We start from the raw sequence: 121,896 nt of genomic DNA on the forward strand, positions 1-121,896 counted from the left end.
ATTTATCTATTCATTCGTGCAATAATACACGATTGCCATGGTGGTTGTGACAAAAGGTGATGTTCAAACACCCGTCACCTGACTAGGCCTCTAGCACCCTTCATTCATTCAACGCACAAAACCTCGCATGCTTGTGGTAAATACTATACAAAAGTACTAGCACTCATAAATAAACAATAGGGACGACATGCAGGTAGTAGTAGAATTCCAGAACACAAAAATGCGACTACAAATGAGAACAAGATACCTCATGGCCTGAAAACAGAGTTCCCGAGTGTCACGATGCGTGTATTTTGCCCGACGTGGTTTGTTTGAGCAAGCGGGATTGACAAATGAAGGTTACAAGGCGTAATACATAACATGCTTCAATCATTGATTGATGGATATGTGGGGTTTAACGTCCCAAAACCATTGTATATTAATTAGAGACGCCCTAGTGAAGGGCTCCGAAAATTTCGACCACCTTAGGTTCTTTTACGTGCGCCCAAATCTGAGCACATGGGCCTACAGCATTTTCGCCTCCATCTAAAATCAAACTGCCGCAGCCGGGATTCAATCCCGTGACCTGCGGGTCAGCAGCCGAGTACCTTAGCCACTGGACCGCTACGCGGTGGGGCCACTTCAATCCACTTAACGGTACAAATACCAGAACCACAGGTAAAAATATGTACACTTATCGAAATAGAACTAACGATAGGCCAAGAGGAACTCAGAAAATAATAGTAAACACCTCGTATAGCACGGCCAAGTCCCACGTGCATTTGTAGTCACTCCCTGCGTCCATCGGTCCTGGCGGTATAAAAGGACGCTCGCAAACGAGGTGAGGCACATGGATGTCGTTCCCATTCGGTGGTGAGACTAGTGCCAACAGGAACTTCGGGCACCTCCCAGGCCTCTCTAGTCGGTGGGACGATGGCGTGCAGACGGATGGCCGCCGCGATCCCTGGCTCGTTCAAGGTTGGTGGCATGACGCTGACCTGCCCCACCCGCCAGCTGGACGACCGGAGCACGATGATGGCAGCTCGCCGAGGTAGAATCTTGGGCGACTCTCGAAGCGTTGCAGCCCTGGGGCGAGACCCGGGCTGCCTCGACCATCCGTCGTCTTCTCTGCCGTCCTGGCCAACAGTCTTCTTCGCCGCGCCCACCTTCCAATCTCGCGTGCCCGCGCGCGCTTCTTTTTCTTGGTCTTCTCTTTTTTTTTTCGCTATTGTTGATTGATTGATTGATTGATTGATATGTTGGGTTTAATGTCTTAAAACCACCATATGAATATGAGAGACGCCGTAGAGGAGGGCTCCGGAAATTTCGACCACCTGGGGTTCTTCAACCTGCACCCAAATCTGAGCACACGGGCCTACAACATTTCCGCCTCCATTGGAAATGCAGCCGCCGCAGTCGGGATTCGAACCCGCGACCTGGGGGTCAGCAACTGAGTACCTTAGCCACTAGACCACCGCGGCGGGGCTGTGGTGACAAAAGTAGTGAAAGAATATGCATCTGGCTACAAATTTATTTTTGGCGCCCAATAGTGATCAATTCTTTTATCGAATCGTTGAGCCACTAAATTTCTTAGTTCAGTTAACGAGATGGCCACGTGCGTTTCTTGTTTTCACTTTTGTTTGATTCGGTTTTCGCCCACAAATCCTGTTGTTACACGCATTTTTTTTTCCTCGTGCTTTGTCATTTTCTTTGTCTCTCCTGACGCTGGCCCTTTAAAAGTAGTGGCATTACGTTATACAAGCTACAACTAATAAATAAATAAATAAATAACCATAGATAGCTGAACGAAGTTCTAAATGGATAAACATTCATAATAGTAGTTATAAATATTCACGCCCATCGCAATCAAGGAAAAATTTTTGGACTGCTTGCTGATTGTCACCAGCGTGTGATATACAGTGAGACAATATGAAATTTCTGTCCGTATATAAAACGTTTAAAAAGTGTGGTATGGCACCGTGGCTGCCACTCGCAACTACCCTTCTCATACGAGAGACAACACAACAGTTTCACAGTTAGCACCCGTCGTCGCTAACAGGGTGGCAACGTAAGTTGGCGCCACTCTTTCAAAGGCAATCGCAGCGCCAGTCCTGGATTCCAACTCGTCCCTCCTTGTCCGTTTCTTTGCAGCGCCCTGCGGAACCCGATTGGGAAAGGAAAGTGGGAAAGGCTGACTGAGTGACGCGACACATCCGGGCACTTTTCAGTAGCGTGTGCCGCCTAAGCTTTCTTTTTCATATTGTGTGGTTGATATGAGACAGCGTTCGAAGTTACGGCGCATCTTTTCCGGCTCTGTGATAAGTTGGCGAATTGGACGCTTCCCATAACGCCGTCGAAGATTATCAATTTGTGTGAATTTCAGCAAGCTCTTCGATATTCTGCTTGCGGTGTCTTGTTTTTGTTTGTTTTTCTGTATGTGCTCTTATACGTTTCGTCCGTGCTGAATCGACTGATGAGTACTATAGTGATGGTCAATTTCACGTGCTGCATGCCCTTCCTCGCTGGTGGATCTTAGCGACTCGTCTGTCCAGATGCAACGTTTTCGATAAAGTCAAGGTAAGTATAAGCCATTGGATCAGCATGCCGTTCAACTCTTGTGCTGTAGCTACGCGGGTAAACGCAATGAACATTCCAAAGGCCAGGTTACTTCATGAGTAAAAGAGCTTCGTCTAACATGAGAAGTTTAGAACTGAACAGTGCAGGCATATTGTCCCTCTTTAAGTGGCATTGATTTGTGGGGTTTAACGTCCCAAAACCACTCTTTAGGTGGCATCTTCCGTATATATCGGAACCAAGAGGGGGCGTGGCCCAGTCTACTCATCATGCACGCCCTCGTAAAAGTTGTTAGACATGTGTCCGGGTAGTTGGGTATAATTCTGGAGTACATGATAGCGCTAATAGTTTACGCCACCAAAAGCGATGCCATGAGCCGACATACACACCGTGTCCGCCTCGGTGGAGCAGTGGCTAGAGTGTTCGGTTGCTCATCCAAAGGTCACGAGTTCAATCCTGTCCGTGGTGGTCCCATTTTGACGGAAGCAATATAGTAGAAGACCTTGTCCTCTGCGATGTCAGTGCACGTCAAAAAGAACCAGATGGTCAACATTTCCGGAGCCCTCCAATACGCCGTCTTTCGTAATCAAACGCTGTTTCTTTTGGACGCGAAACCACAGATAATAGTTACGTACACACAGTGTCACTGATGCATTCACAGTGCGCCATGTACTTTCTCAACGCGGGTACCTTGTTAGTTTTGTTCGCTCTGCAAAACTGCGCACTCGCTATCGACGCCTCACTACGAAAGATTTAGCCCCAAGTCGATGGAGCCGTCCTCTGTAGCGCCAGCTGTCAGCGAAGCGTTGGAACGAATTCTGTGGACGTATGACGAACACGCGGTGCCTGTTAACTCCCGTGAAATGGAGCATAACTGGAGCGCTTGGAAGAGAAGCTCACAAAGGAAAAAAATTTCCAGGCGTTGTTTGGAAGATCACCTCTGCTGACTGTTTATATCGCCGAGGCCGGAAATTTTTTTTGAGGGCTCCTAAAGATCACATGAATGACGTCACAAAGACCGCTGTCTTCAATACACTTGCGGAACACATCTTCACTCCTAAACAGAAGCTTTAGAGAGTCAACACAAGCACAATAGCTAAAAATGGTTAATTGTGGGGTATTACGTTCAATATGTGGGGTATTACGCCCCAAAACCACCATATGATTATGAGAGACGCCGTGGTAGAGGCCTTAGAAAATTTCAACCACTTGGTGCTCTTTAATTTGCCCCCAAGTTTGAGCACACGAGCCTAATGCATTCTCGCCTTCATCGAAAATGCAGCCGATATTTGATCCCGTGACCTGCGGTTAAACGGCTACGTGCCTTAGCCACTAGACCACCATGGCGGGACCACTAAAGAAGTAGCTGCTTCCGTCAGTTCTGGAGTCATTTCTTATATAGACATTTAGAATAAAAAACTAAATAGGAATGATGACATGCTCCCACGAGCATACGCTGTGTGCATTGGTCTCGTACTAAAAACGGACAAGTTCGCCACGTCGAGCCACCGTGAAAAAGGCTTGTTGCGTGGAAGCCGAAACGTCTTCGACATTTTTAAAACTTCTTAGGTTTTGCTAGGCCATGCTTTCATATTCCATTACACGTATACACTCAGAAAAATCACGTACGTGACCAGCAGTATTTCGCTAAGGGCTCCGTTCAGGATGCCCCGCGCGGTGGTCTAGTGGGTATGGCACCCGACTGCTGAACCGAAGGTCGCGGGATCAAATCCCGGCTGCGGTGGCTGCATTTCCGATGGAGGCGAGAATGCTTGGAGCCCGTGTACTTCTATTTAGGTGCACGTTAAAGAACCCCAGATTGAAGAAATCTCCGGAGTCAACCGCTATGGAGCCTGTCCCAATCGCATCCTGGTTTCGGGACGTTCCACCTCAGATATTACGTTTATACTCTCAGGATAGCGGCGTGGATCACACTACTTTAAATCCCACCCTAGTTGACTAAAACTGCAGCAGAGATGACCCACGCACGCCGGTGTGGCACATACACAGGATAATTTTCGGAATCGAATGATTGTTCATTCAGCTAGAGAAGCGTAGTCGTTTATTCGAGCACAAAAATGGAAACTCCAAGATTACTATGATAAAAAAAAAACAAGGAATGAAGTTCCACAAACGAAACTCCTCCTACGCATTGGTAGCCACGATTCAGCCCACGCTGGCATACGTGTCGTTGAGTGCGCGCGCCAGACTCTCCTTCGTGCGGCTTCGATCAACGCGTGCGCCAGTAATGACGGCGTACGCGAACGCAATCACGATGGCGACAACCAGCACGATCGTGGCGAGTAACAGAAGGCGGGCCGCCATTTTCACGATGGAGCGCCACCTGTCGGTGTCCATCGACACATCGAACTTGCTCTGCGTGGCCGCGCCGTCACCTGCGAAAGTGAAGTCACGAGATTCCTTAAGAGTTTGCCGAAGACCATAGCGTTTTTCACAAACACACCATAGGAAACTGTGGAGCTAGTGTCTACGCGAGCTGCAACGCACGGCGCATCAGCCAGCAGTAATCTTAGGTAGATCAAAACTTTCTCTAATATTCGTAGTTTCTGGTGTGTTTGGCTCAGCGTGGCTTGAAGCTGCTTTGTCACGAGACGACTATCGCCAAATCTACCGCAGTGACCTTTCACCGTCTCAATGTTTTAGGCTGACGAATTCAAATCGGGGCATGAAGTTCACAACAGTCTCTTTTGTTATTTGAAACAAAACCAAAACACAGAAATCAACGTAACCACAAGTATGTTATAGGCCCGCAAGAATGATGACTAGGCAAATTTGTGTACTACTCATCATTCCCAAGGTGGCTGAACAATCGCTGTGTTAAAGTCCCCTCTAGTTCATTTTAGGTAACTATATGCCGAAGACTACTCTCAGGAAAAAGCTATCATAATCTCTTTTTTTTCCTTCTTAGTCGAATTTATTTATTCCTACCACCTTCAAGGCTTTCTGCACCAAATGCGATTTCACATAGCCTCCGGTATCGGAGGCTATGTGAAATCGCATTTGCGTTTCTCGTGTTGATGAATACAACGACGGTCACATCGTGTTCGGCGAGGCATTTAGGGCGTTCGCATTCAGAAAAAGAGACCCTATATTCCGTGCGCTGATGGTGATGAGACCCACGATTGCATGCTCGTCTCCACAAACGCGCAGCAGTATAACAGTATGTCTAACGTTAATTTCGAGAAACTAGCAACAGTGCAGGATAATTCGGTTGAGAAGATTGAAAGTACGTTTATTTGGCTGACTGGGACATCATCTCATATGATATGACCTAACGTGAGCTATGTCAACATACAAAAAACCGCAGGAGAGTGGTAAATCGTGTTTTTATCATTTGTTCACAGCATGGTAAATGCCTTGTGCCTAATGAGGGTATTTAGGTACACAGTACTTTAATAAGAAAGTGGCTTGTATTAGTCTGCGTACGTGAGAGGCACAAGTCATGCTGACAGTGATTTCTCCAATAGAAAATGGCGAATATCTTTTTCTAAAAAAATGCATTTGTATTTGTACACTGTTGTCTCTGAGAGGTACTTGTCTCTATGTCACACACAGGTAGGCGGAGATGAAGTTTGAGCAGAACTGGTGCGACGAAGTGGAGGCGCACTTGTGCAATGTATCGGAGGGCACATCACTTTGCTAATGTCATCCATCCGGTACTATACGTGACGTTTTTGCCATATGATTCCTCAATTGCAGCGTCACACACATGTTTTCTACCATTCTTTGGAGGTAAAGAACTCCCAGAAAATGTCAGTCATCGTCAGAAAATGTTCCTGTAAATACCTTCTTTAACTGCACCCTCTAGCAGTCGTAACATGCTTTGAACACTTCGCTCTTATTGTCACGATTGTTAGCCGTAAGCACAACAGAGGGGGAAGAAGCAGTGTAACTTTCCGGTGTTTTTCGAAGACGACGACGTCGCTCGTCTGCTCTTGCGTTTTCGTGCTGGTGTACGAATAGTGCCTTGCTGTTCTCGTCGAAACAAAGCTTTGCGTCCTGTTCTTTGCACGTTGCAACACTGGTGGAGATGCTGGACTTCTATGACTGATGCTCGGGACTCCTCCGTGGCCCAGCACTTCAAGTCCGACACCACAACGTCATCGCCTTCGAAAAACGCCAGACACTACCACTACTTCTTCCTCCTCTGTTATGCTTACGGCAAATAATCGTGACAATATATATGTCTAAATGCTGAAAACATTCCTTGGCCAGGAATAGATGGCGCTCACCTTGTTTCTGGGCCAGTCGCAGCAGGTCATTGGCGGTGGTATTGCCGTAGAGGATTTGCCCCAGACTTACGCTGCCCTCGGACGGCGCCGGCACTAGCGTGGTGTCCGGCGACCACTCGGCACCACTGCTTGCGGTGGCCTGCCGCAGTTCCCCTCCGAGAGCCGACTGGCCCACCAGGTCCCGGTGGCAAACGTTCATCATATCGAGGATGTGGTCTCGCAATACAGCGCCGCTTTCTAGCTCAGACAGTTCTTCATCCATGACCGCGGGCTTCGTTTGAGGGTGGGTTGGTTGGTCCTCTCTTGATGTCCTGGCGCAACCCACCGTAGCGTATACCGAGCTAGCTGTCTTCCTCTTCTTCTTTGTCCTAACCTTTTGCGGCACGGCTTTCTGGTGATGGTGACGATGAAGATCACATTATCTGCCTGATGGCACTTGCTCACAAAGAGAAATGGGCCAGAAACCGGGTAGCAGGACGTTCAAAGTAAATGTGAAATCAAATAAGAAACTCCGGGAGTAATTTAGACTAAACATAAGACATCGAATAAATGAAAATACTCCACGAGAATGGGGTCAGACTATCACATGAAAATTATGGTAAAGGATTAACGGAATCGAAACCCAAAATAGAAATAGGTAAAATTAGACCTCAGTATTGTTGTTTCTTCTGCCTAGTTGAACATGGTAGAGCAGACATTCCTGTGAGGACAACTATTGGCGTAAACCGTTGGCCGGAGGGATCAGGGGAGTCCGTGCCCTCCTATGTTCAGACTGCGGTGGACATTCCTTGCAATGGTGCCCCCTTGAGACTTGAGACATTCATGTCTTCTAATTACTTTACAGTTAAGTCTAGCGCGTTCAGCTTTTTTTAAACGCTAAATAATATGGCCGTGTACCTATGTTCAATGCCAGTCACCTGTGTGAAAATGAAAATCACAAAAGCCGCTCGACAGGTTTAAAGAAGACGACATAGAACAATGTATTTACTCCAGCTCAGACCGTGCTCCTTATTTTTATTTTCTTTCAAAGCATTATTTAATTCTGATGTCAATTGAAATACAACCTATAATAAAAAAGAAAATTCTGAGTTGTGATTTTTCTAGTTTTACTCCACTAGCAATACCTAATGTAGTGAGGCGGAATGACAAAACTACTTCGACATTTATTGCTAATTTAGTTTTTTGAAGTGGACTCACAAGGTCTCTGGAGATGTTAGTTACTTTTCGCTATTTTTACGTACTATTGGAGTGGTAGAAAGAACGAACACTGGGTGTTGAATTGAGAATTGTTTCCATTATATTGTACAAGGACGACAGCTGGGTTAGTTGGTATGGTTCCATAATTCTTGAAGCAGCGGAAATAGGGAAAGCAGGGACACTCTAAAAAGTGTTCGCAGTATTCACTTTTTGTGCTGTCATTCGTGCTGCTTTGTATGAAATGTTTCAACTATATCACTTCCAGTTGTTATGTTTTGCTACACGCGATCGTTTTAGTGAAGGCAGGGACATGTTTCCCGACACCTTGGACGTGTGGTGTGTCGGCAAGTATTTCAAAATGCCTGTTTTAACGATTTTTAGAAGCTCCTCCTCCAACACATTACTATAACGTGTATAATCGGCGGCTTGATTAATTTGGTCAGTGAAGAAGTATTTAGTGATGCACGGGAGAAGGATTAGACATTCAACTTCTCACTACAAAGAATTGCTGCCAAAAAGCGTAAAAAAAATGTAACATTTCCACTTGCTTTTAATTTGGTTTCCGAAACTTCGGCTTTGGCATCAAAATTAGGTAAAGTTTACGCATTTTTGTAGACAGTCGACCGTAACGCGTGTTGCAAGTATTGTTTGGCTGTTGAATAGATTTTGCCTGATGATAATTAGAAGTGGTTTTGTTATATTTTTAGCTTTTTTTAAGCCAACAGAGGCTTGCTAGCACATCATCGCCTGATACCGCAGCATTTAGCCTGTTTCCAAACTTGTCACTAAGTATAGCGAATGAACGCTGTCGTATGAAGGATGCTCACGTAAGATGTGGTTGGCGACAAGACGACGTTCTTGAAAGTGATATATCAAACACTGTTTCAGAGGATAAATCACGAAGGCATTTTTATTAGTGACGAACCAAACTTAGAGGCTTCTGAACGTATCATTCATTATCACACATAATCGTAAGTATTGCATGTCACACTTTATTAAACAATGTTCTGCCAGGCTACAAATGAAATGACTGCAATGGGGCCTATTTCTTGTAACTCATATATTTAAAAATAAACTAAGAAATAAAATAAATACAAGACGTCTATATTGCGTTATAATAGCTTGACCTCTACCACTTCACTCGGTATGCTTATGAAACGCTGATAGTTCTGGGCACAGCAGAAACAGGGAGCATCAAATTCTGGCAATGCATAGATAAGGGCAACAGTGCCACTTCAATCACAGGTACACAGACTTTGTCTTTCGGCGGTACAGCTCGCACGGTTCTTTGGCCATAGCCGAGCCGTACGGGCAGAAGAAGCTGACGGCAAATGGTGCGTACTGAGAAAGCGCCCCGTTGACCCTGGGAACGAGAAACAATCAGGTATAAATGGTCAGTCACTGGTCCATAAGCACGACTGAGCACACATATAGTCTCTGTTATTACCCATATCGGGACACATTTCACTTGGGCACGCGAAATCGGACTGCTGATAATATGCTCATACTGACAATTGCCTAATGGCCATCATTTACTTTATAGCAGTATTCAAAATTTATTTCTAGCCAGGGTTCTCCATAGTAGCTTTATGAAGGCGTATTTTGACAACGTATTCGATTTCAATTTTATACTATGAATCTCCTAGTGGTCGACTAACATCCACATTTTACATGCCACGCCATTGACAGAAACAAGCATTTGGCCGCATAGCAATGGAGTGAACCAAGAGGCCCACACATATCGACAGGCCACACGTTGCTAACCAACCGCATATATTACAAAGGAAACGCGAGGCATGGCTTGCGGACAAGGCCAAGCAGAGCCAAGTAGCTTTGCTTGGCCATGTCCAGCAAACCACTCGCGTCAGGAGAGCCCTGAACTTAGGGCTCTGCCATAACTACCTGAATTTATTTTTTTGAATAGTTTATTCCTCCTCATTTATCTTCACACGTTTTTAGAACTCAGGGATGCAAATAAAATATCGTAGACAGGGCGTCTATGTTCTAGGGTTGCCACTAGAATGGTCATTCTTTCAAACCACAAGTTCAGACTGCCTTTCGCATGACCAGAAGGCCGAAGTTCCGGTTTTCTGGCGTTAAGCACGCGCAGATGCTATTTAGTGCTTTCTCAGGTACATATTTTATTGGAGTCAATCGAAGTTTGAACGATATGTTGAAAGGAATGAATTATGATCCAGCGCGGTGAGCGGTTAAGTGGAGGGGGGAAGTGGAGTGGACAAGCGGAGCGGTGAAGCGCAGCGGCGAAGAGCATTTCCTCCGGCGCGCACAGCAGCGACAAACCTGATCGTAACTTGTCTGCTCCCGTCTCAACAGCGGAGGTGGCTTATACTTTGAGACATCACCCTAATTAGAAAATGAACAGCTGAAAGCAGCATAATTGCAATTACCTAGATGGTACTTCCCTACAGGGCCTTTATAAGCTGCCCAGACGCGTTCCCTTAGTACACCTACTGCAGTCAACTGTTATTCAGCAATAGCTATCTAGCAAGTCTGTAGTCCGGTGACAGCCTAAGAATAAATATGGGCTGCACCCACGAGGCCCCAATGTCATATTTGTGATGTTTTCACCGTGTTGATTATTAACACTTCGCAAACGAGGAACACCTTACAGCGTTGCAAAACACTCCCATGCTGCTGCCACTTTTGTGTACCTCAAACGCTGTCCAGTCATAAACCTACTGCATAGCTGCATAGAATGTCTAACGACGAGGGTGATGCTGTCACCGTGAGGATAAGAGTTGCATTTTTTTATTAGTTGGTCGTAACAATTATGTTATACCAACGGGCAGCTCTTATTAGACGGGCATGGATAGTTGTACGCCTTATTTTTTATTCTTAGCTTGTCACTGACTATAGTTAGTAGTTTTACATGATCATAAAATGCATTAAAATAAAAGAGATAACTACAATGGAAAGCATGTGCCTAGACATGCTACAATTGTTCGCCAGTTAAATGCGTTCGCATAGTTGGGGGAGAACAATGCGGTTTGTTCCTCTTTAAAAAGGCACACATACAAACTAAACGGAGAAATGGCTGACCTTGTTTGCGAAGGAAGGGTGCCGCTCCTTGGCTTTCCGGCATGGTTCGTGTACGGTTCGCAGGATGACTGCACGATAAAAGTCGCAGTTGCAAATAACCAATGCTTGCGTCCGAACCCCCACATGCATATGCAGGAAGCAAAAATGTTTTCACTGTAATTGAATGCTTTCATAATACCACTGCAATGGTAATGCAAATGGTATGCACAGATTTGCGATGGTGTTTGGGCGTAAAAAGTATGACTGGAATAAAATGTTGAGCATTTGAGTGACACAAATATGTCGCACCACCATGAATATACATTTACATGAACATTTTCTCAGTGTCGTTTTAACGGGAATGGTTGATCACGATCTTTGCAAGAATTTTGGCAGTTACACGTTTGGTCATTTAGGCTTTCTATGAAAGCTGCCTGTCAAGCAGTGCGGGCACAAACTGCAGCAACTTTGCGGAAGGGCCTTTGTGACTTGATCGCACTGCGAAGCACACCACAGACTTTGACTCGCCGAAGACTACAAACTTACCTCGCCTATCGCTGTTTTTTTTATGTTCCTTCTGTTCTACGGTCCCGCTGCAGTGATTTAGTGACTAAGGTACTCGGCTACAGACCCGCAGGTTGTGGGATTGCATTCCGGCTGCGACAGCTGCAATGTCGATGGAGGCTAAAATGCTGTAGGCCCATGTGCTCAGATTTGGCTGCACCTTGAAGAGCCACAGATTGTCGAAATGTCCGGAGCCCTTCACTACGGGGTATCTCATATTTATAATATGGTTCTGGCCCGTCCAACCTCACATATCAATCAATCAATCAATCCTTCTGTTCTACTGTTGTGTGTCACGCGATGTGTTGTACAAAAACGCATTGAAATATCAAAGGAGCAATCACCTCTACGTAAAAGAAGAAGGCCACGTGCTCCGAATTGTAGGGAGAAAAACCACGTGCAAGGAGATTCGGGTCAGTGGAAGCCGTCTGGCTCAGATTAAGAAAAAGCTGTCGAGGAAAGAAATAAGGAAGAGAGAAGGTCATACTTCTCTGCTATCGACTTCTGGTTGCGGTCACTGTCATGCCACAGATTTTAAAAAATTGCTAGTCGTTATTCTGCATTACATTGAATAATAGTCAAACTATCATTAACTCAAAGAATACACTCAATATATTTGTCGCAGATGCCTGCATATTTGTTCATCACTAAATAAAGAAACCAACCATTTTATTTCGCATACTCTTTCAAATGGTACTTCACTCACTCTCACAGGAGGCCTCGACAAGTGATGTCACGAATATGATTTTTTTCTTCGCCTATTCTTATTCAACAAATTTGCTTATTATGTCCTACCAGATAGATTCAGTCATTCTGAAGTTTAACTGCATTATTCTGCAATAAGCGTAAGCAAGCGATAAATAAATAATGACAACCTTTCATATGTTCTCGCAATGCTACAGATAAGGTAATCCTTGCCCCATCAGCGCCCTCAATATTCACACAAAGATCGTGACGTTGAATCCCGGCAGTGACAGCCGCATTTCAATAAAGGCGAAAAGCTAACGGCCTGTGTAGTCTGATGTAGGTGCTTGTTAAAGAACCCAAATATTCGAAATTGTGGTTGTTCTCCACCACGGCGTTTTTCATAATGGGATTGTAGTTTTGGGTACATGAAATCTAAATAATTAGAATAGTACATTCGGTTTCACGTCTTATACTCAAATACCAGTCAGCTGCAGAGTTTCAAGTTGAACTTCATGACGAGGAAATTCAAGTAGACAAACGCCTACCTCCATATAAGGAGCAAGGGCCAGATGGTCAGCCATGATGTCTTCGTACATCCAGTGCTTGATTCCTTCTATTTTCTGCAAGACCAATGACGTTATTCTTATTTCTCGCCACAATTAAATTCAGAGTCCTGGCTGCAGTGCTAATCTCGTGGACGTAAAACTAATAATATGAACTAAATGCAATTTTTATATCAACACAAACGAAGGGCACGGATTTACAGCAACTTCGACGCTTTCGGTACAGGACTTCAATTGGAATTTTCTGCCGTGACGGCAAAGCTGGATTAGGCAGCTTAGCACGGGACTGGGAAAAAAAATCACGCACCTCCCCGAAGTGAACGATGACGAGTGGGCGAAACAAGATACTATGTCCATAATGTTTACGTTGAAGTCAATGGCTGTATAAAGCACGCACAGACAACGAACGAATACACGGACGCATGCAGAGACAGATGTATTGGCGGGAGAACGCACGGGCGCACAGATGGACAGATGAACGGCGCAGGTGGTTTTTTTTCACAGCTGTGTAGCAGGTATCGTGATACAAGTGTGGACGCCGATACATAGATGGATTCCGGACAACCCTAGGCCCTAAAGAATTTCGCCCCTCCAAACAAGTGAAATTCGACTTGATGCACGCATTTCATGCGACATCCTCGCTCTCTTAGTCCTCAGGTTCGTTTTCTCAAACAATCCTTCGTCCTCGCCGTCGCTTCCCTGAAGCCGAGCAGAGAGGCTGCTTTCTACGCCGAAGACTTGTATTTGAGCATGTGCATGCTTACACCTTGTTGAGCATGCAATGGGCCACTTTTTTAAACCACAAGTGTGCTGCTCTGCGATGCCTACCCGCCCTACTAAAGGCAGCACCGGAGGTGCTTCAAGTGGAAAAGAGGTCCTAGCTGCACGTGCTCGGGCTTGTCCATCAGCCGTGTCTATATCGAGACAGCCGAGTCTACATTTTCCACGTCATAGCGCAAGCATACTATGCTCGATAACGTTGTTTTCAGTAAGTGGGTGGCAGCCATTAGTAGGACATATTGCATAGCAGGAAAGTTAACTTTATGATTAAAGCAAAAATAAACGTCTGCGCTCTGCAAAAAAGTGCAGTAGTGCATAGACTCGCCATTTGGTCCAAATCTTTATTGTCAAGGTCTGTAATTTCGTTACACAGCTGTATGGCCCCGAGCGTCAGTCAGTCAATCAGCTCGCTCGTTCAACCGTAGCAAATTCGAGTTCTGGTAGGGTGGCGCTACAGTTGTTCGTTTGGTATATATTTCGTGGCCATTGCTGTTTGTGATGACGAAAAGATGAGGATGATAATTTGGTACACTCTCTGTTTTAAACGAGATATCAGTGAGAACTAACACACACTGATGCCAAGGAGAGCATAGGGGATGTTATCAGAAGTAATTGTTGTGTAAATGTGAATAGACAAAAGTGCATGAAAAGACAACTTGTCACAGAGAGGCAAAAAACCTGTGACCTTCGAATAATGCATCCGACGCTATTCGATAGTCACAGGTTCGGTTCCCGCCGGTGGCAAGTCACCTCTTGGTCCACTTTTGTTTCTTTAAATTTATAATGCTATTGTTTCTAATAACGTTCACGATATTACTCCTGGCATGATTATGTGTTAGTTCTCATTATTATTGTTTGTAACAAACAAAACCGAGCCCTTAATTTTACACTTATTTAGAAGTGGGGCTGCTTCTTTCAAAAACACGCTTGCGAGTGACACTTTTCCGAAGCTTCTCAACGAAACACGCCATAGTAATTTCTTGTTTACAATTTTTATACTAGGAGCATGCGTACGCTAGCGGCAAAATTGTGTAACAATACTTCATTGTAGGTTTTATTGTTCCTTGCTGCTTTACTTTCTAAAATATTCAGAACGTCTCTCCCACACACACACTCGTGTCAGAAGTGCGCTTATACCATCCAAACCTCTGACACCTAAGTCTGAATATCGACTGCAATTTTCTTTAATTATTTGAGCTAGCACCCACTCAACATATTTTTTAAATAAATTATAGCATCCTCGTATGACTGATGCAAACAGCAGCATAGAGACCAATACGTGAATATTATACTTCAGTACAATGAAAACGTCACGTTATACGAACAATGCCACAGCCAATCCATCCGACAGTTACTTTGAGCCAAACGCTAATTATTGTTTTCTTTATTTAGACAAACATTATTAATTTTTCTAGTAATAACGATGTCTAACAAGCCACTAGAGTAAATGTAAATAGGACGACACTTCAGCAGGACTCATAAATGACGTGCTTCTGAGGTAAACAAGCAATCAACTCGACAAGAAAATCCTTTTTAGTTGCACATGATGCTTGCAAAAAATGAAAAAAAAAATAAGTGAGCAGTAATAGAGTTGAAATGTTACCTCGAGCATAATAGGAATAGGGTGGGCTATGTATGCACCCAAGGCACAGTGCCGTCTCGCACTGAACAGTTGCATTCTGTTTGGATCTGGAAAAATAATGAAAGCATCGAGAAACGAGCAATGCAAACCATCATCGAAATGGGTTAAAAAAAAAACTGGTGAAGGATTTACAGTACTTGGTATTCTACTATGGGAGAGCACTAGGCCGTACCGTGGGCCTCTGATTCAAAAAAATGCTTTAAAAGAAATGTGTGTTCGAAGGAGAAGTGCGGCGTAAATACTGGAGATGCACTTTGATAAAGTCTAAAAAGGATGAAGGTTTTGTGGTAACAACGTAGTAAAAAACAATGCATCTCACTGCAAACCTATTTTTGGCACCCAGTAGCTATTTATTCTTTTATCGATTCATTAAGCCACCAAACTTTTTGGTTCAGTTAACCATATTGCCACGCGCGTTTCTAATTTTCACTTTTGTTTGATCTGGTTTTCACCCACAAATCCTGAGACAGAAATTCTGAGCTCGAACTGCGCCTCATTGTTCGAGAAGGTTCGCAATCATTGTCAATCACTCTGTTACGATTCAGCCCCGCCACGGTGGTCTAGTGGCTAAGGTACTCGGCTACTGACCCGCAGGTCGCGGGCTCGAATCCCGGCTGCAGCGGCTGCATTTCCAATGGAGGCGGAAATGTTGTAGGCCCGTGTGCTCAGATTTGGGTGCGCGTTAAAAAACCCCAGGTGGTCAAAATTTCCGGAGCCCTCCACTACGGCGTCTCTCATAATAAAATGGTGCTTTTGAGACGTTAAACCCCACATTTCAATAAATCAAATCTGTTACGATTGCGCGCAAAACGCGAACATTCGAGCTTATTCCAGTGTTTGCACGACGACCAGTGATAAAGCTAAAATAGTCAACACCGCATGTATGAACACCGACGCGGTTCGCCACTTGTCTGCTGATCGACGGCCGACGCTCTGTTCGCCGCTATCATTGCCAGCGTCTTCTCTAATCTGACTTTCCCTTTACGTGGCCACCAGTTCGGCTCAATAAACAGTTTAACCTGAACATCCACTCTGCTCCCTTTGTCCGCGTCACGACACTGTGACAATATTATGGTTCAGCCATTAGTAGCATCGCATACCACGTGACTGTAATGCTTCCGACTATTACAAACAGTAATGACAGGACAACATCCAGCAATGCAACGTTCAGGTGGTTTCAATATTGACATCTTGAATGCTTACTTACAAAAGGTAGTTTAAATTAAAGCAATTATTTTTTTCTACCGGATGTGTGTAAAAAATTACAGCGTATCCACGGAGTGAATGATGATGAGAGGGATGAAGCGTGCATCCGTCCTTCCGTCGACCGACCGACCGACCGCCATCTTATCAAACTCATCGCCCCACTCATCATTCACTGCGTCGACATGCTGTGTAGCTGGCTACGACAACCTAGGACGAAGGATGGATTGAGCCATAGCGTAAGGAAGTTCGCCCCTGAAAATCGCAATACGGAAGCGACGAACAAATCTCCAACCTTGCTCGTGCCTGAAAAAGGGGGCTCGTGACAGAACTTCGGACAAGAAAGTCCTGAGATTTGAAGTAGGTAAAAAATACACGCAGCACTAGTGCCAAGGTAATTAACAAGCTAAGTCAAGATTGTCAATATGAGATGTGATAAAGGAATCACTCACCCTGCGCATTGGCTAGAATTCTCGCTGCAGTCCTAACAAGGTCAGGTAACATCTTCACCACGTAAAACTTTCTGAAAACAAATAACAACGACACTTGATTTCATGTGACGTCTTCGAGCAATCATCAATGTTAAATAGCTGTTGACCAATTTTATCAATTCTCATAATTAGGTAACACGGTAGAATTTTCGCACTCCCTCATTTGCGCACATATCCCCACACACGTATACTTAAGACTATCGTTCATTGTACGCGTATTATGTGAGTCACATTACGCACAATAAAAAGTTGGTAGTGAGTGCTCTTTGCGGGGTGTAGTATAAGGCTTGCGGCTGTATGCGTGAATGAGGCTTCTAACTGGGGCTCAGGCAATTTGTTAAGTTGTTAAGAAAGGTAATCAGCTTGGTACGTCCTAATCGTATCTCGTTTTACTTAAATGAAGTGTCCATGTTTCTTGGGTTTGAGAAAAAAGTCGTATCTTCATCACAAGAGAAAAGCGAAGAATGCCATTTCTAAAATTGTTAATCAAATTGGCAACAATTTAGCTTCAGTAAGTTTGCATGTTATGCTTTTCAGCATATATAGTATGAAGCTCACTCCGTTAGCTTGTGGCCCGGCATAGTTAAAAAATTTTCTGTGTAAACAAAAACGCAGCCACAGCATCAAAAGAACCAACCTTCATGCTGTTTATGGATTTAACGGAACATTTAGCAATCAGAGCATGTCACGTGTGGCGGTATAAGCAGCCTTCCAATCCACTCCAAAGATACAGCGCGCCCAATCACGTGCAACCATACCCGACCTGTAAAAATTGTATTTCTTGCCGAAGCCAGGCACCACCCTCGGGCAACCCTCCATGCGCATTTTGCATGGAGGGTTCAGAACCACCAGTGCCTTTCATCTTTGCGCCAGCCGCGACCGTGAGCAGCGCTCACAGGCTTTTCCATGCGCATAGAACACACGATGCGCCGGGCATGGTCGCCATTGGTGGGTACATTGCCAGAAATTGGCTTATTTCCTACCCGTTTGGCGAGAAACATTTCCAGTGGACACCATGGCTATTGACTGACTGCTTTAAAATTTCCGGTGTTATGTATTAAGGAAGATGGTTTTATTTTCATCAACAGTAAAAAGTCTCTTCGTAACACGACTACTGTTCTATTTGGCTGCCAATTTTGGGATAATATTTTATGGGACGGCTACTTTGGCTACATTTCGCTTAAGTTTTTGCGACGCCCCGCCACGGTGGTCTAGTGGCTAAGGTACTCGGCTGCTGACCCGCAGGTCGCGGGATCAAATCCCAGCTGTGGTGGCTGCATTTCCGATGGAGGCGGAAATGTTGTAGGCCCATGTACTCAGATTTGGGTGAACGCTAAAGAACCCCATGTGGTCGAAGTTTCCAGAGCCCTCCACTACGGCTTCTCTCATAATCAAATGGTGGTTTCGGGACGTTAAACCCGACAAATCAATCAAGTTTTTGCACCTTTTCAATTCCACCCGGCAACGGGGACTGGAAATAGCTGGCTAGAGAGTCAATGTCAGCACTATCACAGTAAAAGGAACTCCAACAACTGACTGTTTCTATTGAGTTATGTATGTCATAAAAGGTTCCTTAATACGTAGATGTCATATTTAACAGCTCTAGTATGATAACCAGAATGAACAGAGGAAGTGCCTCAGACAGGCTTGCTGACGTTTGAATAAAAGGACCGATTTTTATCAAAGGCAGCTTGTTGGAAAGATAGGTCGTCCTATCGAAACGTCTACCAGCCTGTCAGAGGCACTTCCTCGATTCATTCTGCTTATCTCAGAATAAGTTACCATATGTAGGCTCCCAACTTGGTTTTTGAGTTAAAGGCTATATGAAAAATATAAGTATTAAAGTCATACATGTAATCCCCAACAATGATTAAAAGAGCCACTATGTAGCGCAGGACTGTGGAATAACTTCCAAAACCTTGGGCTCTATGCTTAACGCGTACATTTATCAAATCGGTTATCCAGATTAAAACTTCACCGCCTATGAAAGCGTGACCCTGAACTTAGAATTGAACTGTTATAGTCTATAGGTACTACCGTAAATGGCTATAAATATGGCGTGCTTGAAATGTGTTAGACTGTATGAGCAGGCAAGTTTCGCCTGCTTAAATCATGAAGTCATGATTACCTCAATAGCGGAGGTGCTTGAAAGGCGAGTCCAAAGTAACTCAGTGGTACAACTGAAAAAAAAGATACCATAGGCTGTAAGTTAGTGCTTCTATTTGAAATTTAACGGCGCTACATACAAAATGTGATTGACAAATAACAGTTGCCCTCGTGTTAAACGACTACAATCAAGCTTTCTAGCTACACAACTTATACCTGGTATTTGTGAAGTTGATGTCACAGAACCGTTAAGCTTTTCATGCATGCCGCCACACCGCGGTGGTCTAGTGGCTAAGGTACTCGGCTGCTGACCCGCAGGTCGCGGGATCAAATCCCGGCTGTGGTGGCTGCATTTCAGATGGAGGCGGAAATGTTGTGGGCCCGTGTGCCCAGATTTGGGTGCACGTTAAAGAACACCAAGTGGTCGAAATTTCCGGAACCCTCCTCTACGGCGTCTCTCATAATAATATGGTGGTTTTGCGACGTTAAATCCCACATATCAATCAAACTTTTTATGCAGTTTACGTGCGGATATACCAAACTTAAGAGTGCTCTGGAATAACTGTTTTTTGAAACTGTAGAGAACGCAGAAGAGAGACAAGTTATAACTATGAAACAAGTGTGTTTTCACGCTCAAGTTTAAAAAGCATGGAAAAGCGCAGTGATAAAAAACAGATACGCGCAGGTTAAGCGTCTGTTCTTCGACTGTCTTTTCCTGATCCCTCTATTTTATCGCGCTTATTAAACACAAACGCTATCCCACTCGGTAAAATAGCCGTCTAGGCCCAAGAATACAAGCTATAAGTGATGCAAACACTTACATATAACATTGGAGTATTCGTCGTAGACTACGCTGTACTCAAAGCTGCTTGCTGGCGGATATCTGATAGGTACAAACGGGCAGGTCAGTTTTCATTTCAGCTAATAACACAACACAACTAATTGTTGTAGAATTACGACATCAAATTATGAAAATCTAAGCCAAAAACTTCGCAAAAGATACGATTGAATAGTGAAAATAAACGCAGTAGTAAGCGCTTATGCTCAAGTGGTTATGTTGAAGGATCACTTTCGGTAAGATCATAGTCAAGAAGGGGCGGATTGTTTTCAACTTCAAAATTTGAACTTGCATCAAGAGCTCACTCTATTTCCCTACCCGTATTCTCAGCTGCACAGAGGTTACTATTTTACCATCAAACTAGGCAATTTTTACGGGTCACTAACTTTCGGAATAACGGAGTCGAATTGCCGCTGAGGTAGTACTTATCCAGTCGCAGCTTGTAGGCCTCAGAGTACTGGCGCATGGGATGGTGCTTGTAAAGAGCTGTGTCATACTGGAACGCAAAATAACAAGTCGATACAGTACAAGGTTGAATGCATGCGCACTCGCCATCTCAATTCAATACGTTAAAGCTTACTATATATAGAGGAGGGAATAATGAGGTTGCTGTTGTACTTACGCCGCAGTCTACTTCACTCAGGTCAACGTTGATTCCAAGAAGTGCGTCAGAGAACATTATCTCAACCTTCAGGCCGTTAATCTGCAATACATGAGGCGCAGTTTTTAAGACAACCAGCACGCATAAGATTGTTTTTTTCGTATACTACCCTGCACTGATTATATGCTAGCAAAAGTGCTGTGTGATATGCTCCCACGCCTTGGGAAGTTCCCGACATACTGTCGTTGGAAAAAACAAACTTTTTTGTATTATACGCGCTAACGACTCTACTGAAACTGAATTGTTTTTGACTGGTTAGAAGCTCTGATTTTTCGCGCTTACGTCCATCATTCAAACGACGTCGCGAAGGTGTTGCGCTTGTTTTCTGAGACGCCGACACGAGGTACATGCTTGAGGTTCTCCAAACTTTCTGCTCTTATAGCCTGCATTAACAACGCAGCTTCGCCACACAAATTTATTTACGGGTCGAATTACCCCATGAAGCTCCGCATGCCCCGTGAGGGTAGTTTTTAGCCAACATCTAAGCAAAGACCATGTCATCCTGTGTCACCCAAATGCGACATTTACGGCCAGAAGATGAACCCGTCAAGGGACCGGTAAGTGGGCCTAACGTGAGATTAGACCCCGGTTGACAGTTGTGACACGCTGAATGGCACACTGAAAAAAGACACAAGTAAGCACAGGTATAACACATACGATCGTGACATATTTGTCATGTGTCCATGTCACAGGTCCCGTTAATTCGGGAGGCGATCGCTGGGCTGAATCCAAGGGCCGAAGTGTCGGCCCCCCGAACCGCACCACGAAAGCGTGGACAATTTAGAAGTGGTCCTATTTGGCGCGCCAGCGGACGCCGGCTGTGGCCCAAAGAACAAGTAAGAGCTGAGAGTTGATAAACAAAACAAAATTATATTCGCAGTTATGGCAGATCAAAACGATACACAAGTATGCACCCTCGACAATAGTTGAATACAATATCACCAATCAAACAATGTACTACACAGTACAATCAGCCACACTCGAAACAACGGGCACAGACAACAATACGCACTACAATGCAGTCACATGCATTGAACAACCAAGACACTTAAAGACTAAAAAGTTAGAAAACTTATTCAGTCCTAAGTTCTTGGAACAAAAGTCTGGATGATACTCTTCCGAGAATCACTCACTCAAAGTCCGGCGTTGTTGCCGTTCCACTGCCCCCGAAGTTTCTCTTCCAGGAAACCTCGCGTCTTCAATTGGCCGCTCTCCAGGCTCCAAACTTCTTCGCCGGAAACACGTCGGCTTCACACACGCATCTGTTGCCACGCGTCTTCGCTCGATAGCGGTAGACACACACTCTTGCCTGTAGCTCGAGTCTTCACCCCTCAGGTGGAAATCCTCCTCTTCTCCTCCTTTGTCACAGAAGACAAAAGGCTTCGCCCACAAGGCGGAACACCCTACGCACTCTGGCGCATACTTTCTTCTTCTCCTGCTTTGTCACTAAGGACAAAACCTTCACCGACAGACGCGGCGGAATATCCCACGCACATTGGCACTAACTTCCTTCTTCTCCTCCTTTGTCACTAAGGACAAAACCTTCGCCGACAAACACGGCGGAATACCCTACGCACTCTGGCGTTAACTTCCTTCTGCTGCTGATCTCCCATCTCTGCTGCTCGGTTACTTCCTTCTGCTGCTGATCTCCCATCTCTGCTGCTCGGTTAAATACCTTCCGCGCGAGGTTCCAGAAAATTCTCATCATTTCGTCGGCGCGACGCGCAGCGAAAGCTGGGGGAAAGGGCGAGACGGTACGAGGGCCGTCCGCGACGGATGACGCAACCCTGCATCACCACGCCCCTTTCCATCGAGAACGTTCTAGGGCTTGCTCGGCCGCCGATGCGAGGAGGTTTCGTCGGCGAACCTACGCTTCCGAGGGGAAAGGGACGCGCGCCCGGGGAGTCTTTGAATGCTTGTTTTCTTTTTTTTTATCATTGACCTCTTGGTGATTCGTCACGAGAATTTGGCGGCACGCCCTTTTTTGAGCGCTCGTTTTGTGACAGTCTGTCGAATAAACAGTTGGTTGTACATGGGCACAGGTAAGACACACAGGAGCGTGAACTAACGACTAGCCCCTGCGCCGGGCCTTTTAACTCATTAGATCCAAGTGAAAATAAAAGGACTTAGTTACAGTAACATATCCAAGCATGCTGTGCAGAATCCAGCATGCAAGGCTAATTTTTGACGATGCATTTAGAATTTCAAAGACGTTTAAAGCGCCGACTGACGGGAAAAGGGGAGTTGTGAAAATCCCGCAGTGAGTTTTCAAACAGCGCTTAGTGGGTTGGTGTGGGAGGGGGGGGGCTTCACTGGCAGAAGCACGACGATCGGGAAAGGAGGAAGGGTTCTGTAATGAGACACCAAACTTATGCACCGTATTTCCGCAACTTGCTGAAAGGCTTTGATGCGGTCATGGCAGCACACTGTCCGATATTCTTGTGTATAAGCTGTGGCGCCGTAGCCCGTAGATCTAAGACAACTGCAATTTTCGTGCCGGTAAGCAGAGGGTAATGACAATTAGCGTACGAGACTCTCCAACTTCGAGGCCTTTTTAGTCCCCAGCCAGGACAGCCGCCTTGCGGTAGACGCCAGGGTGTCAATGAATTGCGGTATCCACCAGGAAAACTGCGTAAGGCAAATACAACGAATCATCAGCGTGAACCGCGAAGGAAGTGCCTGGACATAAAGGACTTTCAGGAACTTTCTCGTGAAAGCAGCATCCAATTCTAAAAACACTGCTCTGTGCGACAGCTTAGCCGATAGCACGACGATTTTTCGCGTACTTCACAAACGCATAGGACAGAGCCATTACTACTACCACACACTCTTAAGATAATAGGTAGAAGTATACATGCTAACTTTGTGGTAGTAATGGTTTATCGAATATTGTTGCAACCCTGGTAATAGGCGCAGTTAGTTATGGCAAGAGTGGTAACAGTTGCTACTTTTGCTGTTACTACCACCATTTAGTAACTTTTGCTAGCCGAGCCGTTATCAACCATGGGTAGTAGCTTTTAAGGGTTTCAAGAAAAGAAGAAGTAAGCAATACTACCCTGTTCATTTTGCCATTTTATTTCTCCATTGCTAACTTTGGTCCGTTAATGTCTCATTACTACGCAACTTCGGATAATCTTCTGCGGACAAGCCTAACGAAAAGCGAAAAGAAAGTGTATAGATCTTGAAAGTTTACCACGCAGCTCAAGTCGAAATAAGCGTGGAGCCCCTACTTTGAAGATGCTTGTCTGGCACAGGTGAATGAACACTTGTGTTTCAGGATAAATTATAACAAATGTGAGTCCAGAAAATTATATCGTACTACTTGGTTACGTGTGTTTGTAGACGTAGCAAAAGACTTTCAATTAGCCTTATTTACACCAAATTGTATGTCATATCTGTTTATTTGAGAATGGCCTCAAAAAGGCATAACGTACAGTAGTGAAAACATGGTACCGGAATCGTTAACATATAGTCTCAGTGCATTTGAAAGTTTCAAACTGGTAATTTATTGGCGGGTAAAAGGTAATAATCGTTTTTGGAGTTTTACTAGTTAAAACATTGATATTATATGGAAACACAATTGAGTGAGGTACTCCGGAATTATTGTGCTCATCTGGTTAACTCTCATCTACTAGTCTTGTTAATTGCCTGGAACTTACTGACTTTAAAGTAATTGTCTATTACAACGCTTGTAGAACTTGCCCATGGTTCGTTGACTTGTACTTCTCCGTTTCGACAATATTAGAATGACGCTTACATGTCTGAGTTGCGTCATTTAAAACAATGTCTTTTGCTTGATCCATGGATATGTTCTCCGTCATTTCTCCAATTAAACATAATATGTCCAGACAACTCCTCTCATAAATCATCGCAATGGGTATCACCTACTATTTTGGATTACACAGTCAAGAGCCGGGTAACAAAAAGATGGTAACGGGGCAGAAAAGTTACTAACGGCTGCAGTTACAATGTCTTTTATACCAGTTACTAACTGTTTACTAATGTAGGCAGTAAAAAGGTAGCGAAAAGTTAGTAACGGTGGCAGCTAGTAACTGTTTACTAACGTAGGTAGTAAACAGGTATCAATGGGTTAGTAACCGTCCCAAAAAAGTAGTAGGCGTCGCACTTACAACATATCTGCTTGCAGCTGCTACCTTTTTACTAACTTTTTCAAGAATGAGGCGTGAGCAGGGTTCCATTTCGAAGTGGGGGGAAAGCTAGGGCAAGTCACAGCGCCTCCTTCCTTATTATGTCAGGGAGCGGGGCTGACATCGCACCCCCATTTGAGTTATTAGGTAGAGTCCCTGCGCCCCACCCCCTTTTTGCGCCCACCTACGACTGTTACTTTAGTGTAACAGATGCACCAAAAATGTTTTCCTTATCATTGTTCAGGAACTTTCAATATATTGTACATTTGTTATACGTGAGGATAGTGGTTCTAATAACAAACACTATTCTCACGCGAGAAAAAAACCAGTGTGAAGTATACTGCTCACTAGTTTTCGCTGATCAGTCCTTGTATTTTTTTTTTCATTCATTACGAGGCACAACGGGAGGTACATTAGGTACAACGGCCCTGTGGTAGCATATAGAATACTCTAGCAGGAAATTCACAACTATCATCCCACGTATATGAACCACTTGATAGCTTATTTTGTCATTATGCTACACAAATAAATTGATGGCGTCAGGAATTGTGACGATAAGGAGGAACCGGGATGGGGAAAATTACCCGCTAGCTCTCTTATTTTTTTTCGGGAGCTCTGTATGGTGGACCTTCAAAGTATGTAACCCCACCGAGGTTCTACCAGAAGAGCTGTCTCAAGACTGTCCCTGACCTCCCTGACGAGGTCCTCGCGAACGTTGGTTCCGGCGACGGCCTGCAGCAGCAGCGCCTCCACGCCCACCGGACAGGTCCGCTCGGCTAAACGCAGGCACAGCTGGGGCCTGGTCGGTAAGCTTCGATCGCGGTACGGCAACCGTACAGCCTGGCTCGACTGTGTGTGACGTTCGGGAAAGAACGCGCTCAGTTCGTCGGCCACGCACAGCGCCATGAAGTTGAGCAGGTGCTGCCTGTGGCACCGTTCGATGAGTGATGCGGCAAAAGAAAAACGCTGTCATTGATAGCAGCAGAGAAGGTACAGGGGTTCAAGAAAATCACAGGCTACAGTGCCATAGCAATACACGGAATAGTAGCCTGGGAACTTTTGACCTGCCCTTATTTACAGAACTCACGGACCGAAAAGCGACGCTGATTAATTTTAGTATCACAACTTCTGTAAGCAATGGTTCGCAATATTCGTGTCATGCCGCTACAGATCTGGCCGCTAAACGCAATGTTGCCATTTTGGCCCTACTGTATTCACCGATATGACATCGACTGTAGACGCTGTAAACCAAAGCACGACTGTAACTTAGCGCTATGTGTTCGAGTTTCAGTCCGTGAGCACTTCACCTATAGATTGAACATGCGTAATTGCTTTCTCAGGCTCAAGCTAATATCATCACGTGTAAACAGCGTCGTAATCAGTGTCGCGCGTAAAAAAGTGCGCAAACAGTGCATCCTTGCTATAGGGACAATACTGCGGCTTTCCCATTCGGCTTTATCACTAAGTGTCAGTGGCGTAATCAATAGATTATTACTATTATAACTCCCCTTTACACTCACGAAACGCAGAACAAGAAACGGACAAGCGAACGCTAACTCTGATCTAATTCATTTTGGAAAGGAACAAAACATATAAGTAACCGGGTACCAGAATTGTGCATGCGCATGTCATGTGACACCCGGACATAAAACGATAGGGCTAAACAGAATTTAAAACAAAAAACTGTGCTACCTACCTGTTACAGCCACTGAAGGTTGACTTGTGCATTCATTTGTTTTACTGCAATAGATCATTGGGTTCGCGTACTGACGGTATGAGTGCAGCCTTAGGAACTATTTACTTAGACTGGTACAGAGTGACACTCTTGTTTTTTGTTCTTCTAATGCGTATACGGTCATGCATTTGCGTTATTATTTTTGAATATTTATTGTAGTCTTCTGGACCATACAATTCGACGGTTCTTTCTATATTCAAGGCTTATATTTGTTACATATAGTATGAGAGCATAACTTTACTCAATGACGGGCCGAACTGTCAGGATTGTTGATGAACATTTATGTATCCATCTCATTGAGATAATTTAAGCAGCTGACATATTTGCGGCACCTGGCTGCACTCATCTCCACAGCGCGCGTCTTTCGACGCCACCTCTGAGATGTGCTTCGGTGAACTGGTACGAAACTGATGCTTCTGGTTCAAGTTCACTTACTTGCTTTATTTTTGCACTTAGTTTCAGCTAGTGTACAGTCAAAAGCAACTATACTCGACGGCACACTGGCTCCGTGCTTAGAATGTGCTCACGAAACAGTAACAAGCAGCTCATTACCAATACAGAAGGGTTACTTACAGTTCGTACTGACCCATGATGACTGCTATTTTTCGCACGTAGCGCATATTTTCCACCATCACCAGTGAGTTCTGCTCGAAGCTGCGGGCACCTTTGAGGGCGGTGTTCAGGAAACTCTCCCACTGCCACTGCAATGAAACAGTTCTGAATTTGGGCTTTTGTGAGTTCTTGATTTACGATTCTTTTCTCGCGTTCTAGTCTCTACCATGCTGCTATGAGGTGTTAAATGTTCTAGAATTGACTCGTGCGTGAGTGGTATACATATATAAAAGTTTCCTGTGGTTCAGTACGCAAAGCCCTCCGTACAGGTGCTTAAGCATTGAAGTCAGTTCTTGATCTATGATATAGTTCTCGCGTTCCACTCTTTACCATGCAACTATGAGGTGTTAAATGCTCTAGGGTGGGACCACGTGTTAGTAATTGAACTTTCCTGTGGTGCAACAAGCCAAATACTTCATGTAGGGACTCAACCGGTGAAGTGAGTTCTTAATTTATCGTTCAGTTTTTGTGTATCAGTCTCCACCATGCAGCTATCAGAATGTTCTAGGATTGACTCGTGTGTTATTTGTGCAAATCTCCTGTTGTGCAGTACGCAAAACACTCCGTGCAGACGCTTAGCAATGAAGCTGAAATTGCTCATCACGGACTCTGCTCTGTGGAAGTGTCCTCCGCTGTGGCTTTTTATTTCTCGATTACCATGTTTGAGATGTGCATGCTTCTAAGTATACGTTTTGTAAAGTATTCTAAAAGGTTTTAAGGATACTAGAAGAATTTGAAGGGTAACGATTTATGTTGTGGCTGCTATCATCCCTGTAGTGATACATGGTCACAAAAACAGTAGAGAAACTATGTCACATAAGGAGGCCCTACGAGGTAGTGGGTCCCGGCATTGCTTTCCTTTTAAGGTTTGGGCGCACCAATGGGCTGATTCATAATAGATGGGGACGGCTATAAGCTCTCCCATGGTAGAGTACCTAGTACTCTAAATCGTTAACCACTTTCTGCGTATGTATAATTTTGTCAGAAATAAAATTCTTTTAAACATAGTACTCTGAATTGCTTTAACACTTCCTCTAATCACGCTCACTGGGACGGCTTTATGCTCTCCCATAGTAGAGTATTAAGTACTCTAAATCGTTCACTACATTTTTTCTAAACACGGCTTTTCCGTAAAGCCCTTCAAGTGAACAGCTAAACAGTTATTGCAGCTTGAAATTACTTCGTTTTCAGATGTGTCCTTCATAAAATATATGCTTTTCACAAGCCCGCTTATCTTTCATCTCTGTTACCCTGATCTATATTTAAAAGACAAATTCAAGGGCAACACTGGCCCACATACTGCGGGAATTCTCGACTGTAAACTACATATATATAACCAACAGAAACCATGAGGAGGTAGCCTCGAACCGCAAGGTGCGCAGCGAGGAGGCTTTGCTCAGCTCCGTAGCAGAACAACAACCGTTGGCCATCCAGCGAGCCCAGCAAGCCGCCCACGTCCTAACGCTCGCGGCCTATGCCTAGGCCGGGGCTGCCACCCCGATTCAACTTTGAGGGATATTATTATTAGCGTTCTTCTTTTTAAAAGTGTCCTTTCACCACACCAGAATGAGGTTACAAAGATCGGATAAGTTTTTTTGTGAGGCCATTGTGACTGCTGTTCATAATTAAGCAATAACGTCTACGCAACGCAACCACCACTTTGTTTTCTGAGCATGGCCTTGTGGTGTTCAATGAGTACTGCAAAGCATTTTCGGACACCGTTAGGAAAGATTTCAATGCCCTAACACGTGCTTGGAGTTCACCTGCTAATGTGCTATTGTTTTCAGCGTCGCTGCGTACTATCCTACTCACATAATGAATGGGCAGTAGATCTTTCACAGCGGTGCGCACCGTATGTCCAGCGACGACTTCAGTGTCAGCAGACGCCTGGGCAAGAAAGGAAAGAGGCACCAATGCTGAACCCAATACAAACGAGTACAACGATCAAAATGGCTGCATCGAGAATCATCAGCTTTCATCGTGCACAAGATAGCACGCACCGATAACCATAAGTGGACGCATAATAGAGGGGGTGAGGGGGAGGTATCTGCTTCCTTTAGTCACCTAAAGGAGGTACAGTCATCCCTACAAATTATTATAATGGAGATAGAGGGGCTATGCGATTCTTGAGGAAGGGGAGGCCGACATTTAGCACCATGCATTGATATCATAGGGTGGCGATGCTTCGACCAACGTTCGCCGACACTGAAGGGGAACCTCTCACGCGTCTATGCCCATAATTACATATTGCCGCCGCCAGGGCTCCTCATTCTTGCGCGTTTTGACATAATGAAGAGACTATTCCTGTCCCATGTCTACTGAGACACTCTGCATGGAAGCTTTAAGATGTAATACCGGCGTCACATAAGCGGTAATAATAATGTTGATAATATACAGGGCATTTCATCCGAAAACCATGATGTGATTATGGGGAACGCTAGTTGTGGAGGGTTCCGGAAATTTGGGTCGCCTGGTGTTTCAATATGTGCACTGACATCGCACAGCACATGGGCCCCTAGCCTTTCGCCTCTATCGAAATGCAGCCGCCACGGCCGGAATCGAACCCACGACGCTCGCGTCTGCAGTCGAGCACCGCGACTGCTGCGCAGCAGAGGCGGGCAGACTCTTGAGTGCTCTCCAATGGCAACAGGCCGCTACCGTTGGTAAATATCACTTTGTTCAGCTCGAGCATTGGTCACCCGTGGGTTTCAGTGCAAACCAAGTGCTTTTAGATGCGAAGCAACTCTTTCACTAGCCTGTGTGACGCTGTCCCTCCGTACGCACTGCTCCCCTCACCGCAGAATTTGGAGCGGTGCCAAGTAGCTCACGTCCTCCTAGCAGCGCCCGTTGACGTCTCTCCTCCTTGTCTGCCGTGCGCTTGCTTCACCATCTGCCCCACTCGCAGCACTCTAGCCTATATACTCTTACCGTGGTCATCATCTCATCCACGCCACCTCTCTTCATCTGTCAGCGAGAAGCCGCGAGCCAGTGGGTGGGCGCGGCGCTGACAATGTGGACAGTGCACCGATGCTTCCTGCGCCATCACGCCGACGGGTGGGACACCATCACGGCATGCTTCCCGCTAGTGGGCGCGTACCTTTCGCGGCTGTCACCGGCGTTGCGAGGGCTAGTGAAGCCGATCGCGTTCGCGAATGGCGACGTCAACACAGATGAGGCACGAGCCAGGGAAGCCGAACGCAAGCGTCCGTAGTGGAAGACCAGCGACGCCGATGAGGTGCGAGTCAACAACACCGATCGCGTTCGATAATACAGACGACGTACGGGTAACACCGACGAGACGCGAGCCAAGGAAGCTGAGCGCAAGCGTATTCAACGCGCCCCACTTGCCGTGTCTTTGCAATTCAAATAACTGCTTACTCGAGTAAATGCCACACCAAGTTTCGCTTCAAAATGTTCTTCCAGCGCCCGCGTCGACACCTGTTTCAACCGGGTAAACGCCGTGCGCACCGATGCTGCTTCACATACCATCAGAGTTCCCTTCGGGGGGATAGTCGATAGTTTTTCGTGGCGCTTCCTATACATAAGTGAGCGGCTTTTCTCGTAGAATTTCAGCATTCCAGATAATTTTATTAGAATAAGGTCTTGTTTCAGTGCGGTTGTTCGAGAGAAAAAATTAGAGCGCCTGGCTTTCTTCCACTAACATCCACCTGTGGGTTTGTGATGCCAATAGGTATACTTGCAAGGGCTGTTATACGTGCTCGTCTATTATATGTACTGTGAGAGTATTCCAGGAGTGGGACGTTGTTGCAGCAGAGCAATTCGTCTAGCAGTTTCCCAAACCATCTGACCCCTACAAGGAAGCGCCTTTGCTATAGAAATAATGGGTTCTCAGTAAAAAGGAAGTTAAAGATGGATTAGTATTGCAGTATTGTAGTTCAATGCCTTAAGCTTGGTGAAGTGGCTTTGCTGCCTTCTGACAAGGAGGGTTGAGTTTTCACACCACATGCTGTGTATACAGACTACAGTACAGAACTATAATATTTACTGCTACTATATTAGTAATATTATTAGTAGTAGTAATAACACAGATTGGTAGTATCTTACGCGTCAAAACCATGATATCATTACGAAGCATAACATGGCGGTAGGCTCAAGAAATTTCAACCACCTGGGGCTTTTTAAGCGCCAATCATCTAGGTGTATGGGCCTCTAGCATGGCAATTCCACCTGTATGCAGCCGCCGTGGCTGAGAACGATCCCACGACCTTTGGGTTCAACCTAACTGTTGCAATAGAATTCTTCTTTATTTACCTGCGTAATTCAGCCGGAAAATTTAGAGGACATGGTGTTTCCTGCGCACTGCGTTGTTCACGCCCATAGAAGAACGTACTCATTGCCCCAGCGTAAAACTTTTACTTAAGTGACCTGCGTGGCTGACTAGCGGTTATGGTACTCGGCTGCTGACCATAAAGAGGTGGGAAGAAATCCCGGCTTTGGAGATCATTTTTTCCGATAGAGCCAAAAATGCTTAAGGTGCCAAAAATGCTTAGGTTGCTTGGAAATTGGTGCTCGTTAAAGCACACCAGATGGTCAAAATTTCTGGAGCCCTCCACTACGGCGTTTCTCATGATCTTAGTGTCAGGACAGGAAACCCAAGATAAACATATATTCGCAAACTTTTTCAGTTCACGTCTCATTGCAGAACCTGTAGTCGTATTGTTTTTCACAGCCAGCCGTACTTGCCTTGGCAATGTCCTTAAATATGCTGAGGGTGGCCTCTATGTCGGTCATTGTCTGCCGTCTCAGCGAGGGCATCAGAGTTCTCAGCGCCCACCAGGTGCTGATGAGGCGGTCCAGGTGCTTGCTCGCATCGTGCACTTCTAGGCGGGGCACGATCGGGCTTCGCCTCGTCAGCTGCATCGGCAAATAAAATTCGGTCTACATTGTAGTGCCGGCATTCGCACCATCAAGAACTCAAGCATCCAGCCTCTAAGCCGGTCAAAACGACCGCTGAGGAACTGACTAAGTAGCGCAAAGGCAAGATTGTCATTGATCTCTAACACACCAATCCAAGAGAAGTCAAGCGCCCGGAGTTGAGGCAGCTTGTTAAATAAGCAGATGGGATTACAGAGCAAGACAAGATTGATTGGCGAAATCAACCTTGTCAAGACACCTTTGTCGTGCTATGTACGGAATCAGGCTGATGATGATGATCATGACAATGTCACCCGTTTACACGCAGGCTCCACCCTATGCAAACAGAGTTGTTTCTCTTATTCTCTAAAATATATATCTTCCAGGAATCATGATGAAATGTGCGTAAAACCTGGCTGTTCCAAGGCTTTTTTACTTTCTCTGCACTGCGCACTCAGCTGCCATTCTTAATTATTGATTCTATTACTCGTGACATGTACTTCATTCACATAATTGATCGTAATGCACCATGCACAGTATAATCTACAGTCGTGGCATTCAACGTCAAAGAAAAAATTATGTGATAAAACTTGCAATTTGTCTTAAATCACACGCGAAGCGCAGCCATTTTACTGGGCTATAAAGTTGCGAAATTTTAACACATGAAGAAGATACTGAAAGAAGATTTCCGTTGCTAAGCAGAACTGACGTTATACGTAGAAAAGCAGCTTCAAACATTTCAAGTGTGAGCAATAAGCGAGAGAACTCGTCGAGTCTATTTCTGTTGTTGATTCAATTCTGCAACAAATGTGTACGCCCAAGTGCACGCACCAAATATTCATATCTCTATCCGTTTCTTACACTGCTGCAGGTTAGACTACAAACAGCTCAGTAATGAAGTTTTAATATAACTAAAATATTCTTTTTGATTTTTTCTATGGTGTCGAGAAATAAAACACTACAAAATCAACATAACGTATGTAAATCGAAATGAGTCAGCCGGAACATTCTGAACGTCAGTTCGCTAACCAGAATATCTTGGTACTCAGCGTGCACGTCGGGAAGCTTGAGATGGAAGAAGGGAGCGACGTCCAGCAACCTCAGTGACAGTGCGATTGGCTCGTCCAGCCTCCAGGTGTGTTTTCTACGCTCCTGGAGGAAAGGAAAACCTCCAAGTCCGATGGACTCCAGCACGGACAGAAACGTCTCACGGGTGCGAGCAGTCGTCTCTATGAAACGGAAAGCAACCACCATGGAACGCGGAAGTCAACTGGGCATATTATCATTTTTCAAACTCTGTTAAACAGCTTAGAATGTAGGCTCGAGTTTGTTTCATGTGCTGCTTGCTATCGCTGACCATAGAAATTTATCACAATACAATTCACACCACAACATTAGCCTATGTTGATGGTGAATTTATTCGAGTGAGTCGCAAAACAATCAGCTGTGTCGAAAAACCATCTTTAAGAATAAAAATTATAGCGATAATAAAACAACAGGAAGTAACCGGAAACATTTTTAACGTGATGTGAAGAGGTTTGTAACATAACAGCATTAAAGCAGCAGAAAGAAAAGTGACCTGTTGCTGGTGGGGTACAAAGGCGTCCACTGGGTTCCCATTTAAGGGAGGGGGTTGAATATTCGACGCAGTGACACTCCCTCTTGGTGAAGACAACTTAATAGGCAGATTTTGAACTTCTCTGCTCATGAGTGACTAGAATGGGCGGCAGCTCACCCCTATGTTCCCCCATACGCACGCATATGTGATAGGCATCCGCAAGTATCTCTCTCAGGTGAATAGAAGGTTCGTTCCGAAATTCCATTAGGTCAATGTATGGAGCACATTTTGCACCCACCCCCTCTTAGGTGACTATGGTTGCGGCAGCCTCCCCCCCCCCTGCCTTGCTCGCGTGCACACCTATGGAGACAAACCTGCATACTACATATTTCTTGCACGTGCCTTCACAATAGCGCTAGAGCAGCAGCTATTGCCACCTGCCTATCTCTTGAATATTGTATAAACACAAATGTGTGATTTGATGTATTGGGATGACTGAGAAAAACGCCAGCCAGCCCAGAAACGGGTGCTGTCTATGTGTTTTGCGTCATTACAGTAATAATGTGTGCAAGAACTCACCTGAACAATTAATAGTGAGTGCCAGTCATAGTCAAGGCAGCGCATGTGGACGCGGAAATGAAGGATTCATCTGGTTATCACATACGAAAGTCTGCCTATATGCGAATAATTACTTACGTGGGGACGTGCAGTTGTGCACAAAGGTAGTCACTTCGGTCAATGCGGTATCCATTGTGCCGATCCTCTTGACATTTTCTGTCGTGCCGAAACAAGAGACTCTTGTGACGCCTTGCACGCAGTTCGTGGTTGCAAACAAGCTTATTGATTTCCCTTTCGCTTAGTACCAATGAACATTCATTCGGGAAGCTTTTTAGGAGGTTGCCTGCGCGTTTGGCCTCCTTCTCTGTATTTCTGTCACCTACTGTTCTACAAGTTTAGTTGACGCTTAGGTGACTTGACTTTACTGTTAAGCGAAAACGAAAGTCTTCACTCAAACCTAAATCCTCCCCTGTACCGAATGTTGTGGGAGCATGTCACTTCATCACACCTTTTATACGATACATTTTCAATTATGTACTTATGTGTTTACTGGCCCATCTTTCCACGCGAAAGCGAAACACTGGGGAAACTGTTGACACCTGTTTATCGCACCTGCAAAAGGCGTACCGTACTACCAAAAATTATGATACATTACGCAATTTCTTTACTTCCAGAGCGCTTATCGTGTTTTTTTAGAGGGACACCGAAACAATTTTCACAATATTGTGCAAACACAGAAAACCGGTAGATCAAGTCCCAAGGATTGTTTACAAACTGATTTGAGCTTTCTGCGTAAACTGCGCAATTTATTACAACACTTTAAAGCTGCGAATTGTGGCAGATCACTGCTACTCGACGAAACCCATTTTAGACCCATTCACAAAGCGACATGCTCTGCCCATTCGACGTCCCAGTGTCTGATGATCTTATTGGATGTGGAATGCGCTGCACAGACTCCATGAAGGTGGAGCTTAGCCCCGAACGTTGGAAGGAAGAGTTGAGGTAGTTGAGAGTGAATCACGGAGTAGAGGAGTAGGATTCCTATTTATTACTCGTGTATCGGTTACTAAGAAGTGTTTCGGTGGAATCACTCCAGTAAGGATATAATCAAGAACGTTATGTGAAAAAAACCATTCCAGTGACCCTTTGAGTTGTAATCCCTGAGCTCTGACTCGGCAAACCTCTTCCATGAAACCAGCGGGAAGTCCGATAAAAACGCGAATTACTTCCCTACTTCGCTACTGCAAGAGCAGCATGCTGACTGCACTGTCGCCCATGGAATCATCCCACAAAGCTCGCTTTCCACAAACGCATACATCCAACAGTAAACGCTTACAAGGCTATGAAGCGTGGAAACTTGGGCAAGTTTGTAGGACATAACTGAATGCAGGAAACAGCGCAACCTAGAAGTAGTTACTTCGTAACTACGGAAGCGAAAAAAAAACAGGGACAGAAAAGAGACCGATAAAAAAGCGAATTACTTCCCTACTTCGCTACTGCAAGAGCAGAATGCTCACTGCAATATCGCCCATGGAATCATCTCACAAGGCTCACTTTGCACAAACGTATACGTCCAACAGTAAACGCTTGAAAGGCGTTTGCTTCATAAAAATACGAATATCTTCTCTATCATGAGTGGTGGTTTTGTTTTAGGTTGTGACTCTACCGGCTTTTATGCGAACATTTATGCGAAGTTATGCTCGCATTTATGCTCCCAAACAAAGTCTGCACGAGCTTTCTCGAACATTGCAAGTCCCGCAAATCCCGCAAACTTTCGCAGTGTGGTGTGCCTTTCACGTCTGCTTGACTTGCTGCGAGATTAGCTCATCTCTTCCTGTCATTTTTAGAGTCATTTCAATCAAATATCCGCGCATCTGTTAGTCTCGCAACGGCAGATTCTAGGTCACGATTCGCCGTTTACAAATCGTGGTGCCACTCGCAAAGCTTCTCTCGCGTGAAGTACCTCGGACGTAGCGCAGTGCAGAACGGTACAGGTACCCGACGCTCGCGTGCTTGTAAGGCAGCCACTGCGGGTGAGTCCGGTTCAGCAGGTCTTCGGTGCACACGAAGCTGTAAAAATCGCTGCACGGTGGCACCTGCCAGCTGAACAGGCCCTGGGGCTGGGCCTTGAAATAGAAGGCTGAAATTGACGTCGCGTTAAAAGTTTACAAAAGATGTCTTTACATACTTGGGTGGAATCAACAGTGCCCACCAAAGATAAAACCGAAATAAATAAAGCGAGACAGTCAAAAGCCTGCCGGGTACGGCTTTCAAGTAATCTTGAATAAAAGTAACAATTCATTTATTTGTACGTATTTATAATATCTATTTTGTTTATTTTCTGAGACAAATCTATTTGCTTTAGACATGTCCTATGAACACAAAAGAAAAAGTCACCGCTCTTCTCTGTCCTTCTTTCTTTACCCTGTGTCACGCTGTCACCATTTTGCACAGTACAGAGCAATTATCCCCACAACGCGTTTTATGGCTGACTGTACCGAAATTCTTGGGGCCCAAGACTCGCCCACAAGTTGAGCTGCCACTCCGCCTACCGACATAGTCCCTGAACAAATTTTCCGTTACGATACAATGTTTGCGACTTTCAGAGTTACACAACGTACTACAAATGTCACCCATTAACGTAAACGCACTCACATTTCCTGTGAAGCCAATTTCCCGCAAACTTTTTTCGCCAGTGCGCTGTTTAGTGGAATAACTACACAGTATAAAATAAATTAGGTATTAAAGTATTTATTCGAACAAATGTATCACATTTAATTATACTTAGTGTAGTGAAATATGAAAATTATGTAATTTGACCATGTGTCTTAAATATTCCAAGGTAGCATGGTTTCACTGACCATGACCATGGAGGCATAGCGAGTGAATTTCATTGACCTTGACTACCACACCTAAATATTGCGAAGTTTATAAGCCCTATTTTCAGTAACTCTTAGGAACCTGCCATCTAACATAAGCCATTTGCGCATACTCATGATCTCCTTCTTTTTAGGGGCTTTAGCGCTAAGTAAATTTTGTTCAAAGCACTTTTAATAGAGCAGTTACTTCCAGCTGTTTTTGACATTCAGGCAAGTTCTCTACATAACAGAAGTCATGGGTTCCGGTTCAAGTAAAGAGTTATATAGATAGTTATGTTATCGAAACTTAACATCACAAACTAAAGGCCAATTAGTTGTCAGTATAAGCATGGTCCCTCAATATTTGGTCCCTCAATAAAGTATTGAGGGACCATGGTATAAGTAATGAAACTTAATTGATTTCACTTAAAGGGACGAAAGAATCTTTGTTGGTGCGAAATGGAAGTAGGAATGGGGCGGACAGGATGAACCTGGCGGTATACGGAGACCCAAGGGCCACAACTCTAGAAGACAGGAACTATGTCTTGAAGGGCCACTTGGTGCAGGTTACCGCGTTGAAATTGCGTAGAAAGCGGGCAAAGGCTAAAAGTGCCGTCAGCACTATTGTTGTTTGTTCCTTTATCTTCCTTCCTCTTTACGCACTGCAGTCAACTAGCTCTGGCAGACCTGTCTGCCGCCCGGAACTGTACGTGGCAATTTTGACTTTTTTACGACTGGGAGCAGCTGGAATACTTGGCCACTTGGGAGATCAGATCTCAGTCAGATGTTACGTGGCGGCCGATGAGGTGGATTCTCGGCAGCGCGCGAAACACCAAGTTAATCCAAAAAATACACCGACGCTTAGAAGCGCCGACAAGCTAAGGCCACTACCAGTAAAAACGAGGATTAGGGTAACCTGCAACTGTTTTATGCTTACATTCAGGCAAGCAGGGCTTGCCCACGCATTCAGGTGGAACACTGATGCTGCTGTTGCTGCTGGCGGTGGTCGTGGCGATGACGTGCGTTGCGTTCAGGAACTCGTTTTCATGGCCTCCACGTGCTGTGGGAAATACGCTTAGTTCAACCACAATTCACCGAGTGATCGTAACGAACCTCACACATGCTATAACGCGCAAACATGGCAAAGCGTGTGACCGGCTGCCCGAGTGTTCAACAACTGACACTCTTGTTACGGTGAAAAGTGCATCGGATGTCAATCACACAGTCGTTCACAAATTAACTGATCTTCCCTAAGCAATCATTCATTCAAATCATCTGCGATCGATATCGTATAAGTTTCTTGCACTGAACATTTCACATTGACGATTATTTCTCAGAATTGCCAACTATTGAAGTAAACTTCGACTAACCAGAAACATGGCTGGGTTAGTCACTGGTTTTGTTTTGTGTTTTAGGGGCAAACCTCCTAAGGGTGTGTGTCGTTCGCTCGTAGTAGTCATAGAGTTAATATACAGACGCTAGAGGAAAAGGTCCTCATATAGTCCATGAATTAAAACATATACCCGCTCGGGTGGCGCCGTAATGGAATGATACTAAGCTTTCGGATGTCATTCACTCACGCTCGCCACTTTATGCTGCGATAAAACCTGGCATTTTTTTCTGTTTCGTGGATTTATATTACATTGCAGTAAGAGACTGTCACATGAAGTCTAGTTTTTGGTTCACGGCAACAAAAAAATCCGGTAGACAAGGCACTGTATACGACTCAACCGGCACGCAAACAAGTCGGTGCAATCGGCCGCACGCCACACCGCCCCACTCTCAACGTTACAAGGATGATGGCGACGTGTACCGAACAAACCTGCAAACGCTCTTTTCCGCGCTCAGTCAAGTGCATAAATGGCCATTGCATATTTTCTAAAAGTATTCGATAAACGTTATACAATTTTGTTTATTTTTATTACGTGAACACACTTGTTTACGATTTGTACTGCAAACAATTGAATGTTTTAAACGTTTAAATTTAGCGCTTTTCTGAAGTATTGTGATGACAACATTGACAACGTTCAAAAATGGCAGCGCTCTGGTGGTTATACCTTTTCCGGTCTAGTTTTTTCTATAGATTCAGTATATTAACTCTAAGGTAGTATTGGTATGTTGTACTAGTAGCCACTTCTAGTAAATTTTAAGAATTATTCACTTGACGACGTCGTGTGTGTATGTCCTTGGAAATAATATCACAAGATGGCACTAGGGGTTTTCGTATACAAATTCACAGCATATACACAGAGTGAATGATGAGTGGGGTGATGCATCTGTCCGTCCATCCACCCGTCACAGACAGGCAGACGGACGGGCGGACGCTTCGTCCCCTTCATCCTCATTAACTCAGTGGATATGCTCTGAATTTTTTTCTTGTTTGTTGTTTTTACAGGCGCCACTTGCAAAAAATATGCACAACTGACAGAAGACTTGTGCAATCACGTGGAGTCACATAATGGTGTCCAGCAAAAATATGTCTCTTTTGAGCTGCTAATTAAAACATATTGTAGCCGCCTTTTAATTATCTCACATTGCATTCTAGCCCCCGTATTTAAAACGCTACTTGACTTGAACTTGACTTGAACTTTACGCGAACTTGACTTGAACTTGACTTGAAACCGCCTTCAATGCAACGCGTTCCTAACGCGTCTGTGTGTTTGTGCTCCCTTGGCTCCGCCTAAAGATAGAGCGTTCGAAGCGCGTTTGTGCTGCATTTAAGTCGATGGCAAGTCAAGATCAAGTCAAGCAGCGTTTCTGAACACGGGCGTAAATGTCGTGGCTGAAAAAGCTGTCCCGTTTCAATTTTAGCTTGTACATATTTACAGGCATGACCTTTTATTGCATATTTGTTGGCGATACCTTCATATAAGAGAAACCCGCGTCGTCATTGTGTCACAGAACGAGCGCTAAAAATGGGCGCGCCGCCAAATTCTTGCGATAACGCGCGGGAGAGACGCCGGGAGGTCAAAAGAAAAGGAAAAGAAAACAAACGTCCAAGGCTCCCCGGGCGCGCGCTCTCCCTTCGGAAGCGTGGCTTCGCCGACGAACCTCCTCACCCCACATCGGTGGCCCAGCAAGCCCGCGAAATTTCTAGAACGAAAGAGGCGTGGTCACGCCGGGTTGACTCATCCATCGCGGAGGGCATTCCAACCATCTCGCCCTCTCCCCAGCCTTCGCTGCGTATCGCGCCGACGAAATGACGAGAACCTTCTGGAATCTCGCGCGGAAGGTATATAATCGAGCAGCCGAGACGAGAGAGCAGGAGAAGACGGAAGTTAGCGCCAGAGCGCGTAGGGATTCCGCCGTGTAGTCGGCGAAGGTTTTGTCCGAAGCGACAAAGCAGGAGAAGAAGAGGATTTCCACCTGAGGGGTGAAGGCTCGAGCTACAGGCAAGAGCGTGAGTTTACCGCTATCGAACGAAGACGCGTGGCAACAGCTGCGTGTGTGAAGCCGACGTGTTTCCGGCGAAGAAGTTTGAAGCTTGGAGAGTGGCCAATTGAAGACGCGAGGTTTCCTGGAAGAGAAACTTCGGGGCAACGGAACGGCAACAACGCTGGACTTTGAGTGAGTGATTCTCGGAAGAGTATCATTCAGACTTTTGTTCCAAGGACTTTGGACTGAATAGGTTTTCTATCTCTTTAGTCTTTAAGTGTCTTGGATGTTCAATGCATGCGACTGCATTGTAGTGTGTATTGTTGTCTGTGTCCGTTGTTTAGTGTGTGGCTGATTGTACTGTGTAGTACGTTGCTTGATTGGTGACATATTGTACTCAACTATTGTGGAGTGTGCATACTTGTATATTGTTTTCGATCCGCCATTTTTGAGAATATAATTTTGTTTGTTATCAACTCTCGGCTCCGACTTGTTCTTTGGGCCACAGCCAGCGTCCGCTGGCGCGCCAAAAAGGACCACTTCTAAATTGTCCATGCTTTCGTGGTGCGGTTTGGGGGGCCGATACTTCGGCCCTTGGAATTAGCCCAGCGATCGCCTCCCTAATTAACGGGACCTGTGTGACAATTAATCTGGCGTCCGCGACAGGACCTTTTGGCGCACAGTGTGTCCAAAGTAGTGAGGAAGAGCCTCGAGTTGTTGATAGTGCTATCGGAACGATTTGGTGTGTTGTTCAGTGTTCTCGTTAACGAGTGCAGGGGAGTGTTCCGATAGACTGATTTAGGCAGATACTTTTTGCACGCGGCAAGGTTTTATTTGCGAGACACCTTGGATCTCGAAAAGTTAGTAGCTCTTGGTGAGAAGATGGGTCTTTCTGGCGCCGAACTACGAAAGTGGGTCACCCAGAAGGAAAAAGAAGAAAAAGAGAGGACCAAAGAAGAAAAGGCAGCTGAGCTGGAAAAAGAAAGGTTGGCGGTCGAAAGAGCCAAAGCGGAAAAAGAAGCTGAGTTGGAGAGAGAGAGGTTGGCAGCTGCGAGAGAGAAGGAAGAAAGAGAGCAACAATTGAAGTTGGAATTGGAGAGAGAAAAGTTGGCAGCTGAAAGGGCGAGAGAAGAAAGAGAGGCAAAGGAGCGACAGCTGAAAGAAGAAAGAGAGCTGCAATTGAAGTTGGAGCTGGAGAAAGAAAGACTGGCAGCTGAGAGGGCGAAAGAAGAAAGAGAGGAAAGGGAACGGCAGCGACAGCACGAGATGGAACTCGAGCGGCTCCGTTTGCAACAGCGAAGTGAAACTTCCGTCCAAGCTAGAGTTGAAAGCAGCGAACAGGAGGACCACGGCTTCCGCTTGAACCAAAGCAAGCTGCTCGTAGCGTTTGATGAAAGGAAGGACGACCTTGACGCGTACCTTCACCGATTTGAGACGATTGCGAGGAGCCAGAATTGGCCGGAACACCAATGGGCAACTGCTTTGAGTACTTGCTTGAGTGGTGAAGCGCTCAGTGTGTACGGTAAGCTGACGCCGACCGATGCAGCCAACTATGCAAAGGTGAAAGCTGCTTTGCTGAAGCGATTTAGATTTACTGTAGAAGGATTCCGGGACAGATTTCGGACAGGAAAACCAGCTGATGGGAGACGGCTACGCAGTATGCCGCCCGACTTTGCCATTATTTCGACAGATGGATTGAATTTTCGGGGACAGCGCAGGAGTATGATGAGCTTAGAGAGCTCCTAATTAGAGAACAATTTCTTGCTAGTTGCCACCCAAGCCTGTCGCTGTACTTGAAAGAGAGGAAGGCTGAGTCACTTGAAGGAATGCTTGAATTGGCTGATCAATTCTTGGAAGCGCAAGGTGGAACTAATTTGGCCAGGGTCAAGAAGGAGTGTGCTGAAGATTCGAAGAAATCGGCTCCCGAAGAAAAGAAGCGTGCACCGGAGAACATTCCACGATGTTTTCTGTGTAACCGAGTGGGTCATCGCGCGAAAAACTGTCGAAAGATCTTTACGAGCCCTACGGTTGTAAAATGTTTCAAGTGTGGACAGACTGGGCACAAGGCAGACGCATGTCGTAACGGAGTGAGTCAAACTCACCAGGTATCCTGTGCGCAAGCGGCACCGAAATCCGGTGATAATGCCGTCACCGATGGATTCGTAGAGTTGAAAAATGGGGAGAAAATTCCTATTGTGGGTGCCATAATGACAAAACAGCCAACCGGTGTTTCCAAGGGCATGCCAACGCTGCCTGGAAAAGTTGCGGACAAAAGGATTACGGTGTTAAGAGATACCGGCAGCTCCACTGTTATCGTGCGGAGAGATTTGGTACGGGAAAGTGAGTTAACAGGCAAAACGAAACCGGTTTGCTTAATTGACCGTACAGTTCGGATGCTTCCCGAAGCAGAAATTGAAGTTGAAACCCCGTACTTCAGCGGGAAGGTTACTGCTTTATGCATGACGACCCCCCTGTACGACCTTGTCATCGGAAACATCGACGGGGCGCGAGGACTGAATGATCCGGAATGTTTGGGAGAAGACACTAAGATAGAGCCCTCGCCAACCCAGCGACCGCGAGATACAGTGGAGGAGCATCCCGTGACGGATCTCACTAGAGCCCAAGGTGAAGCCGCTTCACAAGAGACAGCGAATGAGAAGATGATCGTGCTGAATGAGTTCACGTGCTGGGCAGCTGGACGTACGTCGGCACGACCTCAACCGACCGACAGTGTAAAAATGACGGAGTCGGCCAGCCAGGCCCAATGCCGTGACATGAACAAGCTGGTAAATAAACCGACAGGACCCGTTGAACGTTATGACCCGTTAACGGTGCCGGAAGTGACAACGATGGCTGAGACGCCGCCTCAGATATCGTCGTTGGAAAGGGCTCGCCGAAAGAGAACGAGGAAAAACAAGAAGAGATCGAGCGAGCACCGCAAGAAAGGACGCAAGCGCTGCTCAAAGTACACCGGATAAGTGCTGAGGTCAAAGCAGAATGTGTTTGGCAGTGCTGAGTGTCATATGTTGTGTTAATGTTGTGTTATCCTGTGTCACAAGGGTCGAAGTGTCTGTGCTGTGATGTGATGTATAGTGTTATATAATTGTTGTAAAGACAGGACTTAGTACATTTGTATTGTTTGGAATGTGTGATGAAGTGTTGTAGTCATGTACCTGTGGCTATATCTCATGTGTGGTGGAATTGAATTACAATGTACAGTTGTATTGAGGATCTATTCCGAATGTGAAGTGTCATGAGCGACGGTTTGTGTTACAGTCTTTCAGAGTGTGTGGTGACTGTTCGCGCTCGTTTGTGTGGGTTTGAATATTATGAGATAATATTCTGAAAGTGGGGGGCAGTGTCACAGAACGAGCGCTAAAAATGGGCGCGCCGTCAAATTCTTGCGATAACGCGCGGGAGAGACGCTGGGAGGTCAAAAGAAAAGGAAAAGAAAACAAATGTCCAAGGCTCCCCGGGCGCGCGCTCTCCCCTCGGAAGCGTGGCTTCGCCGACGAACCTCCTCACCCCACATCGGCGGCCCAGCAAGCCCGCGAAATTTCTAGAACGAAAGAGGCGTGGTCACGCCTGGTTGACTCATTCATCGCGGAGGGCATTCCAACCGTCTCGCCCACTCCCCAGCCTTCGTTGCGTATCGCGCCGACGAAATGACGAGAACCTTCTGGAATCTCGCGCGGAAGGTATTTAATCGAGCAGCCGAGACGAGAGAGCAGGAGAAGACGGAAGTTAGCGCCAGAGCGCGTAGGGATTCCGCCGTGTAGTCGGCGAAGGTTTTGTCTGTAGCGACAAAGCAGGAGAAGAAGAGGATTTCCACCTGAGGGGTGAAGGCTCGAGCTACAGGCAAGAGCGTGAGTTTACCGCTATCGAGCGAAGACGCGTGGCAACAGCTGCGTGTGTGAAGCCGACGTGTTTCCGGCGAAGAAGTTTGAAGCTTGGAGAGTGGCCACTTGAAGACGCGAGGTTTCCTGGAAGAGAAACTTCGGGGCAGCGGAACGGCAACAACGCTGGACTTTGAGTGAGTGATTCTCGGAAGAGTATCATTCAGACTTTTGTTCCAAGGACTTTGCACTGAATAGGTTTTCTATCTCTTTAGTCTTTAAGTGTCTTGGTTGTTCAATGCATGCGACTGCATTGTAGTGTGTATTGTTGTCTGTGTCCGTTGTTTAGAGTGGCTGATTGTACTGTGTAGTACGTTGCTTGATTGGTGACATATTGTACTCAACTATTGTGGAGTGTGCATACTTGTATATTGTTTTCGATCTGCCATTATTGAGAATATAATTTTGTTTGTTATCAACTCTCGGCTCTGACTTGTTCTTTGGGCCACAGCCGGCGTCCGCTGGCGCGCCAAAAAGGACCACTTCTAAATTGTCCACGCTTTCGTGGTGCGGTTCGGGGGGCCGATACTTCGGTCCTTGGAATTAGCCCGGTGATCGCCTCCCTAATTAACGGGACCTGTGTGACACATTGCCAAGGCGTGTAAATATAAGCAAAATCCAAGGAAAGAAAATTTATCACGTACCGGTGTATCTTCTTCCTTGAATGCGTACCTGGGCATCTGAAATTGAAAAATGAATCGAGAACACGACAAAATACAGACAACACTGAGGAACAGTTATAGGTAAACTATAATTGGTCTAGTAAGACAGATGCCTGACAAACCGATACTGCCTATCGATGCAAAAACATTTCATTAGTTTTTCACCCCTTAGTTTTTTTGGCAGTGTTTTCGGACTGCTTGACATTGCAGTGTAGCTTAGAAAGATATGAAATAATTTTGGGACGTTACAGCAGAGTAGAAAGCAGCAAACTTTCGTTCCATCTGAGCTAATAGAGTCAATGTGAGCTGTATTCAATGCGAGTATGTGCCAATAGAGCCTTATGTGAGCTAGTTGCGGTTTTGGATTTGCCCCATTAAAAAAATGAGCCCATCATCAGTACCTTTCACTTTCGCACACTATAAAGTTGCGACCACGTCATGCATCTGTTTTACCATAATGCTTTCCTGTCCTCATGCGGGTTGTATATACAAGACAGTGTGGATGCATTTGGATATTCCTGGCAATCACTGTGGTTTGGGTGGTCAAGTGCAAGTCTCGAAGGGCAATTAGTGAAGAATCTAACGTATATAACAAACAGCGCGTCTCCGTGAGTAAGCCGTCGGTTGCCTTATTTATAAAAACAGTAGGTTGGAGCAGTAGGCAACTGCAATATGCTAAACTGCAGTACCATTGCTGTTCTTGATTCCTTGCTTCTTTTATAGCTGCAGAGCTCGTTCTGCTAGAGGTCTTTCGAGTGTCGTACGTACAGGAATCTTCACGAACTGACAGCTGTTCTTTCATCCTCTATTTTCTTCGTCCTAATCATGTCTTGTTTTTCGCACATTAAGCCTTGGATATTATCAATACTTCTCTGAAATATTTATTATGACTATATGATATTATTATGTTCTTGATCTCTTACTTCACTCCCCAAATACTTGCGCATTAGTTGAGCGTGGAATGAGTGGAATGAATTTTAATGGGTGAGAAAATCAGCATGGACAAAGAAAAACAAACAAACAAACTAGCCAAGAAAGAAGCAGGTAGAAAGAAAATAAGATAAAGAGAAATTCTCGGCAAGCAAGTCTTCATGGCGTTCATCCCCTATCCAAAGGCGGGTGTCTTAATCGCTCAAATATACAGGCACTCTAGCAGAACACTGCGTATATTTGTTAGTATAGTATAGAACGGGGATGGGAAAGGATGTAGAGGTTGAGTAAATGGAGAGGAGAGGATTAAGGAGGACGGAAAGCAGGAGTGTAGAAAAAAAGAGATACAGAGAGAAAGCAAGTAGAAAATACAGAAAAAAGAAACTGAGAAAGAAAATTGAAGAAAGAAATAAAGTGAGAGGGTGATAGGAAGAATGTGAAAGCAAGAAAAATAAAGAAAGAAGTGAGAGGGTAAGAAAGAGAAAGAAATGAAGAAAGAAAGAAATAGAAAAAAACAGATACAGAAAAAAAGCGAGCACGTCAATGTACAGTTTAGTATAGCATGAGGGGGGAAAGAAAGTGTTAAAAAGGCAATAGCCTAGCCAAGCCAGGACCAGAAATGCCCACCAGTTCAGCTGTGACCATGCCTTGAACGACTTGGTGCTATCTGCACCATTTATTTGATTTGGAAGAGATGCAAATATACTCTTTTTTGCGTGCACATATACATTTCTGTCCTGTCGAAAAAAAGATAAACTCGAAGGCGGCGCCGCTCCTGCCTGCTTGTGTGGCGTCCTTGCATTATGTCGCGAAGTTTACCGATAGTATGAGTCAGCAAGTAGATCAGACAGCATTCTTGAATTCATGAGCTTGAATAATTTTAGTATTTGAGGTTTTGCGTCCCAAAACCACGATATGATTACGATGAACGCCGTAGCGGAGGGCTCCGGAAGTTCCCGCGATGTGCAATTCTTCAATTGTGCACTGACATCGTACACTACACGGGTCTCTATTATTTCGCTTCCAGCGAAAGCCAACCACCGACGCCTGGACTGAATTCTCTCTTTGAACGTGAACTTGGAGAGTCGTGAACGTTGAAAGAGCCTTGAATTCGGGCTTACCAGCTGATCGCGTTATATCCAGCGGCACGATATTGTTTGAAATGCACGTCTACATGACCTGGACGGGGGTCGGCTTGCTTACGTGGCGAGGTGACGAGCACCGGAAACAAGATGGCGGACACGAGCAAGAGGGCGAATGTGGCGAGCAGGATGAGCGCAGCGCAGACGCCGACGTGGGAAAGACGGAACCTGCAAGCGATATGAAACGTCTCGATGAAAACATGGCGAGATTTGACGTGAAGCATCTCGCCGCAAACACGCATGCCGGCATGGAATGCGATGAGAATCTCACAACTTGAAAGACGATAGTCTTTCTTCGGATACTTGGACGCAAAATTTTCGTCTGTCTGTCTGTCCATCTGTCTGTCTGTCACACGATTCATCCACCCAGCCAAAGTTTAAGCACTCGCTCAACGCCCAGTCATATTCAACTGGTGACTGCGTTCATACTTGAAAATATTGTCGATCAAAAAACGATTATAACGCATATCTGAGGCGCAACATCAATGCATATGTATTAGGTGGCATGTTTCATTACTAAAATATACGCAGATACGTAATTGTAGAGACCACACTGTTCTTGTTTGTTTTGTTTTTTTTTTGTGCTGCGCTAAAAACGCAACGCTATGCAAGGAAAAGACTGCCGACAGAAGACTATCGTCTTTTGACGCAGGGAGCCTTCATGTTCCCTATTTTGACAACAAGCTCCCTATTTGGCAACATTAGCAGCACCAAAGACAATTACTTCATTCGTAAACTTTGCATGGGGGTCAACGTGCACTCGTATCGTTACACCACTGTCACGGTCTGCACAGAACAAGAAAACACCGGAGGAGAAGACTTACATGTAGAAGTTCGGAACTCCATCCTCCAAACTCGGTGCTCATGCGATATCCAACAGACAAAAAAAACGACTTGTAGTTTCCTTTTTGGCTAGGCACTACATCTATTTTCTCATTTGATGGTTATAGTTTCACCGCAGCGCTTATGTTCAACGCAACGATCGCAACTGGCATGAACCACACACCACAGCGCACGTTTATGGTTCCAGCCACTTCGACCACTAAGAACTAATACAGCCATGTAGCCACAATTAGTGATGGTGTTAGTGGGTGAAGTGGGGGCATTTAACTTTGTTTTATACATTTTCATAAGTACGTTCGTATTACGCATGTTATTGTACTCGTGAAAATATTGAAAATTTTCGGATGTGGTGGTGGTGAACTCCCTCGACATCTCACCTTGGCTACGCCCTTCGGCTATTGCTTCATCCAGAAATGCGCGTGGCATATTATAGACTACCGATGCCTACTGTTAAATCAAGTGTTCAAGAAAAACTGTGAATGCTATAACGCATTATACGCACTTTAATATAAGAGAGCCGTGAGCTATGCTGGGGCTAAGAAACTCAAGCAGTTCACATATCGTCCTGCGCTCCGAAATCTAAGCGAACTGTTCATTGTATTACATTGAACTACATAGTGATATGTAGGACTGTATATTGGGAGACATTGGTATATTGGTAGGACTGTATATAGGGAGACATTGATATATTGGCAGGACTGTATATTGGCAGGACTGTATATTAGACATTGGGAGAGCGTAATGCAGCTGTCCAAAATTTTGCGTATGACTGTTTGCGGAATTCTGTGTCCTGAAGCCTGCTTGTTCAGAATGCACAACTCCTTGAGGCCGTGTGGCCGTAACAGTGACTGATGTTTTTTTGCTCTTAGTTGCAAGTTAGATCAGCAAGTGGGCTCCCAGTAAGCGAGCCCGCTTGCTAAGGTCACGACAATTTCAGAAAATCACCTAGTTTCTTTATTTCCGGCAAAATGCTCCGTTCATTCGAATTTTGAGGGGGTGGAAGGGACCGCTAAACCGAAAGTAGTGGGATCGCATTCTTGTCTCGGTGGTCATCTTTCGGTGGTCATCTTTCGGTGGTCATCGGTGGTCATCTTGTCTCGGTGGTCAGATAAAATGCTAGAGAGCTCTGTTTTTTTAACAAAATACTACAGGCTAAAAGGCACACATTAAAGAACACGGGATGTTCAAGATTTTGAAGCTCTTTACTGCGCTGTCCCCATATTATTCTCGCCATGGTATGGGCGGTCACAAAGTTTTGCCCCTATTTATATGGCCACCCCTTCAAAGTAATTAGCGACCACCACTCACTGTGTTGGTTACCAAGTCTTAAAGACCCTACAGGGCAATTAGTGCGTTGGAGTCTCAGGCTGCAAAAGTTAGATATGGTAGTCATACATAAGTCAGGCAAGCGACATATGGACGCTGCCTGTCTGTCCCGTTCACCCATTGAGTCGGCAACCCTACACGAGGAGGAGGAAACAGCATTTCTCGGTGTCCTCGACGCGACCACCATTGCGCAGAAACAACGGGACGACGCTGAATTGCTTTGCATAATTAACTACTTGGATGGCAGAGCTCAGAAAGCGCCAACAGTTTTCGCAAGAGCGCTGTCATCGTTTTGTTAACGGGGCGAATTACCCTACAAAAGAAACTTTTCGTCGACGGGATCCGCATATCTGCTCGTCATCCAAGCAGCCCTTTGCACCGAAGTACTCAAAGCATGCCACAATGAGGTCACCTCTGGCCATTTGGGTTACACGAGGACGTTGGCCAGAGTACAGCAAAGGTATTACTGGCCGAGACTAACCACAGCCGCGAAGCACCACGTTAGTACCTGTCTCGTCTGCCAGCGCCGCAAGTCACCACCAACTAAACCAGCTGGCCCCCTGCAACCCGCGCAGGTCCCAACAGCTCCACTCTATCAGATCGGCATGGACATTTTGGGCCTACTACCTACTTCTACTGTAGGGAACCGCTGGATTATCGTCGCGACGTATTATCTGACCCGTTATGCCGAGACAAAGGCTATCCAAAGAGGTACCGCAGCGGAGGTGGCAAGATATTTCATCAAGAATATTGTACTGAGGCATGGTGCACCAACCATCGTGATCACAGACAGAGGAACCGCATTTCCGGCAGCTCTTTTGGATCACGTCCTGATGCTGAGAGGAACAACGCATCGTAGGACCACCGCCTACCACCCACAAACGAACGGGCCGACAGAGCGTCTGAACAAAACCATTGAAGACATGCTTTCGATGTACGAAGACGTTGAGCACAAAAATTGGGATGAAATCTTGCCATACATAACGTTTGCGTACAACACGGCCAAGCAAGAAACGACCCGCATGACCCCATTCAGCCTCGTTCATGGGCGAGAAGTACGAACTATGTTAGATGCGATGCTACCGCACGAAGGTGACGACATCGACCGAGATGCCGACACGTTTAGGGAACGCGCGGAAGAAGCTAGGCAACTTGCACGTTTACGGATCCGCCAGCAGCAAGAGTACACTGCAGGACGCTACAATGCTCACCGCAGAGCATTTGTCTATCAAACTGGCGACAAAGTATGGATTTGGAGAAGGGCTATCAGAAAAGCTCTTAAGAAGATACTTTGGGCCATACCGATTGCTGCGACAACTGAGTGACGTCACTTACGAAGTTGTTCTAGACAGTTCGTGTAGTACGAAGTGTCGCCAGCACCATCCTGAACTCGTTCACGTAGTGTGCATGAAGCCTTACGTCAGTGAGTGATTGCGCGAGACTTTCCTTTAAAAAAAACTGCATTATTGACTTCGCATCCGGTCGATGCTCTTTGACAGAGATGCAAATGACCCGTGTCTACATGTAAACGAAAACGATGATGGGGGGATTCAGCGGACACTAGGTAGGGGGCCTCTGGCTTGACTCAAAAACGAAGAGGACAATCTTGCGGCTCAGCTGTTGAGAACGCTGTTTTCACTGTCTCAAGGCGTACCTGTGATTTGTTCGCGTTGTACTGCGACATTATGCAGTGGTATTGGAAAGTAAAAGCCCAAAAATTAAAAAGAAACACAATCACTAATTATACGAAACAGCAACATGCTCACCGACAGGTGGTCGTCCGTGCCGGAAGTAAATGGGGTGTGGTTCCGAAACATGGAAACATGGAATGCCTTTTTGAGCATGAGAAGTTCGGTGTCTTGAGCTCGATCTCATTTTGGCACTGTCCGTCAAAGCAGCGTGTGCCGCTTTCCACTTCCAGAATACGAAAATACTGCAGGAACTGCCAACGAAGTTCCAGTACTGTGATGGAAAACATTCATATTGAGTATAACGGTGGGCCCTAGGGACAATCAGGGGGCATATTGATACACGCAAAACATGTCATACCTACTTAGTGATGGGAAAGGAGATCGCATCACTGCCAGTCACCTCCATTCAGTTAAGTTAAGTTGTTTGGGAACGTATCAGTGTTTCACTTTGCAGGAAATAAGTTCAACAGTTAACTCGGACAGTGTCATTACTATAGACGGTCTTTGAAGACGCTGATAAGCACAGATGACATCGAATACACAGTGATGCATTAACAATGAAGTAAAATCGCTGACGGCTATGACAAAGGCATTACCTTGAGTCACTTTGAGAGGCGATAACTGTACCTGTGGAAAACTGGGTGTCTGAAAGCGGCTTGCATACTATAGGAAATCAAGGGTGTACGATTACGTTTTCGGAGCAGGTCACACAAGGTTTCAAAATACTCACTTGGTCTTCACGGTGACTGGAACACTAGAATCGAGGTGGTTCTCAGTCCTTCTTTTCACCTTCTTCCATGACTCACACCCACTGTGGGGGATTGGCCAAGAATAGGGGAAGCAACACCCGGCAGCGATGATGTTGATGATGAGGCCTGGCTTGTACTCGCTGAAGAGAATTCGCTGAGTATTCATTACATGAATTTTTAGACACATTTTGAGGTATAAATATTCAAAACAAGAAGGCAGAAAAAAAACGCACCTAGAAGTTAAGGAGTGCAAAAATTTTTTACCACTCAGATCAGACAGTAAAGTTGTTATCTTCAATATTATTATAGCAATAACAAAAAATAATAAACTTTTTTGTTTAAAATTAGCTCATTACTGCTGTAATAACACTCCCACCAAGCCTATTTTTTCGTTTCTTCAAATGCACGTAATCGAAGAAGGTGTGTGTGAGAAGAGGCTGGCGCACTTAGAAAAGTGGTGAACGATTTAGAGCACTCGGGAAAGCTCAGCCCGCCAGCCTCAAGTGTGGCCATAGTTACCGATTCGTTATCTTTGTGTTCGGCGCTCGCCCCCAATAGCGACTCGTATTTATCACGCTCGTTTCTTTTTCTGGTCCCAACTCATATAACTTTACTTCGATTGATCTGGGTTCTGGGACACAAGGATTTGAAAATGAATAAAATTGAGGATGCTCTAGTGAAAGCCACACTCAGTGGTCTGGTACTTACAATTATTCCCACATCAGTACTCATATAACGTGACATATTTCAAAGGCGTGCCATAGTTGAAGACTCTGGTAAGACAATAATCACTCACCTAAACAAACATAGACACCTTTTTGTTTTTTTGGCGTAGGAAGTTCTGGTCAACACGCAATGAAGAAGTTGTTTTTAACAAAATTACGCTGTAGAGTTCCAAAACTAAATTACTACATGCATTGAGCTGGTCCGGCTGCTTCCCCTATTTGCTCATTCTGTAACAAGGATGAAGCAATCGAGCATTATTTTTGATCGTGTACTCGCTTCAAGCCACTGAGAAAAACAGTCTTAAAGCGTCTTTTATACGAATTAGACTGAATTATATTATATTTTTATATTCTTTCCTTGGGAGCACCTTCATTAAGTTATTGTCACCGGGATATCTGTTTTGCTGTACAAAGATTTTTAATTGAATTATGGCGGTTTTGATTGAAAATCTCCCAGTTAGTACAGTTCAATATCTTCCAATCATTTTAAAATTTAATAAACTTAAAAGTAATATTTAACCCACTATATAAATGATCGTTTCTTGACCAATCCCTCAGAATGGTCTTGAGCCAATTGCTTAAGCCATCATCATCATCATCATCTTACTCTGCTATGTGATAGCACTAGGCCATCCTGTAGGCCTCACACTTGTTGAGGAACAAAAGTGGAAAAGTGAGGATGCTCACAAGCATCTTGACTCAAATCACCGCCAAAGCTGCTTTTGGCGATAGCCAAACCACTGAAGCCGAAACGTTCCGGCCAAGAGTTCATCAGTAGGTTAATGCCAACATTTTGTTAATGCCTTTCTCCACTACAGGTTACGTCTTTTCAGAAACGTCACTCGGTGTTTGCTACCTGTGTGTTTGCCTTCACTTTTAGCTAATCGCTGATTAGTAGCAGGAGTCATCCAATTTCTGTGGGATGTACGCGCTAGATATTCTTACGCACAGAGGACGGACGAACCATAGTTTAGACTATAGGCATATACAATATCGCTGTGAAAGAAAAAATCGATATGAATGGTAATAACTCCACGAGTTTATTTATTTATTTATTTATTTATTTATTTATTTTCAAATACTGCAGCCCAATGCAAGGCTATTGCAGGAGTGGGGTACATACAGTAGGAAAGAATATGAGAAACATCAAAACAAGTTCTTCATCAGAACAAATCACAACAATGATCGCCACACTCTAAGCACAACTGGGTACATAAATGAAAAAAAAAGAGGACAACAATGTCATCCCAGTGCCTCCAAAAAATCTGACATATCCATTTCACGGACCGAACCTGGTAGTTCGTTCTAGTAGACAATAATTTTCGGAAAGAAACTGTATTTGAACATATTAGTATGCGTGAAGAATGACCTTATGTTAAGATTGTGACCACGTCAAGTTGGCAGAGCATTAGCATACACGATGTAACTATCTTTAGAAAGCCGGCATGATGAGTGAACATAAGAGTCAAAAGTTTGAAAGAATCAATATCACGCCTAGCGTACAATGGAGATAACTTCAAAGATTTCATTGCAAATGAGGGCGAAAAATCATGGTCATAGCGATGAAAATTGAAGCGAACAGACTTCCTTTGGACAGATTCAATTTTATTCACGTCACCCACTTTGTATGGATTCCACACACACGAAGCGTACTCTAATATAGGGAAGATGAGTGTTTTGTACATTAGTAATTTGGTCGATTTTGGCGATTTAGATGATGTACGTCTTAAATAACCTAACTTTTTAATGCTTTAGACGTAATGTAGTCTTTGTGATGCGATCATTGCATCTTGTGTGTGAGCATAACGCCAAAGGTATTTGTACGTCTGTGCTCGGGGAACTCCGATGTTGTTGAAGGAGTATGCATATCGCGATGATGAATGGCTGTTAGTGAAGGACAAAACTACTGTGTTTTTTTTGGAAATTTTGCGCATCTGCCAGTCCAAGCACCAAGAACAAAACTACGAGAAAGAATCCTGAAGTATGGCATGATCTTTAGAAGAACTAATTACCTGGTAAAGTACACAGTCGTTGGCATACAGGCGAACTTGGGACCTAATATTGCTGCGAAGGTCATTTATAAAAATCAAAAATAAAAGTGGACCGAGAACGGAGCCCTGGGGGACGCCAGATGTGACTTTTACGGCTGAGGACGACTTGGAATTGAATGAGACGAATTGAGAGCGCGAGTTTAGAAAGCTTGCAAACCAGTCAATCAATTGAGGATTATTTAAAATTACCTGTAGTTTACCTAGAAGCTTGCTGTGTATGACGGTGTCGAAAGCCTTCGAGAAATCTATAAATAATGCATCAATTTGATTACCAATGTGTAAATTACTAATAATATCATGCGAAAATTCCACCAGTTGCGTTATTGTGCTGAAGCCGCGACGTAATTCATGTTGTGTGCAGGACAGAAGATTATTCGTTTCAAGAAACTCAGTTATGTGTTTATGAATGATGTGTTCGAGCAGCTTTCCGGAATTGGAGGTAAGTGATAAGGGTCTATAGTTGGAGAGGAGTTGACCGTTTCCTGATTTATGCAGAGGCAGGACCTTGGCTAACTTTCAGGACTCGGGAACTGTACTTGAAGACAAAGATTTGTTAAAAATGATGGTCAAATAACATGAACACCACAGAGCATATTGCACCAGAAAGCTATTCGGAATATTATCGGGGCCAGTGCACTTCTTCGTATCTAAATTGAGAATCAAGTTTAGGATACCATCTGTGCTAATTACCAGATCGTCGACGGACAGCTCTGTATTTGAAGTTCTAAGCGAAATAGAACATTATTGTCGTTCGTGAACACTGACTGAAAATAGGTATTGAACGCATTGGCTATATTAATGGGGTCTTAAACTGCCTTGCTGTCTCATATAGCTGTATCGGTTCTAGCGGGGTTAATAGAAGACCAGAATTTGCGCGGGTTAGATTTTAATAACGCTGGAAGTTCAATTTGAAAACAAAAGTTCCTAGCATATTCCATTTGTTTACGCAGATCTATCACAGCAGTGTTAAAGCGACTGGCAACGTCTGGTTTACCTGTCTTTTTCAAACGGCGCAGACGACGAACGCGACATGAAGTTTGCAGCAAGCTGCGTTTCATCCAAGGAATCTGCAGATTTCTTTTTTTGGTATTTAGAGGAACAAATTGATCAATGCATGACTTCACGACATGCTCAAATGCGCTAACTAAAATGTCAAAATGACCGTGACTACAAATAGCCTGAAAAGAATCAAAGTTCAAAGCTAGCACATCTGTGATAGAAGCGTCATCAGCATGAACGAAATCATGAAACTGCGTAACGCTAAGCTGCTGTTTAATTAGACGGGATGGAAGCGATATGTGCACAGCTTTGTGGTCAGAAATGCCATCAATGACGTCACACTGAAATGCTGTTTGAACTAAATGAGAACTGAGGAAAACGAGGTATAAGTGAGCGTTGTGGCGAGTTCCCACTAATAGCCTGCGCATGACGCCATGGAAGCAGTATAGGTGACTCCAACATGGCGGTTTTTATGCCGCCAAGGCAGTAAATTCGCGTGGCGATTAGCATGCATCTGTGTTAACAAAACAGGTTTATTTTGTCCAGCTCAGTGAAGCAGTAGCTATGGTGCTCGGCTGCTAACATGGAGGTCGGAGGTTCGATACCACTTGAGGCAGGCACATTTCGATGGATGCTAAACGATGGAAGCAAGAGTACTATGCAAATTTCTTCAACCTTCCCCTATGGCGTCTCTCACAATCATATCGTAATTTAAGGACGTAAAACTTCCGATATTATAAAGCGAACAAAATAGTTCATCGAGGTACCATTGATATCCTGTTCGTGGTGTCACGGGTGCATTACAAGGCTCCAACATAACCTCTCATACAAGGAATAGACGCTATGCTGGAAAAGGATAGGCACTTTACTTTGGTCCTAGCTGTCCTCTTCAATAGTGCAACAAATTATTAAGCCTGCCATCTGAGAGAGGGCGTAAGTAGGGGTGTTTGATGACGTGCACGGCGGGATTGTGACATTGTTCATGTCGTGACCAGCGAGTCGTATGATGGTGCCGAATTTTTCAAAGCATTGTTGTTTATGGACAGTGAAGGCAAAATTGACTTTAAACGGGTAGAAATAACCTGGAGAAGGCTAACTGATTGGTGGCTACAATCGAGGCGAGAGTGAAATTCAATCCCTAAACACACAGGGATAGTACTTAACTTTATGGATAGGTGGCGTGAGCCACCGCCCAATTTAAAAAGCACAGCTGGATACATCCATTCATCCAACTTTATTCAAGAGAAAAATACGATGCCAGAGCCACCCACTTCGGAACACACCGCCCATGCTGTCGCTTATTCGATGGCATATCTAAAGGCACGTTTTAAATCCTTCATAGCGTGTGACTGTGCTGCGAAAGATAGCATGCTCAGCATGTATTCTTGCGGTCAGAGAGGTTGTGGGTAAGACACCCGCAGACGAAACTTTCTGACGTCATTTCCGGGATGGAAATACTTAACAAAAGTCTTGGTCGAAACCGGCACATAACATGTTCCTGTTAAAAAAAAACTTGTAGAACGTCGCTTAAGGTAATATGGTCGGATAGGTTATCGCAGTGCAAGCTGCCTATAACTAAAGCCCATATTTAAGAAGCACTTAGTAACATGCGGCCTGGATCGTACCCAAGACCTTCAGGCGAGCAGACGGCCACAATCACCACTAATTCAACGCGGCTGACCCACACACCTGCTCATCTGTGCAGTCCATTCCCACCTCCTCCTCCGCAGCGAATGCCGGCCCGATCACAACAGCATGCACCGCATTAAGGCATCGTTAAATATCGTCAACATAATATGTACTTGGTTGATTCAATTTATTTCATCTTCATTAGTGAATAACACAGTGACTCGGGACGAAAGTGTTTCATATCATTTGTCGTTGCGGTAACGTGGAGATGCCAATCATAATTAATTTCTCAATAATTCCTAGTTCCCAGTTATTTTCACTCATTTTGATGAAGTGTAGTCAGAAATAGTGAAAAAAACGTTGTCAATATACAGCTTAATTATTAGAATAAACAGGTACTTCGTTTCATGGACACATGTAGACAAGTTGTGCGCGTGTCAAGATAAACGACGTACGGGTATGGGTTGAGATAGTTTAATAGCCGTTGACACTGGAATTCTGGGTATCAAGCAACACAAATCGGTGTCACTGCAAAAAACCTAATTCATATTCTCAAATATAAGCTACATCGCAATGTTGAATCACGGCTATAAGAAGGTTCGTGTTTTCGTGTTTTTTTTTCTCTCTCATCATTTTCTGTAGTCAGTCAATACGTTTCGTTTTGCTATACATGATGGACTAAATCTGTACTGACCGAGGCATGGATGTACGAGGGGTGGTCTAACCTACGCCGCATAATCCACAAATACGGTATCATGAGCGAAGATGTATACGTAACACGAATGTTCGAAGCAATCCTCAGAACTTACAGTGCATTACACGCGCGCGTCGAGTGCATAAGGCTTTCCGCTTGGCATTGAAAGTTGTCCGCGAACGGCCTGAACAAGCTTAACGGGAAGCTGCACAAGGAAGATGCGCTGACACCTGTTACACTGCTGTCACTATCTGTTTTCTGAACGCACCCGATGAAGCACAGTGTTATGAAGAGCAACTGCACGGGCGAATACCCCTTGTAACCAGCGCTGCACTTTGCTAGTCCAGGACTAGACCGGTACGCATTGAAAACTAGTGCCAGGCTTGCCCAGGCTTCATAAAGCGCGAACTTGTCATTTTCCGCCTGCGTCGCTGCCGTCACATTCTGGCGACGCTCAAACTCATCTACGAGACATTCTAACGTCCCGTTATTTCCGCTTCGCCCGTCGGTCAGGTCATCGCGTTGTTGAGCACCGCTGTCGTCAGTCTGACCCTTGAAGTACACAGCTGACACGACCTGTCGAGCTATAAGGGAGCCGAGGGTCCCGTAGGTAATGCTTTCGTAAGCGTCATCCGGAAATACTGATTTCGACATGTACACATCTGGCACGACCAGCCTCAGGGGCCTCTCCTTAATGCTTAACTTATAGCTTGGATGATCTGTCCATTTGACGCTGGTTTGGTTCACTTCGGCGTTGTATCGCTGTTTGAAGAGCGCCCACACGTCGTTAGGCAGGTTCTTCGCGTTGTCCAAAAAATAGGTACTCTCGACTGGGAAGTTCTCGCTTGTAGCATTCGCTTCTCGTAAAATACCTTCGAAGACCAGCGGCGCTCGGCCTATCTTTTCGAATAACTCGTCTCTGAACTGCGCAGTAAACCACGTCGCGTCTCGGATCCCCGCTATGGAGGAAGCAACAACCACGTCGGCGACTTCTTTGACCTTATGAATGCGTTGATCCTCGAATAGATATTCATTGCCCAGAGCTGCAGGCAAGGCAACGTCCACCAGGTGATAGCAGTACGTCCTCTGATACTTACGGCCCACCACCGATGCTGCATTGTATATAAGGGCTGCCAGACCGGTACTCGCGAAGCGTCCGACTACCTGGACGATCGTGAGGCCGATAAACGTTAGAACCTCCTTCCTCGGCTTATTTTCTAAAATCTTAGTCAGAGTTTTCAAGTAAGCCGGCTTGTCTACTTTCACCGGAGTAGAACTGAGGATGGTTTCGCCTTGACGAGCATGAGAGGCCACGATTCGTATCCAATGCCTTCCCGAGATACTCGGAGTCACCTGGGCGGCGAACTGGTAGACGTTTGCATACGATGTCTCATTGGATTCGTGAGAGTGTGGCTCAAGCTCGGTGAGCACTTCGCTTTGAAAGCGAGCCAGGTCATTGCACCACTTAGTGTGGTTCACCGAGTCCCTGTCGCCATTTGTGTGATCTGACCCTTTGTTGAGCTCGACGTGCAGAGCGCAGATGTAGCGACTGTGGTCCTGCCGTGACTTGTATTCGGCGAAGAGAGTGGTAAAGTCCAAGCCCACTGAAGAGTCCAGGAACGTGAGCTGGCCGGTGGAAGAGGGGATGTGGGCGTAGAATATGTAGAAAAGCACCGGACATCGCCACTGGAAGGACAGGTCGAGAAGAATTCCAATGGGATCGACTCTCTTGTTGACTTCGGGCCATGGTGATCCCATCACCGAGTCCAGGAATTCTCTGAACGAACCTGTTGCCATCTCTCCAACGACAAGGCAGCTATGGTACAGTGCAACGGCCTTCTCAAAGCGGTTCTGAATTCGCGCGGGAACTTTTGCACTGGTGGCACGTTCTATGACCTCGTCTTGTAAGGCAAGCATCGCGTCTTCCAAGAAAGTGCGTCCTCCAGCCTCTGAAATTGCAAGATAATTACTCATATTGACTCGTCAGCGTTGCTAATCGACTCATCGAGTTAAAGAGCAATCGTCTGCCAGCGAATTTTTTACGTCTATTAGTGGTTGCGTGCTTTTGTGTCGGACACGCATCTACAAATGAATAGTTGGGAAGAAGATAATACATTCGCACCGCAAAACATCGTAGCTACTGGCGCACATTCAGAAAGATCACAAGGGGAACGAGCTTCTAGCAATTGTGGCCAATTTGTTTTTAGAAATGACTTTTCTTTTAATCACGTAAAAATGAGATGATACTTTTAAAGGGAACTAAACAGAAACGAGCATTTGAGAAAGCTTGTGCCCTACAATGGAGGGCTCCAGATTTGAGCAAGTTCATGGGAAGTGTGCAATAATTTACTGTCGAAGAATTCACGTATAACGTTTCAAATACAAATATAAAATAAGGGGCACTTGCAAAGGGTGTGCCCCTTAGCATGAACAAACCCCCCCCCCCCCAGCCCAGCCAAAAGGGGTTCAAAACCCCCTCCTCCATTATTTACGCCACTGATCGTCCCTCAGACCACCGTGGCGGACAGATGCTGAGGGCGCTCGACTGTTGAAATAAAAACGTAAGGCAACTCTATTTAATTACTGTGAAACCTGAGAAAGGGCATCGTAAGGGCCCCCCGTGGTCCCCCTTCGTAAAGTTCAAACTGCTCCGCTAACCAAAGTGTCAAAGACGCCAATGTTCGAGCTAAGAAAGCAGGATTCCCCCGCCACGAGTTTAAATTCGCTAAGCAGGTGCACATACTCGATGTCCGGCATGCACGCTACTTTTCTCTGTCCTTTATCCAACAACAAGAGCTTAACTTGGGCAAGTTGATTCATCGTGATTATGTTCTATAGTAACAGCGCGACAACTTCAGGAAGAGACAGAAAGGACAGGAAACAGCGCTCTTTCCTCTCCTTTTTGGGTCTTCCTGAAGTTGCCGCGCTGTTACCACAACATAACCCTTTATCTAGTTCCGTCAGGTTGTTTCCCCCATCAGATGTAGTCACGCAATGAAGCAGCTCTGTGCCAGCGCAGTTCCGGTGCAGAAGCGGCGCAGAGAAAGGAGCATTCGCTTCCTCGGCGAGACAGTGGTGTCTAGAGTTTCTGTATATGCTACCGTAGGTAGCATACACAGTAACTCGAGTGGTGCCCTCTCTCGAGCTCTGCTGGACTGCACGCTAAGGGTGCCAAATGTTTTAGCACTTTTAAGTAAAGGCAGCGGTTACTTCTTAGCATATCTGTTAAATAAATGCTGTAGACTTTGTTTATTTTAAACCATGTTTGAAAACTGTTACACATCTCATGGCCTCTAGTTAGTGCATTTCTGTGAGCGTGATCACGTCACATGAGATGTATTAAAGCCAGATTCCTGAAGCGTTCCACACAAAAGAAGTCGTGTCATCGCTGCCAGCAGAAAAAAAATTCCTCTTGAGTTCCGGAAAACTTACATGGCCTGGTCAGACCCAGCCATCAGCGTTCTCCCATTGTGCGTCAGAGCTCAGAATTTGTGCTCAGTGCAGTCTATAGTACCTACCTGGCTTCCAGCGAGAACATACGAAGGCGTAGAAGTCTTGGCACGGGTCCCGAGTGGTGTCCATGGAGGCCTCGAGCAGGTCCATGAAGCGTCGACACGACGGGGATCTGCAGGGTTCGCTGATGCTCTGCGACACCCGCGACCGAGTCAACAAGAAGACGAACACCATCAGAAGGATGGACACCGCAAGTGTCGACAGCAGCAACGTGGCGATCCTTCTGTACCGCTGGTGGCGGCGACGCTCAGGCGATTGTCCTGAGACGAATGCAGGTGACTGTGGCAGGAGTGTTTAAGTTGTTTATTACAGTAGCTAACTTAGTTGCACATATTGAATACATGCAGGGCTAGAAAGCACCACCAGGAAAGTAAACACTCGGGTTAAGCACTTTTATGGCCTTATTCAGGGTCGTACTCTTTCTGCAGCGTTTATATTTACCCTGTAACTGATCGCCAACCTCGTCAATATCATCATCGTTGTCGTTTGCAACGACAGCAGCAGACGGAGCAGATGTTTATCGCATGGCCAATTCATACACGAATCATCGTGTTCATCACACCGCCTCTATTACGTGCGAGGTCATCACCTAAATAAGGCAGCTACACTCCCTGTCATCACCCCTGTGTTCAGACATGTCCATTATCTGCTCGATGCATTTCATGCCCCTTGCCGTCCCATGTTTTTTTTTTTTGCCTAGAGTCCACTCCTCTCTGGAAGTGTCGATGACTCACCCGATCCTGGAGTGTCGACTGGGTGTCCACTCTCAATCATCGTAGGTGCCATCTTGCCTTTTAATGTTACGGCAAACACTGAAATACCCGCTGTTGACGCTTTCCTGAATATAATAAATAATTATGCACAATGAGACCGCGGTTGCTATCCCGTATACAAGGTGGTCCCGTGACAGCAGCACATTGATATGTGTCGCTTGCCGATACGGCTCGGTGGGTCCTCCGCTATATATTTTCATCGAAAGTCAGAATGACCAGGAACTTTGTAGGCGACCGAAAGCGCCGTAGGTGGTCATAGAGTGAACATTAACGCTGGTATGTTAATTAACAATAACGCTGTGAGTGTTATTACATGTATGTTTTTGCTAAGGAGGGGTCGTAGCAGCTGTTAGCGGGCGGTGGCATGCCATGCCCCCCTCCTGGTTTTTAATCTGTGGGGGCGACGGCCCCCACTACCACCCTGGTTCTGGAGCCCCTGCATGCTTTCGACGTATTCGACTTCGCACCAAGCGCGTAATGTCGTTAATACTCACGACAGGTATGGGCCCTTCGACGCTTGGAAACGTCAGCTCCGTACTATTTAAAAATAATGAGTTCCTCCTTAATCCAGCAGACTCGTATAGTGTACCGGTTGCAGGAACAGCAGCAGCCGGTGTTTTCACTCTTTTGGGATGTTGACGCTTGGATGAGTTCGCATCCATTTTTAGTACGTTCTTCTTGCTTGCGAGCACTGATACATGCCCACTACGTCGGAGAATTGTCATAGACATATCCGCAACCATATTCTGTGGAACAGGATCTTGAGCGCACAGCGTTCTTATCATGTCTACCTTTTTATCATGAGTACACTTAAAACATTTGTAATCTTTTTGACATAAACATTCAGAAAGAAGATGTGTTTTCAAAAATTGTTGACACGCTGGGACGGTTTCCTTTACAGTGGGGAATAGCTTTGCCGAATGTGAGCGTACTTGGTAAGTAAATGTAATTTATCGATAAACTGAATCGCACCCGCAGCAAAATGCAGATTGTGTCCAAAAAGAACAAGCACGACAACTCATTGATTTAATTGATATATGGGGTATATCATCCCAAAACCAGCGTATGATTGTGAGAGGTGCCGTAGTGAAGGACTCCGGAAATTTCGACTAATTAGAGTTTTTTAACGTGCACCCAAAAGTGAGCACACGGGCCTGCAGCATTTCCGTCTCCATCGAAAATGCAGCCGCCGCAACCGGGATTCGATCCCGCGACCTGCACGTCAAACAAGCGTGACGTGTTGGTTACCAATCCCGATTGATCAAGTTTGCTTTATGACCAGCTTTTTGTTTTACTAGAACAATAGTTTTGACGTTAGTTTTGTGAAATGCAGTTTTTTTTTGGCTTAACAAAATACAGTAATTCCGGTCGCAAAACAAGCCTTTCTCCAATTTTCGCAAGTTAATATTTCCGAAACTATGACTTCAAGGTCATGGTTTCAATCGCATAACAATAACTGTTGGCGTTTAACGTCCCGAAACACCGGCGTGATTCTGAAGAACGCCGTAGAAGAGGGCTCAGCATATTTCGACCACCTGGTATTTTTACCGTGCTCCTAATTCACGTACTCGGACCTCAAACATTCTTGCCTCCGCCAAAAATCGAAAATTCGGCTGCCGCGGCCTTGATTCTGCCCCACCCCCTTGCTCTCCCACGCCAGCCACCGGGGCAGCTAAACGCCTTTGATCCCGGCCATGACATTTGAATTTCGGTGGGGGCGAAATGTCAGTTCATGTTCAAGAATAGCCGATTTTTGACCATCGGGAGCCCTCTAATACGCCGTCTCTCTTGATCATATCATAACTTCGAGACGTGAAACCCCAATATCATTATTTTTGACATGCACACAATGGCCGCGCCCAGCTGCTCGTTCCAAATTATCTCGCAAACGTGATAGTTTTGAAAGTGGAGCACATGCAAGCTACACGTATAACTAGATTTATCGAAAAGAAAAAATTTGTCGTCCCATGATACACTATCTTTGTCTGGTTACTGATGTCACAATCTATGCTAGTTTGTAGATGCGCTAGAGTTTTCTATCTGTGACCAAGTATTCAAACATGTATGTGTGCCGAAATTTCGGCTATCTCTTACTTGCAGAAACGTTTTACGTCACGAAAGCGATGGAAAGAAACTGGTTGGGTCATTTACGCTAACTATTCTTGTATGGGACGGTAATAGTTGTGGACGGGGCTACCATTTATTTCTCGGTCGTGAACGAGTACACGCGCAACTTTGTCGGCTGTGGGAGTGAAGCCTAACACGAAGGAATGGACAAAGCTGAAGACCTCTGGAGTCTTAAGAGAACCCGCCAGCGGTATGGTTCAAACAGTGAGTCACCACCTAAGAACCCGAAACGAGGAAGCGATGGGCCAGTGCTTTTTACCGGCGAAGGCATCGAGGAGATGATGCGGACATATTTTTCCGAGAATACTGGCACCTTGGAAACCGTGAAGGTGAGCGCTGTGGCCTCAGTCGTCAACCACGTGATCTATAATATTTTGTAAGAATGGCAGGCGTCACTATCTTAGGTGTAGCATTCCGCACGCCAGCGCTGTGAATCCGCAACTGTCGTTAATTGGGACCAGGACAAAATGCAGTTGAACGGCTAGTTTCGCAGTAATTCAGTTGTCAACGTCAAGGGTATTGCGCCAAAAATTGCGAAATATTCAATTATTCTAACCATTGGTTGATTGATTGATATGTCGGGTTTAACGCCTCAAAACCACTTTATGATTATGAGAGACGCCGTAGTGGAGGGCTCCGGAAATTTCGACCACCTGGGGTTCTTTAACGTGCACCCAAATCTGAGTACACGGGCCTACAACATTTCCGCCTCCATCGAAAATGCAGTCGCCACAGCCGGGATTCAATGCCGCGACCTGCGGGTCAGCAGCTGAGTACCTTAGCAACTAGACCACCACGGTGGGGCAACCTGAGCCATTGGTACGATGGCAGAACAGAAGTCAGGCCTTCTGCAGCGTTCTGTCACTGAGTCATGTCAAGTGTTAAAACCTTGGGCAACTTTTAAGCTTAACATCATATAGAATGGCAGTGATATCATGTCCCACGTGCATACTTCAACCACTTAGAGCATACCTTTTGTTGTATGATGTTCCAATTGCGCATAACTTCAATGTAATTGCTGAAGTTGAAAGAGGCTTGTGTCGGTGAAGCTTTCTTCGCATATGGCTGGTTATGCACAATGGGTAGCATGTTTTGAACCATGAACAATTATGATCCTCAAATCTTTTCTAACTCGCTCTACACTCGCTACGTGGTCTTAAGGGTAAACGTGGAAGTACTTTTGTGCCTTTTGTAACGGGTATCCGGCTGCAAAATGCCAAGCCAATACGATAAGCACATGTTGTGACACCCGACGGCAATCTACGCTTGTATACCACGCAATATAAACGCGATGTTACATCTATTGTGTGAGCTGCTCCCAAGATGCGTGTGTTTGAAAATCACGCGTTTTTTTTCACCAAATTTTCAAGCAGATTAGGTTATTTCCAAGCAGGCTCGTGGCTGGTTTAATAGACCACCTGATTGTCACGCAAACGGCCTGCATTTGATCCTCACGCAGAGAAAGTAGTATTTATTAATTTTTTTACTTGCATCATTTTTTAGGTGATGGACAAAGTGGTTTTTCGCTCGCAACCAATGACGACGACACTGTAATTTCTGCGAAACGAGCTCTTTAAATGGGCCCTGCAACACGTTTTTAGGTAGTTATAGAATCAATTCATTAAACAAGCTTATTGCCTCACAAATTCATCACCATAACTTTTTTTTTATTTACACAGTACGAGCGGAGATAAGTCGCACACTGTGACTGCATTTTCTTTTCTCTCACTCCATGAAAGCGCCGTGAAGATAAGCAGGGAAGGACGGCACGGACATAGTTTCTTAAAATTAACTAGAGGGGACTCTGGCACTGCGATCGTTCAGCGACAATGGGAATGATGGGTAGTACACACGTTTGCCTTTTCTTCGTACTTGCAGACGGCGAATCGTACTTGTGGCTTCCTTTATTGCTGGTTATGGTTTTGTTTTGAAGGAAAGAATGAACCATTTTGAAATTTGTGACCCGATTCAAAATAGTAAGCCTAAAAGAATAGGGTTGTGAAGCGCGAACGCTGAACATTTGCTAAATTATTTTTCGTAAAAAAAAACTGCTGCCACATGAACACACATGGAGCCAGACGCAAGCCAGAAGTACGAATATTAAACAAATTTGTGTCAAACCTATCATTTCTATGCTCGCTGAAGCGCCGTGCGTTGCACCTCCGAAAGACACTAGCGCCAGTGTTCCCTCTAGTGTATATAAGGAAACTCTATGGACGCGGGGAGAAAATTTTTCACGTGTGCCTCCTGACCCTGGCCACGTTTTCTTTGTTTGCTTTCATCAACCACAGCCTTTACCGCAGGTTTCTGTAACGGCCATGATCAAATCAGGAAATGGCCCCTACAAAGGCTGAGATGGGTGATTTTTTATCTTGTTCCGTCATTTGTCCAGAGAAGAAGCAATTTTTAGCTTATTTTGAAAATTTATTGTGAATTCCAGGCCACGGTGCAGCGCTATAGTATTTGGCTCGCGTGTTTCGTGGAAGCTCTAATAAAGACTGGCAACGTTTTCTTTTCTTTTGTCCATGCTCATGAAGGGTTGCAGGGCCCTTTAACGCTGTTGCATCAAGAACAAGCTAACCTCGTATAGCCGCAGCAAGGAGTTCAAGTTACTGTCAGTGATTAACAGCGTAACCAAAGCATCAGTCAAGGATTTCAATCAATACAGTGCTATCATTGCCTGTAGCACGGAAAAAACAGATAAGCTAACTTTTTAAATAGATTTTTAAACAGTACACTCAACTCCCTCGCTATCGATATGAAAAACTTCTATCTTGCGGCCTATGTATCGAATATCTCTCGATAAAGAGTTTCATCACTTAACGCGGATTTTCAACCACTGGTTCAGCAGTGCGTGGAAAAATATGTTGTTAAAAAGCGATCCCTCGGAAGCAAGGTAGCTGAAGGTTACGTTGCTTCCGGTATTTCGAAAAATCGTAGTCTTTCTTGTCATACTTCAATACAGAAATTTTTAGTCTGTCTTTCTGTCAGTCACATTATTCAGCCACCCGGCCTATGTTTAAGCACTTCCTGAACGCCCAGACGTCTTAAAGCAGTGGTTGCGTTCATATTTGTGAACATTTTAGATCAAAAAGCAAATATTACGAAAATCTGAGGGGCAGCATGCTGTAGGCATTCGGTAGTTTGTGCCTTTACTAGAAAAAACATAGATACGCAATTTTAAAGATTCTAGTGTTTCTTAGGCTGAGCAGAAAAGGCGACGCTATGCAGGAAAGAAGGCCGGCATACGATTATCATCTTTCGACGACATTTGCCATGGAGCATGCCGATACGTTTCCAATATTTTTTTAATATTATCCAGGACCAATTTTCAACGCTAGTTACGTTCACACAATACCGGAATACACACGGTAGTAGCACGTCACGCTAGGGCTCAGACATTCGCTGCTTTTAAAGTAGCTTTGGAAAAGCGTACGCAAAGCTTTGCGTTAGTCTATCGCGCTACGGTGCATGCGTCATACGCTGAACTCTTCCGAGCTGCTGAAGGAAATAACGGACGAGTGAAGCGAGCACTCATTTAGCGAACGCATTTCTAAGGCTTCCTAGTTCAGCATGCATTGTGGCCCTGCCTCGTCGTAACCTGCTGTGACAAGGCGGACAGTTGTAGGCCCGTGTGCTCAGATTTGGGTGCACGTTAAAGAACCTCAGGTGGTCGACATTTGCGGAGCCCTCCACTACGGCGTCTCTCATAGTCTTATGGTGGTTTTAGGACGTTAAAACCCACATATCAATCAATCAACCTGCTGAGACAAGTGCGTTGCCACTTTATTGGAATAACAGTTTCTTTGAGGTCACTAGACAAGACACGTACATGGTGGCCTTTTAGTTGCTGCCGTTCCCATAGAGGCACTTTTACCTAATTTATGAGTTCAAGTTACTGCGCAAGGCTGTTAGCTTCGCGATAACGTTAAATGTCATTACTGGAGAAATTGTATTTATATTGTCACACCCTTTCCTACAGTTTTGTTGTCGCCTCGTTACACTCTGAATAATATTGAGCGTGAACTGTGCCTACAGTGTTAGAGAAGCTTTTGGACTGTTGTAGATCATTTTGTTCAGAATGCACGTGACGCGAACATTACAAATTACTCTGGATCTTACGTGGTCGCTAGCAATAACGCTATAGGAATATTCGACTGCACTTGTATAAATGCCGGCGTGCTTCACCGCTTGTCAGTTAATGGAGGGCCGATGCTCTGTTCACCACTATCAGTGTCATATAGTGCACTGCTGTAATCGGACTTTCCGTTTACCGGTCACTAGTTTGATATTGGACATACAGGCTACTGTCTTCATTAACATCACGAGCCACGTGACGATATTGAGCATCGTCGACCAAATTGAGAATAACCAGCGCAGCTTACCCAACTTTGTCACTGAGTTTTAACCAATATCCTGACGCCAAGAACTCCTTTTACGCTGTTAAGTTCTGAATAATATTCCAACTAACCATCTGTTTGGACAGATGTAAGTTTTAGCAGGTGGATTCAATACATATATGGTTTGCAGGGACGTCACTCAAACGTCCACATTGGTGCACCATGGTGTGACTCAAACTTTGGCAACTACCCTTAGTGCCATCAGTACATCGCACGCTGGTTCTTTCGCTATTCATGCACAGATGTCGAGCGCCGTTTCAGTGACGTCGCTATTGCACTGAGGCAGGTTATTCGACGCATGATTACACTGATTTGACGTCATCGAAGCCAGTTTGGAGCCATGTTGTGCGCCCGTGACGTCACGTGCAATTAATATGAGGCTTCCTGTGTCGGGGTGACTGATGACGTTTATTGAACAGCACTGGTAGTGAGAAAGCGATGAACAGGACGTTGTGACAGAATGAACTTCCTGTTAAAGTTTTGCTCTTTCTTATTATCTGTTTCTTTATGCCAGGGGTTTACGCATGAAAATCTTCGTGCAATCTTGTTTATCAGCTTAGAGCGAGTAGCTTTAGCTTACTATAGGGTGGATAAAGAGCTGCTCGTTTAAGAAGCCAAAAAACAAATACCATCGTGATATTTTGATGAGCTCATTCTGTTATTGAGCTCTTCGAGGCTACTGAAAACACCTGCGAATTCAGCACTACGTGGCACAAAGCTTGAAACAGCGAAAACGGAATATTGTGAAGTGAGGTTGCTTCTAAGCTGTTTCTATCCTATAGCCTGGTGATGTAGATTGTTTCTAGGCAATTTCTAGGTGATGTTAGATCTTTTTTTACGTTGATTACCAGCGCATACAGGTTCGAGTTAAACCACAGACAGTGACCGCCATCATGGATGTCCAAACGACAGATATCTAGCTGCACGTTAAGCAAACCCAAATGGTCCATGTTTCTGGAGCCCTCCACTATGGCGTCTTCTGTAATTACTGTTGTGGCTTCGGGCGTAAAACACTATAATTTTTTCTTATTAGTTTCAGTGGTTCTGTTAAGATTTGATCCAATGCGTCAAAGGGAAAAATTTCCAAACATGTGTCATTGAATGTTCACATAGTTGCAAGTAATATAATACACATGCTTATCAGCTATCTGTGGTTAAAGGCCAACTCCGGCGATATTTCGACCATGTCAAGGTTATGGTGTTTCTGTGTTCTTGAGAAACGCTTGTCACGAGCCCAATAGCGGAAATAATCGAGAAATTTGAAAATATTTTAATAAGCAAAAATGTGCAATACCGAAACCGAAACCCAACCGAGCGCACTGTCTGCGTATGACGTAATATTTGGTAGAGCCGGAGGACGTATACTGCTTGCACCAGTGTGGAGTATGAAAACTATGAAACCCAGCCCAGCGAAGCACCGGCCAAAGGCCACAGAGGAAAGGAAGAAAGCATACCCGTGCTATACCTGTGCCAAACACCGCCGCCGTCGCCTTGTTGAAATCACAATAAACACTGTAGTGACTAAAGTAGTGATGCCATCGGCTGCGTCACTTTCGTTGACATGCTAAACATTACGTCACACAGACAGTGTTGCCAATAATTCTGAAAAGTGAGGTTGAGCTTTTTGGGGCAATCTTTAAAATTCAGTTGCAAACAATCAGTGCATCACTCAAACCTCTGAATTAGCATAAAGGACGAAAATGTGCAAAGGAACATACCCAGCAAAGTCATGAAGATTCCTTGACCTCGAAAAATTGCCGGATTTGGGCTTTAAGTGTGGTGTGCAGGGTGGAGGGGGGGGGTGGCTTCCTTCCTTTCTTTCTTGGTCACCTAAGAGGCGGGGGGCTAGAAGTTAGCCCCATACACTGACATATAAGAACGAAGGCTGCCACTAGGGTGGGGTGGGGAGCGCAAAGTCCGGACCATACATTGACATATATAGTAAGAAGTGTGCGACGAACCTTCACCCCGTCTGAAGGGGTGCAGGTCCATAGATGCACGCATATGCATATATGTACTACAGCTCAGGCGACAATGCTCATAAGCACGTCGTCTGTACGAACTGGTGCAGCTGGTTTGGGTGCCTCAATTTAACTGTTGACGACTGTTTTTTGGTTCATTGTTTTTTTTTTTGCTTAGCATGTGCAGTATAACTGATCATAGGCGATTATAAGAGCTTGCTCAAAGGTGCACAGAACGTTTCTTGCTAAGACCATTTTTGTAGGAAGGCTTCTTAATCACCCGGCGCATGATTTGTACGTCGAAGGCAGCGTTGTTGCACACGTTCCGCAGTCAGCACTGCAGAGTTTTGGGCGTCGCTCAACACGTTAACCACATGCTTCTTTGTGCAATACTGGTCGCTGTGGTGGGTCAAATTTCTGACCCTCGAAAATGGAAGACATACAGCTATGAGGCGTTCTTCGATGGGGTTGAGAGTAGGCAGGTGAGGGGGCTTGGGAGGATATCGGTGCCTGTGTGTAACACTGATCGTACAAACTTGTGACGTCCTGCCGTGCCTACGAAGCGACGAGAACGAAGTCTACGTAGTCGTGAGGAGGCGAGCACGTGGGCTATAGAATTCCAACATGGATGGATGGATGGATGGATATGGCTGTACCCTTTAGATCGGGCGGTGGCCAGCGCCACCAAGCCATTATAACTAATAAACCAAAAACTATATTTTTTTTCTTAAAAAAATGTTTGAGGATTCGTACTTTGCAGTGAAGAGTTTAATTTTCACTCCTGCCTTGACTTTAGCCACCAATCAGATAACCTCCGTCTAGTTAAGTCTACCCGCTTAAAGTTTATTTTGCCCTCCCGGTCCCTAAACCCCAGTGCTTTGAAAAACTCTGCGCCATCATCCTGAACTATAGGGTGAAGCCCTTTACAGAACATTATCAAGTGTTTGGCAGTTTCTTCTTCCTCTCCACACGCACTGCATACTGTGTCTACCCCTTCGTATTTGGCCCGATGTGTCTTGGTTCGCAGTACTCCCGTTCTGGCCTCAAACAGTAGAGAACTACCCCGAGTATTATCATAGATCCTTTCCTTGGCAATTTCCTGCTTAAACGTTCGATAGATCTCTAGTGCGGACTTCTTAATCATGCCCATTCTCCACATGTCAGTCTCCGTTTCCTTCACTTTCTTCTTAACCGATAGTTCTTTTTGGTTTGGCCACCTGCTGTTTTCTAAGTATTTACCAGTCAACTTCCTGGTTCGCTTCCTCCATTTTGTATCGACATTCTTCATGTACAAGTAGCTGAAAACCTTCCTAGCCCAACGTTCTTCCCCCATTTCTCTCAATCGCTTCTCAAATTTTATCTTGCTGCTAGCTTCCTTGCCCTCAAATGATGTCCATCCCATATCACCTTGTACTCCCTGATTTGGTGTATTCCCGTGAGCTCCTAAAACAAGCCTACCTATTCCACGTTGCTTAATTTCTAATCTTGCTTGAACTTCTGATCTCATGCACAAGACCGCATTGCCGAACGTCAGCCCAGGAACCATGACCCCTTTTCATATTCCTCTCACAACATCATACCTATTGTAATTCCACAGTGCCCTATTTTTCATCACTGCTGCATTCCTGTTACCTTTAGTCGTCACGTATATTTCGTGTTCCCTCAGATACTCGGTCCCATTGCTTATCCATACGCCCAGATATTTGTATTTATCTGTCATCTCTAGCGTGACCTCCTGTATTCTAAGCTCACTACCTTCGTTGTCATTAAAAATTATGACTGCTGATTTTTCCTTACTGAATCTAAAATCTAACCTATCTCCCTCATTACCGCAGATGTCCATCAATCTCTGCAAATCTTCGTTGTTGTTGGCCATTAGCACTATATCATCTGCGTACATTAATGCTGGTAGTGCCTGATCAATAAGTTTTCCTTGTTTGACTAAAGAGAGGTTGAAGCCCAGTCCACTTCCCTCTAATTTTGCCTCTAATCCTTGTAGGTACATCATGAATAATAAGGGTGACAGGGGGCACCCCTGCCTAAGCCCCCGTTTTACCTCTGCAGGCTTGGATACCTGTTTTTCCCACTTTATAACTACCTTTTTCCCACTTTACAACACCTTGGTTGGCGGCGCGCCATCTAGTGAGCATTGTTGGAATACTGGTGTACACGCCGGCGTCCGTCGGACAAGGCGCGAGCATAAGAAGCTTGCCCAGCAAGCTCCTAAAACATAAGTAACAAAGGGCTAGCCATCTATGTTCACACAGAGCCAAATTAACTGTCTAAGCGAAACACCGAATTCCGTTTCAGGAAGAACTACCACGGGAGTATGCACATCAGCTTCTGGAATGGTTTACCGGTGTATCACAGTCCGCGACCCGAGAAGTACAGCCTCACAACCTGTGGCCGTCAAGCGGAAACCCTAAGCCATGCACAATTAGCAGGTGCCCCGATGAGGATTGTAAAAAATCAAGTAGTCGAGGTAAGTTTCGTGCAATGAATCACAGTGCTACGACCGCGGTTTGCTTAGCAGTATTCTTGCACTGCATTAAGTATCATTTCTGGTGGAGTGGCAAACTGAGGCATCTGCTTTCAGAAACGCAACAAGAAAGAGTTCCAAAGCCTGAACCGGAATGCAACCATTAGAAAGTTGTCAAGAACGTGATCGTACAATTTCCACCAACCCGCATAGTCAATATTGACCCAGTGTATTAATTCGAGCTTATTTCGCGGTAAGGTGACGCAGTATCGTACAAGAAAAAAATAGATGCAGATGTTACAATCAGATGAACTTACCTTAGCATGGAGGATGGAATAATTTTTACATTACTTCGTTTTTGCTTTTAATGCAGCGTTGTTCATCTGACTGCCGTGCACGTGGGCAAGTACTCTTAATACGGTAATTTTGTTTTTCACAGACACAGTAAATTCGTTCGCCCGCCTTTCTGTGATACAAGAAGAGTCGACTTCTACTGTGGCCTCCAGCTCCGAGTTGAAGCCCGTTGTCGGCAGTCGGACACGTGTTGTTACAGAAAGCGAAGACGACGTTTCGGAAGAACATTCTGCCCGCAAAAATGATGGTAATGCATCGGGTGCACAATCGCCCAAGGCGTCGACGAATGAGCTGATTACTATGCAAGAAGACTGCACAGGACCCGGTTCAGATGAACAGGTTGACCCTTCTAGAGAAAGGTATTTTGGTTTAATAAAGCAGTCTTCGATATTTGTAATCCCATTGGACGCAGTTTTAAAACGGTTATTTAACAGCGAATAGTTCTGTTTACTTTGTTGGTGGGGCTTCAATTTTGCGTTTGTATATATAATTATTACAAGTAGAAAATGTTTGTGCTGCCAAGGTGGCCCAAAGAACTAATTGAAGGCAAGAAGACACGTGAAACAATAGGCGCAAGTTATCAGCTGCTGCTTCTTTGCGCACGCGTCATCTGAGGCTGTGCTGAAAGAACATGTGTGGCGAGTAGTAGCTGGTGTTAGCTTCAGACTTCGACTGCCCAGCATATTGTCGCGTTATTGCTGATATGTTCCGCAAGTAATAATTAGACCATAGCTCTTTTTGCTGGAGCTTTTTGAACAACAATTGATATTGCTTTGAGCCGGAAGGAATAATCATTTCACATTTTGTACAGTCAACGTTACAACAGCCTGCGTAGTCAAAGTTAGTCATCATCATCATCATCATCATCATCATCATCAGTTTGACTACGTACATTGCAGGGCAAAGGCCTCTCCCGTGTTCCGTCAGTCAACTCGGTCATGTGCTTGCTGCTGCCACTTTATACCAACCGACCTCCTAATCTCATTTGCCCACCTAACTTTCTGGCTGCCCCTAACCCCTTGCCTTCTCTGGAAATCCAGTCAGTTACCCTTAGTGACCAGGGGTCATCCTGCCTACGTGCCACATGCCCGGCCTATGTCCATTTCCTCTTTTTGATTTCTTGATTAGTCTATTCAGTCAATTTTATTAGATAAGTTAGTCGATCCCCTCCGAATGCCGTACACTTCCTAATAATATTGTTTTGTAGGTGCTTAAATCATTTTAATAAATTTGAACCAAGGCTTCAGAATAATGGTGTGTAAAAAATTGTGTGTATGCAAATAGCGATGCGCACCTATTTACGAACTCTCGAACACGTGCAGGCCAGGAATTCATTCACACTCAGCATCACAGCTGCAGTGACAGACTAAATAAAGTAAATGAAAATGATCTGCTCTAGTGTTCGTTGTGGGCATCTATGACAAGAGATGCGGTCACATTTTAGGTAGGGCTGGTTATTACTTGAAAAAGAGGTTGGTCTACCGAGACTGTTTCACTATTTTTCGTACAAAGGTTATCTAAAACTGTTTTCTCCCAACGTTTCACACACAGGAAAGCATTCTACCTATATTCACATAGTATACACACCGAAAGTGGAGGAATCAGCCAATCTAGTTTAACTCAACCTGTATATGGCGTGTGGTAGCGTGGATGTCAAAGCATCTGCTGTGGGCACAGAGCTCCTAATCAGCTTTGAAACTCCGTGCACACAGTGCCTCACGGTGCAAATAAAGAAATTAACTGAGCAGCGGTCGAATGGTGACGGAATAGGAGAACACAAAGTGACGAACTTCAGCTGCAATAACTTCCATTATGCCTAAATAAAGCCTATGAAAAGACGTATTATATATCTTTCGTAACCAGGGGCGTAAGCAGAATTTCTTTTCCAGAGAAGGGGGGGGGGGGGAACTGGCACCCCCTTTAACTTTTCTTTTTTCGCTTTGTATGCCAAGACGAAAAAAATTTCAGGAATGGAGAAGAGAGGAGCAGGCCTGACGTGCCATCCTCTGGCTACGCGGCTATTCGTAACAATAATTTATCTGCTGATATACCACTGCACGTTAGATCATGTAGTTGGCTGACTGCCTGCCTGGCACTTTCCGCTCCACCTTGTCGTTTGGCACGGTATAGCTCATAACCTCCATTTTTTTTGAAAATTTATATTGTCTGCATCATGAGATGTGAATTCATTGCTGGAAGAGGCACCACAACATAAGTGCACACTGTGCAGCTATGTGACGGCGAGTGCGCCTAAATAAACGACCGCCGTCCGGCTATTCAATGAAGGAGTCATGACGTCGTTGCTTCGGACTCCAGTTGGCTGAGTGGCTTGGCACACGCTCACGAAGAACACTGTCTGCTGAAAAGTTCGATAATCCGCTTTTTGATGTGATCGCACATGTAGCATTCATTCTCAGGATTTTCGTAAGACTTTTTTTACATTTTTGTTTCACTATTTCTGCAATGTTTCCGCCGTAACATGACGGCCCTCGACGATTGCTGTTTTGCAGTTTTGGCGAACAAAGCCGCCCGAACGAGCGCCTTCGCCATTTGCGCTCTCGATGGCGAGCGGCGCAGCGAATCCTAGACGATATCGGCGCTCGGTTAAACGAGCCTGCTGGACCACGTGCACCGACGGAAGTGCCCGCCGTTCAAGCTTACAGGTAAATGGGAAAGGACGGGTTTCACTGGTCTTACGAGCGTTAAACTTTGCCTTGGAGATGTCGCCGGGCTGCGTTCTTATGTACCTATTTTATTTGTTTACTTTACCGAAAATTCCCCGAAGGCAGAGAAAAGATTAAGTGTTCTTGAACATGAAGCGTCACAGGAGACAAGGTTTTTGCGGGCCGTTTTGTCTTCTTTATAGCTGTCTCCTTCATATAGCGTACTTTTCTCCTCCCACGTGTTTCATGTTGTGCCTGTATTTTTTTCATCTTGGATTCAAATTTGGCACACTGTTAAAGTTAAATTTCCAGGAAAAAAGTATGCATGTGTTTTTATTAGTATTAGTATTGATGTTTGCCCGCATTTTGCGTGCCCATAGTGCCTTCTGCCCCGCAGGGGCATCTGCGCAAGCAGGCGTTTGGTGTGTGGCAACACCACGGACCCAAGCCATGGGGTGGGGGGGGGGGGGGTCGACTTTTTTTCACGCTTCGCCGTGCGTGGTTTAGCCGTGTCCGGGAAAAAGGGAATCCTAGGTGTTGAGCCGATGCTGGGTGATTGGACCTTTAAGGCCCCCCGACAGAGGCAACACACTCCTTTGGCCCTATCTCTCTCTCTCCCTACATCTTCGTCTTTTCTCCTCTTTAAATCTATCCCATCATCTTCTCTTTTCTATTTACTTTCACATTTTCTGGTGACTAGGCTTAACCTTGTGGAATTGCTCAAACTTAGGCAGTTGTTTTTGGTTATAGCGGTGATGCATGGCTGGCGTCTTCAAGTGTTCTATCTTCCAGCGTCTCCTTGTTGGGCTCGGTGGTGGGTGGCCACCATCGCCGCCGAACATTATGTTCTATGTTGACACACTTTTTCCCCCCACACCCTGATCGCCGCCCGAAAAGGTGGCGCACCGAAGAAAAAATTGTACTTTCCAAACCAAAGAAATCCTTCCCCAAGTATTATGTAGTACATAGTCAAAAATAGATAAAGACAGTGTGATCAATTTCACCTTTTCTTGAATCAAAAATCCTCACGGAAGCAATTGGCCCCGGATACAATGTCACTAAGATGGGAAGGGGCGACCTTCTTCTGGGGGTCCGCGACAAGCTTCAGTATGACAATCTCTCAAAACTTGTAGCATTCAGGGACGTGTCAGTATCAGTAGGCCCACAACGATCAATGAACGCAGTCCGCAGCGTTATTTCTGATGATGATCTTCTTGAACTCTCAGAAAGTGAACTCTTAGAGGGCTGGCAAGAGCAGAATGTAGTCAAGGTAGAGAAATTATTACACGACGAGACAAGAAAGAAACACCCACCTAGCACATAATTGTCACCTTCAGTACTAGTGATATTACCAGAATCAATTGAAACCGGCTACTGTAAGCTCCGTGTAAGCCCATATATCCCCAATCCTCCTCGATGTTTTAAGTGTCAGCGTTTCGGGAATGGTTCGCAGAGTTGCAGAGGGCACGCTATTTTCCAAAATTGTGCATTCATTCAAAACATATCCGACAACTGCACCTCAGAAACAACTCATTGTTTGAACTGTGAAATAAATCACCCTGGCTACTCACGATCGTGCCCCACATGGAAACAAGAAAAACAAATAGTAGAACTCAATGTCAAATTCAATCTGTGAATTCAAGAGGCACGTAAACGCTTTGCACTGCACAACTCCTCTTAACCCTCCTTCGTAGATGTGACGCGCCGGGGCGCCGCGCCGCATGTTTCTGCACCCGCGAATGTCACACAGAGTGTGGTCCCGGTCGTGCCATCAGCGCACCCGCGTGGAGCAGCATGTATTGCTCCGCCCCGTGACAAACAGGGTCGGCAGACTACCGTGTCTGCTGAACCACAGACCACTGCAAGCGCAGTTAGGTCCGAAAGTTCGTGCCTACCAAGCAGGCACCATCCACCCCCTCACAAGAGGCGATGGATTAAAATCTCACTCCTCCGGCGACCCAGACGCCAAAGGATAGATACAACTCTTTGGAGCGTGCCAAAAAAAAATCCCAAATACAGGGTCTCCAAAAGGCCCTGTAATCTAAGGCAACACTTTTTGTACACACAGCACCACACAACATTTAAATGGTACAAATACTACACTGGAATGTCAGAGGACTGTTGAGGAACCTCGACGATGTCCTGGAACTTTTACACAAACATGCTATAAATGTGCTGTGTGTTCAAGAAACACAAGAAACACTCGTAAAATCGAAACACACCAGCTTTTTACGCAATTACATTATTTTTCGAAAGGACCGAGATGATGCGGTCGTGTCATCCGGTATTGTTGCCGTTATGGTTAATAAAGGAAAAGCCTGTACACGTTTACTGCTTCAAACATCTCCTGATGCAGTGGCGGTTCTAGCTGTTATATTCAACAAACTAGCGAAAATTTGTTGTATCTACACACCTCCGCATCGCCAATTCAACACAAATTCTAGTCCCTAATTGATGAACTTCCAGAGTCGTATCTTCTCCTTGAAGGCTTCAACGAGCATAACAGTTTATGGGGAGTTTCGCGGTGTGATGCGCGAGGTCGTCTAATCAAACAATTCCTTTCCACTTCTGGCACAAGTCTCTTAAATCTGAAAACATCCACATATTACAATATCACGAACAACAAACACTCGTCAATAGACCTTACCATCGCTTTCTGCGCTCCTCCAATGGAAAGTTATCAACAATTCATATGAAAGTGATCATTTCCCTATAATTTTAAGCACTACAATTGCAAATGAATGTCCTCTGCAGGTTCCCAAGTGGCTCACTCAAAAAGCTGAGTGGGAACAGTCTCAAAAAGTGACTCTCCTAACCTGGAATGAGATGAGTGCTGCTGTGGATTACGTCACTGCTTTTTTGATCGACACTTCAACCAAATGTATTCCACATACAAGCAGACTGTCACGCAAACGACGTATTTCATGTTGAAATGGTGAATGCATGGGAGCGTGGAGAATCCAAAACAAAGCGTGGGGTAGACTACGTGAATCTCCAACGGCAGAAAATCTCAAAAACTTTAAGCACATAAAGTCCCAGGGAAAGACAACGTGCCGACAACCAAGACGAGAAAGCTGGGCAAGTTTTATATATAGTATCAATTCTTACACTGATGAAGGGAAAGTGTGGAATAAGGTTAAAAGAATTACAGGACAGCAAACATGTATGTTTTGAAGAGCAAGCTAACTTCCTTGGCGCACATTTTGAGCACATATCCAGTGCCTCACACTACTCCATTACATTCCAAAGATACAGAGCACAAATTAAAAAACTAAAACTGGAACGGAAATGTGTAAAAAATGAAGCAACCAACCATTTGACTTAGCACAACTGCTGGTTTCGTTAAACAGTTGCAATAAGTCTGCGCCAGGTCAAGATCGAGTACTGTATGAGATGATGAAGAATTTACCCCAGAAAAAAAAGACGCTCCTTTTCCTTTATAACATTATATGGCTTTCCGGTGAGATCCAATCTTCTTCGAAGGAGGCTATTATAATCCCAGTTCTCAAACAGGCAAAAGACCCATCCAGGACTTCAAGTTACAGACCAAAAGTACTGACAAGTTCCCTTTGTAGAGTGTTTGAAAAAATAATCAACTGCCGTTTACTACATTTTCTAGTCTAATAATTGCTTGACCCATACCAGGGCGGCTTTCGAGAGGGTAGATCAACCACCGACCATTTCATACGTATCGAAACGCAAATCCGTGAAGCTTTGGTTCACAATCACTCCTTTTTATCTGCATTTCTCAATAAGAAAAAAGCCTTTAACACTACGTGGTGATTTAGAATATCAAGATACCTCTCACACTTAGGCATACGACGTCGGATGCTAAATATAATCGAAAATTATCTGACAAATCGCACATTCCGCGTAAAGGTTGGAAATGTTCTGTCGCAATTCTTTGTGCAGGAAACTGGAGTGCCACAGGGTGGTGTACTTAGTTGTACTCTTTTTAATTAAAAAATGAACTCATTGCGTCTGAGTATCCCATGAGCTATGTTTCATTCTACATATGCTGATGACATTCAGATAGTATTCAAATCATGCAATCTCGCTATTTGTGAATGGCAGGTCTAGCTCGGGCTGAACAAGGTGTCCAAATGGGCAGGTAAGAACAGGTTCTCGTAAGAGAGGTTTCCACCCCAATCCCGAAATCAGCATACATGGTCAACGGGTGCCTGTAGTGGCGGAACATAAATTTCTAGGTCTGATTCTGGACGCAAAGCTCACAATTGTCCCACACGTACGTTAAATCTCTGAGAAATAAATGCATAAAAACTATGAACATTCTAAACGTACTCTCACGCACTACCTGGGGTAGTGACAAAAAGTGCCTACTGAATTTCTATAAAAGCCTTGTACGTACTCGTCTTGATTATGGGGCCATAATTCATCAGTTCACGACACCCAGCATATTGAAGATCCTTGCTCCAATCCACCATCTAGGAATTCACCTCTCCACGGGAGCCTTTGGAACAAGCCCTTTTGAGAGCCTTTATGTAGAGTCCAATTATTATTATTATTTGTGGGGTTTAACGTCCCAAAACCACCATATGATTATGAGAGACGCCGTAGTGAAGGGCTCCGGAAATTTCGACCACCTGGGGTTCTTTAACGTGCGCCCAAATCAAGCACACGGGCCTACAACATTTCCGCCTCCATCGGAAATGCAGCCACCGCAACCGGGAATTGAACCCGCGACCTGCGGGTCAGCAGCCGAGTACCTTAGCCACTAGACCACCGCGGTGGGGCATGTAGAGTCCAATGAGTGATCGCTTCACTTTCAGAGGACTTACGCAGCACTGGTGTATTTTTTTAAGTGGAAACAAGGCACATACAGCACATCCGATCATAAACGATATTTCCCATTCTCGTCCGTTCCACAATCGCCCAGCCGTGAGAGAGCCATACTCCCTTCGAGTTAGAGGCATGGTGAAGGAAATGGATGTCGCACTTTTCGAACATCATCTCATGGCTCCTGCTATGCAGCTTCCACCGTGGCAGTGGAAGCTTGTAGAGTGTGATTTGTCTTTTGTAGAAGTTACAAAACACGCCTTCTGCACATATTCACATGTCATGCTTAGAATTATCGCGAAAATCATCGTGTCCTGAATTGTTCTCAGATGCATCAGTCTCATCATGGCGTATCCTACGAAGCCATCGGCCCACCTTTCTCCCATTCCGGAGTTTTGCACCCAGAGACATTCATATGAACAGCCGAGGCCTACGCAATATTGACAGCTGCTGAAAACATTAAAGAAATAAATATACCGAGGACGATCATATACACGGACTCTTTAAGCGTCGTTAAACCCCTAAAATTTCACAAAAAAAGCATCTTGTGATTATATCGCTTTATTCTCTTCTGTGTACCATTTACGCTTCCGATCAGCAGATAGTCATATGCTGCAGCTACCAGGGCACGGGGAGATTGCAGGCAACGTGCTGGCCGACCAGTTGGCCACATCCATCTGCACAGACACTGCCACTTCTTCCGCAGCTGTCACTGCAATAGATATGAAACCGTATTTACGAAAACGACTCAGAACGTACCACCGACGCTTGTGGGATGGCCAGACACAAAACAAGCTCTTTCTAATTAGGACAATTATTGGTAACTGGCCATCAACAACAAAGTCTAGGCGAACTGATGTAATACTTACAAGAGTAAGGATAGGGCACACGTATGGCACACACAGTCACCTCTTGTCTGGTACAGATCCTCCAGTGTGCAGATAGACACGGGGAAGCACTCACGGTGCGCCATGTCCTGCTACAATGCTGCGAGTTAGAAACTGAAAGGAGAAAGCGCCTTTTCTAAACTATATATATACCGTCGGAATATCCCGCTCCATCTTGCAGTGTTTTTAGGAAACGAACCACTCGTCAAACAAAAAGATACTTACAACTTTTTGAGAGATGATGCCGTATTAAAAGTAACTTTTCCAAGGAATTTGTAGCACATCCTATGAAATAGAGCTGCTTCTTAATTATATTTGAATGCACTACACTGCGAACCCTTGCTTGCAAAGGTTCTTGAGAGGCCATAGTGCTTTCATCCGGTATCAATTTTTAAATACACTGATCAATTGCTCCGTTTTAAATCGCTAAACCTCACCGTCATAGTTTTACTAAATCTACAAGTTTAAAGCACCTTTAGTGCACAAGATTTTATGCCCTTATACAGATGACATACATTACCACCCATCACTATGTAGCTATAGTCCTGGCGCTCTATGGCCAACCATGGCCCTTGCACAACTAAACACAACACATCATCATCGTCATCATCATCATCATCATTGTGCCCTCTGCCTTTGTTGTCTCTGCCGATGTCTTTTTTTTTCGTTTCATTAAATTACCTAAACGCATTTCATCTCTGCTATTCTTCTGTGCCGTCTTTGTGAAAGTTGCAGTACTGCCATTTTTGTTCATTATGTGCCCACTAGCCGCTACATGAGCTGTTCTTGTGAAATACGGCGCTAACTTAAGTAATACAAAGGGTCACATGAATCTTATTGACCAAGTGCGAGGGTCACTAGCAAACACCAGACCTCAAGGTAAATTACTTCTTGTGCAAGCTTACGTGAACAATGGATGAAACAGACATGGAGAGGCGCGAACTTCGAAATGACAACGACAAAAATTTGTTTTTGTTGTTTTTACATATTTTGCCAATTCAGCTGCTCCCCTTTAAATTATTTGGTGAACTTCCTTTTTTTCGACCTAATGTTGGGTTGCAGCGTTATTTATTTCTGCCGCTTTGCAGCCCATGGCCTTCAATAAAAGCCAGCAGTATACGAAACAAAATCAATAAACAGAAATAAATTGATAAATCATGAGCTATGGTTGACCATGGAGTACTAGCTATACCCAACCATTACCTCGTTCAGACACCACAGCTAAGGATCAGGGACGCTTCAAGTTTTTTGTCACCGCAAATACATCATTGCGCTAGAGGGTGCAACTGCGATTCGCGCGATGCGATATCTTTCAAAGTGACTGATGCATTTCTTTCCCCCTCTTTCACAGGGAACAATGGTGGGATGACGCCCAGCACAAAAACAGGGCTCTTTCTGAGTCGAAACCGTTCGCACCTGCCCAGACTCGCGGACCACCGCAATCACGCTCCAAGCCTGACAGCCCGGTGGAAGAATGTCCTGGAACTCTCACGGTGTTCGATGGTGTGTTCAAGCGGCCGCTTCCGGTGTCCAGGAGGCCTCGAAGATTGCAGGCGCAGCGTCATGCTACGAGGACCAAGCCTCAGAGCTCTGCAGCCGAAACGAGCACTGTGCACAAACTGGAGCATATCGCGAGCGTTGGCCGGAAAACGCCACCAAAAAGTGCACAAACGGTAACGCAATCTGTACCTATATGTTTAAGATAGAGATACGCAGTGCTGAATTGAAGTGAACAAAAAACGCCAAAGGCAAGGGAGCTTGCTTAAAGGGATAGGTGTAACGCTCTTCAGCAACACTGTCCCAATTTAGGGTAATCTATTTCTAGCATCATGAGGCAGCCAGCCCGCAAATAAGCTCTTAGAAGCAATAAAACTTTCATTTTCAGTCACTTTTGCGGTGTAAGCAGCCCGAGAACGCTCGCTAACTGGTGGTATACCTTGCTGCCAGGTAGAGGCTTCAGCAAATTGGTCCGAATCAGCCTCATTTTTATATGTTTAGCCACCATCCGGCAGCGCTCTCACTTCTGGTGATATATATAGACTTTCCGCAATTCCAATTGGCTGTTTGAGCGTTATGAGATAGATGTTTGAACGTTATGAGATAGATGTTTGAACGTTATGAGATAGATCGAGCGTTATGAGATAGACTTCCGATACACCACAAGCGGGTGTCGTAGCAAGGTATTGAGCCGTTTTCTTGTTGTGGCTCATGATAGTGGCTGCCGATGCACAGACACTTCAACCGTCGACCACAGAGGCGACTGTCACGCTTGATGCGGCTGCCACAAACGCATCTTGATGGAGGTGAAATGGTATAAGGTCGTGTACTGTGCAATGTCAGTGCACGCTCTAGAACACTGAACGGTCGCAATTTCCGCAGTAGCCGCAATTAGTTGTTCAAACTGCGTAGCAGCAGAGCTAGCTGTACAATTTAAAAAAAGTCTCTTATGACCTTGCGATCAACCTGGTACTGACCTTCTACTATGTGCAGGCACCGGTGGCCTCCGTCTCACCTCACCTCAAGAGATTCTCCCAGTTTCTGCACCAAAAGGCCCCGCGAGTCTTTCCAGAATGGCAAAGCTTTGGGCATTTCGTACTCCACATTCGTCGTGTCATTCAGGAAGTTCCTGCGAAGGATCTGGACTGGTGGTGTACCCACACCGAGCAGGCGCCCTGCTGGCTCCTAAACTTCCAGGACGCCCTAGCCAGATTGTTGCTTCGATATGACATCGAGATCGCGGAGATTCATCTTGGAACCTTCTCGCTGCATCATGTCGACAGAGACTTTCCTAAGAGAGCCAACGCAGAGGCGATTCGTGACAGAGCACGCAAAATGGGCGTAGAGTCCAAACGTAAGTGCTGTACATAATAGTGTTTGAGATGTAGTCCCCGGCACTAATAGGAACTTCGAATGTATACGCAGAGGCCCAACGTTAGACAGGCCCCGGGAGACGTTCACAGTTAATCATCAAATAGCTTCACCTAAGGAGCGGACTGGTGTATGAATCAAAGAAAAACATTTAAAAATCATTCAAGTACTAGCGTTGCGTAATTAATAAGATTTGCTGCATTCTTTAAGAGATTTCTTCCTCCGCACTGGCACACAGCTCCTCCCCGATGTGCCAAAGCTGATCGCCTAGTTGCGTGCGGTGTTTATTCTGGCAACGAGTCGAAGGCACTGACAAAGTTGATAACAATTACCTTTTCGCCACTGGCTGCTCAGTGCCGCGATTACCTCGCGTAACATCAGGAAGGAACATTGCGCTGATCTTCTTTTCCTTGAATGCGTAATTTTGGAAACCGCGATTAAACTTCGCAGTGGCATATCTCGGAGCAGACATGCTAGAAAACATTTTTCTCGTGGAACTGTGCAGAAACACTACCACCTTCGACTTTTCATTACAAACATGCCCGCTTGCGGCTGCGACTTAAGAGTTCATTATTGCTTTTAGTTAATTGGGTGGCTTAAAGTGACGAATACTGTCTCACAATGCATCTCCATGGATACATAATGTTTTCTTCTGGGGTTTGTGTACCTCCCAGTGCTGAATGTTAAGATGGCCATTACGCTGAATATGAAACAGCCTAAATTCTCAGCGAAATGTAAAGAGCAACCAAAATCGCAACCAATGGCGATACCAAAGTTGCCGGTTGTGTTTGGAGTGATCATGTTCTACTTTGCTAAACTTCCGCGCTGATGCTTCCTGGGAGGGGTCACGTGTGAAGAGGTGCAAAAATTCTTGAATTTCGAGTGTGAGTGAAGCCGACGTTTCGAAAATCAATCTAGTTTTAAAGGTTGCATCTCCAATGTTTCAGCCTCGATGAAGACAAGAATGCTTGTTCGAACATTCGCTTCTCCGACACTTTACGCTCGAAAATTTTTCACCCATTCAAGCTTTCATCTCCTTACTGGACGGTTTCAGGGTCATCGATTGGTCATTCATTTTAACTACGTGTATCTATAGTTGTGATAGAAGTTTCAACATAGACGTTTCTTTTCCGGTACGACAACAGTGTCGCGACACTGTTCTCATCACGAAATCGAAATGCCTCCACAGCTCTGAACTCGTGTCTTCTTGCAGAGTTCCTCTACGAGCGAGAGTGTCTTATCACATGGCTTCTGCGAGTGCACCGATGCATTCGTCGAGTGCGCCTTGACCTCACTGAGGTGGCGCAGTCTCCTGGCGCGTTCTGTCGGGGATATCGCCTCCACGAAGACTACAAGATTCTCGAACTGGGAGTCAGTGGGAAAACCCTGCTTAGAGGGCGCCACCTCTTTCTGTTTCTCGGTCACGTGACCCAGCTGACCGAGCTGTCACTCTTCGGACTGTACCTGATGCACCCAGACGACAATTGCCGCCTCGCCGCGCTAGTCGCAAGCAACGTGTTCCTGAGGAAGCTCACGCTAAAGATGTGCCATATCGCCGACAGGTAATGACAGTAGTAACTGCTAGACCTTTACGTGCCGAACCCATGATGTGACTACGAGGGACGCCGTAGGGGAGGGTCCTGACAATTTCGACCATTTGGGGTTCTTCAGCTTGCGCCTAAATCTAGATTCACTGGCCTATAGCACTTTGCCTTCATCGGGTGGCAGCCATGGCAGAGATTCGATACAGGAACCTTTGAGTCACCAGATGTGTGCCGTAACCAGTATATAGACCACAGTGGGGAATGGTCGTCGACCGGTTACGCTCTCTTTTTCAGTACGGGAATCTATTTACCGCGGTCTGAAGGTTGGTCCAACTATATTTTATCCCTTCCTTCTGTGTCTTTAATTCCCATTCCCCCCTTTCCTGCGCATAACTGTTGAGGTGCCCTCCATTGAGAGAGGCAGTAACGGGACTGCGCTTTTTTCTTCCCTTTTTCTCTTTTCAAAGCCACTTCGAACTTCAGCGTCCCCGTGGCTACCAACGACTAAACTGCATTGTTAATGTGGCTTTGCAATGTTTTTTTTTTCATAATGGGCATAAAATACTACCAATCGGTAGTCGAGGTTCTAGAAAACATGTGAACCATGCAAGTGTTAGGATGCCACACGCGGCATGAAATCTACGATTTCACTGTCAGATATATATCGCACTGTCTTTTTTACGCTAATGCCAAAAGTCAATATGTCCACTTATGAGGACAAATATTGGCGCACATTGACTATTTATGGTGTATACGTAATTAGTGCTGCCCCCATGCTATGCATCGACATGCGTGCATTACATAAAGTGTACAATAACGCCAGCACACTCTTGATCACACGGCATGAAAGCTCTTAGTTCAAAGAAAAAAAAATCGAGAAAAGTGCTCAAGGTCATGACGTGCACTGAGGGACAGACGTAGTTTTTTCCCGTGTCATTCGTCCCTGCGTCACTTTCAGCGCGCTCACGGGCACGACATAGAAATCACTCATTTAGAGCGTGCGACACGGCCTTGCTATTCCACTCGTTGAAGACATACTTCAAAAATGTTCCCGGCGATCTGCTTAAAAGGCAATAAACTGCAATGAATAATTCTTTGAAAGAAAGTGGGGATGTGGAATCCTATTTGCCTAAGGATTGTGAGCTTAAGAAGCATCGGCAAGGTTTATTTGAGTAACTGCAACATTTAGGGTTACCGTGTGGCAGCGTGACTGATATTGTGTTTCCGTGTGGTCACGGGATTTTCAGAAAGCAGGTGTCGTGATGTCTCTTGAAATGTTCGAATGCTACAGACCTCGCATGTGACTAGTGATGAATGACAATGATGTTTAGGGTATGGTACAGTGAGTTAGGAATACCAGCACAATACTGCGGGGTATGGTGCAGTGAGTTAGGAATACGCGCACAATACTGCATGTGGAAATGCACAGGAGACCACCGGCTTGTGCAGGCTTACGTCATGGTACGCGCGACTTTTCAAGGGCCTGCCCGCGCTTAGTTAAGAAACAAAAGGAAATTAGATAGAATTAGCAAAGAGGAAACCGGGCGGGGCAATCGCCTGCGAAATATTCAAGGTTAGACCCGCCGGCTGCCTACAACATCCTAAAGCTAATCCTAAGTCATTCAAAGATTAGTTAGAAGAGTGTTGCAGGTTGGCTTTCATATATCAAACGCACAATTCAATCACGAAAGAGAGAAGTAAATACTGTTGTTTAGTATGAATATATTGTTCACGTAGCAACGGTAATAATACCTAAAGATTCATGCAAATTCCTCAAAAACAAAACTTTGGAAAAACCCATATGGTGAAAATCATTTTCACGACTTTAAGCGCATTCGCTCGGTGAAGTGCGAAGCCGCTCTGTGCACCTCCAAGGAACTGACCAACTCTAGACAGTCCAGCAACCCCATGCAGACATAGAAAGGCAAGCCAGTGGCGTCGCGACGTGAAATACCTAAGCCAGGCCCATTATTCTGTCAAACAATCGTTAATTTTTTTCCATCTAGTCATTCACTATGTATTAAGCTCCTTAGAAAATCATAACTTTAGAGGGAAGATACATTAAAAAATCAGGGTACACCTTAATGAATCATTACTTTAAATTTGGCTGTTCCCATGGTTTTCATAGGTTGTGACAAAGAAAGTGTCTGGTGGGAGCGAGTTCGTCTCAGTGGAGTTGTCTTAAATTAGGGACAAACTCTGCTGGAGGCTCATGACACGACGGAAAAATAAACCTTACTGTCCTGACGTAAACGCAGCCTGCGTCAATTTAAGGGTCACTCTTCAGGACCTGCACAAGCCTTACCATACCGAAACTGTGATAATAAAGTAGACCATAATAATGAAATACTGCTTTTTCTACATATCAAGCTCAAATTACATGTGGTCTAAGAAACAATATATCAATATTTTTAAACGGTCCTCATGGCGTCTGAAAGGTATATTAAATTCATTTTCAGAAACTTGGACGGACTTATTGAAGCGGCTAAGGGTCTGCCGCTCCTCGAGGGCTTCTCCATCTCTCTGCTTAATCCCGGATTGTGGTTCGAACGAAGCCAGCAACTGTCCAGACTCCTGGTCAGACCCGGGTGTAGGCGTGTCAAGCAGGTTCACTTTGACGTTCCATGTGACCTGAAGCTCATCTTTGAACAATTGGGTGAAAACGAACAAATCATCGAAGTCCAGATTAGTCGGAAGCTTACCACTCCTTCAGAGCTCATGAAACTCTGTGACCTAGCCAACGCAAACACTCATCTGAAGCACCTTTCTCTGCCTATTGACATGGAATCGACTCTTCCTACTCGGTATTATCAGTTCGTATTGAGCAAGTTTGTAGAAAAAGCCCGAATGGAAGTATTAAATCTGCAGAATTCATTCATCACAACGCGAGGCGTTAAAGCCATAGCGGAAGGCCTGAAGAGAAATGGCGCTAAGGAGGCTTCAGAACACCATTCGGAAATACGGGCCACAGAGAATGAGTTTGTTCGACAACGATATCTAAAGGTACTACATATCAGAGGCGACCTTACTTGCGAGCACCTTGATATTCTTGTGGACGCCCTGGACGCCAACAGGACCCTTGAAATTCTTGATGTCGGTCGAGTACTGCCTTCGTCATCAGTCAGTCACGCTGACGTGACGAGGAAGATTGTCGACCAAGCCTTGCGACAGCGTCAGCTCTCTGTATGCCCGCAGAGAACGAGCCCCGTGGCCACAGTACGTGTTAACAAAGTGTACTTCGGCGAAGACTTTCATCTTCTTATCATTGCCGTCCGCAACGATGTGGCATTCCGCAAGTTGAATCTCTCGTTTGGCGATTCTCCTACAGAAACGCTCAAAAGTCACTCGTTCGACTTCAGCCACCTTCTAGCACTGTTGCCCTTTTTCCCAGTGGCAGAGACGCTGGAGACATTGAAAATAGAAGTGTCTGTGCCCGGGACATATGACGTCGCTTTTCTGGGTGTCTCTCTTCTCTCAGAGACGAGTAACAGCCTGACTGAACTCAACGTGACTTTGGCAGACTCCTGCTGCGAGTTTGTGTCCATCCTGTTGCTCCACGGGCTTGCCTCCAGCATCTCGATTCGCTCGCTCACCATGAGCGGATGGTCACTGAAGCATCCGGTGCCGTTCTGGTTCTACCGCTTCTGCATCATGAACGAGAGTCTGCGGAAGCTTCACATTCATGTCAACGATCTAAAATCCGAGGACAACTCCCCATTATACCGACTCTTGCCCGACGCTCTCGCGAAGTGCCGCTGGCTCGTGGATTTCAGGCTCACGTGCGGCAAGTTGCTCGAGCCAGTATTCATTCCCGAGGTTCTATCCATTATTAGGAGAAACAAGCGAGTGCCACCGCGGGTAGTAAAGCTGGTGGCAACCGCTGACTGCGCACCCGAACGACTCATTCAGGAGTTCAACAAGGATCTCACTCTCGATATGAGCGTCAGGCTCCGGCGTTCCATGGACGTTCCCGATTTCAAGCAAGACATTCTGGAACGTTGCATGTGTTCCACGGTTACGATTGACCGGGCCATAGAAACGACCAAGAGATTGGTGTCTAGCACTTTGGGGCATCGGTCCAAAGTTCACCGCAGGGTCGGCACACTGAGTCCTGATTCGAATGTCAGGGACGCAGTGCGAACTGGTCACATGGACGAAGCCACTCAGGAACGCCTTTTCAGAAGCGTGCACTTTCGTGACACTCAGGTTTCGGATTTTGGGGGTGCGAATGTCGATCATTACATGATGAGAATTTCAATGGTGAGTCATAGGATGAGAACGATTTACAGCGAAGAGCAAAAACGCAACGAAGACTCCCTGAGCAAGCCCCAAGAATCAATCAAAGACATTATAGATGTGGAGTCACTATGAAAAAGTGGTCAGAGTTGCTTTCCTGTCCATCTTCTCATATAGTAGGACGAACGGTCTTGTTCCATTCCCACAAATAATTCATGATTGGTGCGTCAGGATATGTACATTAGACGAGCTAGGGATGTTACGTTACGTTACGTTATAGGTTACGTAACGTGAAGATGCCTTTGACGTGAAGGTGCATATGACTTATACGTTACGCCCTGTGAAGGTGCATATGACTTCGTAATTGATTGTGGCTGTTACCTTCCATGCCACACCGACTTTTTTTCAATCGTAGCCAGCGTTCACATGCGAGTGCTAGGCATAAAGGGCTTGGCTGTTTATTAGGTTGAAAAGTAATTTTGCTTTTTTGTTTTAAAGTACCAAATAAGCTTGATTCTAAGGCACCATAAAGCTCACGTCCATAGCTGCTTGCATTCGTTTTATTTATCAATAGGTTCTATTTATTTTATGCGCGACAAAGGCCTCTGGCAGCATTATTCTTCTGCCCATATCTTGCACGATCTCATTCCATCGAGTGGTTGCAATGTGGTTATTTTTTCTTTTCTCTTATACGGGTGTCACTGCCCACTTCACAAATAGTGTTTTACAATGTCACTTATTCTTACATAAATTACATAACCATCCATGCTGACACCTAATGGGCTTGTTTTTAATAGCACTTTTATTCTTTTAGTCCCAGGTAATTTTTGCTAATTTGTAAGTTTACATATCATGTTCACGGTACATTTAGTAGTAGGCGTAGGGGAAAAATCTTGACGACCAGCGACGTCTGGCAGACAAGTGTAACAATAAAGCTCAGGCCCACAGTGTCCTGAACCAAGAATGAAGGCAACTGGATGACTTTGCCATAGGCTCTGTCTTTTGAATAAAGTTTATTTCTCATACCAATACCTTCTCGGGAACGGCATTCTTTTTTTGTTGCATTTTATGCACAGCATAGTTCAATAGAAATGTTTCATGACCAAACAAAAGGATGTGATGTGTGGGCACTAGAGACTAGATGCTATATATTATCAATATGAGGTGTTGTTTTTCTGTAAGATATGCGCGGAATAACTTTCAAAATTCTTCAATCCTGATCTCTGCTTTGATTTTTTCACTCCTTTGTTGGAAACGTTAAGTATCTAGGAAGTGTTTTGACGTATATATTTTCATTGCGGTTCTCTCACCTAATCATACGAAGTGGACAAGCACGCCCTACTTAGTTAATAACCATGGAGCTCAACGCTCTTTCTTTTTTACTTTAGTTGGTGGACACAAGAAGTTCGTTGGCGTTGGCTACTGTAGTTAAATTACGGTTGATTCAGTACAGCTTCGTGGATTTGAAATATTAATCTGGAACGCCGCTTCTGGCTCTCTCTTCTTGTCTCAATTTTTTCTCTTTCTTATGAGTCGACTTGACGCCGTTTGCAGCATTGGCAGTCCACGTCACCTGCAGTGGCATGCACCACCAGCAGGAGCCGTCTGCAGTAATCGGCTAGGCACTGGTTAATCGTAATGACTTGTCGTGCCATATATTCGACGCTGGTTTCATGATCCCCGTATTCATTCCAAGGCTGACAATATTCGAAATCTGTATATAATATGTGTGCGCTTGAGATCTTGGCGCCTTTTAATATCGTTGTGAGCATTACATTCCAAGTATACACAATGTGGAATATCCCAATAAAAAATAAAATACTAGGTGTGACAATCACTTCTACATTTAAAACAATTGCATGTTCGTCGTTTCACGTTAATCACTTTTATGCGCATGAGACTGTTCGTTTTCGTGCAACCCTTTTAATGTCCACAGTTGATCTATGGCAGCATACACCAAATTCCAGCAAACTCTAGCCAGAATTTGCGAATATGCCGATGCGACCAAATACATTTCGCTGACCTAACGAAGTTGCGAGCAATATTTTTTTATAAATTTGAGAATAGTCCGCTTAGGTGGTGTCTATATTTGTAACTACTTAGCACTAGTGTTTTGTTGTTTTCTTTGTTTTTTTGCTTGAGATACCCAATAAAAAAACTTGTATGATCTCTGTCAGGAGTCAGTGTAACACGAAAGTGAAACGCCTCTTCAAAGAGGTAGTTGAGCGTTTTTTGTAAAGTTTCCCTATCAGATCAGAAGAATGCATGTTATAGCAATAAGTGGTAATATGAAGCGAAGAACAGGAAGGTGCTCGAAAACTTGCAGCAAGCTCCTCAAGCAGAAAGAACGAACGAAAAGAGCATGCACACGGACCAGCACGAACGAACAACTCTCAGAGTTCTCTAACACAAAAGACGCATGGAACAAACGTACGAGTATCACAGGACGAGCGCTAACGTCTGTCAATCTTTTTTTCTGTAGAAGCAGTGCGATCATTTTGCAATCGTGGTCAATTAAGCAGCAAGAGTTCTTCGTACAGTATGCACTTCTAGCGCACACTTGCGGTGAAAGCCCGAGACATACAAACAACCTTACCGACGTACAAACGCGCTTGGCGACAACCTTCAAAGCGCGCCCTCCGGATCCTTCATGCCCTCTCACCAGGGGCAACACGCTGAAGACCCGAGCCTGCGTATCACCAGTGGTAAATGGCATTTATAATTAGTCCTTCGTTAGCAAACTTAATCACTTACGCTTTGTGGCGGAGTTGGTTCACGCCGCAGAGAATGAGAGTGTAGGAATGACTCCCTGCGGCAGAACGTTTCTTTTTTTAAGTTTTTAGGTGCGGAGTTCATTAGGCCGGCGCTACGCCAACGCCGCTGGCCGAAGCACCCAGTGCCGAACAAGTGCGTCAAAAAAAAACAAAAAAAAAACAGGTGTTGCTACCGGCGAGTGCAGGCACGGTGTCAAATGCCACGTGTTTTACCGCGATGTTCGAAACTATCGCATCAACGCCGTCGGCCGCCCGCTGGTTGCTCCGTTCCCTGGGCTGACACGTTGGGCGCGTTGCCAACACTCTCAACATCCGCTTCACACCTTACTGCCTTCGTGAAAGCGAGCAGCGATATCAGGGACGTAGTCGTGCTTTCGTACGTGCAAAAGAAGCACACGTCCGAAGGCACGTCGGAAGTTTCTAGCAGAGAGCGCTCGTCCTCGGGCAGAGCGTGCAGGTGTGCAGGTAGCTCGGGTTGTCCAGGGGCGTTATAGTGAAGAATGCGATACACCGGGCTCTCTGCAAAAAAAGATGCAGCCCGTCGTCCTAGAATTCTCGGACAACGGGCTATATCCGGTACAGGCGGACCGAGCACGTGAAGTGGCTGTAAAACGATGAAGTGCATGGGCCACCCTGCCCCAACATCGGTTCCGACAATTGTTCCAGATGCGAGTTTACAGACTGCACTTTCGGACACAGTTGCTGCGTGTGTGGTGTATATTTCCTGAAAAACGATCTGCCAGGCATCAGTGGTATTTGTAATGAGACAAAATGCAAACTCGCAGTCGGAAGGCTCAAGAAAGCAATCCCCAGTGCAGAAGAGCGTGCCAAGCTTGAATTGTGGGGACGTGCAACAGATCGCTTGCACGGGACAATAGGCCGCCGTTTAGCATAATAAATGGCTTCTACTACCTGCAGAAGCCGTATATCACTTGCAAAGGCTGAATATCATAGAATAACAACAAATCTCACCTCGAATTTCATTGACGCTCATTACCCGTCTCACGAAGCTAGGATGACAATATGGTGTCAAGGGAGAGTATACGTCAACGTGCCGGTGGACGTTCAAAATATCTGCAGCAACTAACTTTCCGAGTAGCATGTAAAAAGACGCCGATGTGTACGTCAACATCAAGTAGTTTCGCGCCTATAGCCGAATTTCGTAGTAGGCTGTTCTGATCAAGCCCCTCGAGATACCCCCGCACAAGCACAAGGCAGTCCTCCTTATTCAAGACCAAGTGAAAACCAGAAACTTTCAATTGCACTGCCTTTAATTAACGGTTTCAAAACGTACATATAGCCGTTGACACCCCCATTTCTGCAGAGCTTCGCTCATCGGTTGCATTCGTACAAGATCTATTCAGAAATCTGCAGGCGTCCAACACTTGCGGGCTTTGATCAGATTTTGTCCGAGTAGATCGCATGCACTGGCAGAGCTTCACGTTACTGGATGAAAAAGACGTTACACCGTTAAAGTGGGATGCTGCACTAAGCAGTACAGACTTGATAACCCTAACTCTGGACAGTTCAACGCGCCCATGATTAGACTAGTGTTATGCCAAAGACATGGTCCTCATTCGGGAGCATTTCTTTCCTCGAGAACGAGCACTGTTCCGGCAAACTCTCCCACCTCCCAGAGCCACCCTCCACCCAGACAGCGTCGAGCTACCATGTAGTTCTGGTGAAAACTGCGCTTCCTCCGCCGAGCCACGTCACAGAACGAAGCGTGCAGTTTAGAGGAAGGCTTCTCCACCAAGCGCCGAAAACTGGTCTCAAAGAAAAGAACGAAAATGTTATTTAGGCCGTGCCGGCACCAAGTTTCGAAAGATTTCGCCCTAGCCGACGTCGTCGTACTGCCCAGCTTTGTACAAACTATAACCTGCTGCAGTACACGTTCCTACCCGTTCATGTTTTCACAATTCCCTCCCCACTCCGCCTCTGGGCGAAGGCGTAAGCGAAGTATAATCGACAGCTCCCTGCTGTAGGCTACCGCTACAATCACAACAAAGCGAATTCCTAACAGTGGTGGCAGCGGTGAGATGCCATTGAACCCATAATTATAACAGTGGTTGGCAGCTTCGGGATACGTGACCCTACGTTTGGCAAGTCTTATCGCATCTCTGAGCACGAGGAGGACCACCGTCAAAGCGTTTGGCTACGCTGGGACTCGCTATCCTACGTTTGACACGTCGGGTCGAACCCCTAGAAGCTCGAGCACGACCGACCTGATATCAGCGTTTAGATACGCAGGGATACGCCACCCTGTTCTCATCGTTCGGCAAGCTGGGACAAGCTACCCCGGATCATTGGCAAGTTGGACCGGATCCCTGAAAGCCAGAGGACTCCTACGACACTGTTCGAAGACAGCCACGACTTGGACCATACTCGGCTAGTTTGGCCGGCTGAGTGCCCAACGTTTACTGTTTATTTCGCCAGACCTTTCAAGTACAGGCAGATGCTAGGAGAGTGTTTTGTGTTTTTGTTTGTTATAAACTAATATTCACGTGCTTTAAACCATGAGATTCGTTTTAGAGTACGGTGAATATCAGTAGTAGAGCATCCCAATGGACGAGATTGTGATAGAGCAGCACCTTGTGCAGGAGCTCCTTGAAATTTATAGAGCCATGGGGATTTCCGCAAGGTCCGCTGAAACAACGGCAGCGATTCCCGAGGTGATGCGAGCAGAGAATGTGATGGCCGAGGAAGCTGACGAGTTTTGGGAGCTCATTTGTGAGCAAAATCACAAAGCGGAGGAGAGTCGCGAAGAGTGAAACACCGAGAAACGCCGTGAAGAGCTCGAAGCTCAAAGGCACGAACACAGGAAGACCGAGGAGAGTCGAAAAATGAGGGAACATTTCCTCAGAGTAAAAGAGCTTAATCGTAAAATTGAAGCGATTCAGCGGCAGCGAGCACAATACAGACTTGAACACGTCAAAATAGACAAAAACATCGTGTCTTTTCTCATCAATTTTGAAAAGATCGGCGAAGACGTTGGTGTTAGGCCAGGTTGGTGGCAAGCTTTTCCGACCTTTGGTCGGAAAAGCTTGCCACGTTACTTCCGTGCATCGCAGGCATTTTGGAACGCTTAATCACCGAGGAAGCGCATGACTTTGATAGGCTTAAACACGCTTTGTTCGGCCACTATGCTGCCCTCAGTCCTGTCGACTGCGGAAGTCGAGAATGCAAGTACAGCACTGAAGCGTGCAGCAGAGCGCTAAAAATCGAGGCCCATCGCAAAGCGTAGGCTGCCGATGTGTGTAAGAGAGAGCGAGATGAGGCGCAGCGTAAGGCAATGGAGGTGGACGTGCGTGAAAAGGAGGCTCGCCGAAGAACGCTAGAAGTAGAAGCGCGTCAATAAGCACGTAAAGACAATGCATGCTGAAAAGCTATGAAGGCTGACGCCCGTCGCGAAGCACAAGCCACTGAAGTGCGCAAGAGAGAGCGGGACGCCGAGGAGAGTCGCGAGGCGCCTGAAATTGAGGCCCGTCACAAGGTACAAGACGCCGAAGTGTGTCGGACAGAGCAAGACGCTGAGGTGCATCGCGAGAATTTAGGGGCTGAGGCCCATCGCGTAGCTAAGGACGCTGCGATGCATCATAAAGCGCTAGAAACGGAGCCGCTTCGCAGCGCACGTGATTAGAATGAATGACGTCAAAAAGAGCAGGAGGCCGGCTACGAAGGCCTAGGAACAGGGGCTATCCTGGAAAGGGAGACCGAACCTTTACGAACTGAAGAGACACCTTCAGGCGAGTTGATTGACTTTAAAGGCATCGGAAATCCTGTTCTGTCGCAAAAAGAGAGAGCTATAAACGGTCCCGAAAAAGAGCTAGCTGACCAGTCTAGAGCTTTGGCAGTGCCTGTCAAAGGCAATGCACTTGAAATTAAGTGTGTCCACATTGTGTATTATTCCCGAGATACGTTGCTCGTGATGCTATTTGTTTTTAGCTCAGTTTAATCTGGAGGAAATATTCTCGTTTCTGCCAGTGTGGTGATTTAATTGATCAGCATTTAGACGGCGCTTGCTTTGGCCAGAGTGGTTTGGCTTTGTGCTCGACTCCATCGTTCCTGGGATGCTCTGCGGGGCTGTAAAAGTCAACACGGCTCAGAGCAGAACAGCTACAATTATCAACGGTCAACCTGCATCTCTCCTTCGGAGCCATGCTAGACGGCTCGAAACTCCGGATGCATTGTCTGGCGGCGGGGATGCTGTCATGGCACAGACATGGTCCTCGTTCGGGAGCGCTTCTTCCCACGAGAACGGGCACTGTTCCGGCGAATTCTCCCCCCTCTCAGCGCCACCTTTCACGCAGATGGCGGCGAGCTACCGTGTAGTTCTGGGGAAAACTGGTGGTGGTGGTGGTGGTGGTTAGAAGAGGAAAAAGGCACCTAATTTCTGCAGCCCAGTTGGGAGCACGGCGCAGTGCATGTGCTTCCTCCGCCGAGCCACGTTACAGAACGCCACGTGAAGTTTCGAGGAAGGCTTCTCCGCCAAGCACCGGGAACTGGTCTCGAAGAAAAGAAATAATATGTTATTTAAGACCTTGCCAGCCCCATGTTTGGAGGGGTTTTGCCCCAGCTGACGTCGTCGTGCTGGCCGGCTTTGTAAGAAGTATAACTTGCTACAGTAAGCATTCCCACCTGCTGCTGTTTTCACAACGATTGCCTCCCTACTCCGACTCTGGGCGAAGGCTTCAGCGAAGTCGGTTCGACTGCTCGCCGCTCTCGGCTACCGCTACCATCGCAACAAGGCGAATTCCTCATAGTGGTGGTAGCGGTGAGATGCCATCATACCCGAATTGTTAACGGTGGTGGCAGTGGTGGGATGCCATCGAACCCGAATTCGTAACACCAGGCTATCTGTCTCGACGTGGGAGCGGCCCGCTACTTGCTAGTTCATGCCCCGACGTACTGCAGACACTGAGCATTCCTATCTATCTATCTATCTATCTATCTATCTATCTATCTATCTATCTATCTATCTATCTATCTATCTATCTATCTTCCTATCTATCTATCTATCTATCTATCTACCTATCTATCTCCCTATCTATGTATCTATCTATCTATCTATCTATCTATCTATCTATCTATCTATCTATCTATCTATTGACACGGTCCCGCCGCGGTGGTCTAGTGGCTAAGGTACTCGGCTGCTGACCCGCAGGTCGCGAGCTCGATTCCCGGCTGCAGCGGCTGCATTTTCGATGGAGGTGGAAATGTTGTAGGCCCGTGTACTCAGATTTGGGTGCACGTTAAAGAACCCCAGGTGGTCAAAATTTCCGGAGTCCTCCACTACGGCGTCTTTCATAATCAAATGGTGGTTTTGGGACGTTAAACCCCACAGATCAATCAATATCTATTGACACGGTCGCAGAATTTTGAGGTTGAGGCACCACTCAGCGAGAGCTCTTATCGGCGTCAGGAGATGGCGTAGGGCGAGCCAGTTGGCCAGAGCTGCGCTGTCGTCGGAGATCACGGGGGCACAACCTGTTGGCACGAAATCAAGCGAGCGAGTCCCAGTTGTAAGCGTCTGTGATGAGTGCAATGTACTATGTCATGTGTTTGAGAAGTTTTTCCGGGCAAAAGTGAAGCATTCTGCAGGTAGTTTTGCTCTCGTAAGAAGAAACTATACGACACCAGCTAAGCTTTAAACCTGCGTGCGCGAGAAAAGAAAAAAAAGGTAGTTGTTATAAATGCGCTACATATGAAACACTTCACGTAGATATACGTTGCGAATAGCGGTTCCTTCATTCTTATGTATACGTGGTATATTCTGGCCCCTACACTCTCCCGCTGGGCCTGCTGGCCCACTCAGCTGCTGAGCTATTTCTCTCTACTGTCAGAGATTATTGCGCAACCGAAATTTGTGCTGCAGATCTTGACATATCCATAGCATTCTAATCGGGTGTACTTTTTGATCGTAAGTGCGAATAATAAGTTATGTTCTTTTCACGTTTTTGCACTGTGTGTTGTCAATGCAAGTTGAATAACACCAGATGGTGAAAATATACGCAGCCCCCACCCATGACGTGCTTCATAAGGATATCATGGTTTCGACACGTTAAACCCCGCGGTAATAATAATGAAGCGCGATAAATATCAAATAAAGCCATGCAACTGCAATCATACGCTAAAATACCGCAGCGCCCTCAGGCGTACTTCGAGCAAAACAGCGTGGATCTTCAGCCTATCGCCACGGCACTTCTTTGACGTGTGCGGCCGACAAAATTGTGACGCATTGCAGCGAAGTCAATACCGAGGGCCGTGCCTCCTCATTTTTCCACTGTCAGCGCCCACACTGTTTCGCTAGAAACGCTAGAGGTAGAGAAGAACGGTGTTCTGACTCGGCACATCTAGCCTTGCGAGGTGATCAGACACACCCGCCGCAGTCGTGTAACGGTTACGTGGTGATCGGTTGGTGACACGAATGTCCGTGGCTTTGATTTCATACACTCTAATTAACTGCTGAGTAAAACGGGTGATTTTTTTACAACAATAATCATCATCTGGCTTGCCTGAACTTTCTTGAAATCGTGGCTCTGGCCACTTGCCTGTCATGAGTGGGTGTGGCGGACCAGGCCTCGCCATGCTGCCTAATAGGCCGTTCCTCTGCGTTATGCAGGTCCTGCTGGCGCAATTGGCCGCTCTTCAGTCGGTCGGGATTCAGCCGGACGGGACTCAATTTGATGCACGCGCGGATCCAACAGTTCTACTGGCGCAGTTGGCCGCTCTTCAGTCGGTCGGGATTCAGCCGGACGGGACTCAAATCGATGCACGCGCGGATCCTACATTACGCTCTGCACCGCATCGTCAGTGCTTCTGGCCTCACGTTATCAACCCGCCATACCACGTGACTCCTTCAGACGCCTTTATAAGAGCCATGCCGCATCGCTTCAACTTCAGTGGGTGTGGCGGACCAGGCCTCGCCATGCTGCCTAATAGGCCGTTCCTCTGCGTTATGCAGGTCCTGCTGGCGCAATTGGCCGCTCTTCAGTCGGTCGGGATTCAGCCGGACGGGACTCAATTTGATGCACGCGCGGATCCAACAGTTCTACTGGCGCAGTTGGCCGCTCTTCAGTCGGTCGGGATTCAGCCGGACGGGACTCAACTCGATGCACGCGCGGATCCTACATTACGCTCTGCACCGCATCGTCAGTGCTTCTGGCCTCACGTTATCAACCCGCCATACCACGTGACTCCTTCAGACGCCTTTATAAGAGCCATGCCGCATCGCTTCAACTTCAGTGGGTGTGGCGGACCAGGCCTCGCCATGCTGCCTAATAGGCCGTTCCTCTGCGTTATGCAGGTTAGTGTTTATTATAGCTCTATCAAAAGTGACTATCGTGGCCTCCTGGTCCTGCCATGCCCACGCCAGTGTCTTGAAATTTTATGCAATGTTTTTTGTGCATGCAAACTTTTGTTATGTGGGGATGTTGAGTTGAACCCTGGGCCGAGCACTGAAGCCTTATTGACTAAACTGCTGGAAGGCCAAAATAAGTTGGTCACAGAGATGGCTACTTTGAGGGATCAGCAGTCCAACATGGAAAAAATGATTTCAGACCTTAACAAGCGTTTTCTCGAATTTGGAATGCATATCGATCGAATAGACGGCCTAGAACAGGCGGTCAAATCGCTACAAGCGAAAGTAGCTGACATTGATGATAGGAGCAGGCGTTCAAACCTGGTTTTGTTTGGCATTCAGGAGGGCAGCACTGAAACTGAGACAACTCTTCGCGCTGAGGTGATTGAAAACCTTTTTTGGGACAAGCTAAACGTAAGATGCAGCTCTGTTGTAAGAATCCACCGCATTGGAAAGCCGGGTAAAATGAGGCCAGTAATTGTATCCTTTCAAAATTATAACGAAAAGCAGGATGTTCTTAAAAATGCACGAAAGTTAAAGGGAACAAAAATTTACATTCAGAATGACTATTCGGTGGATACTCTAAGGAAACGCAAGCTTTTATGGCAAAGTGCAAAAGAGGAAAAAAAACAGGGCAAGAAAGTGATTCTTCTGCATGATAAACTGCGAATAGATAACGAACTTTACGTATGGGATGATGTCACACATTCGAGGGTTGAACTGGTTACTCGGCGAAAAGTTTCCTCCAGGGATTGACAGATACCTTCTCGCCTTGAGGAACTGCGCCTCTTAAATATCAATGCGCGTAGCATTGTGAACAAAAGTGATATTCTTGAAGCTTTGATCTTGGGATACAGCCCTCATGTTGTTGTGATCACTGAAACTTGGCTCCGAAGTGAAGTTCACGACAACAGTATATTTCCGCCTTCGTACCGAGTATTTCGTCGAGATAGAAGTTCAAAAGGAGGTGGCGTTGCCGTCCTGATTAAACAAAACATTTCAGCAGCACTTTCAAAACAAATCAATAACCATGAAACTATTACCTTGAAATTGTCATGCTGGGGCTTTTCCTTAGTACTAGTAGCCATTTATCGCCGTCCCGATGCTCCACCGGAGTTTTTGCAGGATTTATGTGATCACGTCTTGGGTTTTAGACAACAAAAAATAATTATTGCTGGTGACTTCAACCTTCCTGGTGTAAATTGGGAGAACCCGTTTGCTTCTAATGAACCCAGTGCTCATGTTCACAGTGTACTGGACTTATTGATGTGCTGTAATTTGGAACAGGTGGTTAGACAACCTACTCGTGTTCAGGGTAGTTCCTCTTCTATATTAGATCTTGTTTTTTTGAGCCGATGCATGACCGACTTTTCTGTGACAATTGAACCTGGTCTTTCAGACCACTATATGGTGAAGTGCGTATGCCACTTCTTGACAAAGAAAAGTGCTCCTTCTAAAACTGTCGCAGTCAAAGATTACCTTCATGCAGCGGATGAAAGCGTCTTAGACTTTCTTGACATAAACTTGAGCAATTTTGGTGGGTCTGATGTTTCTGAGCTATGGGAGACATTTAAAAGGTTATGTCTATACTGCATAGATCATTTTGTGCCAAATAAAATGAAAAGGATCGCGAAAAAAAATCCGTGGATCACCCGTGACATCTTGCATCAAAAAAGGAAACTAAAACGATTACGACGTCACCGCGCATCTCAGACAACTATTCACACAAACCAGACACTTTTAAACCAGTCTATCCGATGTGCTAAGCAATTTTATTTTCAACACACTCTTCCAGACTTCATACGGACGGCTCCTGATAAATTCTGGTCGCAATTATCTCGCAAGAAAGAAGGTACTCTTCAAATAATTCACAATGATACAATCGTTGTAGATGAAACAAGCATAGCGACACATTTCAATGAGTACTTTCAAAGCGTTTTCCAAAAAGATTGCGACAGCGCACGGGCTTCTGCTACCTCTCCTTATCTCGACGCAGACATCGTGTCCTTATCTGGAGTTGTATCTATGCTTCTGAATTTAAAGACTAAAGCTTCGCCTGGTCCCGATAACATTCACAACGCATTTCTGCGTCGATACGCTGAGATGGTTGCTAAATTCCTTGTGATCATTTTCCGCGCCTCCCTGTCTTCTTCTTCTGTTCCGATAGATTGGAAAATAGCGCGAATTGTACCAATACTCAAATCAGGAGATAAATTATTGATTACAAATTATCGCCCTATATCTATTACCTGTTCTTGTTGTAAGCTTCTCGAGCACGTCATAGCTAACTACATCACTAATTTTCTTAATGAGAACAATATATTAACCCCATTTCAACATGGGTTCAGAAAAGGTTTGTCCACTGTTACTCAACTGGTCACAGTCATACATACTTTCGCATCTATTCTTGATAAATCCGGGCAAATTGATGTTATTTTCTTAGACTTTAGGAAGGCTTTTGATCTAGTTCCCCACAATAAATTGATTTTCAAACTTAAAAATATTGGCCTTCCAGAGTTTATTGTAAATTGGGTATCCGCGTACTTGTCAAATCGAACACAATTTGTTGATATAAATGGTCACTGCTCATCTAAACTTCAGGTTACATCAGGAGTTCCTCAGGGAAGTGTTTTAGGGCCCCTACTTTTTTTAATCTATATAAATGATATTGTTGAAGTTGTCCCTGAATATGTCGGAATAAAGCTATTTGCCGATGATTGCGTGCTGTACAAGGAAATTGTTACCATGAATGATCAACAGCTTTTAAATACCTGCCTTGATAACGTTTACCAGTGGTGTAAGCAATGGGATATGAAGCTAAACTCAGACAAAACAGTGTACATGAACATCACTAGAAAGAAAAACTTCTTTTCTTTTCCATATGCGCTACAAACTCACGTACTCAGGGAGGTCAGTGTGTATAAGTACCTTGGCGTAACGATAACCAAAAATCTAAGTTGGAATATGCATGTATCGAACATTTGCGCATCCGCCTTCCGTAAGCTATGCTTTCTCAAGTACAAACTTCGTTTTGCCCCGTCATCAGTGAAGCTGTTAGCCTATAATACCATCATTAGACCTTCTCTCGAGTATGCGTGCGTCATTTGGGACCCATACACTAGGAAAAACATCCATGCCATAGAAATGATTCAACGTAAATGCATCAGGTTTATATTTTCTAAGTACCGCATGACAGACTCCCCTACAGCTATCATGAAAGAAAATAATATACAAGAACTTCAACTTCGTCGCAAAATTCTGAGATTAAAATTTCTTTTTCAGTTAAAACACAAACATTTCGCACTAGATGCCTCTACGTTTATACAACCACTGACGTCACGAGAAACTAGAAATCGCCATGCTGCGTCAATAACACCATTCCAGACACGTACCAATACATTTAAGTTCTCTTTTTTTCCCAGGACCATTGTAGACTGGAACGCCCTGCCGTTTGAGTCGTTACAGAACATTGAACACTTTGATTTTATCACTTCATAACGTTAAGCCCCATAATGCTCCTATCGCTGCGCCATATGTTATTGCGAATATGTATTGGTGTGTATAGTTTTGTGTAAATATACTTAATTTGGTCACGAATTGTTACTAATTTATGTGGTGAAAATTGCTGTTGAATATTAATTGTCATGCGTACATTTATTAATTTTGTGTGCCTTGACTGCTGATTGCTTGTGATTTTTTTCTTTTTTTTTTCCACTCCTGCATGGGCTCTGAAGAGAGCCTGCAGTATTCTGTAAATAAATAAATAAATAATAAATAATAAATGTTATCTCACGCTGATAACGCGCATGACACTCAGTGCCAGAATGGGCTTGGCGTGTGGCAATATATCAAATAACGCAAAACAGATAAGATTACTGTCGTGGGAAATTATTACACCCTGTTTCTCGATGTTTTCATATGATGTAGTAATATTGGGGGGGGGGGGATAAACATTCCAAAACAACGATGTGGTTTTGAGGAGTGCTGTAGCGGCGAACTCCAGAAATCGGACCAGCTGGAGTTCTTTACCTGCACCTCAATCTACGTGGACGAGCTTCCAGCGTTTGAGCCTCTGTGGAAAATGTATAGGCGGCTGCTGCTGGGATTTCGTACCATGACTTTCGGCTCAGCAGTAGGGTATAACATAACCACTATAACACCATAGTGAATGCGTGTTTGATTCCGGCCGCGATGGTCGCATTTCTGTGCCGGTGAAATGCTAGCAGCCCGTGTACTTCACAATGTGTGCGTATGTTCAACATCAATGCCAAAAAGTTACGGGGCGCTTCACTACAGCTTGCTTAGTAATTATATCAGAGTTTCGGCACGTGAAACCCGAAAAGTTTTGCAGACGATCACCCTGCCCGGTTCCTCGTTTAAGATTACCTTTAAAACGTGACAATCTGTTTTAGGTGAAGCGCGTGCAAGCCGTTCGAAATACTGGACCCATCAATTAGGTGTTCTTGCCGTTGCATGACACAATATATCTTTGTGCCGATGCTGCTGTCACAATCTGTGTTAAAATTTCGTGGGACGTTGAAGTTTTATATCAGTAAACAGCGATCTACACATGTGCCCGTGGCGAAGTTCGATCGCCTATCTTTTTCATGCCGAAGTGCTTGACGTCACGAAAACGAACGAAAGCGATTGGTTGGAGCATTTACGCAGACTATATCCGCATATGAACGGCGATAGTTGCGGACGAAGCTCCCATTTTTTGCACGTTTATAATCGAGTACACACGCAACTTTGTCGGGCTCGGGGTTGCGAAGCGTAATACCGAGGAATGGACAAGGCTGAAAACCTCTGGAGACTGAAGAGAACCCGCCAGCGGTATGAATCAATCAGTGAATCCCCACCTAAGAACCCGAAACGAGGAAGCGACGGGCGAGTGCTTTTTACCGGCGGAGGCATCCAGGAGATGATGCAGGCGACTTTGTCCGAGATTACTAATACCGTGGCAACCGTGAAGGTGAGTGCTGTGTCCCAGACGTCCACAACGTGATTTAGAATTTCTGAAGAGTGGGAGGCGTAACTGTTTTCTGCGTGGCTTCCGTACGCTACAGCTGCGAATCCGCAACCGCCGTGATTTGTAGTTGTGCCATAAAGAAAATACCGTTTAACAACTCGTTTCGCCGAAACATTCGCATGTTGACGTTGTGTGTAATGCGCACAAAAATGGGTAAAAATATGAAATAATCAACACCACTGGCCCGAGGAAGGTATAATTGAAGTCAGCCCTCCTGTTGGGAAAACAGGCAAGCTCTTTCATTGAGCTTGCCAGCTTTTAAAGAACTGGGCTACCCTTAAGCTTCGTGTTTAAAGACACTCTAAAGACAACTATTGAGTCGACGTTTATTGTTGAAATAGCGGTCCAGAAACCTCGTACTTCCTTAGCACTTTTTTGCCAAGGAAGGGCCTATTTTGAAGAAAAATTACGTTTTAGTGGTCCGCATCGGCTTAGCGCACTTCGAATCGCCCGCCTCAAGAAGCCGACCGACCGGACCGGTTCACGTCACTGTTGCCGTGCACAACGTTGCCCAGCTCTACTGCGCTAGAAGCAGCAGTCGAAAGCAGCGGGAGCCACAGCAGCAACAACGGTCATTGATCAACTTCCCGCCATTAACTTCGAGAATGTATGCTTTTTTTTTTGTTTCAATTGCACCCCGCTACTCACGCCTTTCCCCATAATAACGTCCGGCAGTTCATTTTTCCGTGAATCAAGCAGGAACGAACAAGTAGCATTTTATTGCGTCTCTTGATGTACGAGAGGTTATTTAGTGCAGCTAGATCGATTATTAGTAATTAATTGTAGGCGGTCTTTCTGATGTCATCGGGATCATTTTGAAAATGTCCTACTGCGGCGCTTGTGTTCTTGTGCATTCACTTTGATTTCTCGGTAAGTGGGGCACTGTTAATAATATTGCCGTTTTAGATGTTGCCCTACATTGAGCTTTCATTCTGTCGTAAACTATTTGACATTATAGTGTTCCTTTAACAGTTGAACGTGATAGTGATATTGTGTCTTTAGTGCGTACTTACCACTCATTGCACACCGTTTGTATGATAATACTCGAGAAGTTTAAGTTGTGCATTACTACAATGTAATTAATAAATTTGAAAGGGGCATGTATCAGTGAAGCTTTCTTCGCATATGATGGCATTCAGTAGCATACTTTAAACCGCGGACAATTACGTGCGTGAAATGCTTCCGAACTTGTCATACACACACTATGTGGTCTTAAGGAATTATGTGCGGTAACGTATGTGCCTTTTGAAATGGGTGGATTGCTTTAAAGGGACACTAAAGGCAACTATCAGGTCGATGTCGATTGTTGAAATAGCGCTCCATAAACCTCTTAGCGTTACGATTGTGCCAAGAAAGGGCTTGTTTTCAAGCGAAATTTCGTTTTATTAGTCCGCATAGGGCCAGCGCACTTCAAGTTACTCGCCTGAACGGAACGTCTGACGTCACTGTTGCCGTCCACAACTGTCCCACTCTTAATGCGTGGTCGCCGACACTATGGTAGTTGCTGAGGGAAAGTAGCTGGAGCCACAGCAGAAACAACGCCCATTGAATGATCTTTAGCCATGACCTTCGAAATTGCAGGTGTGACTGGTACGACGGGGTCCCGCTAGATGGCACGATCTTTCCAGGTTAAGCACCTGAAAATTTCGAACCACTCGAGCCATTCCTCTAGTAACGTCCAGTGGTTCTTTTGTTAATGAATCAAACAGGGACGAACAAGCAGCATTTTATTGCGTCTCTTTATGCGCGGAAGTTTCTTTTTCATTTAGTGCAGCTAGATTAATTACTAGTTACTAATTCTAGGCGGTTTGTCTGACGTCACCAGGATCATTTTGAGAATCTCGTACCACGGTGCATGTGCTCTTGTCTTTCCCTTTAATTCTGGGCAAGTAGGGTACTGTTGTTGATAATATTGTCGTTTTGCACGTTGTCATACATTGAGCATTCCCTCTCACGTATAATGTTATTTGTCTTCAGTGTCCCCTTAAACCACAAAGCCATTAGATAATCACATGCTCTGACACCCGACGGCGATGTACGCGCGCTTGTTACAGAGTATTACTGCGATATTTCATGTGTTGTGAAACCTGTGCACAGCCCGTGTGCTTGTAAAGCAAAAGTTTTCAGTGAATTTCTAAGCAAATGAAGTGTTTTCTAACCAGGCTCGTGGCTGCGTAGTGCAACACCTGCTTGTCACGCAAACGACCTGCGCTCAATCCTGAGTCAGGTCCATTAACTATTAGAATTTATTTTATTGGCGTCTCAAGTTTTCGGTCATGGAGAAGATGATTTCTCATTCACAACCAACAATGCCCACGCCGACGCCGGAATTTTCTTCCAAAGCAGCTTTTTAACGCTTTCAAGTTAAAAACGCATTAACTTAATTTGTATGGCAGCACCAAGGAGGACATGTGAGAGCGTAACCAAAATAACACCAATCAAGGAGTTCAATCAACCAATGCAGTGCTATAGTTACCTGCAGCTGGCGGAAGCATATTCGTGAATTCGTGGTTAAACAGCCTGATAGAAGGACAGTTAGTGCATCCAACTATCTTGCTTCTTATGTGAAAGGCTTCTGTTATTTTGCGGCCCGTATACCTACTTCCTTCGATAAACTGTCGCATCATTAAATGTGGGTTCACAACCACACTCAGAAATCCCGTGGTATTGGAAAGCGATCAATCATGTTCCCTTAGTGACATCTCGGGAGACAACGCTCTTGAGGACGTCGTCTGTACGAACAGGGTGCAGCTGGTTTGGAAGCCTCCACTGCAGTGTTGACAACTGCTTTTTGTTTCGTCGTTTTTTACTTAGCACATTCGGTACAAAGGACCATAGGTTAACACAAAAGACATAAGCACCAAATGGCAACACATTGAGTACAACTGACCATAAGCTAACACAAAAGACGCAAGTACCAAATGGCTAGCAATCTATGTTCACAGCCGGTGAAATGAACTGCCTTAGTGAAATACTCGACCCTGTTTCAGGAACAATTACCACGAGAGTATGCACATCAGCCTCTCGAGTGGTTGACCACTGAATCACAGTCCGAAAGCAGAGAGGTCCGGCCTCACAGCTCACGGTCTACGAGGAGAAACCCTAACCCATCGACAGTTAGCAAGAGTCCTGATAAGGATGACAACAATGCAAATACTCGGGGTAAGCTATCTTATGACTGACAATGATACGACTGTGGTTTGACTACCAGTATTCTCACAGCACCTTAAGCATTATCGCTAGTTCAGTGGTAAACTATAACATCTGCATTCAGAAGAGCCAATTATTTTTCTATCGCTCATTGACAAGGCTACGTTCACTGTCGCAGCTCTAAGAGGAAAGGAATTGCTCCAAGTGTGAGAAACGACACGAGGAATCGATCCCAAAGCTTAGACAACATGGAAGCCTTTGGAAGGTTATCAACAATGTTGCCTTGTAAACGGTTGCCGTGTAAAGCATAGTTAATATTAACCGAGAGTATTATTTAGGGCTTATTTCTCGGTAAAGTGACAGTGTCACTAATGGTAAGAACGTCATCGAACGTACTCCTGCCAGTTTCAGTAGATCAAGGGTTGAAGTTAATGTGTTACTCGACTTTCACGTGAATTGAGCGGACCTTGAAATAAATGATTAAATAATTTCTTTTTTAATAAGTTTGCTTTAAATGCAGTGTCGTTCATCTGCATGTTGTGCGTTTGGGTTGGCACCCTCGTTTACGCTGTCAATTTTTGTATTTTTTTCACTGAGTCAGTAATTTCATTCACCCAACCTTCAGCGGTACGAGAGGAATCGACTGTGGCGTCCGGCTCAGAGTTGAAGCCCGTTGTCGTCAGTCAGTCGCCTGGCTACGGAGAACGGAAACGACGGTTCGGAAGAACATTTTCCCCGCAAAAATGGCGCTAATGCATCGGGGACACGTTCGCACAAGACATCAGCGAATGGGCAAATGACTCCGCAAGAAGACTGCACAAGACCCCATTCAGATGAGCAGGTTGCCCCTTCGAGAAAAAGGTATTTCGCTTTAATAAAGCAATCTTTCATACTTGTAATTAGAGTAGACGCAATTTTAAAACGTTCATTTAAAGGCGATTACTTGTCTTTAGAGTGACAGCGACTCTTCAGTTTTGCAGTCACATATTTGAATCCAACTGACAGAAGTTTGTGCTTCACGGTGACCCAAATAATAATAGAAAGAAAGACGACACGTGAACACCGGTCGCACTTCGGTGGTGGCGAAATGAGAGAGGCCTGTGTACTGTACAATGCCCATGCACGTTAAAGAACACGAAATGGTCGAAATTTCCGGCGCCCTCTAGTACGGTGTCTCCCACAAACAAAACCTGATTTCGGCACGTAACACCTCCTATACTTTATTAGGAGGACACATCAACGGGTACGTGCAAATTATCAACTGCGCTGAAAACTTTTTTTTTTTTTGCACGAAATCTTTTTGTGGTGAGTGGGAGCTTGTGTTCACGCTACACTTAACTTGCCATCGTAATACCCCCGTAACGCTGATGTGTTCCAGCAAGAAATAATTAAATCAGTAACTCTTTTTAGTGGAGCTTTTTGTGGAATGGTTGACATTGCTTTGAGTCCTGAGGGATAATCGTATCGCGATTTGTATATTGAACGTCATAACAGCCAATGTAGTCGAAGTTAGTCCATGTCTCCAAACTCAGTACGGCTTCTGATCATGTTGCGGCGTCGGGTCTTGAATGTAAACACAAGCTTCAGATGAGTGTTGTGTAGAAAGCTATGCGCACCCATTTGCACTATCAAACACGTGCAGACCAGGAAAGCGTTCACGCTTGTAGCAGCAGCACGTGCTACAGAGATAAACGAAACAAAGTAAACCAAAACTTTCTGCTAAGGTGCACGTTGTGGGCACGTATGAGCAGGGATGTGGTCACATTTTAGCTGTAGGAATGCTTATTACTTAGAACAGAGGTTCGTTTACCGAGAATATTTCACTGTTTCGTGCAAAGGCACAATATATATGCCTGTTTTCTGCCAGTGCTTAACACACAGGTAATCTTTGCGCATAAATCCACAAATGCGCACACACCAACTGTGACGAGGTCAGCCGATTTTGATTAACTCAACCTGTAAGTTGCTCGTGAAAACGTGGGTATAAAAGCAGCTGCCATGTGAACAGTGATATGAAGCGGTGCCTCGACGCGCAAAAGAACGAACTGCGCAGTGGTTAAATGTCGACCGCATAAGAAAACACAAAGCACTTCCTCGGTCTCCCACTCTTCTTCTTCGCTTAGCACGGGAGGCTCGAAAACTTAGTGAATTCACCGCTGCAGGTGACGAGGGACGACAACGTAGATGCATACTGTGCAGCTGTGTCGCGGCAAGCGCGCTTCAAGAGACGATGGCCGGCTGGCTGTCAAATCTGAGATTCACGAGCTCCTATCTTGCGTTGGACAAGTGACTTGCTGTATATGCTCAAAAAACGTCAAAAACGTCTTCTTTTTGATGTATACTTGCACACTGAGCATTCATTTCCAGTGTTCTCGTAAATTCTTCAGATTTGGATTCAGTGTCCTTTGTTTCTGCCGTAACAGACTATATATCCTCAATGATTACTGCTTTGCAGTTCTGGTGAACAAACCCGACTGAAAGAGCGCCTTCACCATTTGCGTTCTCGATGGCGAGCTGCGCAGCGAATTCTGGACGAGATTGGCGCTCGGTTAAACGGCGGGACTGCGGATCCAAGTGAACAGATAGATAATCCCGCCGTTCAAGCTTACAGGTAAATGGAAAGCGATGGTTTTGCTTGTGAACGTGTTAAACACTGCCTTAGTGATGTTGCGCGACTACGTTTTTGTGTACTTGTTCTTAATAATGCTACGTTACAGTGCTTGTTCTTGTTTATTTATTTTACCATAAATTCCCCGGGGACCGGGAATAGATTGGGTATCCTTGAACAGGAAGTGTCGCTGGAGCAAAGTTCCCTAAAAGCAGTTGTCTCCAACGGTGTCGCTGTGTTGAAGAACTCGAACGCATTCGGCTTCAATGAACGCTCAAGGATTTTTCAAGTATATACCTACATTCTCCTCACACATGTTTTATCTTGCACATGTTTCGTCTTCAATTCTAATTTTGCATGTAAAGAAAAGGGTGATCGCGTTTTTACCATTCCTAGTATTCATGTTTTCCCACGTTCGGTGCGCCTATAGTGCCCTCTTGTTTTGTCTCTGCCAATGTCTTTTTTTTTTCGCTCGATTAATTGAACCAAAGCTATCTACTTTCTGTTGCTTTTCTCAGACGTCTTTGAGAAAGTTACAGCTGTGCCTCTTTCATTCATTATATACCGACAAGCCGCTACACAAGCTCTTCTATCGAAACACGATGTAAACCTAAGAAATACAAGGGGGCAAAAGCCCTATTGGCTTTGTTAGGTTTGTTACCAGACCTTGAAGCTTAATGTCAGCTGGTTCTTTCGCAAACTTTCTTCAACAGCGCACCAAACAGACACAGACAGCCGCAAACTTCCAAACTACTACCACAGGGTTTGTTTCAATTTGTTTTTTTTTTTTGCCAATTTTACCAATGTCATCGTTTCGCTGTATATTACTTCAAGTACTTATCTCTTTTTTTTATTCCCCTTGTAAGCAGAGCATTTCTTAGTCGCACGATGTCGCGCTTCGGCGTAGCCGTCCACAACCCCACTGTGCATGCTCGCGTCTCGTGCGGGCCCGCGAAGACACCCGCAAGACTGTCGCTTCAGGAGCCATCAAAGGATAAGACACCACCATGCGTTCAGCAAGCCGAGCATGCGCAGTGAGGGTGTGGACCTCTCCCCGTAATTCTCTCTCCCTCGAACGTGGTTAGTGTGTATATAAGCGGCGGAGCGCGCGTTCGGAATTCAGTCAAGGACGTCTTTACATGGCTTTCTCTTGACTTGACGCTTTGCTTCACTCAAGTAGATGTGATGGAAGAAACAGTACTTTCAATTAGTAGCGGGACAGAACCTAACATCAGCGTCCCACCACTCGTTGAAAGCAACGCTTCTCCATCATTCAATAAATAAGAGTAGCAAAGACGCAAACACAATTAGGCGTTCCCAAATTATACCCAATTATGCAATATTCACGTGATACCCCACCCCACCCCCACTCTGCGACACATTTACTCGAGGTCCGCCTGTGAGAAGATCGGGGCGGCTTTTTTTTGAGCTTGTGTTGTGTTGCTGCGTTATGTGTTTATGCCTCCCGATCCTGCCTAAGGCCTTCATGGAAGGCGGGAAGTGTGTAACAGAATTATTGCAAATATATTGATCGTCATGTACCAGCTAGCTGATCATGTAGTACCAACTCGCTCGAAACCACACCTTGTTCAGACACCGAAGCTAAAGATCAGGGACGCCTCAAGTTCTTTCGTCGCCGCAAATACAGAACTGCACGAGGTGGGCCGTCAGCAGCTTGAGCGATGCGCAAACGTAACGCTACTCGTTCATTTCTTTCGTTTCTTCACAGAGAACAGCGTTGGGGTGATGCCCAGCACAAAAAGAGGGCACTTTCTGAGTCTGCACCATCCGTGCCTGCCCGGACTCGCGGACCACCCCGATCACGCTCCAAGCCCGACAGCCCGGTGGAAGAAAATCCTGGAACTTCTACACTGTTCGACGAGGTGTTCAAGCGGCCACAACTGGTGTCCAGGAGGCCTCTAAGAGCTCAGTCGCAGCGTCACGATACAAGTACCAAGCCTCGGAGCTCTGTAGTCGCAACGAGCACTGCGGACACACTGCGTATCGCGAAGGCTGGCAAGCAATCGCCACCAGTAAGTGCACCTATATATACGTAAAATAAAGTTGTGGCGAAATTTCGGGACCCTTATCGCCTTTAAGGCTTCACCGTGATAGCGATATTCTGTTCCTAGTACGTACTTCAAATACAGGCTACTCATTAAAGAGAATGAACTGGGGACCAGATATCGCAATCGCGTTCAGTATTGCGTTCAACTCGCAAAGGCAAAGATTCAGAGTCCGTAAATTTTTCTCAGTCGTAGAATTACTAGCACCCCTCACACGTGGCCTATTACCTACAAAATAAAATACATGAAACTCAATTGTAATACGAAAACTACAGCGAAAAACATATCACTCTCGGTATAGCGCCACACGAGCGCCCGAACAAACTGTAGTATACTTGAATTCATTGCGACCCAATGTCCAATATCTTGGACGTTGCCAATTTCAGAACGTATGCAAAACACTACCACATGTTTTGCTCATACATGAACTGGTCTGTGTGCTTCAACTTCTTAAGAGCGTAAATCAATGCTCAAATACGCTTTAGGACATCCAAGAATGAATATTTATAAAAGCCATTCATGCTCAATCTCGCCATTTTGAGAGCTCCCGAGAGGCGGGAGATGCACCGACTTCGACCATATTCACTAGATGGCTGCACGGGTTTTACAAGCAGCCAATAACATGTTTTCTAGGAGCAGGGAAGCGCTTTCAAAGCTGTGGCACGCTGGATCCCTATGCCCAAAATATTGGGCAAATTTCTAATAGAAGGGTCTCGGAAGTCCATAGACCTAATTAATGAAGAGGAGGATCCTCTCCTTTCTCGGTTATTGCGCGGGAGCACAAAAACTGACATCACAGCCTCGGCAGTGAATTTCTGGAGGTTTATGCATGTTCACCACAACAGCCCGGAGAGATCTAGGGCAGCACCCAGTTATCCTTCTGGGAAAAGTTCTATAGTTTTCTTTTTTCATTGTTCATTTGCTCTTTTATGTAACACCTGACGAAGCAGCAAGCCCTTTACTTGATGCCCATCTCATCAGGCCGAGTTAGATACATGCGACATCAACCAACAATGGCCTTGCAATCAAACCGGTACAAACCTTCTCCCATGTGCAGGCACCGGGGACCTCCGTCTCGCACTACCTGACCGGGTTCTCAGAGTTTCTGCACGAGAAGGCCCCGTCCGTCTTTCCACATTGGCGAAGCTTCGAGCGTCTCGTACTGGACGTTCGTCGAGCTATCCACGAAAAGCCTGCGGCGGAGCTGGACTCGTGGTGTTCTCACAGCGAGCGACAGCCCTGCTGGCTCCTGTCCTTCGAGGACACGTTAGCCAGATTTGTACTTTTATACGACATCGAGATGGCGGTTATTCATCCTGGATCTTTTTCGATGCATCACGTCGACAGAGATTTTCTCAAGAGAGCCAATGCAGAGGCAATCCGTGACAGAGCGCGTGAAATGGGCATAGAGCCCGAGCGTAAGTGCTGTACAGTATAGTGTTCCGAGATGTAGTCCCGGGCAGTTACACGAACTTTGGATGTTCACAGAGACTCGGCTTTAGATGAGCCCTGGAACGCGTTCTCGAGTAATTATCGAATGGCTTCACCAAAGAAGTAAACTGCCTCGCGGATCAAGTAAAAATCATTTTAGGATCCGTGAAGTACGAACGTAGTTACAAGGATTTGCCGCATGCTTCCTCTCTCAACACTTGCGAAATGCTTTTCCACGATGTGCCGCGACGGTTGCGTGCATCGTTCAATCTGACAATGCGTTGAAGGCATAGGCAACGATGACAGCGGTTACTATTCTACTACCCACTGGTGGTACCGAAAAATGACTGCGCGTCACATCGGGGTTGAACAATGCAACAATCTTCACGGCCTTGAATGCGTAATGACGCAAACTAGGATTAAACTTTGCAGTGACATATCTCGGAGCACAAACAAGCTCTATTTTGAATACCCTGTTTTATGGTAAGATGTCGTAGAGGGTACAAAAGCACAACCTGCAGTGATCTAAACCAAAGCTGCGAGATATGTTTGAACCAGCCATATGTCATAGGTGTGAAAAGGTCAAAAAGTCTCGAGCGTGTAGTGTCGTGGATACAATGTTTAGACAAATGGCCTTCTATTCTTCAAAGCTGCGCCTCCGAATTTCCACCCATGGAGAAGACCAGGTCACTTGCGAAAATGTTGACTCCACCGACAATCCATCCTTACTGGCAGATCTGTGTCATATATCTATGCTTGATCATAGTTACGTACATGTAATATGAAAATAGAAGTCTGAATATTTAAATTTTTTTCCGGTACGACAACAGTGTCGCGACACTGTTCTCATCACGAAATCGAAATGCCTCTACAGCTCTGAACACGTGTCCTATTGCAGAGTTCCTCTACGAACGAGAATGTCTTATCACGTGGCTTCTGCGAGCGCACCGGTGCATTCTACGAGTGCGTCTGGACCTCACCGAGGTGGCGCAGTCTCCTGGCGAGTTCTGTCGGGGATATCGCCTCCACAAAGACTACAAGATTCTCGAACTGGGAGTCAGTGGGAAAACCCTGCTTAGAGGGCGCCACCTCTTTCTGTTTCTCGGTCACGTGACTCAGCTCACCGAACTGTCGCTGTTCGGACTGTACCTGACGCACCCAGACGACGATTGCCGCCTCGCCGCGCTAGTCGCAAGCAACGTGTTCCTGAGGAAGCTCACGCTAAAGCTGTGCCATATCGCCGACAGGTAATAACAGCAGTAAGTTGTAGAGCTTTACGTGCCGAACCCATGACTACGAGGGACACCGTAGTGGAGGGTCGCGACAATTTCGACTATCTGGTGTTTTTTGACGTGCAGCTAAATCTAGATTCACTTTGTCTCCGTCGAAAGGCGGCCGCTGCAGAGATCCGATTCAGAACCATTCAGTCAGCAGACGTGTGCCGTAACAACGTAACGAGTAGTTCGGGGCAGGTTGCAGTGTATTTTGAGTATGGGATTGTACTTACTGCGTTCAGAGGGTCTGTTTCATTGTGGCGTCCCCCTTGGTTACTTACGACTAAAGTGCATTGGTAATGTGGCACCGCGACGTTTTTTTTTTTAATATGGTCGAAAAGTGCTACCGGTACTAGAGGACCTAGAGAAAACGTGAATCAAGTGTTAGCGTGGCGCCTACGGTATGGAATTCACCATTTCAATGTGAGAAATGAATCACACTCTCCTCTGTAAACGTATGTCGTAAGCCAATATTACCACGTCATAAGCACACATACCTCGCCAATTGACTTACTTTTGGTATGGGCAGTCACTCCGACCACCGCGCTATGCTGTGACGTGCGTGCACATGAGCTCTATATTGGTAGAATTACGCGCCATACAGAATTACAAGTATACAGTTACACCATCAGGGTCTTGATCACACCGGAAGTAAGCCGCTCGTTCCAATAAAAGACCCAAGAAAGTGCTCAAGGTCATGGCGTGAACTAGCGAACGGATGTAACTTCTTTTCTCCTTGTCATCCCTCCTTACGTCGCTTTCAGCGAACTCGCAGGTACGAAATGAGAAAGAAATCACTTAGATAAAGCGCGTGAAACAGCCTTTTAATTGCACTCGTATTAGGCAAGTTACAAAAATGTTCCGGGCAATCTATTCAAAAGTGAAATATACAGCAATAATGAAGTCATTGAAAAGCGTTGCGGGGAGACTTTCGTATATCAAACGCGCGATACAATCACAGAGAGGTAAAACAAGGTGCTTTACTGTGGTTTAGAAAGCATTGGCTGTTAACGTGGCAACTTTATCAATAACTCAGAACTCATGTGAACGCCCTAAGAAGAATCTTTAAAGAACACCATACGGTATCGATTGTTTTGGGGGCTTTCACCGTGTTTTCACCGTGAGGTTAGGTCCGTGAAACGACGCAAAGGCAAGGCTTTGACGTCGTGGCATGGAAGACCTGAGCGCGGGCCATTATTCTGCCAGACAATTAATAGTTTTTTGTCCATATTCAATAAAGGTATTTCATTGAATCAATATATCGATATGCACAACGCACCAGGCTCGTCCGAGCTCGAGTGGTGGCTCTAAGATTATTACGAAGAACTGAAATGAATGGAAACTTTATTAGCAATATGTTCAGAAAACGACATGATACAAATCAATTAATCGTTACTCAGGATGATAACTGTCAGTGTCCCGTGCCTATCACAGGCTGTAGCAAGGAGAGAAACTCGTGGAGGCGAGTCGTTCACAGTGGAGTTATTTTAAATAAAAGACAGGCCGTCCAGAAGGCCCACAATACGGTGGGACATTAAACATTATTGTCCAAAGTGGAAGTCACCTACGTCAAACTTATGGTTGCTCTTCAGGACCTGAACGAACTTCATCATACCAAACCTGTCATAATCAAATAGCTCATGATAAGGAAATAACGCTTTTTGTACAGGCAAGATAAGAATTTACATGTCCAAGAACGTCGATATAGAATACTTGTTCATTGCATCTGAAAGGTACACTGAATTCATTTTCAGAAACTTGGAAGGCCTTATTGATGCTGTTAAGGGTCTGCCGCTCCTCGAGTGCGTCTCCATCTCTGTGCTCGATCCCGAATCGTGCTTCGAGCGAGGCCAGCAACTGTCCCAACTCCTGGTCGGACCCGGGTGTAGAAGTCTGCAACAGGCTCATTTTGATGTTCCATGCGATTTGGGACCGATCTTGGAACGATTGGGTGAAAATGAACAAGTCGTCGAAGTCTATATCAATCAGCAGCTTACTACTCCTTCGGAGCTCATGAAACTCTGTGACCTAGTCAACGCAAACACTCATCTTAAGCACCTTTCTCTACCTATCAACATGGACTCGACTCTTCCTAGACGCTATTATAAGTTCGTATTAAGCAAGTTTGTAGAAAAAGCCCGAATGGAAGTATTAAATCTGCAGAATTCGTTCATCACAACACGAGGCATTAAAGCCATAGCGGAAGGCCTGAAGAGAAATGGCGCTAAGGAGGCTTCAGAACCCACTTCGGCAATACAGACCACTGAAAACAACATTGGTCGACAGCGGTATCTTAAGGCACTATATATCAGAGGCGACCTTACTTGCGAGCACCTTGGTATTCTTGTGGACGCACTGGACGCCAACAGGACCCTCGAAGTTCTTGATGTTGGTCGAGTACTGCCTTCGCCATCAATGAGTCACGCCGACGTGACGAGGAAGATTGTCGACCAAGCCTTTCGACAGGGTCAGTGCTCGACGAGATCCCAGAGAAGCCCCGTCGCCACAGTACGCGTTAACAAAGTGTACTTCGGCGAAGACTTACATCTTCTTATCATTGCCGTCCGCAACGATGTGACATTCCACAAGTTGAATCTCTTGTTTGGCGATTCTCCTACAGAAATGCTCAAAAGTCACTCGTTTGACTTCAGCCAGCTTCTAGCACTGTTACCCTTCTTCGCAGTAGCAGAGACGCTGGAGACATTGGAAATTCAAGTGTCTGTGCCCGGGACATATGACGTCGCTTTTATGGGGGTCTCTCTTCTCGCCGCCACGAGCAACAGCCTGACTGAACTCAACGTAACTTTGGCGGACTCATGCTGCGAGTTCGTCTCCATCCTGTTGCTCCACGGGCTTGCCTCCAGTATCTCGATTCGCTCGCTCACCATGAGTGGATGGTCACTGAAGCGTCCGGTGCCGTTCTGGTTCTTCCGCTTCTGCCGCATGAACGAAAGCCTGCGTAAGCTTCACATTCATATCACCAACCTGGAAGCCGACGACAACACCACATTCTACGAAGACCTGCCCGACGCTCTCGCGAAGTGCCGCTGGCTCGTGGATTTCAGGCTCACGTGCGGCAAGTTGCGTGAGCCAATATTCATTCCCGAAGTGCTATCCATTATTCGCAGAAACAAGCGAGTACAAAAATGGCCAGTTAAACTGGTCGCGACCGCTGAAGGCGACCCACAAAAAGTCGTGAAGCATTTCGACAAAAATCTCACACTCGACAAGAGCGTCAGACTCCGGCGTTCCATGGATGTTCCTGATTTCAAGCAACACGTTTTCGAACGTTTCATGTATTCCACGGATGTGATTGACCGAGCTATAGAAACGATCAAAAATTTGGTTTCTAGTACTTTGGGCCATCGGGCGAAAGTTCACCGCAGGGCCACTACACCGGGTCCTGGTTCGAATGTCAGGGACGAAGCCCGGACTGGCCTCATGGACGAAGCCACTCAGGAACGCCTTTTCAGAAACTTGCACGTTCGTGACCTTCGTGGTGGGAATTTTGATTTGAATGTCGATCATTACATGATGCGAATTTCAATGGTGAGTCACATGATGAGAACGGTTTACAACGAACAGCAGAAACGCTACGAAGACACGCTAGGCAAGCTCCATCAATGAATTGAAGACATTATAGATGTGGAGTCTCTGTGAAAATGCGGTCAGCGTTGCTAATGTGCTCATCTTATATTATAGGACAAACGGTCTTGTTCCCTCCACATAGATAAGTCATCACTGCTACGTCAGGATATGTGCATTAGATGAGCTCAAGATTTTCGTGGCGTTTTAAGCGTTGGGCCCTGTGAATGTGCACGTAACTTTGCAATAGAGTGCAGCTGTGAACCACTTTCACATGAGAGTATTAGACATGAAGAGCATAACTTTGTTTACCAAGTCGGCAAGCGATATTAGTCTTTGTTTTAAAGTACTGAATGAGCTTGATTCGAAGGTATCGTAAAGCTCACGTACATAGCTGCTTACATCGATTAAATTTATCATTAACTTCAATTTATTTTACGCATGACAAAGGACTTTGTCAGCGACGTCCTGCTGCCTGTATCTTGCATGAGCTCATTCCATCGTGTGACTGCAATGTTAGTTTTTCCTTGTCCCTTGTACGGGGGCACTGTCCACTTCAAAAATGATGTCACAATGTCACTGAGCCCTATGTACACGACCCTTCCTGTTGACCCCGACTGTGCTTCATTTAGTTTCACTTTTAGTCAGTACTGCGTGTTCTGGGGCCTGCACAACTTTGTTCTTATATCTTACTGTTAACAAAAAATACAGACTAGCCCTGATTTGCTCGCTTGCCTACATCCAGCTTTGCCTGTTTACTTAATTCGAAGATGATTTTGGTTCCTCTATCAGCTGTCTGTTCCTCATGTTCTTAGAGTCAGACTGTTTTAGTCATATCTTTGCACTGGTATTCAATAACCACTGTATACGCTTTGTTACGCCAGCGGAGAGGAGTTGGTATGTTTTAGTCCCCATCTATTTTCATCGTTTTGTAAGTTCATCTATCATGTTCGATGTAGTTTTAGAAATTGACGCAGGTGAAAGGCCTGGAGATATCCGTTCAACGACGTTTGGTAAGCAAGGCTAAACATGAAGCCCAGACCTACTGTGTCCTAAACTGAGCAAGTCGCGAACCTTGGATGACTTTGCCGTCAGCTCTTTCTATTGAATAAAATTTATTCCACCTACTTGTACCCTCCCTCGAAGGGAAAGCTTTGATTTTGGCACTGTATACTACGCCACATTTCTTTCAGTATCAGTGAATGTGGTTTTCTGTAAGAATTGCAATGAATAGCTTTGCAGATTGTTCAAGCCCGGTCCTTTCCTAAATTTTCTTTGAGTTCTCGATTGAAAACGCAACTTATCCAGGTAGTGTTTCCATTTATATATTCCACGTTGTACTCACATTGTAGTTTATGGTACGATAAAGACAAGCAAGCCATCACGTATTTAATACTACCGGAGCTCTATGATCTTTTCTTTGTACTAGAGCTGGTTGAATTTAGACGTTCAACGAAGTTTGCTTGTGTGGTTATACTGTGGCGCATTTGGTACAGGTACGTGGATATACAGCACCAATCTGTAACGCCGCTCTTATACTTCCCCCTCTCCCTGCCTTAATTTCCCGCATGATCTATGAGTCACCGGCAGTTTGGAAAATGAAGCGACATGCCCCATCAACGGGAGCCGGCTGTAATAATCGGCTAGGCGCCGGTTATTTTTAACGGTGTGGCATGTTTTATTCGACGATGGTCTCGTGATCCACTTGTTCATTCCCATGCTGGGAAAATTTGAAATCTATATATAATGTGTACGCGCTTGCATTTTTCGCGCTTTTTATCTCATTGTATTCCAACTATACGTCGTGTGGAATATATCAATAAAATCTGAAATACTGTTTTGCAATCGCATGTACATTTACGACAATCGCATGTTGGTTGTGTTATGCTAATCACCTCTTATGCATGCATAAGAGGTTCTCCATTCTTTTGTAGGCATCTTTATGTTCGCATTTGATCTAAGGCAGTCTACATAAAACTCCAACAAACTCTAGCCAGATTTTAGGAATACGCCAATGTGACCAAATTATCTCGCTGACAGCATGTAGTGAGCTACAGTCGTTGATAAATTTGAGCGAGGGACATGTCCTTCGTGTTCGAGACGTTAATCGCGAGACGTTGGAAACCATCCCACCCAAAGATTAGGGTGGGATTAGGGATTAGGGTGGGTGCACAAGCGGCCACGTCCTGTGGATGCGCGCAAAACGACGACCTTTCAGGCGTGCCCTCCGGATCATTTGCGCCATCTCGCCAGTGATAACAAAAACACGCTGAAGCCGCCACTCTTGGAGTGCCGCCAGCGGTTAATGTTTATAAACAGCTCTCCGTTAGCAAGCTGAAGAACGTGCGCTTTGTGGCCGAGTTGGTTCGCACAGCGCTGCTAAA

At 45.4% G+C, this 121,896-nt stretch overlaps 5 protein-coding genes across 6 annotated transcripts; 2 read left to right on the forward strand and 3 right to left on the reverse strand.

The window, feature by feature from the left end:
• Positions 1–9,193: 9,193 nt before the first annotated feature.
• On the reverse strand, positions 9,194–22,231 carry LOC142768238 (uncharacterized). The gene is made up of 6 exons (XM_075870187.1): positions 22,208–22,231; positions 20,539–20,619; positions 12,839–12,913; positions 11,951–12,055; positions 11,064–11,131; positions 9,194–9,366 (listed from the first exon to the last, which is right to left on the reverse strand). Exons 1-6 carry the CDS (start codon positions 22,229–22,231, stop codon positions 9,243–9,245), a joined length of 477 nt encoding a protein of 158 aa, XP_075726302.1. The 3' UTR covers positions 9,194–9,242.
• Positions 22,232–22,914: 683 nt separating this feature from the next.
• LOC142768462 (uncharacterized) lies at positions 22,915–28,961 on the reverse strand. Its single transcript, XM_075870440.1, has 3 exons — positions 28,885–28,961; positions 25,416–25,650; positions 22,915–23,205 (listed from the first exon to the last, which is right to left on the reverse strand). Coding segments are annotated over exons 1-3 (345 nt in total). The 5' UTR covers positions 28,887–28,961; the 3' UTR covers positions 22,915–23,097.
• A 22,551-nt stretch (positions 28,962–51,512) lies between these two features.
• Positions 51,513–61,932, reverse strand: LOC142768239 (membrane metallo-endopeptidase-like 1). Its single transcript, XM_075870188.1, has 4 exons — positions 61,881–61,932; positions 61,152–61,406; positions 57,902–59,582; positions 51,513–51,675 (listed from the first exon to the last, which is right to left on the reverse strand). The coding sequence occupies exons 1-4, from the start codon at positions 61,930–61,932 to the stop codon at positions 51,513–51,515; spliced, it is 2,151 nt and encodes a 716-aa protein (XP_075726303.1).
• A 2,083-nt stretch (positions 61,933–64,015) lies between these two features.
• Positions 64,016–92,402, forward strand: LOC142761745 (uncharacterized). Its single transcript, XM_075871532.1, has 8 exons — positions 64,016–64,375; positions 72,718–72,889; positions 73,326–73,599; positions 75,751–75,903; positions 82,939–83,260; positions 84,078–84,438; positions 85,669–86,017; positions 88,459–92,402. Exons 1-8 carry the CDS (start codon positions 64,190–64,192, stop codon positions 90,368–90,370), a joined length of 3,729 nt encoding a protein of 1,242 aa, XP_075727647.1. The 5' UTR covers positions 64,016–64,189; the 3' UTR covers positions 90,371–92,402.
• Positions 92,403–99,583: 7,181 nt separating this feature from the next.
• On the forward strand, positions 99,584–121,357 carry LOC119165336 (uncharacterized). 2 transcript variants are annotated; one of them, XM_075871533.1, is made up of 8 exons: positions 99,584–100,315; positions 108,389–108,560; positions 109,174–109,409; positions 111,004–111,159; positions 112,886–113,189; positions 114,280–114,640; positions 115,552–115,900; positions 117,682–121,357. In XM_075871533.1, the coding sequence occupies exons 3-8, from the start codon at positions 109,345–109,347 to the stop codon at positions 119,552–119,554; spliced, it is 3,108 nt and encodes a 1,035-aa protein (XP_075727648.1). In that variant the 5' UTR covers positions 99,584–100,315; positions 108,389–108,560; positions 109,174–109,344; the 3' UTR covers positions 119,555–121,357. The 2 variants fall into 2 exon arrangements, with proteins under 2 accessions (XP_075727648.1, XP_037273413.2); XM_037417516.2 differs by lacking the exon at positions 99,584–100,315 and adding an exon at positions 105,088–105,341.
• The last annotated feature ends 539 nt before the right edge of the window (positions 121,358–121,896 follow it).

This window comes from Rhipicephalus microplus, chromosome 8 (assembly GCF_043290135.1).
Source record: "Rhipicephalus microplus isolate Deutch F79 chromosome 8, USDA_Rmic, whole genome shotgun sequence".
In the NCBI taxonomy this organism is placed as follows: Eukaryota; Metazoa; Arthropoda; class Arachnida; order Ixodida; family Ixodidae; genus Rhipicephalus; species Rhipicephalus microplus.

Bases quoted from the DNA above. Each gene is read 5' to 3' on its own strand.
- LOC142761745 (XM_075871532.1), top strand. From the start codon at position 64,190: ATGGACAAAGCTGAAGACCTCTGGAGTCTTAAGAGAACCCGCCAGCGG. The intron at 72,890-73,325 runs GTAAGTTTCGTG...TGTTTTTCACAG, and splicing joins TAAAAAATCAAGTAGTCGAG to ACACAGTAAATTCGTTCGCC. The intron at 75,904-82,938 runs GTAAATGGGAAA...CCTCTTTCACAG, and splicing joins CCCGCCGTTCAAGCTTACAG to GGAACAATGGTGGGATGACG.
- LOC142768239 (XM_075870188.1), bottom strand. From the start codon at position 61,932: ATGGCACCTACGATGATTGAGAGTGGACACCCAGTCGACACTCCAGGA. The intron at 61,407-61,880 runs GTGAGTCATCGA...CATTCGTCTCAG, and splicing joins AGTCGACACTCCAGGATCGG to GACAATCGCCTGAGCGTCGC. The intron at 51,676-57,901 runs GTGCGTTCAGAA...AATTCTCTTCAG, and splicing joins ATAACACTGTGCTTCATCGG to CGAGTACAAGCCAGGCCTCA.
- LOC142768462 (XM_075870440.1), bottom strand. The intron at 23,206-25,415 runs GTCAGGGACAGT...TGCCTTACGCAG, and splicing joins GCGAGGACCTCGTCAGGGAG to TTTTCCTGGTGGATACCGCA.
- LOC119165336 (XM_075871533.1), top strand. From the start codon at position 109,345: ATGACTCCGCAAGAAGACTGCACAAGACCCCATTCAGATGAGCAGGTT. The intron at 111,160-112,885 runs GTAAATGGAAAG...GTTTCTTCACAG, and splicing joins CCCGCCGTTCAAGCTTACAG to AGAACAGCGTTGGGGTGATG. The intron at 115,901-117,681 runs GTAATAACAGCA...ATTCATTTTCAG, and splicing joins CTGTGCCATATCGCCGACAG to AAACTTGGAAGGCCTTATTG.
- LOC142768238 (XM_075870187.1), bottom strand. From the start codon at position 22,231: ATGGGAGATCAGCAGCAGAAGGAA. The intron at 20,620-22,207 runs GTAACCGAGCAG...CATGTATTGCAG, and splicing joins GAGATCAGCAGCAGAAGGAA to ATTAACGGCCTGAAGGTTGA. The intron at 12,056-12,838 runs GTAGGCGTTTGT...TTTCCTCGACAG, and splicing joins CCCTTGCTCCTTATATGGAG to CTTTTTCTTAATCTGAGCCA.